This window comes from Clinocottus analis, unplaced genomic scaffold (assembly GCF_023055335.1).
Source record: "Clinocottus analis isolate CAN_PGR_092001 unplaced genomic scaffold, fCliAna1.0.p SCAF_1, whole genome shotgun sequence".
In the NCBI taxonomy this organism is placed as follows: domain Eukaryota; kingdom Metazoa; phylum Chordata; class Actinopteri; order Perciformes; family Cottidae; genus Clinocottus; species Clinocottus analis.
In genome coordinates this window covers 14,239,218-14,383,396 of record NW_027175820.1, presented here as the reverse complement: position 1 = coordinate 14,383,396, position 144,179 = coordinate 14,239,218, and the positions used below count along the sequence as shown (strand labels likewise).

At 39.0% G+C, this 144,179-nt stretch overlaps 3 protein-coding genes across 4 annotated transcripts in view; all 3 read left to right on the top strand.

Annotated features, from left to right (window-relative positions):
* kiaa1549lb (KIAA1549-like b) overlaps positions 1–26,434 on the top strand; it is a 52,935-nt gene extending 26,501 nt beyond the window's left edge. Inside the window, exons 5-22 of the mRNA XM_068583782.1 lie at positions 5,149–5,368; positions 5,691–5,824; positions 6,625–6,793; positions 9,312–9,371; positions 10,387–10,538; positions 11,048–11,219; positions 11,658–11,821; positions 12,613–12,648; positions 14,641–14,831; positions 17,671–17,801; positions 18,797–18,921; positions 19,426–19,655; positions 20,668–20,800; positions 22,679–23,053; positions 23,140–23,234; positions 23,560–23,708; positions 24,268–24,419; positions 25,618–26,434. Coding sequence (XP_068439883.1) covers positions 5,149–5,368; positions 5,691–5,824; positions 6,625–6,793; positions 9,312–9,371; positions 10,387–10,538; positions 11,048–11,219; positions 11,658–11,821; positions 12,613–12,648; positions 14,641–14,831; positions 17,671–17,801; positions 18,797–18,921; positions 19,426–19,655; positions 20,668–20,800; positions 22,679–23,053; positions 23,140–23,234; positions 23,560–23,708; positions 24,268–24,419; positions 25,618–25,881 — 2,952 coding nt within the window. The 3' untranslated portion in view covers positions 25,882–26,434. The remainder of the gene's footprint in view (positions 1–5,148; positions 5,369–5,690; positions 5,825–6,624; positions 6,794–9,311; positions 9,372–10,386; positions 10,539–11,047; positions 11,220–11,657; positions 11,822–12,612; positions 12,649–14,640; positions 14,832–17,670; positions 17,802–18,796; positions 18,922–19,425; positions 19,656–20,667; positions 20,801–22,678; positions 23,054–23,139; positions 23,235–23,559; positions 23,709–24,267; positions 24,420–25,617) is intronic.
* A 32,781-nt stretch (positions 26,435–59,215) lies between these two features.
* On the top strand, positions 59,216–111,156 carry spon1a (spondin 1a). Its single transcript, XM_068583654.1, has 16 exons — positions 59,216–59,566; positions 60,823–60,929; positions 65,927–66,060; positions 71,717–71,790; positions 72,238–72,360; positions 77,058–77,206; positions 97,163–97,227; positions 102,510–102,711; positions 104,651–104,791; positions 106,518–106,593; positions 106,716–106,898; positions 107,741–107,911; positions 108,012–108,179; positions 108,402–108,566; positions 109,864–110,130; positions 110,249–111,156. The coding sequence occupies exons 1-16, from the start codon at positions 59,344–59,346 to the stop codon at positions 110,410–110,412; spliced, it is 2,412 nt and encodes an 803-aa protein (XP_068439755.1). The 5' UTR covers positions 59,216–59,343; the 3' UTR covers positions 110,413–111,156.
* A 21,007-nt stretch (positions 111,157–132,163) lies between these two features.
* Positions 132,164–144,179, top strand: part of syt9a (synaptotagmin IXa) — a 17,908-nt gene continuing 5,892 nt past the window's right edge. Inside the window, exons 1-4 of one of the 2 annotated variants that reach the window (XM_068583530.1) lie at positions 132,164–132,341; positions 132,441–132,752; positions 139,063–139,558; positions 140,005–140,560. In XM_068583530.1, coding sequence (XP_068439631.1) covers positions 132,605–132,752; positions 139,063–139,558; positions 140,005–140,560 — 1,200 coding nt within the window. In that variant the 5' untranslated portion in view covers positions 132,164–132,341; positions 132,441–132,604. Of the gene's footprint in view, positions 132,753–139,062; positions 139,559–140,004; positions 140,561–144,179 lie in introns of both variants that reach the window. The other variant, XM_068583450.1, reaches the window with a different exon arrangement.

The following is a 144,179-nucleotide window of genomic DNA, read 5'->3' as shown; positions in this document are numbered from 1 at the left end:
CCTCCACCAGAAATCTGGTTTATTAGTGTGGAGTGAATTAGACACTTGTAGCAAGGACCCTCATGTAGGCTATGTGAGAAGAGATGAGGACTAATATAGAAATTAGGTTGACTGCTGAATGTGTCCCTGAAGGCAGTGGGTGATGTCACATATTTGAGTATCTGTACCAACCCAAAAACAAGATGTAGATTAGGACTGTAATAATAATAATAACTTCATATATATTTATGACTTTTATATAGCACTTTTCAAAACAGGGTTTAAAGATAAGCAAAGCATGAACACAAACCAAATGGCGGCAAACAAAAAAGACCATACCATAAAAGCTTTGAACACAACCAAACCAAACACACAGCCAAAAAGAACAGTAGAAAACAAACAAATATATAACATATACAAACAAAACCATGGGAACAAAATAACTGAACAATAGATGATAAAAACAAAACATAAAAGGATGACATCACTTAAAAGCAATTCTATACAAATGGGTTTTAAGAAGTGATTTAAAAGAAGTTATTGATTCTGACTGATATTCTCCAGCAGGTCGTTCCAAAGTCGAGGGGCCCTGATGGCAAAAGCACGGTCACCCTTTGATTGAAGCCTTGACTTCGTAACGGCCAGGAGAGCCCCACCGGAGGATCTAAGGCTGCGAGCTGGCTCATATGCTGTTAACATTTCACTAATGTACTCCGGGGCTAGACCCAGACGGGCCTTAAAAGCGATCAATAAAATCTTAAAATTAATTCTAAAACCAACTGGGAGCCAGTGGAGAGAGGCCAGAACTGGGGAAATATGATGTTGTCTGTTAAAATTAGTAAGAAGCCCAGCTGCTGCATTTTAGAGTAGTTGGAGGCGGGAGATAGATTTTTGGGTAATGCCTGAGAGGAGTGAGTAGCAGTCTGGAGAAAATGAGTGCATGAATGACTTTTTCAGATTTTATTAAAGCAGACAGGGGACCCAAGTTCACTCTGAATGAGGCTAGTGTTATTTTTTGGGGAGTTGAATAGTAGGATTTCCCATTTTGAATCATTAAGTTGTAAAAAGTTTTGTGCCATCCAACAGTTGACGTCAGAGAGACAGTCCAAAACAGCAGCTAGGCTCTTTGGGTCACCAGGTCTCAGCGGGAGGTATATCTGTATATCTGTGTGTCGCCTGCATAGCAGAGAAAAGAGACCTTGTGTCGTTGAGGATTTGGCCGAGTGGAAGCATGTATATGGAAAATAAAATCGGACCTAAAATTGAGCCTTGTGGTACACCACAGGTAATATGTGTCGTGGAAGACGAGTGGTTATCTATGGCGATCAAAAATGTTCTGTTTGACAGGTATGAGCAAAACCAGCTGAGTGCAGCATCCTTGATGCCGACCCAGGTTTTAAGGCGATCAATTAAAATGGCGTGATCTACTGTGTCAAAGGTGCACTCAGGTCTAAAAGAATTAAAACTGCACTCTTCCCCCTGTCTGCTGTTAAAAGGAGGTTGTTAGTTATCTTGAGGAGGGCAGTTTCTGTACTGTGTGGTGTTCTAAAACCTGACTAAAAGTTTTCAAATGTGTTGTTATGATTCTACTGGCATGTAAAATGCGAGTTGGGGCACCTTTATCAATAAAATAATTTAGGAACTTCTCACACATCTCTTGTGAGGCCTCAGTGAATTGACAGGATGAGGGGTTTATGACCGAGTCGATGACCTTGAATAAAACTCTGGGGTTCGAGTGATTATCTAAAACTAACTTGAAGAAGAATGAAGCTCTTGCTTCTTTAACTGCCTTTTGATAATTCTTCATTGCAATCAAATCTCAGAAAATATATGTAGGTTAGTTTATTTCTCCATTTTCTTTAATTTCTTACAGTCTCTCTTAAGTTTTTGGGTGGATTCATTTAGCCATGGCTATTGGGTACTATATTTTTTTTTGTTTTACCTTGTAAGGAGCAACAGAGTCCAGGACAGTCTGACAGGTGTGATTAAGTAGAGAACCAGCTCCTCTGTATCAGAATGTAGAATAAAATCAGTTAAAGAAGTAGCAATAAAACACTCTGCTTTGTGATCAGACACAAATATATCCTTAAAGTTTTCAGGGCTGAGACCATTACACAGGACGAGGTCAATGATGTGACCCTTTGAATGTGTAGGTTGTTATATTGCTTGAGTAAAGTGAAAAGATTTCATGAGTATTCATGAAATCTTTGACAAGAGTCTGAGACGGACAGCACACATGTATGTTAAAATCACCTAAAATAAGAATTTTGTCATACTGTGACTTAATAGGCTAAAAGTTCAGCAAACTCATAGAAAAAGATATTGTTTGGCTTTGGCGGCCTGTAGATTATTAAAATGATGACAGGAGCTTTTGAGTTTACAATAAAACCCCGTAGCAGAGCTGGAGATAAAAACTGTTGCGCCAATTTCCTCAATATTTATTTATTTACAACCGGAGTCGTCAGAATCAAGGCACATTTCAGCAAAATCTTACAACAGTGGACATACTGGATTTAGTTTTTCACAAAACCTCAGGAAGAAAGCATTGCCTTCTGAGTGTTGCAATTTTGAGCAACTGTTAAGTACATCTGTGTATGCATGTTTCTGTGTGTGTGTGTGTGTCTGTGTGCGTGTTGTATATCCGCAATCTGGTGAAATGGCTGATATTTCCCAAACTGAAGTATCAAATAAACAAGTGAGGCCTGTGTATTCGTCCTGCCCATCTGAAGGTCAAAGCTCTCATATGCTCTCTCTCTGTCTCTGTCTCTGTCTCTGTCTCTGTCTCTCTGTCTCTGTCTCTGTCTCTGTCTCTGTCTCTCTCTCTCTCTCTCTCTCTCTCTCTCTCTCTCTCTCTCTCTCTCTCTCTCTCTCTCTCTCTCTCTCTCTCTCTCTCTCTCTCTCTCTCTCTCTCTCTCTCTCTCTCTCTCTCTCTCTCTCTCTCTCTCTCTCTCTCTCTCTCTCTCTCTCTCTCTCTCTCTGAAGGTGTCTTGCTTCAGTGCACTCCTGTCACCCAATTCAACATTGCTTGGGTTCCTTTTAGTAGCACTGCTCTCTCATCCAATGGGAAGCAAGTTGTCGGCAAGGGAAATTGCTCCTGTGTTTAATTATAGGTTATAAATGGTTGGGAGGAGAGCGATGTGCTGGGCTGATGCTAAAAAGATGATGAGAAATAGACTAAATGAATTGAACCACAAGGCTAAAACCCTTTTGAACCTTCAATAAATATGTTAAGTATGGTACTATTTTTGTGTCTTCTGTACTTAAGGCTCTCCAGTGACTTAAAACTTTTAGAAAACTGACTAGATCTGTCGGGTTAATCTGCTGGCAGTCTTTCACACTCTTTGAGATAGAGTAAGTGGAAGCGTTACCAATCTCTAGCTTGCTGGAAATGCAATCTCTTAATAACACCTTCACATGGGTGAAGCCTGAGAGGATGAAGTGATAATAAAGAGCTCTTTTCACAGAGCTCTTAACAAGGCTGAATTGTGAGGAGGCCGAGCGGTGACTTTGCAGCTACAGAGAAGATAGGCCCTCAGTGTTTTAGCCAGTGGATCTTCTTGTCAGCGCAGACTTTCAGATGGGTTTAGATAACAGAGCTGAATGGTTTCACCTCACCGACACACACATACACACATCGCTTTGCTTTATCTTTCATCACTTTGTTTCCGGTTGCCAAAAAAAGTCAAACTCTTCCTGACAAACACGTGCATTTGTTTTGCATTACACACAGTTACAAAACACTCACATTTCACCGGTGTTTCGCAGTGATACCTGGCCTCGGTTAGAAGTGAAGGTACATACACTTCTTTGTCCGAAACTCCCATCTCTCCCATGTCTCACTCATCCTTATTCTCCTCTTTCTCTTTCCGCAAAAGTCCTTCAGCTTCTCCTGGTTGTCTCTCCACATTGCTGTATTCCATAATCACTCTCTCCTATTGCTTTCATTAGCAAGTGGTTAGAATACACTTAAAGTGCTCCATCAATCTTACACAGTTCAATATCCTGTCATTCAGCTCATTTTCTAATATGACTGATTGACTCTACTGTCTGATCTTGCCGAAAAGACTTTAACAGGAATATGTTTTTGGCAATTAACTATGAATAGTTTACATCGGCCATTCTTTAAAAGAATGTGTACACTTTTAGATGGATTTTTTCATAAGGTATACTGTTGTCATTGTCACTTTATGAGTGTGAGTGATGTTTGTGCTGTTTTACCTCCCTGCCTGAAGGTGGTGCAATTCACCCTGTTTCTGTCTTTTCACCTTGTTGCATTGTAGGTGATTGGCCTGGAGATTATTAGTGCTTGCTTTAAAATGGGACCTGCCCTGGCTCCCACCCAGTCTGTGCTGCACTGCTAAGTGGGTTGTTGATCCTAGGATGTACTGATCTGGTGTAAAATGTAGTCTAAAAAGCAGCCTTGGTAGTTGTAGGGATGATACACACATTTTTGTTCACATTTCTTTACTCTTTATTAGTTAGGGAGGTAGGTAAGCAAGCTGCCAGTTTCCTCCTTTGTTTTATTTTGGTACGTTTATTGTCTTGGGCCGACTCACCTGTGACACTTGTTCTACCATCATTTGTGAATAAATCAATAGTGTGGACTGGATGGCAGTAGTACAGGTCATTCTTGGGAGTGGGGAAAAGATGGTGCGCTCAGGTTTCCCCTTGGCTGCAGTAATAGGGGCAGTGAAACCGGTGCTGAGTTTCTCTTTAATATTGCCCACTCAGGTATACGCATTGTGCAGTTAACCTTTTGAGCCCTATGCCCCCCAAAACCTGCTGCACCCATGATCAGACAAGGAAATGATAAAAAAAAAAGGTCAAGTGACGTTTCCTACAAGATCTCTGGAACCACAACGTTGATTAGTTTCTCGGATTTCAATAATAAACACATTTATGTTATTCTGCGAGTCTGTATAGTAATGTTTCAAATTTAGTAAAAATCTTTTTTTTTTAAAAATCTTTTCACAAAACAATTCTGAAAAAAATGACATAAAATAACACAAGTATTAAACTCATTTGGGGTTCATATCACTACTTGAACACAGACCTGCTAAATTCTCAAAGCTCATGACCCGTGCGGATCACTTTGGGGCTGAAAAGGCTGCTAACTTCGTACAAACTACCAATATGGTTCTAATTCTCTTCTCTACTTTACCCTCTCAGGTGGAGACAGTATTTGGTTCTCCCAACATGACAGTGGCTTATCACGTGACTGGAGGGGACATGGTTTACCCCCCCTCTGTAGTGCTGCAAGGCTTGGACTCTTATGGCCGTGATAAGCTGATTTCAGACCTGCGACAGTACCTCCCCATGGTAACAGCCCTGCCCCTCCCAGTCGCATTATGGAGGTCTAGCCCAGCCACTGGGTTCCAGCTGAAAACAGGTCAGGATGAAAGAAAAAAAAATAAGTATGAGATCAGCTTGAGACTTGCTGTTATTGGTCCGTGCTGTGTTTGTGCACTGGGACAAGCTCAGTGAAAACTAGGTTTAAGAAGTAATACAATGAAATAAATCTTGTGATACCTCATCAGAGGAGGAAATTACACAGAGAGTGTAAATGAGAACTAAAATAGTGTATCTCATAATCCAAGTTTTCCCAATATATACACTGCCAAAGGCAGCGAAAAACACAATTCTTAAAACATTTAAATTAATAGTTTTGCCAGTGTACAGTTTTATGAGCTCATTTAGTTTTTATGTTCTAGTGCTACAGTTTGTGGGAGCGGGCGATGATCCTCGGTCCTGCCGGTTCTCTCAAATGATGGAACAGAGGCTGGAGAGGGTGTTTTCTGAAGCTCAGGCCAAAGTGCTCAACACCAACAACAGGCTCTCTGTTCAGGTACTGTAGTGTATTAGTCGTGTAGCACTTTATATATGTTTGCTTCCTGTTATAGTGGTAATGCTGTGATTTGTAAGACACTGCTAGTGTTGAAACCTGTGTAGTGTTATGGTGTTCAATTTACCTCAATGGATTAAAACAATCCGAGTCTGACTTTGATAAAGATGTGACCTTTTTCTGGACCACAGCGTGTGTATGTATACAGAACCATCCAGCAACCCAACTAGAAGTTAAGCTAGATGGTGAATACTTGAATTTGCTCAATATTGTTTGGAGCCTATTAAAAAATGCAAGTTCAACAGTTTTCCCCCCGATTACGCATCACTATTATCACGAGGTTTTGGTGATTTGACAGAAACAAACAGATGCAAACTGTATGTATTTTATACAAAATTGGCCACTTCAGGCTTTGCTTCCTAAACAAAAGCAGTTTCTGAAATGCAAATTTCTTATGTTTAAGGAGGCATTGTTTGTATTAATTTAAATGAGCTGCAATATTAAAGTGCACCCTATATTAATGCTAATTTGACGATTATGCATGGTTGAAAAAAATAACACTCCAATATTTTAGCACTCTTTAATGTCTTGCCAATTTTTCAGCCGTTGTGTTTCTTGATGATTTTCCTGTTTGTTGAGCCAAGACAACAACTACTAATTCATTCTGTTGTACAAGATTTGTGCTAATCTTTTATACATATACATTAATGCAATCCCAAGCATTGTATGTGTTCATACTTGTGTATTTCTGTCTTGTTCTCTGACTCTGAGCCTGTACTCTTCCTGTTTTTTACCCCTCCCAGATGCTGAGTGTGTCCCAGGCAGCAGGTTCTCCTGCTGTGTCATTGGTCTACACTGTGAGAAATGGGACTGTCTATCTTAATGGCACCGCTGCCTCAAACCTCCTTGGTCAGCTGTCAGCTGAGCTGGTGGGCTACTTCCTCTTCTATCCACCACTTATGATTGCTGAGCGTAAGTTACAATTTGTACTAAAAAATACATCTGTCAGTCAAGAGTAAGTAACAACCATACAAGAAGAGACACCAGATGTAGTTCTCATGTTCTCTTGGGATTGATTTGTTCTCCAAAAATAAATTAGATTCTACAACAAAAAAACAAGTGCTGTGCTTTTACTTGTTTTTTCTTTCTGTTGAAACCTAGAATAGGTTATATTTAAACTTTTCAGGCTGTGTCTCACAAAGCATGTTGATCTTTTGTTTTAGACCTTTGGGCAAAGGAACTGATACTCTATATTGAGTGACTAGACGAGTAGAAATCAAGACTGAATCCAACCTTAGAAGCGGCAGTTGATTTAATGTAGTGAAAGTAGTTGTTTTCTGATCATTGTTTTGTATTCACATGGACCGGTCTATCTTACAAAGTCTATTAGACAATGTAGAACTCAGGAATTCAATCACTAAGCCTGACTGACATCCAGTTCCTCAGTAATTTGTTGTTTGTGACTGTTCTTCTGCTTTTACGATCACTGTTGTTTTTTAATGATTGAGTCACTTGAAGATCGTTAGATGCAAAGGCACAACTAAGCCTATGGCTTTCATCTTTGCCTTCTTTTGAGGGCATACTCAGCCAAGCGCTCCATCTTTGTGAGTTGTGCTCGGAAAAAAACAAATGAAGAGTGACAGGGAATCAGCGGGAGTCTAAACAGCATCTTAGTAGAGTCCCAATCTGTAGCTTGTTTTGAATGTAAACTGCTCAACAGAGAGATGTAGCAGATGCACTACACTTTATGGAACTTCATTGATCTCTGGAGAAGAGATTCAATGTCTTGTTTGGACTTGTTTCCAGTTAATTAAAAAATATAGGTTCAGCAAAAAAACCAGGCACCGACTGCTGATAAAGGCTTTTAAACTAATCTTATTTCTCCTGTGACCAAAATCAGCCAAAAGTAGACTGAGTTGTAGATAGCCTAAGATTCCAGGGTTAGCTTAGCTCCCATCCTGGGTTACACACTGTTCATTTAAGATGAATAGAATAAATCTGCTAGCGAGCATTAAATTACAACTCCTTGTTTTGTGATTGCATTTAGTTAGAAAGTGAAGTTACCAATGGGCAAGATGATTCAGTTAAGGAACAGAGAAAGTGAGGGAGCCAACTAAACACCAAGAAGGGATTCCAAGAGAGCATAAATTGCCTCAGATAAAAATCCAGGAAGACAGCAGAGTAAAAGAATGAGAGTGTGTGAGAGTCATTTTGCTCTGTTTGTTTAGCGGGCTCGCCATTTGTGGTATTACACTATTCGCAGGAGGTGTGAGCATATGCTGGCAGCGGCTGCCGCCGCACTTCAAAAGCAATTACCGCCGCAAAAAATAATAGAGGGGATTCTCATACCACCTTGGGCTTTTGCGCTGACAGAAAAGGCCGGGGACCTCACATGACTGCGGTGTCTGTTTGCAGCACAGACTGCTGCATTGTTTCTGTAGCGCTTGTGTAGGTTGGACGGCTGCAATCAGCTGTTTTACTCGCCCTCTGCTCTTCAGCAATTTATCTCAGGTGGCATATGAGTGGAGCTGTTTGCAAAATGTTTCTTATTAACCACTGATAATAATAATAGCTTTCTGTCTTGGAATTGTTCCCCTTTTTGGAATGACTTATAAATGCTGGACAAATGTATCTCCTAGGTTGTCATTACACAACAGCACAGGCTCATGTGAAACCTCCTCGCCGACTAATATTCCACTTATGGAGAGACAATGTTGGACTGATGTTGCTGACAGCCCCTGCAGCCCTTTCCATAAGCAATGTTAAAGTCCTTACTGTTCCTTCCACCCTGCTGTCCTGTCATGCCTGAGTGTACATTTCTGTAGTAAGCCTGCTTTCACAGGCCAGTGACGCCGCCTTCCCCCAAACACTGCACCTGCCTCCAGCACAAGAGCTTAATCGAGCAGGAAATAGACGTAAAAAAAACCAGAGACAACCAGAGTTCACACAGCTGAAATCTCTCCTTGCTTTTGTATTTGTCTGACATTTAGTGGTAATGAGGATTTAAATTAAGATTTCAACCACACAAAACTGTTACCCTTCTCCACGAGAAGTTTCAGAAGCTTTTATACGTTTAGCCCAGGTTTATAAGCACGGATTTGTCAAATCACAGACGTGGCATTGACAACAATTGCAGCAGTGGAAATACAGTTATTGTTGCGCTGACTGATGGAAAGGCGACAGCTCTTTGTTGACATGCTTCTTAAAATTGGAACAGACATATGTAAGCAAAACTGAAGTGTGAGAAGAGAATCCTGGATTTGAAATAAACTGTGCTTTTAGTTTGCAGTTTCACTTTATGTCTTTTGTTCAATTTTCAGGATATTCTCTCGTTACAATAAACATGAAACAATTGCATTTACATATCGAATAAAAAAGGCTTCATACAATATACTTCAAGGAAATACAAGTTTTGTGAAGATTGGAAGTCAAGTTTTAAGTCACAGAGATTAATAATCGGCAAAAATGATTATGTTTTATGTCCTCACAGCACTGGAGTATCACAATCTGAACACCTCCATCGCTACGAGAGACTTCTGGGTTATCACAGGTAGGTGAATCACTGTTTGTTTTTTTATTTTACTGCATAATACCCACAACTTCTTTTGGGGGAACTTATGTGTGTTATGCTGTATGATGCACACATTGCAATGCTGATGTGAATTGCTGCTGTGAATTTAATATGAATCTCAAAAGTACATATTATTTTGCTTCTTTCTTTACTACTTCATTGGAACTTAATACTGTATGTAAAGGAAATGCACTTTTACAATTGTTAACTTCATACAGGCCTTATTTATGGAAAGTTAAACACATCCTCTTATGATTATGATCTAAACTGTCTTCTTTCACTGGAGCAATTAGATGCTCCTGACTTATGGATTGTTTATTGTTTAGTATTTCCATATATTTCAACATTAATACATTTCACAGTTTTCAAGGGCGTATGCACTTCTTTACTGTATAATGGAGGGCTTTTCAGCTCAGGCAGTGTGGCTCTTAACCCTGCACTTACTGCCATGAGAGGCCACGTCAGTTTAAGGTCATCCTCTATATAATGGGATTTACTCACACTGAACAAGATGTTCAACCCGGATTATAGCTTTTCAACTGTTGATAGCACCAACCAGATTAAGGGATGTTTGACTAATAGGGAACAGGAAGACTCCAAAACAAGCTTTCAAGAAGCACAGGCCGGATTTTCCGTTTGTTCATCAAGTTGTTCTGGCGTATAACAACTTGCCATCAGACACAGAACAACATGAGCTTCCTATAAGGCTCTGACAGCCGGCTGTAGTGCTACTGCTCAGTAGAATGACATTGTTATTGTCCACAGTAGCTATTCTTTTTACTTTGAATTGGGACATTTACTAGAATATGATAACGGCGGATGCTCATATGTGTTTTCGTCTCACACACACACACACACACACACACGCACAATTCTAATTTTGCCTCTTTTTTGCCAGCTTTTCTTTCATTGTGTGACTCTCTTTCCTCCCCAATGATGTATTTTCTGTTTTGTCAACCATATGGCCATCCTCTTTTTTTATATACATTTGCAGTGATCCAGGATGTGGATAACGCCAGCCTGGAGGGACAGTACCAAAGCTTTGCCAGTCTAATGGAGCAGCGGCTGGCAGAGCTATTTGTGTTGGCAGGTCAGCAGGGCACTCGCTTCAGACGAGCCACGGCTGTAGGCAGTTACACTGTTCAGGTAAGAAACTGGCACGGCAGCCCATGAGGAATGCCAAGTCTAACGTTCTCTGGAAGACCAAATAGTCTGCGATGCTAAAGGTTAATGAGTGAAAACAGTAAATCATTCTTATTCTCATGTTTTGCCCGAGTGCCCTGGCTTGTTCGTCAGAAGTCTAATGAACGCAATAATCCAATAGTTTTGTTGGCTTATGTTTTACAGTATAAATATTTCATGAGATGTACACTTTGATGTGCCCTAATCTGCACACACTTGCATGATTACTTTTGGTCAGCCTTTGTTAATTAGGGAGCTTCTCAGCTCATCATCTGCTAATTGCTCATCAAAACAAGCCAGAGGGTGAATGTTTTACTAAACAAGTACTCTCTTCCGCCCATGTAGCTTTTCCTCTCAAGAGACTCCACTCCTAAATGCATGGTTTTTGCTTTTGTTTTCTGAAATGTAAGTCTCTTCACAACAATGAAACCAGTCATTCAATAACAGCTGATATTTGCTTCTTATCTAATCAGATGGTGAGTATCCGTAAGTTGTCAGTGTTAAAGAATCCAGCCGAGATGACCTACTACGTCCAGCACAATGGCGTTCCTCTATCGGGCGCGTCAGCTGCCAAGGTCCTGAACACAGTGGATTCTCAGACTGTGGCGCTCACCCTTGGCTACTTTGTCCAGCTGCAAGCAGAACGTAAGCACAGAATCTTTCCAGCGTTTGACAAAGAGGCAAATAGACAACAATGACGGACAGACATGCAAACCAAAACACATGACTGGGCTGAGGGGAGAAGAAGAAAAGGTTGAGAAAGCTCTCTGCTCTCTAATCTCTTTGAAATGCTCCAGGCAGGACCGTGTTAGAAAGAAGAGAGAAAGGGGGAAAGGAGCAGAGGGGGAGACGGAGCTGGTCAGAAGAGATTGTTGCCTACAATAGCTGAAGGCCCGCTGTATATCAGGTTGAGCTGGTCGCAGTGTCACTTAGCATGTGTGTGACGGATGTTTCTGCATGTTTGAGCAGGACAGGTGTGCTGTGTATTATACTTCCAAATGGATTAACTGTTATCATGTGGTGTTTAGAGTCCACTGGATATGTAATGAAGCGATGATGGTGATAAAGTATTTCTGTTTTCAGCTGTGGTCAAGAACCCTCCTAATAACCTTTGGATAATCGCTGCAGTGTTGGCCCCCATCGCCGTTGTAACACTCATTATCATCATCATCACAGCTGTGCTGTGCAGGAAGAATAAAAATGACTTTAAAGCTGATGCCATCGGAAACCTAAATCCCAGAGCTAAGGTATCCACCTTTCTTTGTATGTATACTGGGTATGGATACGTCTGTCTGTGTCGAAGTGGGTTGTAGTTGATGATCAAGTCATTGTTTCAATACTTTTTCAAGCTTAATTATTATAGCTTTTCTTGGTTTTAAATCAGTGTCCAAAATTAAAATTGAATATTTTGGGATTTGGATAGTTCACCTGGAGCTCCGGTAAATTATATTTGGCTTATTTCACGAGTTCTTTTATAATTAAAAGGTACTTTAGTCAGGTCCTCATAACAAGTGTTTATTGATCAGTAAGGCCCTCATGAGTCAGTATAAGCCTCTTATTAACATTATTATGTGACAAACACATATACTATACATATTGGCTATGAAGCTGCGACCCCGTTGGCTGTGCTTTTTGGACCTTTACCATCTTGAAAACTCACTAAATGTTGTAAAGGTTGATACGATAATACAAAAACATGTCCTAAACGTCTCTGAACCATTAACACGTATTTATATAGTAAAGTAATAAGTGCTTATAAATCTCTTATAACCCAACAATAAACATGTTTATAAGACTATTATTTAAATGTATATATTACCACATATGTTGTTCATAAGCAGGTCTTATCACCTATAAACTTAAGCTAAATATGTATTGCACAGACCTTACATAAAGGGTGAAGGACAACATAGTGAGCGAGGAAGATCTGCAATGATGAATATGCAAATAACCTTTGTGTACAGATTTTTTGGGTTGTATTGTATTCAGTTTTGTCTGTGAATTCTGAAATGCACACAAACATTTTCTTTGTTTTCAGATGGCATATCGGAGAGATGTGGGCTATTATCACCAGGTATCCCCCTTTCTTTATTTCCTCTCATTACCGCTCTGTGTTTTCATCTTCAGGGCTTAACTGTGCCAACAGTGGGATTTGAACGGGATTCTGGGCAGACATCACCAAGGATACATTTTATTAAATCCTGCTGTGCTGACAAAAACTAAGGAGTAACACACTTTTCAAGCTGAGATTTTCTTAGATGAAGAGCTAGTGTAGCGTCTTCTTCTTCTGATAGTCTTCTCAAGATAGCAGACGACTAAGGTTTACAGAGAATGGTTATATCGGAGCTGGTTTTTAGTGTGTGTATCGCTACTTGTCAGTTATGTGTAGATTGAAGATTAAATACATCAAGGATTTGCGTTAAGGATTTCCGCACAATCAAAGTTCTCTCTACCTTCATGTCTGTTTTTTTCTTTCTTCTACCTATTGTCTGCACTGTTATACATCAATATAGATAAGTGTAGTTTGTGTATTCACGGCATCATTTAACTGCATTTAACTGTACTTGGTTGGGCGGTTCAGCCCTCCCCTCCCTCCTGGTTGAGCCCTCCTGGGTGGAGTGTGCATGTGGAAATGTGTACACGTGGGAGCATGCAGGTATGCAGTGCGGGTGTGTATGTAGATGGTTGTATATGTGTATGGGCATCTGTTAGTGTGGAGGTTCATGGATGTAAGGGTTAGAATTTATACTTACAATTAGACCTACATGCTACACACAATATATATTTATATTGTATATATACAAATAAAGGAAAGTATAACACTCAGCACATCCTTTATTTATGGAATTTAATTTAAGAGAAAGTAATTTAATATTAAGCTGTGTATGGCATTTTGTAATACTTTCTGAGCAGTTATTACTACACAACATCTACAGTTTTAATTTAATTTTAATGCTTGATTTAATCAGATATAAAATATGATTGGGTTGCTTGCTTCTGACAAACCTTCACATTCTATGTGAATATCTACCCAATTCTTTTAATAAGTAATGTAAAAGCGAAGAAAGAATTCTTAAAATGCTCAAAGTGACTAAAAATTCAAACGAGGCTCTTGCATTCCCTGTCTGTAAACCTAACACTTTCATCACACAACCTTGTTAGAGTTTCCACTTTTCAGACCAGCCAGAATAGCACTTTCACTTAGTGAGATTCTGGATTCAAAGAAAATCTTCTCTCTATATGTGTGTGCTATAGGAAGCGAGAGGATGCATGTTCTTCAGTCGGGGGAGTTTAACATATAGAATTTGCGCCATGATGCATGTCTAACAATTCATGAGAGTGGTCTTAAATATGTTATTGTGTCTGTATTTTTTACGACTGTGGCTCAGTGGTGAGCAGGGTTGTCCTTTATTCGTAGGATCAGCGGTTTGATCCCCGGCTCTGTTTGCCCATGTCGATGTGTCCTTGGGCAAGACACTTAACCCCAAATTGATCCTGTAGCTGTTCCTACGGTGTGTGAATGTTAGCTACTCCTGATGGTGGCACTTTAGCCACTGCCATCAGTGTATGAATGGGGTCATGTAGTGTAAAAGTGCTTTGAGTGGTCGGAAGACTAGAAAAGCTTCTTACAAGTACAGAACTGTTTGGGGGGTTTTAACTCTTTTGGCCCTTTCGGTAAACCCCCTATAAAACCTTGTTTGGTAGAACACTATTAATCGTCTTCTATCTTCTTCCTCCTCCCTCTTATCCTCAAATGTTTACCTTCACCACAATGCTTTTGTGACAGTCGGTAGATCTTGTCTTGTCACCGTCCAGTGCGATTAATTTATTTGACAAGAATTTGGATGAAAAACAGCCGCCGTTGAATCTGTGCATATCTATTTAAAGGCACAGTAGAGCAGTAATCTATTTTGAGATGTGTGTCTGTGTGACACTTCTGGTCGGCAAATGTATATGTCTTTGTTTCTCCTCTCAACTTTATTGCACTGCTGGTATGTGAATAGAAACAAATCTTTCATACAACTGTCTCCTTTGTCTTTCTCTATTTTTAACACTTGTTCATCAGCCGGTCCAGGGTTTTGACTATGCCAAGCAGCATTTGGGCCAACAGGGAGGAGATGAGGAGACCCTGCCCGCCAGTCAGGATACCTTAGTAATGTCTCTACAAATTCGGGACACACCACTTTCACTAGAAAAGGCCTTGCAGCAAGATGGAACTGCCAATAAGAAAAGCCTCAACTCTGACAAACACAAGAGGTATCATTGCATTTTCACATACTGACTTTTTCATGTAATGTTGTAATTTGTGTCACCAAAACTTTAAAAAATGTCCTATTTTCAGGTACAACAGATTTAAATGGATATCAAAAATACAATATGGGTATTACAAGTAAACACTTATCTTGACATTATTTCAATGATGTTGGTCTCAGAATGAAGATTAAATATAAGTATCCGGATGTACTATAGGTGAAGCAATAGCATAATACCATTCAGTCAAACAGAGGCTGTGATTCATTTGATTTTGGTGGTAAGATTAAACACTGTTCATGGATACAGTTTAGGTGGTGCACGGTGGTGTGGTGGCTAGCACTGTCGCCTCTCATCAAGAGGGACCTGGGTTCGCTTCCCGGGCTGAATTTTGCATGTTCATCCTGTGTCAGTGAGGATTGTCTTTCCAAAGACAGGTCAATTGGATGCGTGCATGAGCCTCTGTATATCAGCCCCCTGATAGTCGGCGACCTTTACAGGGTGTACCCTGCCTCCGCCCAATGTTAGCCGGGATAGGCTCCAGCCCCCCGCGACCCTAAACAGGATTACGGATAATGCTATCAAGGACACAAAAAACATTAAAACACAAGAAGACAGTTTGAATATGTGTGTGTATATCCATTTTTGTGTAAGAAAAATATGTATGCTATATTATTACCACAGGTATTGTGCATAATTAGGACAAAAAATATTTTTGGACAAATCCAATCCAAAGACAACTATCAGCGTTGCTAATATTCATAATGATAAAGAGCATTAAGTGGCGACATTTGAATATTGTTAATCCCAATATTAATTTTCTAACCTGGCATCATCGTTCCCTTTCTTAACATTATTTTCTGGAATGCTTGAGATTTGAATGCATTCATGAATAAAATATTTTTAAAAAACTTAAATCCTTTAACGTGAGGGTGGCACAGAGGTAAAGCCATGTTTTTCCCAAAATCAAAAGGATTTATCCTCAGCTATTAGAATATCTCAACCTCAGCTTACCAGGCTCATCTAAGATTTCCATGCTCAGTTTTTATTAGTCTGAGCTGTATTTGTCTTAACACCTTAACAAGCTTCTTCAGATCGGCTGAATTATCTCAATTGATTCAAACCTATTTCAAAGTGTATCCTTCGAGCTAAATAGTAGTACATGCTTATAGTATATGTGTGTGTGTGTTATCTCAACAATTGCACCACTGCTCTGTCAGAAAGCTCCTGGGTCGCATAGAGAGAGGCAGGACGATAAAACACAAAGATCCCTCCAGCCCTATTGTTTGTCCTCATTCTACCCTGATGCTGAGTGATAGGCGGTAATTACCAGAATTCTCTGTGTGGGCAGGTGAAACGGACCATTCTCCTTATCTGGCAGTCAGTAGCACTGTTTCAGGAATGAATTGCCATGTTAAATCATGCCAAATGATTTAAACACAAAATGGCGTAATTTTTTTAAGTCATGTTGGATAATGAAATCAAATTAAATGTATGTGACATAAAAGGAAATCCATATACTGGAAGTCCTGCAGTAATGATTTTGCAGAGCCCTGTGGCAGCAAAAGTTTTTAATTTGTTATTCATTAGTCCTAAAGGTTCTCTTCTTGTTATGAGATTGAGTCTCAAGTCATCATTCATTAGTTTCTCCGGTTTTCAACCAGACATGCGTAGTCTCTTTTTCCTGATTTTTCAGAAAGCACACCGATATAGTAACATCATGAATAAAACTAGCTGCACACATGTAGCCTCCATCTCAAAACCTTAGATCTCATTATGAGAGGATGGAATCTGGAACAAATAGCTCGTGGAAAAGCAGATTTCCTGCAAGTGCAACTTCATTTTACTGTAGCCCTCTCCAAGTTCTGAATCTAGGACCATTGACAGACACGTGAATCATTTAATCAAGTGTATGCTCACAGTTCTTGTTGACATTAGAGTAAAGGTGTGACATTATTCACCTGTTGAAATTACATCTGTCCCAAAATGCTTCTTAAGTTGCGGGCTGGAGGCGTGAGGTTACATTTTCATGAGTTAGTTGTATTCGTCTTCAAAAAGATTTAGGTAGGATGATTTATGAATTCAGGGTGAGAATGCTTGTATGCAAGTGGGATGCAAACACATTTAAACACATGCATGCAGATATGCGGTATACAAGCATGTCTAATTTGCTTCTTCCCCCTCGGAAATCCCTTCAGTTCAACACACAGGTAACACATCTGTGAGACTCTGAACTACACTACTGGATCAAACATACAATGCTCTCAAAGAGCCAATGTAAATGTAGCATTCTGTACACCTCAATTCATTATTACACATAACACGTCTTTGACTGGAGCACGCAGCTCGCGCTCTGCAGCGCTGCCTCGCCGAGTGTAGGGAGAGCAGCCGCTGTTCCGCTGTCTCTCTTTGCTGTTATCATTTTTACCAGACAATTAGGGGATAGACCACGCTGCTTTGATGTCACTGTCATCCTCGTGGTCCTCTGAGCTGCTGCTTGATCAGCTCTAATTGCAACTACAGTACAGCTTTTGAAGCTAGTGAAACAAGAATTGGATAAAGCAATTGTTTGTCCAATTAATTCAGGAACTAGTCTTGCTTCACATTAGACATGAACACACACTGGTTTTAAAAACATACCATACATACGTAAGAGTACAGCATGTAGACGTATACACATACAAAATTATGAATGAAAACTTGCAGGCAAATGTACAACATACACACACAAACGGGAGGGAGAGGGGAAAGGTGAGGTTGTTCAAGGGAGGGATGACATAACCTGGCTGGGAGCCCAGCTTCCGGAGAGCTCACCGCCTTTTTCTGTTGCTATGGTTACTTGCAGCAAGTTGCCGAGTGAGGACGGCTCCGTCATCAGCAACGAATCAGAGAAGCTGTATTCCAGCAGGGGCTTGACAGTGCTGAAAGTCACAGCACAGCAGAAACTGACAAAGGAGGAGACGCGCAAGAGGGACGGTGAGAGTCACACACTGATGAAAATACAAATAACGTTTTCTTCAGCTCCTTTGCAGGCGAGGTCGGGTGTTTCATGCCAAAAATAAAATCTTCTCCCATTCTCTTTGTGTGAAGCCTTTTCCCGTCTTTGTTTCTCATGCACACAGGTACCCTAAGAGAAATGCACTGCAGCTATTTTTTTACAGCCAGAAAGGTAGCCACTCAGCAGTAAGCAGAGATGGTACCGATGAATATGCATAAGACAGACACTCTGCTGATACAGTGTGTCAGATTAGTTGATGCTGTGACACTCACTCACACATTCAGTAACGCAAAAAAGCAGAAAGACCATATGAAGTTAAACGTCTTGTGCACTTCTAAGATGCAAAATCAGTTTACGTAAAAGCCTTTCAGATGTTCAACTATTCACTGTTTCATTCTTGTTCACTGTCACTAAATGTTCCACATGTGTTGGGTGTGAGTTTTTAATGTGTTTTTTAATATATATATATATATATATATATATATATATATATATATATATATATATATATATATATATATATATATATATATATATGTACCCTGTTTGTAAATTGGATCGAGCTTACAAGATTAAGATTTTCTTAATGGATGGATTTGAATAATTCATCAACTGAGTTTAGGGGAAACTAGAATTTAATCCAGTTTGTCTGATGTCAGATAAGAAATGGAAGTGCAAAGTCTGTTCCTTTCATCCATCACAGAGATATGTTGCCAAAACCGTTTGAAGCCAACTATCTTTGTGATCTATCTTCTCCGTCCACCACTTAATTTGCTGACACAGATGAAGGATGTTTGACATAACCCCACATTGTCAGCCACAGAGAGACAAGGTGATGAGGGTAGGAGCAGGGTGGGGAGCAGACAGAGAGACAAAGAGGGAGTGTGACAGTCGGTTCACCTTTTGAATGACAGTGCAATGATTAGAGGTATTTGTAGTCTCTTTGTGAGTGAACTCCCTCTTTGTTCTTCAGATCCATATGACACCTCCTCTGGCTCCCTGCAGCTCATCTCCATAAAGCCTGTGGCGGCTCAGCCGCACAACACACACCCTGCATCCTCTGACCGCAGCCAGGACTCAGCCATCGTCAATGGAGAGGTGATGGACATGCACAAATCCATCTCGAGAGTTACACAGACTTCTTGAACATGACATGTCTCGTGGTATTGTATGATTTCATCGGATGAAGCTCTGACCTCTAATGACCACATAAGGATCCAATCAGGTGTTTAAAAAGTATAGTGTTTAAGTCTCAAAATGGGCATTTCCTAGTGGTACTGTAATTATGAGCATACTCCTGCAGCTACCTTATTTTAAAAAAATATTATATTTGGCTCACTTGATCAATGCACAAGTGTAAACAATTGCTTCAATAAACACTAATAAATATGAAAAATAACAATAGTTCTGCCAGTGATACTACTATAGTTCTACTGTGAACAGCTTCATTTCCAGAGCTTTTTTTTTAACGTGAACCCTCTGATCTTGTACATCCTTTTTCAGACAAAGCAGAATAATACCATGCTGCAACCAGAACCATGTGCCTGATAGTGTTCTGATCTCCTCGTGTTTCATTGCATCCTGCACTTTTTCTCTCTGCAGGTGAACTTGGCTCTGACGCAGAAGTCAGACATTGAGCACTACAGAAACAAGCTGAGACTGAAGGCTAAGAGGAAGGGCTATTATGATTTCCCCTCCACAGACGGCAGCAGCAGTGGTCGAGCTGTGGTGCAGAGACAGCGGCACGGCCATGAGAGGGCAGCCGGTGAGCATGGCAGACCACTGGAGCCTGATGATGAGCGAGGTTCCACTTATGTCAAGTCTCACAGGAGGTGAGGGGGAAAAAGCAAGTGGAACCTGGGTTTGGCTGAGGGTAAACACAAGACTGAGGATACAATTTGAGATGCAAGTGACATGACAGTTCATATTGGTGGGTTGGATTTCAAACCATGGCCAGTTATCCATCCATGCTGCCCCCTTGCTGTGCCTAATTCACTTATAGATTATGTAACTCTGTCTGCTCTAATGCTGTCATTATCCTGTCTTAATCGGCAGTGAGCAACCCATCAGGCCTTTCTGATTAATTTCCTCCAAGTTCTGGGCTTCCAAAATGGAGATAAGAGGATTGGCATGGTGTTGGTCCTACATGCTGATTCTGCCCTGCTTCTGCTTCACAGATGCACATACAAATGGAAATAGTCGTTGGTTATTAGTCTCAGATCAACATGTAGCGGCAATAGCTGCCATCAAAACGGAAAGCAAGATTTGAATGTTGGCATATGTTTTGACTCACAGTAGCGAATGGATGAGAGGGTATTTTTTTTATCTCACCATGGTGGGCAGGATGAAGATTTTGCTGTTGAAAATAGTGTATGGCTGATCACTTACACCAACATGCTTTGCCTAACTAATTGATTTGAAAGCAGGTTTTCTGAAATGCTTCTTGTCCTTTGTCATTGTGTGTACATTGTAGTTTTGTTTTACAAGATGCTTAATCAGTATTGAATTTGCTTTGCACACGGAAATCCTTATAGCTGTCATATACCATTATTAATTAAACTGTTGATTCAGCTCTCTTACTTGATGTCTTCATGAGATATCCTAACATATTGTGTGTATTTGGTCTGGACAGCAATTTTATGGACCTTTTTTGGTAACAGAGAATCAGTCAAATACATTCCCCCACTCTGTTCTCCACCCTTTCTCTTCCGCCTTTCCTTCAATGGCCGACACTTTGAAACTATGGCTGAAAAGTAAGAAAGCTGAATTGAAATAATATCAAATTATAATAACTATACCTTAAGTCCGATTTGTATAAAATCCACGCTTAACTCCAATTGACAGGCACTCCCAAGTAGGGCAGCCGGCCTATCGCAGCAGACAGAGTCTGAGCAGTCCCAGTCCGGGAGGAACAGAGATGGACCTGCTTGTTATGAGGGAGAGACCCAGGAGAGGCATCCGCAACAGCGGCTACGATGTGAGTCGCATGTGGTCACCTGACCCTGTCTCCCAACAAGACGCCAAAATAATTAATGTTCAACATTTCAAAAACATGGCACCTACTCGGCGCAAAGTTATTGACAGAGACCACCTTGTTGGTGCTTTTTAAAACATATTAGGTAACATTAGATTGGTTAATAAGTTATTATCCAATATGAATGATGGGCTGGAGATGTAATATTCAAATACAACTAGATTTTTATGTTTGGTACCAAATTCAGATGATAATAAAAAAACAACAACCTAATGCCATGGTTTTAAATCTTGTATGAAGGGATATAAAAATAGAAAAGATCATTATCAGTCAGAGCTTGTCAGTTCTAAATCTGTGCCTTATTGCCCTATTTAAGTCACCGTGTAGACACTGAGCTAGAAATCAGACATATTCTATTCAGGTGTGGTAAAAAGTATGCCACAGCAAGAAGGGAAGTGGTTTATTCATAATTAAGAGATAAGATTTATAAGGTCCTGTCGTTTTGATATGTAATGCGTCTTAGGATGGCTGGTTTATGCCGCCACTCTTTCATTGTTCCATTAGGGCTGTGTGTATGGCTCTTTCTGTCGAGAAGACAGAATACTATTATGTGAGCTCCCGAGAGTAATCAAGCAGACCGCTCTTAAAAAGTGTTTTCATTCTGAGCTGTCCTTTTGTAAAAAATATGAGCAGAGCTAGAAATATTTCATTGAACTGCCACTGACCTGCCAGCCATTTTGACCAGTCACAGCAAAAAAAACAACAACACAGGTCTAACTGACTCTGGTATTGTTGTGCTGGCTCATTGGCATGGCTTACTGGGACACTCAGGTGGTAAATAGATATGTTATTATATGGACCCAAGCTTACACCATTGCAAGTGAAATGTCTGCTTTTGGTACAGATGTGTCAGACTCTTGGGATGATAGGGTGGTGCCATGAGCAAAAAAAGCCACATGTTAAATCATGACAAACTTCCGACTTATATTACAGCAGAGGCTTGACAAGCTCTACAAATTTATAGAATGCAGACAAATAGTTGTTCCTTGATTCGGACCTCCTATTGTCATGAGTCTCCGTTTGTATATACTGTATAACTTTTCAGCTCAGTTTATAATATGGCACGATATCCAGTACAAGCTACAAAGCTCTTGTCCAGAACTCCTGGCCCTGTTGATTACAATGGCACTAGTGTGGCTGCAGGCCCCATCGCTGCAGATGCAAGCCGCTGTCGTTCCGTGTTGCGGGGCGGGCTGATTTATGAGGCGCTCCTGTGGCTACCCTCTATTCAAACAGGAAGTAGGGCAGCTTCAACCTGTATAATTGCATCACTGAATATAAGGACTGAACAGATGGAAAAAGAAGCTGGGAGAAAGAGAAAGAGTCCAGGTTATGGAAAGATAGACAAAAATGTAAGTAGGAGGATAGAAAATAGAGTGAGATAACATGCAAATAATGAGGGAAATGTATACAGTATACATGAAATAAATGCCATTCTGCCTTCCATTTATAAATGTGGGATTCAGAACTACATTCATATCATACTGTAGTGTAGATAATAAAAGAGAGACATAAGGGAATATATATATATATATATATATATATATATATATATATATATATATATATATATATAGATCATTATTAGCACACATATAATAGACCTACAGCAACTGATTAAATATTGTTGAACTGATTATAAGTACAGAAATATGATGTACACACACAAAGCCATCACTATAAAACTGCGATGAAATGTGGGTGCTTTCTTTAACATTTTGTCTACGTTTCATATAATATTTTCTTGTATACTAAAAAATGGCTTATACTGTTTCTATGTATTGTGTGTGTTGAGTCTGAATGTCTTTGTATACGTTTTAGACTGAGCCTGAGTTGATTGAGGAGACGAATGTTGACCGACTAATGGGGCCACGGGGATTTATGTATGGCCAGGGCTTGAAAGGCCACTCGGAGACATCGACTCTGAGCTCACAGCCGTCCATTGATGAAGTGCGACAACAGATGCACCTGCTGCTGGAAGAGGCATTCAGCCTGGCTTCAGGGGGGCAGTCCACATCCGGAAGGCACTCCCATCACCACCACCCACCTCCTGACCACTACAGTCCTGCGCCGCCTCCCCTCCCCTATGCAGACGTGGTGACCAGCGCCCCGGGCACAATGAACTGTGGACGGGGAGGCTTGCAGTGGGTACCATCCTATGGTGCAGAAATGTATCAATGCAGCCTGCCCAAACCGGTAAATGGGATGAGATTATTTCCCCTCTCTTAACAACTGTGTTAGAGTTTTTGTAAGCTTAAATGCCTTTTCGCTATCTGTTTAAGGCCTTTCGCTTCACCCAGCTTCCTGAGATGGTCATGGGCTCTCCTCCCCCTTTACCGCCTCGTAATGGACCCCCTCCTGGGACCTCTTTAAGACGGTAAGTCTGAGTCGATCACACACACACAGATTCAGACAGACACAAGCATGCGCACACTGTCTGTAGCATCTCAAAGCCAATCAAAAAGCCGACATTTTTTCACATTCAAATTCATGTTCAGGGACTATATATTCACTAGGTATTGTGCTGTGGCCAGGGTGATTTAAGGCCTTGTTTAAATTTGAATATTGAACCAGTGCAATGAGATATGGCAAGAATGTTAATAAGGTGCTGACTTTTCCACGTAGAGTGTGTCTGCCATCTAGTGGTAATAACAAAGTATTTTAATAACTCTATGTTTATGTCCGATCTCTGTCCAACTTAGTTCCTCTTCTGACTTGGGGCCTAAGGCAAGGAGATCAATGACATCTGTCACGGAAATGCAGAGTCAACATAACGACAACCCTTATGGGCCGACAACTAGAGCAGCACTTCCATCTATCACTGCAGAGCAGCCTGTGTCCAACTACTCAGGTAAGCATATAAAGAGATAATAATAGTAATTTACTTTATTTGTACAACACCTTTCATACAATAAAAGCAGCACAAAGAGCTTGACAATAAAGTAAATCGACATAGGATGAACATGAAAACAGGGCTAGAATTCCATAATTAATTATATAAAACCAACTTGATTAAATAAGATACAAAATAATATGAAACATAATACATATAATGCTTAATATGGAAAATAAGACCCACTGAATAGTTATAATATTATAAAGACTAGTGCCTATATGTGCAACATTTATAACTGTCCATAAACACTACAGCAGCAGCAAAATGGCTCCATTTTCTTTTGATTTTTCAGTGGTGGTGATTTTATTTTTTAGGGACAAAAACTCACGTTCCCTCCCATTTGGCACCTAGGTCTCTGAGAATGAATGAATAAATACACCAAAAAAACTTTCCCCAACAGACTCACTCAGGGTCTTGACTTTGCATTTTAAAAGAAACACACAATGTGCTTTGCTTCCATGCCAACATACATTTTCAAGAGTAGTAATAAATGCCTTTCTTCTTTTCTCTGTAGGAAACCCAATAACAGCCGTCTATGCCATCCCAGCCACCAGGTCCGGCTACTCAGAATACTTTGTCTCCACACCAGCCACCTCCTACCACAGTCCCTCCTGGATGTCGTATCCACCTGAACCTGAGGATGTGCCGCCACAGTGGGCAGACTCTGTAAGGAAGCCTATTTTGTTGCTTAGGAAGCTGGCGATCCCAATAGAAAAAAAGGGATAAATACCTGAAAGCTAACACGACCATATGTCTTGATTAAACTACAACAGTTCAAGTTTTGAAGCATTTGTCCCTATGGACCAACAACTCTTTGCCCTAATAATCAAACCTTATTAAAAAAAAAACTACTCTAAGTCACTATTATGAAAGGTCTTGTTGAAACAGAAGTAGGAGAGCATGAAAGTGTTGTAAAGAGAAAATACGTTCTTGTTGTGAGAATAGACTCAATCAGTAAGAATTATTATTTTAGACTCTTTGCAGAAAGTCTTGTAGGGTGTTATGGAAATATCAGACCCTTATTTTCTGGTTGTCAGGCTATATTTCTCATAACTTCTGCTCACCCCATGGAGCCAGGACGTGTGCTACATCACTGCAACAGCCAGGGCTAAAAAAATAATAATTACTCTGAAAAATCAGTCGGGAAATATATCTGTCATGCGTAGGTGAGATTGCCTCTCTGTGTCTAAACAATGTCTCTTGCAGACCATCTCACCATATCACTGCCACAAGTATGTTTGTGCTCGTGTTCCTATCTCCCTTCAAACAGGACTGGGCTTCATTAAATAATAACTATCCTACCTCCTCTGTTTTTCATTAAAATAAGACGGGTTCCATTAATCCTGTCAAATTTGTTATAAGTCTCCTTGTTTGGAGAATGTTATCCTTTTTTGTATCCCTGACTGTTTTGCCTGTTTCAACCAGATGCCTTCACACGGTGTCTTTTAGAAACCATTTGCTGATCTAAATTTAATTAACACCTATTTTTATTTGTTTTATTTCTTGTTATTTAAATCTGACAGTTGAGGATTTGGACATTCATAAGTAGTCTTTTTGAACCAAAGGGTGCCTAATGTAAATTCCTATTCGGTGTTTTATTTCAGTATTACACACTCACTCACACAGCAGATCTCCCCGTTCTCATTCATAAGAATCTTTACGAGATACAATTGTGCATATTTTTTTATTCATCACCCATTTAAATCTGTCCAAAATAGTGTTGCAAGAGAACACTTTAGCTCAGCAAAATAAAAATAGATATAGTTGGATATACTGTATCCTTCTAACTAAGTTAACTAAGTTCGTAATTAGTAATGTTATGAAGTTACTTTATTATGGATTTCACGTCTTCCCTGTCTTCCAGGTTCCCCTGCCTGGGTATGTAGAGGCTTTTCCTCATCCTCGCTACCCACAGGGGAGCCCCACCAGGCTGCCCCTGCAGTACAACCAGGCGCTGGAGCAGCCACCCACAGCCTCGAGCCCAGAATCCCAGCAAAGGCTGCCTCAGGTGGTGAAGAACATGGACAGCATGCCCCTGAGCAGCCTCTCCACCTCTGCACTCGTGCAGGCTATCCGGCTAGAGGTGGCCAAGCTGGCAAAGAAGCAGAATGACGTGTTTGAGTTTTAATTCTCCCATCTTGTATGCAGAATAAGGTTAACTGTGCATTGGTCTTCAACAGAGGTACACAAAGACAGTGCTCCTTCAAACAGTTTTTTGATGTTTGTACTGTACAATTACCCACTGACTGATTTGTCTTCACACACCCTTGGTGTATTGCAGCTCCTGAAAAGATTGTCTTACTTTTTTTGAGAAGAAAAATGCCATCCTCTATTGATGATGTCCCAAGTAAATACATGCATTTCTTTTTTGTAGATATGTTAATATGGAGAATATAATTTTTTCCAATAATTCTAATTTCTTTTTTTCTGAATCAGAATCAATTGAGAAGAGGAAAAAAGTAGCATTACTGTCTGTAATGAGAAGACCAAAAACGTCATGTCAGAAGGTAAAAGTATAAACCACAGTGTATATTAGCATGTACAGTATTTGGACATCATCCATCTTTTCTTCTTTTATGGATCGTTAGCTTCAACAGAACGATCTCAAACAATACCACTTCATTCTGGCATCCGTACCACATGAATCTATTACAAATTATTCACTTTATTTTTACACCATAATAGTTAGTTCCTGTTAATTAACAAATGCATTCAATTGAGAATATATGTTTCTGTCTTTTTAGTTGAACACAATTGAACATGAAATCTTAAGTTGCATCTATGATGATGTCACATATAGATGGACATGTTTGCATTTATATATCTGAAAATAAAGGAAAGCATTTATCTCATATATTAATTTGGGTGTGCACAAGGTACATTGACTTGATTGACATTGCGTGAATACTTAACATGAACTTTTAGAAACCCAAATGAAACAGTAAAGTGATTTAATATTTGCAAAGAGTAGTTTTATAAATAGCCAAGGGGCATGAAGATGCACAGATGATTAAATACACATTTAACTCCAAAACCTTTTTCAACAAACAATTTTCTTTGCTCTTGTTAAGTTAAGCTATAAACAAGGTTAGCATGTGTTTGTCTACTGGCCTTAAGACATCTTAATGGTCTCAATGGGTGCATTTCATGAATTAAGACAAAGTTCATGTAAACTACTGACCTAATGAGAGGTCTTACATCAGTACTCCTGTTCTAAGAAGTTTTAAGTGCACAAACCATTGTGTAACATTGTGAATGTCTGCCTTAGTGTCGACTCATATTCAGTGTACAGTGCAGTACTTGTTATTTTCCCAAGAACTTTTTCAGAAGCACTGATGTGTTCAGTGTGAACGCATCAGAGTAGAGCGTCAACGGGCCCTGAAATCATCCAGTTTGTAAGGTGCAAATTTAAAATATGCTGAGATAGACATTTACCTTCAAAAGTTAATTGATTATTGCTTCTTCACATCAATATAAATGATGTTTTAAATCATCTACAAAGGACATGTAAGAAGTGGTCAAATTAGATTAAACAAAAGACTGCAAACTTCAGGTAACTATGTTGAAATTAGGAAAACTCGTGCTTGCTGTATTATTCCAGCAGCAACAACCACGAAGAAGGTCAACTCTTTAATTAGTGGAAGATCGGGACAGTCACGATCCAATTAAGCTTTTTGATGACATGATTCAATTAATATCTCAAAGCTCTACATTTTTTATCTGCATCCCTGAATTGGCAATCTTAATCAGTTTTGTCACCCTATTTTAGTTTGTCTGTTTTTGAAGTCAGACTAACGCCACCATGCCAGAACAGTGCACAAAACAAAACAATAAATTATTCAATGAAACAAAAAGTTGTTAAATCATTGCACACATGAAAGACTTGTATTTCACAACGGCATACATCCCTTCAATTGTTTGAGATGAATTCTTATTGGAGATTTGCTGGCTTAGGAATGGAAAGTTGGACTGATTGCAGATGAGTACCTGTAAGCCTGTAGCATGGTGCTGTCATGTGTTTGCATAAACAATGAGATGCTATAGATACCTACTTTTACTATATTATTGAAAATCACATGGAATGCTTTGCTGATAAGTGAAGTCCATGCTGTCATACAATAGATGACAGTTGTGACATAAGAAAGACAACAATGTGTGAAAATGCCTTTGTATAATTTCCTTTCATGGGACAGTATTGTTATTGCAGCATTCCTGGATGAATTTAGCCTTTTTGCATTATGGTTTTAAACAAACCCTTGTCCTCATCCAACAAATGTTCTTTTTTACTAATGCCTGTTGGTGTCTAAGTAAAAGGAATTATGTCTGATACACAACAAGGACTTTGTTGTTGCTTGTTTTCCCAATATTCCTTTTACCCATTATTCAGAGGAGCACGTAATGTCTTAAAAACTGTACTTAATACAGTGAATCCATTTTTGTGTATACCAGAAGTGAACACCTTTCCACATTCTCATGCTGAATAATTAATATTTGGCGGTATTAATAAAAGGGTTTAATTTAGTTTATTGGTTTTGAAAAATGTATTTATTCTATAAAATGATACATAAAGTGAGCTAAACCTTTCAAATCAAGGTCTTTTTTTGTCTTCCTAACAGGTTTCTCATTTCCTTTTTTCATGTACTTGATCTTCTTATATTTGATGTTCCTCTGAGATTGATTTGAAAGTGAGACAAAATGGAGAATGAAAGAAATATTAGCCTACATGATTGAAATTAAATAAAAGATTTTCTTAAAAGAATCAATCATCAATCTGTGTCTTCAATACCTCTTTTACTTTCTGCATGTCATTTTTCCTGAGGAGCAATATGAAAATAATTGAAACAATTGCTGTACTGATGCTCCCCTTCCATAGTCTACTCTGGTAATCCAGTTTGACACTTTATCATTTTGGACCTAAAGAGGTGATTATTACTACCATCTATTTGTACCACAGAGACTCGTCCCTTGCTCCATGAGGCAGTTTAGTGGTTGAAGCTGAAGGGTTTCAGAGGTTGGTATTTGTGTACCGTTAAATGACCTGCTGTCGGCCATGATGCCGGAGCTTTAATTGAACGCTAGGCCTCTGTCTAGCGCTGACCCAAATGCAGAATGCAGAGACTGAAATACTCAGTCATGGTATTGCAATAGCATAAAGAACGAAAGGGACTGCAGCTATTAGTCACTGACTAACACGGGAAGCAAAAACAGGTGGTTAGGTGAATGCATCACGAGGGAGAGGTGAAACTGGTCAGGGTGGAACAGATAATCAAAAAAGTGCTCAAACAAAAGACAAGAAATTAAACCAAAACACGACCTCTACATGTTCCTATTAAAAGAAACCTGTTACCTATCGGTCTTTGTGGACAGCTCAGGCCTGTACTGAAGGAGAATGTCTTGGAATGAGTGCAGTAACGTTACCCCACTAAATGACAACATAGACCATGTTTTCACAAGGAAGGTAGGGTAGACAGTTCAAGGAAGGAAGTAGGAGTCACTGCAGTTGCTCCATGCCAGGCAAATGAAAAGAGACCACAGGAATCAACTTAAAATGATCCAGGGACATCAGAGTAGCTTTTTGCAGAGTTGACATGCTCTGAAACAGAACTTTTGTTAACAAAACAGCAAAGGGAAGACATAATTTATGGATATGGCTGTATTATTTTTTTTTCTGTTAGTAGCAAAATCACGAGCGCCACATTTGTGAATGCACTATTGGCATGTTTGGTTGTGTGCTCATTTCGTTGCCAGATGTTAGAATTGTGTTTCATTTCGGGACAAATTGTTATGAGTTACTTTCAGTTTTGTGGGTGTGCAGGATGAATATGTTGCTACATGTTTAGCACATCCTTATCTGGTATGGGTGCCATGTGCTCGAATGGGACACAAGGGTTCAAGCTGTCGCTCCTTGATTCTGCACCAAGGCAATGACTATTGAGACGTCTGTTTGGTGCACTGTAATGAATAGAGGGGAAATCATTTAATGGCCAAATTATGTATTCATAATAATCACTTTTTCCTTTGTTCTTGTCTTTTGGTAAAAAAAAAAAAAAAAAACATAATTCATACACATTCACACAAACTGCAGCTTCTATTTTGTAGTCTGGACTGCCAGGACAATGTGGATAACCTGAGCGATTCTGATCCCTCTGGAGTTTTTACTCTCAAGGAACATTGATACGGTCATAGCATATAAGCATGATGTGTTTCCTGTGTAGAGCAACTCAAGCCCCATATAAAACCTCTGACACATATTCAGAAGCTTACATCTAGAATTCATATTGCAAGTTCAATACCCCAAAACGGCTGGACATGTAATGAGTGATGACCCAAGATGTCATCCTGATGACTGGTGACTGACAGCGCAACAGCTGCTGACAAATGTAGCTGGCTGTTCCACATCCTGGGGCCTTGTTCAATTACAGCTGTCTTCATTCACAACAGATGGCCTCACTATTCCTAAGTTCACTTCCTATAAACATTTAGACAACGGTTTGGAAGTGAGGGGAAAAATAGCCATTCATTCATAAGTGATGCTTCTCAAGTTGATTACTATTGTCAACAGTAACCAAGCAAAACAACAATATTAATATCTGGCTTGACATTCCTGCAGTTCTTTGTGGATCTAATCTGTGCATCTTCTCAAATAGGAATACTGATTTTTTTTTTTTTTTAATGGCATATAAACTAAGTTGCTGCTACTGACCCTCAAGGTTGCCGTTGATTTTGCCTTTACGAGGTCCTCCTTTGGACTGTAAGGTTTCAACATGAGAAGATAATTTTACTCCCCTAATTTTAGTTTAATATCAAGGTAAAATCACCTGCAAGCTCAGTGCTACATTGGTAATTTCTGAACTTTTAGTTTTTTCTGCAATTTCACCATTTCTCTAAAGGTCTTGCAGAAAATGAAGTGAAACTAATTTGACATTATTGTATTTGAGAAATATCTATGAATGTCACCTCCACACTTAATATGCTAGTTAATGTTTTTTTTTTTGATGCCCCATATAAAAAATAGGAAAAGATAAAATGACAAGGAAAAATCACTTAAAAGCTTTGTGCAGACAAATTGTTTTAATATTTTTTTAAACTAACCAGACAGCCTGCAGGGGATTTTTATGTATAAATAAATTATTTTACAAGTGACTGACATGTGTTGTCAATACCAGTGCCAGGATCAGATTGTCCCATCTTTGTTTGTCTTTTATCCTCGTCTGTGTACGAATGTTGCAGTAAATTTGTAGTTCAGCCTTTTCCCAGCAGGGCTCAGCCTAAAGCCATGCAAACAGGCCTTGTGAAGGCAATGACACACTACCATCATTATACTGCTTTACACTCCACTTGTGTCGACTCTTTTATCTTTGTGATCCGTCATATCTCCCTGTAAGTCTTCAATTTATTTTTTTTCTGATAATTTTCGCCTAATTTTGCATTTATTAGTTGTGATCTAACTCTTGAGTGTTTGTTATCTCTAGTAGAGGATGATTAAAGGAAGTATAGTACAGTCTTCTCTTGAGCAGCAGAGGGATTAGATAATCATCACAATGGTCAGTGCAAGGACAGGTCAAGAAAACCCACACCAAGCAAATTAATGAACAGAAACTGACACTGGCCGCGTTTCCCAGATTCGTTAAGACGCTCTTAAGCGTTAAGAGCGTCTTAGGAGTGCCCTAAAAGCGTTGTGAAAGAACGACGTGTTTTCCAGAGTCGTTCTTAGCTGAAGACGCTCTTTCACTAAGAAGCAAACGTAAGATCGGTCTGACCCACTCTTAACAGCCTACTTAGCGTCTAAACGCTCACTGCAGCCGCGTCAGGGAAAGTTGTATCTGATATTCAAAGAAATACTAAAACCATGCGTAATGATGAATGTGCGCCCACAGCTGCAGAACACTGACGCAAGAAAAATAATAGCATGAAAAGAAAAATAACAATATAAAAATGAAGAATTTCCCCCGTGTTCCTGAAGCTACATAAATAAAATGAATCAGCATTACTATCACTCATTGCGTTTTCACACACATTCGGCATCTGCATATAAGTTTACGTTAGCTATAAAAACAGTAACAACCCTGTGGTATTTCACAGATATCAGGAAACTGACAGGTGTAACTGAACTCGACTAGAACCTCATCCAAAGAGGCTCCACGTCTAAAGGCGTTGCTGAAGTCCACGTGAGAGACACCATGGCTGCAATACGGCATATTCTCGCTGCTAACCAACAGCGTCGTCGTGCGTGAAGCCAGATAGTTCACATAAATGCATGTGGGCGTCAGCACTTCTCCCCACTTAATGTGCTGTCGGACCGGGCTGTCCAGTCCAAGTACTGGCTTACCCGTGTGGAGATCCAACGCCTCGTCACGCTAGTGTCACCACACATCCAGAGGCCAACCCGCTGCAATGTTGCCCTCAGCCCTTAACCTGGCATCGATTGATTTAGTTTCAGCAACACGGCCGTAGACAGCTCCCATTAAGAGCGTCTTAGGAAGCTTCTTTGGCAAGATCTTAAGAAGGCATTTATCTTAGCGCTCATTCTTTGTGAACCCTTCTTTTGAGCCTTCTTAAGTCCTTAAGAACGATCGAATCTGGGAAACGCAGCCACCATAAGTGATGTTTTCATTCTCTGCTTAGAAGGTCTTGGTGAGACAAATAATAAACTGCTTCACCCTTAAAGGCTCGACTGACAATATGCCAAATGATAACATTTTGCTCTTCTATCCAATATTTTGATATAGATGAAATTGACAGATGGTTTTTCACCGACCGAATCCTTCGCCAGTGGTGCAATTTTAATATGTGAACTCAGTGGGTGGTGGATTGAAAGTCAGACTCCAAACCAGACTGACTGAGCCTCATTAGATGAGGCGCCTCTGAACTGCACATTGGAATAAAACATTAAGATTATCGTATTCCCTGTTGTGTCTCTGCAACAGATGCTTATTTCAAATGAATCATGCGTGTACAATAAATAAAGTGTTGCAAGTATTTCTGTGTCAGAGCAGTTGCGCTTTAAATAGACAAACCTTAAGGGTTTTTACAACAGCAGCTGTGTGGTTCATACTGCTATTTGATGTAATTCTATTGATTATTTCTCTGGCTACTGCAGTTGGTGCATCTCAGCAAATTCCAGTCCGCGTAACTTCGTCCACCTCCTCAAAAATGTATCAGACCACTGCTATGACCTGATTACTGTGAGTGTAAAACTTCCCGTAGATTTTCACTTCTACTGCACAATAGGAAGATAACTGTATGTCCCTCTTGTATGCTGCACCCCCTACTCGCATGTGTTGCACTGGCTGTTTAAAGACACTAGGGGTTGTCCAAGATACATGTTTTTTTTAATCAAATGGACCGGAGATTTTCTGCTTACCAACTTGAGTGATTTTTATTTTGTATTTTTATTGGATCATGAATTTAGCCACAGTAGCTTTTTATCTCCAGTATGAAATCTTATTTAGATGAAGATCAATTTTTACCGATCTGTTTGTTTTTAGTTTTACAGTCTATTAAAAACAAGCTCTGTAGCATAGCATTTAAAGGAATTCAGTAAGAAATTGGTACTCTCTCCCGATGAAGCAATTTACTCACTGGATGTTTGTTGAGATTTAACCTTTTCTCTCAGCAGATCTGCCTTTGAACCCTTTGCGCCGGACAGGGCATTGAACATACAGACTGTCCAGCCTAAATCTGGATGTCTGGTCAGTCCCCTCACCTCAAAATCTATCTCCTCATTAACAGTAGCGTTAGCTATTAACTTTCCAGTGGAGCTTTAGCTAGCTGGCTAACGTCGCGATCTCTCCTGCTGTGTTCAATGACTCAATTCATCAAGCTGTAGCTAACGTTAGCTACGTCTATGTCCACAGAGCTCCTGGGTAAGTTAACTTAGATATATCATAAAATATTATATTACCATGCACTCGCGCTCCCTTCTGGCACGCGCATCTGTTCGCAGTTAACTGAACACTACCCCGGCCCCCAAAAAAAACCTCATTGAATCTACACGATTCACGTAGGTCACCTATTTTGGTTTCAATTCGCCGAAAGGTGAGGGACTTTCATGCCTGTCTAATGGAAGCTCATTCTGCGCGTGCGTTAAAAAAATTAACGCATTAATCCTGTAATTTAATCACAATGCGTTAACGCGTTATTTTTCACAGCTCTAATATAAAGAAATACAATATATATTAAACACAAAAATATGAACACCACACAAGTGTTAAGCTATAAGACGTGACGCTGTATGCCCCCCTGCTTGTGCAGGTGCATGGGGAATATGTTTTGGATTTGTGTTTTTGTACAAACAATTGCCATTTGTATTTCTCTGCCAGTGTGCATCCTCCAGTAAAAGGAATACAGTAAGTCAGTAGTTTGAAAAGGAACGAACACGCCCCAGACTTTTTTTTTGGCGTGAGATATTGGTTGTGTGGCGTGTGAAAACATGAAAAAGCGTGTCACACGGCGAAAGCGTGAGAGTTGGTGGCTCTGCATCATGTATTCACTTTCATGTGTATGGATCATATATTTATATAATGGCAGTTGTACTAGTAAAATAACCTAGTTCCTGTTAATCCACTGAAAAACAAATCTAAATTTAATTTAATTTTGTTGGCAAGTAGTGTGTGACAACCAGGGACTGGGTCAGTCGAAGAAAAATGTCAAATTGTCAGCTCACTGCGACTTAAGCAAACGACTGAGAGGAAGCTGATTAACTGTTCATTAAGCACAGGTGCACGCACGCACGCTCTTGTTATCACTTTACTCAAGAAAATATCAATGAACCAAACCAGTACTGCTTCAGTCTGCCCTTTTTGTTCTTTCAAAGAGGTGATGAGGCAATGTATAATTTTTCCCGAGTTCAAAACTCTATAAAACTAGGAAAGCCCGTTCTCCCAAGCTTCAAGTGTCTGATTTGGCTCAATAGACAGTTAGACAGCTGTGTATGGGCTCGAGAATTAAAAAGCTCCTGATGGTGAAGCTATCATATAAAGACCCTTTAATCCAGATCCTGGTCATTACTCTTCTCCATTTTGCTAACTGTCTTTACGACTTATCCCTGCTCTGGGATTTTAACTTTTTGGCCAAACCGCAAACAGCACAGATCCATAGTTCAATAGATCATATGCCAGTGAGGTTACATTTTGGATTAATTTTAGAACTAGGCTGGAAGCTATTTTGTGGTGTCGTAGGCTCGGTTTCTCCTTTGCAGCCTGGACATTAAATTACAACTCTGCCTCGGTTTTAATTGAAAGCATCTTTGGCTGTGGGATATGCAGAGCTTTGGCTCGAGCAGATACAGAAAAGCTTAGCTCTCTTATTTGAACTAATATCTCCAACACCTGTCTTTGGGGAAATTAATGGGTGTTACTGTAAGCAGCTTTCTTTCTTCCTCATACCTTTTCTGCTGATTTCTTATTTCCTTGACCCCTTCTGCTGGCTCATTTTACCTCCCTCTGTTGTCCCTCCCATACTCGCCCTCTGTAGATAAATTGCTCAGTGATACCGTATGTTAAGGACTGCTGCGAGTTTCCATACCAGCTGTTTGAAAGTGTAGCAGTCAGCTGAATTTGGCTGCTCGGTCCTCACTTGCGACTTCTTATGCACTCCCTTCTCTGTTAAAATGGTCTTTCAAGGCTCCTCCTCTTGTCCTTTACCCCTCTCACTTTCCTGCCTGCTTTCAGTTTAATGTTCCCTGCTAGCACTGTCATGATGCTGGAAAAAAAAGGAATGACTAAAAATGCCCTTCAATTTACCTTTAAAATTGCCACACAGATGTTTCAGGAAAGATGCCCTTCTTCAGCGTGTAGTCTGGCAATTTTATAAACAAGATACACATGTGGGGTTAATTATTGGTGACCACAACAAGTACATCAAAACAAGGTCTTCCCCAACCTCTCGAGGAACAGATACTTATGATGTAGGACACGTCATTCATTCATGAAAATCCCAAGAAAACACCAGAAAGTCACCTAATTTCTCCATGTGTATCAATCATCAATGGATGAGTCTATGTCGGTCCATAGGAATGCATGCTGTATAGCTCTTGTTTGTTTTTAACAAGCCAGCGTCAACACTAACCCCATCAAATATAAAAGGCAATGATGATAATGCTTTTTGTTGGCATTTAGAATCAGTTTAGAACCTTTAACAACACTGCATGAAGCCTAAAGCAATGTGACCTGGTCAATACATTATGCATTATTGAGCTTCCTCTTCCCGATGTTCTGTTTCAATTCAAAATCTGTTACGTTGAGTGCTTGCTGCCTTGCAGCCTTTTTTCTTAACCCACTGTAAAGCTGAACAACTTTGCTGCAGACTTTTCACTGGGCTACAGTGTGTTACAGGTGCACAGCAACCAAAGCAAGCTACCATTAAGTCAGCTTGATGGCGCAGTTGTATTCTCACCTCCACAGGACACTTTGCTTGGCAGATTCCACTTCCCACATTGTGACTTTTGTCACTGCTGCTGTCAAGAATCAGGAAGTGAAATGAGGTGAAGGGGGGAATGAAAGCCAGAGAGGCTTATTGAATACATAAATCACTTCCTGGATAGAGGGTATGTTGTTTCATTGCTAATGGATATCTGCCACTGCTCCATAAATCACACTACACACAGCCAGACATAGTACTAGGAGGCAAGACTCTGATGATAGAAGACATTATTCTGTTGCTTTCTATTTAGTTTTCCTCCTTTCTTCTCATCCTTTTCTTTCAGGGATTTTGAGTGTTCGCAAAACAAGCAGTATTTAGGTAAGTGCTCTGACTCCTGCCTCTTTCTTCTCTCTGGACACAGCTAAGGGCTGCAATAGTCAATGATATAGTATGGAAGCAATTAAGGGTCGTACATATTTTTGATCATGCTGTATATCACATTTTGTTTGCAAATTTAAAATACATGCAACTACTCAACTGATTGTAATAAATGCATCATTTGTTGCTGTATTTGCATTCATGGCATTTATCTTATTTATTTATTTTTTATGTTCTATGGCCCTCACGCAGGGTGGACTGGGAGAGCCGTAAAACGCCCAGGTCTCAACTATGTCGTTTGGGAGAGATTCAAAGCGATGAGCCCCTCCCAATGCAATTAAAAATTTAAAAAAATGCACACAAAAAAAACATGCAGTTAACACATGATCAAGTAGTTAGCGCTGTTAAACGATTGCCAGATTCATTTTGCGTTAACGCATTAATCTGCCGAGCCCTAATTTCAAACGATGTAAACAGAGTAGGTGTGGCACGATACCAAAAATTCAGTAGTTGGTGCCAATACCAGTAAAATAACACGATTCTCAATGCAAATTTCGATACCACAATAAAAATTAAAAAAGAGTCTATGTACTTAAACTTTAATCATAAACTTCTTTATTAAAATATTTGAAAAACACCCGGCACGTTTGCTGCACCAAACTTCACTTAAAGTTTTAGTTTACTTTCCAGATTTAGAATTAGCTAAGGAGTGAGTCCTCTTACCTCATTTCCATCTCTGTTGAGAGTTGTGCATTCCAAGAACTGATGGTGACTGGCTCCGCCCACTTACTGTCAAAAATAAATCTTCCATAGCAATGCGCTGTTCCGCTAGCTTAGTCAGTGCACAAAACAGTCTGCATTTGCTTCAAAACGATCCATTTTCTCTTGAGAATCTAATGTCAACAGTTTCTTTCGGTGCGCACCAACTTTCCGGAGATAGCTGTTGCTCAAGTTCCACTAATGTTCACCACCTCCACTGTGTAAAGGCCACGTCAGGTCGGTAGGCTCTGCGTGCAGTACCCAGCATTTCCGTTAGCGAGGTACTTAAGTAAGCTAGCAAGGGTGCAGTGTAGCTTTCTGTCTGTTGATCTAGTGGCGAAAGACAGAGAGCGCGCGCAGTTTAAAACTTGGAGAGGTACTTACGGTCCCTAAAAAAAAATAGGCATCGTCCATGTTTTGATATTTTAGTAGCAAAAGGTACCGTAAGTATCGGTTCTCATGACATCCCTTCAACAGAGCAATATATTGTTATCCTACCTTCGTGTCCTCCTCCTGTAACCTCCCGTCAGTGTGTGAGTAGCCCACCGATAGAAACTCTAGGCTCATTGAGCAGCGCCCACTACTTCCAAAACTCAACTTGTAACTTTTGGGATTGAGAGCACAGTTTTTTTGAATTGAGAGCAAATATTTGGGATTTGCAGTCAAGATCATTTTTTAATTACAAACAAGAAATTTGCTCGTGTAATGAAGATACAAATCTACCTTCATAGAATTCAGAGTCTCAAATTAACCAGGGCTGCATGTCTTTGGGCTGGGAGGAACCTGGAGAACCCAGAGGGAACCCACACTGCCACAGGGGGAACATGCAAACTACACAGAACTGGCCCCTCTTGCTGTGAGGTGACAGTGCTATCCACTACACCACTGTGCAGCCCCCTGGACACCATTAGTTTAAGACATCATTTAACTTTAGTTTGAATTTCGGACGCTACCCAATTTTGTAAAAATAGGGACAAGTTTAAGATGTAATTGAATTGCATCTCAAGGTATACAGAGACCTACTATTTATATAAAATAAGAATCAATAGTATAAGTCAAATTCAATCGGACGTGCTTAGGTTTTGCTTTTTTAAAGCTTGATGTTGACCCAGTATGTGTTTTTCTGTGAGGAGTGACTTTGGCTTTGTGCTCCTGGGCCCACGACACCTCATGCTTCACTAACCTTACTGCAATGATTGCTAAAATCTCTTGGCTGGAAAAAAAGCTTCATTAGAAAGGGGAGATAGTTAATGAACTCTGATCCAATGCCCACATCCCATGATAACGTACCTTCCCTCCCAGCTTATACCTCTGGATCTCTCTCAGAAAGTAAAAGGAGATGTCTTGGTTTTTGTTTTTTGGCTCCAAGGCACGGGGGCAATAAGGATGTTTGAATGAAGTTACCCCCGCAGCTTTTATAGTGTTTATCTTTCTATAGTGAGTTGTGGCAAGCTGTAGGAGAAATATCAGGCGATTTTTTTTGGTATAGCTATTTTCTAATCAGTTTAGTTGAGTTTGTGCTGTGTCTTCCCCACAGAGCTTGACAGGTGGCAGAGGTAAAATGTCTCATAATCTCATGCCAAATTAGTAAAATTGTGCTCTTGAATGAATTATTTCCTCCCTTAAATTACTGCTTTCTCCCTCACATTAATAATTGTTTTTTTTCAATGATTGTTTTATGCCCCATGTTGCCGACACAGTAGCCTCAAATTATTCCTAGGTTGGTTGTTGTTGACGAATATTTGTGTTATGGTTTGTTGCTAATAAAAAAAATCCCGCAGAAACCACAGATTCATTTCTCTTTGCTGTGGAGTTCAATGTGCATTGAAAACATCATTACTTTAGGCGAGTGGTTATCAAAGTTTTTTTTGTCTCGCCCCACTTTAGAAGAAGAAAAAAGTTCATGCCCCACCAGCCCAAACAAATTGCAACAAAATGGTCCATGGTTAATATTAATTTAAATATTTATGTGACTCCATCTGTGCTTTTTCAAATAATAGAATAAAGAAAATTGCAATCACTTGCTCCATCAGACAAAAAAAAAATATATCCTAGGTTGTGGTAGTAAAACTACCATAGTAACCTACCACCAATAGCTCTTCTGTTAGAAAGGCTATTACAGCATGTTGTTGACTTGGTGGGCTTGATGGAAAAACATGTGCATGGTCCCCGGATGGCCGTGCCCTAATACGATTGCACTCGGCTCACTGCAATATGTATAAATGTGTCTATGTTACCATTTTATTTGTAATGTTAGTTTGCCATGTAAGAAATGGGCTCCAATTTAAGAGGCAATTCTACACATGACTGACTCCCTCTCTTTTTAATACACCCTTTCCGTGTGAAGTGAACTAAAATAGGAGATAGCTTAGATCCCTTATGAACACCTTATCTTCTATTTTCATCATTCACAAACTCATTCATTTCTTTTCCCATTCTTCTGTTTGTGAAAATGCAGGTCTACGGTGTTCCTGTTTGAATAGTTTCATATATCGCCATCCTCTCTCAGTATAATAACATTTCAGCAATTTCAGGTTTGGTAAGGCAATGAATCGTACAATAGGTGGCTTCTTTCCATAAGGAGAGGGATGATTTCTAATGTCAGGAGCGCCTACAGCTTGAAAATTGCACTTCTATCTCACCTCCGCCCTTGCTGGTGAACACTGACAAGCCCATATCTTACACTCAAACAAACTGACATTGTTTAATAGTGTAGAAAGGAAGGCATGTAGATATGTGAGAGATTTGTTGTATAAAAAGAATGTGAGGACACTGCTTTGTCCTTGTGGTGCTCTAAAGCCTGCATATTAAATGTCATTGCCCCTTAATCATCCACTGTATCCTGGTCCTGGCTCTTTATGCGCTGTCACTTTCTATTGAGGAACAATGGACTGGTTTAAAGTCCCCTTCAGCCACTGCGTGAGCATATGGTCCTAAATAGTTAAACATTAGTACTTAAAGTTGAGACCATGACACATTACTATTGATTACACACACACACACTCTCTCTCTCTCTCTCTCTCTCTCTCTCTCTCTCTCTCTCTCTCTCTCTCTCTCTCTCTCTCTCTCATATGACTTAGTCATAAAAGTGTGTTTATACTTTATGTATACGATCTGGAAGTTGTACGTTGATCTGTTGCGATTATCACATAATCACTTTGTGTTTCCCTGTTGCATATTCACTTTTAAAATCAAGCCTCCCTCTACATTAGGGAAACACATTTTTGTTATACTAGGTCAGCCTACACAACAGTTTTAGCTATTTAAAATTGTCTGTGTGCATTAAGGCGAGAGGTGAAGCATTGTTTCAGCAAAGAATTGATCAAATTGCATCATATTGATAAGTAGCCATTGACATTAAAAACAGGTATTGGGTCTAGTTGTAAAAACATATCCAACAGCACCTCTGTTTCCCATAAACTTTACAGAAAAAGACAATTAATCGCTCTACAATCTGTTGTATTGAATAACTGTCTTGGTACCACGGAGAAAACCTTAAAGTTAACGTTCACTCTTGACTGTCGTCAAGGTCATTGTGCTGTGATCCACTTATTTACCTGAGACATACACTACATAGATCCCCTGGTTAGTATGGAACAGCTGGAGTCTTTGATTGCTTTGTCCTCTGTGCTCATTTTCTCATGAATCTAATTTAAGATCTCAGTGGTGAGGAGGAAGGAGGTCGTAGATGACAGTGCACCGTTATAGCTCCTTTGAGCTGGAAATGCTTTTTATGAGCTTTGCAATGGTACATGGAAAGAGGTGAAGTATACAATTGGTGTCTGCGTTTAAAATCCTTTATACGTACATACCAACAAATAACAGCTCAAAGTTATTTATGGGATACTCTTCAAAGTCCTGAAAGAAAATACTTTTATTCTGGACAACACTGTACTTGACTTCCGTCTAGTGCATTACTGATTTCATATACATTTGATTCATTTTAGAGATATATCAAAATGTTTATTTTAATGCTTAGCTAAGAATCTTTATGTATTTTAAAAACTGAAATACTGTCTATGTCAATATGTTTGTTCTACGTTACAGCAATTTCAACATCTCAAAGCTGATTTGTCACACACACACACAAACACACCCACACAAACACACCCACACACACACACACACACCCACACACACACACACACACACACACACACACACACACACACACAGTCTGCTTCGGGTCTGCCTATCAGCGTTAATAGTAGGGAGTTAAGATGTTCAAAATGCTGTAATTTATGCTTGCAGGCATATGTGAAACATTATTTGAGTTGGAAAAGTTTAAAATTATAGTAAATTAGTCACTAAATTACCAGTGTACTGGAGCCCAGAACTGAAGTTATTGTATGTTTTAGATGATGCTGTAAAACTATATGGAGGAAAACATTTAAAGATACAAATGAAGCAAACACAAACATTTCCTGTCAAGACTCCAAACAGGCTATTAAATTTCACCCCCTCCAGCTGCAGCTCTCCTGATGTTTGAAAGAGCTTTGCCAACTGCAAACCCAGCAGGAGCACGAATGCTTGCATCAAAATGAGGCTCTGTAATGACCACTTAGTACTCAAAAGAAAGTCAAAGCGACTCTGCTGCTGGTACTGCAGGCACCAAATGCATCCACAACTAATTTGATATGAACTTTGTCAATACAATAAAATTAAAATATGGATGTCCTGTTTTGTTTAATGACTGGTGTTTTAATGATGTTCTTTACTTTGGATTTTCTGTGACAGTTTTTTAAGCAGAGTGATTGAGTTATCCAAACTCCATCTTGCACAGCTGCAGATATAATCTTTCAGCAGGCCCATCTGTCAGCAGACTGCCGTCATGTTGGTAACAATGTTTTTCACTCAAGTTTCAGTCTCTCTCTCACACGCACACTTGCTTCATTGTATTCAGAAGTCTTAAATTTTTTTATCTTTGCCTTTGCAATCAAAGTCACAGGTGTATAGTATGTTGTGTTGGAAGTCATCATCTTCTATGATTTGTTTGTGCTATTTCATATTCAGCCGGAGCGTGTCGTATCAGCACCTGAAGCAGAAGTCAGAGATTGTTTGGCACTTAGTCAAGTTAGAAGGAATATTTGACAGCAGTGTTAACACTGAGCACATCATTCTTCCCTTCACTGAAATAATACATCTATTAATATCACTTAATATAATATATAATATTGTTTAGGTGCAGTTGGCAGCTTTCAGTAAAAGTTTTTACTCCTCAAAATTAAGATATATTTTTGTCTGTAGTTCCTATATCAACACCTTTTTGGCTCTGCAAGGAAAACACTTACTTTGTGAGCTCTGCTTTGTTTAGTTATTATTGTGCCCTTTAGCTATTAGCCTTATCTGTTGAAAAATAGAATATGCTGGCATTAATACATTTATATTAATATTTTTTATGAGATGAAAGCATGAATAGTCATTGATAAATGGAACATGTATAGATTGAAGGTAAAAGGGGCATTTTTACCAGTCTACAACACGAGAGGATCTATGAAGTAATATTTTGAGAAAAGGCAAAAACTTCACCGCAATAATTGGCTTGGATTTAATAAGAACAGAAGGTGGACAATTGATAAAACTCCATGAAGCAGTCTGGTAGCTCAAGGAGAGCACTGATGTCAAGCAAGGTTTCTTGGTCTTGATGAATGTCTTTGTAATGCATGCTTTGAACATCATTAGTCCTCTCAAATGAGTTGCATGGTAACCCTGCTGAATTGGTTTAAAGTAATTAGTTTGACCTTATTCACCAGAACCCATCAGAAGTGAGAGAGGAGAGGGAGACACATTGAAAATCCACACAACCTTTGTATCTTTATGATCTTGGGGCTTTGGAAAGCCACACAAGTGTTGTAAGAACAGAAGTGTGACAAGGTTATTCGCTATTGTTTGCTAATGCTGAAATTATATTCTTTGCTAGTGCTGGTATGCTACTGCCTGCTTTTAGTTTTATTCAAAGATAATGCAAAAGCAATTAGTTAGCAAGAAAGGTTTTATTATAATAGGTATAATATTATAGGTTAAATTATATCATAATGATAGCAACCAAAACTATGAAAACAAGATCCAGGTTGGTTCGCTTCCGTTTTTTGGACCACACTCATCTTGGAATCTTCAGCCTGATTTCAAGGATATTTTGTCATTGTACAGGGTTGCACAACAAAATACAGTTATAGTGCATTTGCTACACAAAAAAAGCAGCAAGATTTCATAGGGCAACAACCTAACAACATTCTTTGACTCTGTTTGATGTACATCATTGACGTGAACAGAGTCTATCTCTTCCTGTCACACTGGAGTCCTACACTCTATCCTGTGATCTGATCTGCCCGTCAGATTGAGGTTGATTTAGGACATCATGATGGAAACAATTATCTGTCAATATGTGGGCACAACATTCACAGACATTGCTGGTTTTGGTAGAATTGATCTACAAACAGACATTAGCCAGGAGCAGATTGGGTGGTAGAATAGCTTTGGGTCCTAGATGGGTTAGCTCCTTTTTAATATTGGCTCTCCACCCTCTAGACTCCACCTTCAGTGGCGTTTGCCCCAGCAGGGTAGTCAGACATGGGCGTTGATCATACCAAAATCCGCTCTGCTGAAATGAATCCTATCCTCACAATTTCTTCTCCCATTTTGATGAGTTCAAAGTCCTTCATTAAAACGTAACACGTCTCTGAAAACCATTTTAACAAAATGTACTTCACAAACTACAAACTGACACACACATACAATGGATAACATTAAATGTAGTGGATCAGGTTTAGTACTGTATTACTTTAATGACACTGGTATAATCACCAATTAATTCACCATTCACATGTGTAATCCTTTTCCACATGTATTAAGGGCAGACTCATGCTTTTCTTTTACGTATCTGCAGTGGTGATGTCCTTTTTTCTGTGTGTGCGCAAACTCGTTTGTCTCATATGTCTGTCTGAGTCTGAGTCTACGGCATCAGTTGTGTCCTGCCACAAAAAAAGGGTGTTCACACCAAACGCAGCATGACTAATCGAGCCGCCACAAAGGGGGCGTGGCTTATCTCCGTAGCTTTTCCCTGGGAAAATAACGATTTTTATGCTATAAACTATGGAAAAAATAACCACTAATTCTGCTTTATACTTGTTGTGGAAGTCACAAAAACATGGGAATATCAAACGCCCCCCTCTTTGGGTTCATAACAGCATCTGTACAGTCGCTCACAGCTTGGTGAATTTCACCGACTCCAGGAAGTGCCGCTAGCTTACTACAACGGTAACTAGCTGTCATCCACCATGGAAATAACCACTAGTTCTGCTTTATACTTGTTGTGGAAGTCACAAAAACATAGGAATATCAAACGCCCCCGTTTGGGTTCATGAATGCCATCTGCTGAACACAGCTCGGTGAATTTCACCGACTCCAGGAAGTGCTGCTAGCTTACTACAACGGTAACTAGCCGTCATGCACCATGGAAATAACCACTAGTTCTGCTTTATACTTGTTGTGTAAATTCCACATACGTCATAACATCAAACTCCATCGTGTCCGGGTTCATAATATCATCCGTAGTCCAACAGCGTCTGAATGACAGCCGCTATCATCGCTATCACCGGCAGAAGTTTGATTCAACAACAAGACGATCAAATTTTGTCGCATTCGGTGTGAACACAGCATTAGTCTCCTTCTTTGCAAAAAATAAAGGCCTGATTAATGACTTTACAACCGGTGTTGAGTAACAATTTTTCGATCAATCTGACTGGCTTCTTGTCTCGTTGTGCACTCATGAAGTGACCAGACTGAGAGTTAATATATAGAGCAGGTTCAGGACAAGTTCAGAGACCTCCGGCAATGACTGTCTTTTATTTATTTTTTCATGTTCAAGGACGAGAGCTGCATACAAACTAGAGGTAGGAATAGTATATCATAGATCGCCTGAGTTTGTTAATATACAAATTGGTTGAATTTGGTTGTCTAATAATTCTAGTAAACTGAGTCAGAGCAGCGGGAGTTTTATAAAACACATAGTGGTCGTTCAAGTTGTATTCACTGTCAAGAGGCCAGCTCTTTGATTCTCCGGATATTTTTTTTTTAATTACTGATTATAAAATGATACATCAAAGAGTGTAAACAAATGACTGCCTCGAGTCATTTGTGTTTCTAAGGCTTTACTTGAAAACTGTAAGCGTGCATCAAAACTCTGCATGACCTCAAAAGCTTTTGTGTTCAAATGTTCAAATGGGACCTTTGCTTGATGGTCATTTCAAATGTTATAGCCAGTCAGACTTTACTTGTTTTTTTCTTTGATGACTAAACTGTCTCAGGTGATAAAACTGTATCACATGTGAAAAGAGAGCTCCATTTTGACGAATGAAATGATGTTGAATCTGCATTCCAACAAATTATCAATAATTGTCTTACTATGTATGTTTCAGTGCTACGGGTGACCATATTTAATATTCTGATTGTCATATAGTTGGTTAGTAAATCCTCCCCATAAATTGAGAAGAAAACATTAGGGATGAGCATGTAATTACCAAGGTCAACAATATCCAGTCCTGCCTCATTAACAAAGGTTATTATAGTAGTTTTAAACATGTTGATTATTTGTTGTGTTTACTGGGAAAGGCACACACTGAGTTATTACAAGTAATGTATTATTACTTCATTAAAAAACCATAGGTTACAATTTATGTTTCCCCTTATGTAAATTATCCCACCATCCAACCCAACTGCCTATTGAGCTTTAAGAGGGTGTGTATTAGTTCATGAATAGCACACATTGAATCCCCATTGATTTTCTGCTTTTTGCAGACCCATTTACTGTAAGACTTTGAATTAACACAATAACTCATGTAGCTAGCAGTGACATTGCACTGTATGTGAGAGCTGTAGCAGAACAGCTGGAATAGCATTAGTGTTGTCTGACACAGCCCACAAATATTTTTTGTGTTTAACTAACCTTAATCTTCTTACATTTATAGCAGTGGGCAAACCTTCTTAGAAATGTAACAAGCAGTGGACTTCTTCTACAATATTCAACTATAGTTGCTGAGACAAGTAATGTAATTGTCTAATGTTGATGTTTGTGGTTATTTTTTGTATTATTTGCCGTTACCTTTTAATATTTAACGTTGAGGAACAGTTGCCTGATGCTCTCCATATTACTGCAGTACGACCAAATCCTACATAAGATACCAAGGGCACAATGCAGTTATGTGCAGCATATATGGCTGAACAATTATTGATTTGGGAATTGTGTATGGCTATACTAAATTCAGTAAATAAATAAATACTTGTTTTTATTTCTAACTGAAAATAGGTCCTTGTCTCTATTACTGAGCCACGATAGTAAGACTGGGCTGTAACCTTTAAAATAAAAGAAGAAATAAGCACAAATCTCATTTTGCATTAATTCAGCTCAGTTTGGTTAGTTTTGTGAACTTTGACCACTCAACATGCACCTTTGTGTAGCTAATGTGTTTACGCCTACTCACTAAAAAAAAAGTGAGTGGTTTCCCAAAAAGAAAAAAAGCTTCTCTTGGTCTTTTGGTCACAGGAAATTTACTACAATTTCATTGAGATTTAAAATGTATTTATTTGTTATTTGGCTGTATTTTAAATAGAGATGAATAACGCATTGGTTCTTAAACAGTGAACATTATGGAATGAAAAGCAGACTAAATCATAGTGTGTCTCTCTGCAGAGTACCAGGACTAGTATTTAATGGAGATTTGATCTGCTCAATCACATCCCGAGAAAAAGTATACTCTCGAGTGCAGTGAGAGTGTGTGGGAGTCAATGTGGCCAACAATCGACATCCACGTCAAAAGAGCATGCTAAAGGAGACGCTGGCATGTTTCTAAGCAACACACAAAATGCACAAACCCAGGGCTAGTATACACTTACAGTATAATGAATACAGATGTGACCAACAGCAGGAAATGTTTGTCTCAAAGTGTACTGCAGCTACCCCTAATCCCTGATAGTCCTCCTTTTTTCTGTTTCCAACTACAAAACCTCTCTACTGCTCCCAACAGAGCCCTACGCCTCCAGTCTCAGGGGGATCAGTCAACCCTTCACACTTTAACTTCAAACTCCCCTCTCTCCCACTTACTTTTATTGCTATTGAAGCAGAAACTAAGTTGAATTAACATGAAGTTTAATTGCTGTTCAGAGTATATGGAAGGTAAAGTTCTTGTTCACTGGAGGGCACATAAGGGTCAAGATAATTAAATTGAACAGTGGAAAAAGGGACAATCCAGAAAAAGACTGCCTGATAAATAAACTGATCATAGAACAGATCTAACAGAAGTAGCATCACATCCCCTTTTCCACTTGCCCACCTAACCTTACCTCACCAGAGCTATTTCTCCTGTTGATCTTTCAGCCCACTCAGACACCCCTCTGCATGTCTCTATCTCAGAACCAGCAGCCTGCTTGACACTCAGTGTGTTTACATGATGGTATCAATTTGAATTTTGATTTAGTCAGACCATGCTATCTTTCGGGGCAACTGCTATTATACTAATATACGTGGCAGTAAATAAATCGAATCATTGGCTGAAAGCATGTCATATCCGATACGATAGGTGACACTGTTTTCATTACACCTAGTGGTGATACAGCCATCTGTGCTTGACCTCTTCACTCTTCATAATGGAGAAAACCCCGCTACCTTCGGTGGTTGTCGGGGAGCCAGCGGAGAGCAAACAGGGAACTAGCAGCAGCGCTAGCTGGCTACAGCAGGGAGCTAGCGAGAACACCCACCGAAGGTAGTATCGGCTCGTAACCCGACTTTTACGTTTGTTTGTTTCTGCCGGCCCCGGCAGTGACAACTCTTTCGACTTGCGGGTCACGACCTGGGAGGGAGGGACGCATAGTCGAGCATGCACAAAGACGCATAGTCCAGTTCTTGATCCGATTTACTGTTTACATGCTGCGATGTCCGAATTAAGTAAGGTATGATTAGTTTGTTAAAAAAAAAAAAGTCTCTATTTAGACTCTTTTGTTTGATGGAGCCTTTTTTTTGTTTCGTCTCCATAGCCTATTATCTATCTATATTATCTATGTACTGTATGTGATGCTGATAAATGGTCTGATTATAAATAATAATTAACACATGCAGACAGTATATTGTAAAAGGTTCAGCATGTGGCTGTAATCCATTCATTTGTATTGCAGTTGATATAGAAACCATGACAGCTCCTTACTTCGAAGTGTGTGTCAAAGCAGAGAGAGGCAGAATAGCTGCTGTTTGCACAAATAGATGGTGGAGAAGATTTTCCTCTAATAGTAGCCACATTTCTTCCTCTCAAAGACAAATATATTTTTGTTGGCAATTTGTGGCTAAGAGGCCAAAATCAAATCTGGTAGCTCTGCAAAGGAAAAAAAAAAATCTTATTATGTCAGGATCAGTTCATATCTCTCTTGACAAATTCATTGTTGCAGTGCTTTCCTTTCATTCTGCTTTCCTTTCATCCTGATCTTTACCACATATGAGGTTTTTAGGTATGTCAGCCCTCCACCACTTCGGTGTTGCAGTCAAGAGCTGAGAAAGTCAGTAGACCTGTACTGTGTTAACACATACTGTGAATATTTAGTGAAGCGACTCTAACATCTGCTGCCATTTTAGTTTTTTCGTGACTACTTTCCTTTTATTCTCTGCATCCCACACACTGTCAGTCACACTAGCTCTACAGTCTGAACCATATCTGTACCCAGGATATTCATTTCAAACTAATGATGCCAATTAATGTAATCCTAATTCTGTTTTAGTTTTCCATATCCTTCCTACTTTCTTTTTCGCTCTCTTAATACTATATAACTTATAGAAAGAACATATGGAAGATGTGACCTTATAATATCCATATGACTCTCTTGAGTCTGACTCACATCCGGCTGTCAAAATATAGTTGACTAATAGATCGAGATATGGAATTTATTTTCCTGCTTCCTGGTCTATTCCTCCTTTCACAAATTGCAGCTATTGAAGGCTGTTAACGCGATGAAACTTTATCTCTTAATGCCTCATTTTACGATAAACATAATAAGTACAGGTGAAGTGAAAAGCTACAAGGCTGTCAGAAAACTGCATTGAGCATCTAACCACTCTCTGGCTGCATTTCAGTTTCAGACATGCACAGCATGTGCTTCTTTTGTCCACCGACTATTGTAACACACCTCCCAACATGCCGGGCAGAAATGAGGAATGCCCCAAGCAAAGATTATATTGGGTAAGAAGACACCCGAAGAATGGTTTCATAAGAAGGTGTTGGGATTTGACGGATAGTGTGATGGAGAGACAGAGAGAACTAATGGTGCACAATTGTGATGATCTCTGAGACCATGAGCCATCCTAACTTACATGTTCAAGAGAAATGCATTTTTTTATTGCCTGCAGGTTGGTGTGAGTCTGTTTGTATTGTGTGGGTAGGGGAGGTGGATGGATGAGAGTATATTCATCTCAGAGCCGAAAGCGCTTATAGCCATTTGCTTTTATGTCTATGACAATGTATATTGGAAAATGACTAGTGTGGGTGGTCTATGAAATGAGAATTGCTTTCTTGAAGTTTATGTATAGAGGTGAAAGGGGAAGGAAGGAAGTAAGTAAGGAAGGAGAAATACAGTAGAGGAAACTAGTTGCCCACACACAATAATTTCATTTTCATTAAGTCTGGCCACAATAATATATATATATATATATATATATATATATATATATATATATATATATATATATATATATATATATATATATATATATATATATATATATATATATGTATGTATATATATATATATGTCATATAGAAATACTTGGTTTTATTTAATTTCTGCCTTTAAAAACTTTAGTTTCCAATATGGAAGCAAGAAAAATTATTTGAAGCAGATTCCTTCAGTGGTTAATGCTGACGACAAGATCAAGATCGTAGTGTGTGGAAGCTAGATGTTTAAATAAGCAACAGAAGCAGCAGACGACAACTCATTGAGTCTATAACAAGCATGCTGATTAGGGATTGGCCCTAGTGTGAGTCAAAGTTATAATGGTAGTTTTAGGCTAATTGATCAATGGAGTGAATCAGGCAAAAACCTTTTAAATTGTACAAACAAAGAAGCAGAAAAATACATAATGGTCAGGAGCAAAAAAGTGGGGTGGATACATTTATGGAAATTAAGTATTCTTCCTGATTGACATTTTATTGAACTCCATTTTCAAATTTATGATGTACAGCACTCTCTGTAAATCTTTGTGTTTTTGTGTACTGGCGCAAAACGTTTTAAATAAGACAATACATAAATTAACACAATACAGCTGCCTCTTTCTTTTGTCTACAGCTGATCTTTGAGAGAACTGTGAGGCCTATTGGTTGGAGGGTGTTTGCTGGAGATGGGTGTGTTCAAACAAAAATCCTGGCTGACCATTGCCATGACTCTTTTTCAGGCTTTTTGATTTTGATAAAACATCAAGAAAAGAACACTTGTGCGTCATTCGTATCCATGAATGACGCATGATAGATGAAGTTGTCTCAGAAGCATTGAAGGTAAGACTGAAATATATCCTTCGCTCAACAACAGCTGCCCAAGATAAGCTTCAACTAATGTTCAACAAGGTCCAGTTTGAGAAAATGTCCTCATGCAAAGGTCTGAAACGTTACAATAATGTCTAACTTGCGCCATGAACATCTGTATGAAGTCAAATCAAATAAAGAAAAAGAGAAATAATATATCAACAATATTTATTATCAGTTTTAAAATTTAACTGGATGAATTATAAATACTCTAATAAAAATAAATATAATTCTCTCTTCAATTAAAACAAAGGCTGGTTTTAACAAAGGAAAAATACTGGAAAAAAAATCATAAAATGAAGTACTAATTTTATAAAAAATAAATGTAACTTAAGTGTCTTTGCCTTGTAGCTTTAAATTCAGTTAATTCAGATGTATAGTGATGCCAACCAAAAAACCCAGCATTGAGCTTTGAATAATTGTCTGGACACATGCAAGTTTTTAACTGCCTTTAAGAATATTGAACATAGAAGACTCTGGTTAAAGACTCTGGCTAAAAACTGGTTAAAGACTCTGGTTAAAGACTCTGGTTAAAGACTCTGGTTAAAGACTCTGGCTAAAGACTCTGGTTAAAGACTCTGGCTAAAGACTCTGGCTAAAGACTTTGGTTAAAGACTCTGGCTAAAGACTCTGGCTAAAGACTCTGGTTAAAGACTCTGGCTAAAGACTCTGGCTAAAGACTCTGGTTAAAGACTCTGGTTAAAGACTTTGGCTAAAGACTCTGGTTAAAGACTCTGGTTAAAGACTTTGGCTAAAGACTCTGGTTAAAGACTCTGGTTAAAGACTCTGGTCCGGCTGTTCACGTTTCTCTTTTTGGAGAGCGCAATGTGAAGTAACGTCTCTGACTCGTGGAATTTATCGACTCTTCTGCCTCTCGTCCCATCTCTCACTCAAGCCACGACGCTGACTTGAATATGCATAGTTGATTGGCCGAGTAGCATCACGTGACGTGATTTACATGCATGTGATTGGTCAGTGTGTTTCCTGGTCAGCTGAACGAGTGCCGTAATGGCACCCAGTCCACTGCAAGATTATTTGTATCTAACCTACTTCTTGCTGCCCCAGGATTTCTGCTTGCTTGCTGCTTTGCAACACACTCATTCTGCCATCTCCCTTTGCTCTGCCTTGTTACACCATCAGCTCCTCTCTGACCTCTACCAGCCTGATTCTGACCCCAGAACAGCCATCTTCATACTCTGTTGATACACTTGGCTTCATCATTCCACATTTCGAGTATTATTCCTGTACTTGGGTTGGTACTGTGGATGGTTCATCACAGCAAACCCAAGACTATTCACTAGTTAAATATCTCCTGTCTTCTGACTGGATGTGACGCAGACTACTGACTAAGAATCTCACAGCTCCTGCTCATTTTATCTCCAAAATTCTCAACTTTTTAGGATAATTTTGTCTTTCATTTTATTTTGCATTTTTCCTGCAAACAGGAAAACCGTTTGAAAACACCATGACAGTTATCATCATAAAAGGTCAAATATTACATCTTTTAGAATTAGGAGCTGCACCTTCAGTCATTTAGACTGGCAGAAACCCCAACAAAACATCCTGGTGAGCCTGTAGATTGATGTTGTAACGTGCATTCCCAACATCTTTCAGTACAGGTATCCATATATTTTTTATGCACATGTTTCTTTAATGTAAAAGTCTATAAAATATTCATCAGGAGTACTACATTGTCGGCTGACACCACTGTTCTAGTGTAACAGTATTTTATAGGGCCATTCCAATAGCCACGTATTAAATGCTGTTAAATGAGTATAGATATTGCACAGAGTAATTTTTGAGCCCAGTCAAGATTTGTTGTTGCTCTGGATAAAATGATAAGGATAGATGTTACTGTTATTTTATCCACTCAGTCACCACCAATAAATAAAGCCCTAAGAATTTGAATCACCTCTTTGACACATCTCATTATAAGCTTCACCCCATCCGCCGTCTCATTAGGAGCATGCCACAACATTGTCAAGCATGCATACAAGCATGTGGGGGCCACACAAGATATTAAGAAGCATTTTGAGGTGCAGAAATTGAATTTTGGGAAAATGGACGAGCCGGCCACATCATTTTTTCACTTAGATTTTCGGGGTGTCTGTGAAATCAAGCCCTCTGTAGGGTGAAACTTGTATTTCCATCGAAAGATGTGGCATCCTTTCGTTCCCAATACATTAAACTGTCCATATCAGTATAGATATCCAACATAATTTTTTTTCACATTGAGATTCGATGCGTTTTCAACGTGTTCCTTTAATTTTTTGGAGCAGTGTAGTTTCATTATATCAATGTTGTGTTTGGATTTCAGTCAGTGAATTGACCCCTTCTCTATTGAAGTGCAGCGATGGCTTATAATAGTGATTAATTCACCTCAGCGCCTTAACTGGTTTCTCTAATGTACCTTTGTTCATGTTGCAAGTATTTCTTTGCTTTACTTTAAAGAAAGATATAGTTGAAGCACTTGACACACTAATTATTGATACCCATTCATAATGGTTTAGGGATTAAAATACTTTCTTATAGAATAATTTTTTATTTGACTGCATTATTTGTTGTAATGTCTAGGTTTTTACATATCATTGTCCAAACTCATTCAAGACAGCCAGTCACCAGCAGTATAACTCTGTATTGTATTATAATAGACTAGTGGCAAACTTTGGCTGAGACAGCTGGTTTCTGAGACAGATCCATAATAGTTCCTGACAGGGTGTGTGATTTCCTCAAAGCCATTTAGATATGGCCCAGGTCTCCTAAGAGCTAAAGACAAGATTCAATAAGTAATGCCTCAGCAGGCCCCAGAATCTGGCGATCCCGTCACCCTCTGGCTGACTGTAATCATTTGTGATAGCCCCCGTACGCTTGCTGGCCTCCCAACAGCACATGTTTCACTCAGGCTTTTAGATGGCCATCAAAATGCATTACCTCTAAAGCAGTAAATGGGGGCCCGTATGAGTGAAGCTAGGATGGAAATAAAGACATTACCTCTGTCTGCAGACCAAGATTGCTGAACTGTGCTGAGTGACATCAGAGCCTGTTATATTAATGCATTTAAGTTCAGGATGTGTCTGCCATTGTAATAAATACATTTAAGCCTGTATGTGAAATATGTCTGAAAACTATACATTAATGCAATACAGTTAAAGCGCCTGTCCAGTTCATCTAACTGATTCTCTTTCTCCCTCAAATTAAGTGAAAACTACAAGGCAGATCTTCTCAGGTTCTCTGTTTATAGTACTTTCGCACGGTAAATATGGTCTTAATGACTCGGCAGCGGGAGCCTCGGCTGTTTAATGAGCAGGCTCTCCTGCTCCACCACATCAAATAGGAGCCTAATTTGATTTTCCCTCTTGACCTCTATTCCTCGCAGAAAACAACAAAGCACAAGGGCTTGTGCAGAAGTAGAGAAATTAGGAGGCGTGTAGAGAAAGAGTTAATAAAGGTTTTGAAGATTTTGCTTTCGTCCAACACACACATTCAGCATATAATGCACACATTCATAATAATAATTATAATAGTTTCAACTTTTCATAGTACACAAAGACGCTTTACACAATAGACAATAACAGACGGAACAGAACACAAGCGGGAAGACAAGAGCAAACAAAACAAACAGAATATTTAAGGTAATAAAGAAATAATGAGAAGTAAACAGAAGAGGCTGTGTGGGGCAGAGCGAAGAGCAGGTGCAGAGGTTTATCAGGTGAATGCGAGTTGGAAGAGGTGTGTTTTGAGGGCTTGCTTGAATGACGGTAGGGTGGGAGCCTTCCGGATGTGGATGGGGAAGTTGATCCAGAGGGGTGTAGCTGAGAAGGCCCTGTCGCCCCAGGTCCGGCACTTGGTCCTGATGATCTTTAAAGTGGTTGTGCCGGCGGACCTGAGGCAACGGGTTGGGGCGTGGGGGGAGAGGGGGGGGGGTCAGCAAGGTAGGGAGGGGACAGGTTGTTTAGGGCTTTGTAGGTGATGAGTAGCAGTTTGTCTATCCTGTACTTAACGGGGAGCCAGTGGAGCTTGTGAAGGACCGGTGTGATGTGATCATAGCGTCGAGTGGAGGTGAGCAGTCGGACGGCAGACTTTTGGACATATTGAAGTTTATTAAGGAGTTTGGTGGGTGAGCCGTAGAGGATGCTGTTGCATGTTGCAGTAGTCGAGTCTGGATGTTATGAGGGCGTGGATAAGTATTTCGGTTGTGGCAGAGGATAGGGAGGGTCAGAGGCGTGCAATGTTCCTGAGATGAAAGAAGGCAGTTTTAGTGATGTGGTTGGCGTGGGGGAGGAAAGAGGCTGGGGTCAAGGATGATGCCGAGGTTGCGGACCTAGGTGGAGGGGGTGACAATGGAGCCGTCAATGTTCAGAGCGAAGGTCTGGGCGGAGCGGGTGAGGGTGTTAGGTACGATGATGAGTATTTCAGATTTGTTGGCATTAAGTTTGAGAAAGTTTTGTTGCATCCATAATTTTATTTCATTGAGACAAGTGGTGCGAGTGGAGTGGGTGGCAGAGGTGATGGTCTTGGATGATAGGTAGAGTTGGGTGTCGTCGGCGTGTAGTGGAAATTGTAGTGGATGATTTGTCCAAGGGGAAGGATGTAGATGATGAAGAGAAGGGGACCAAGGACGGAACCTTGGGGGACACCATGGGAGACTGGGGAGTTGGAGGATTTACAGTTGTTTATGGCAATGAATTGATGTCGGTCTGAGAGATAGGAGGTGAACCAGGAGAGGGCAGTGCCAGTTATGCAAAGGGAGTGCTGAAGACAGGAGAGGAGGATGGAGTGGTTGATGGTGTCAAAGGCGGTGCTGAGGTCAAGGAGGATGAGGATGGTGAGGAAGCCAGAGTCAGCAGAGAGAAGTATGACATTGGTGATTTTCAGTAGGGCGGATTCAGTGCTGTGTTTTGAACGTAAGCCGGATTGCAAGGGTCCACAAAGATTATGGAGATTGAGGTGGGATTTGAGTTGAGATGCAACAGATCTTTCAAGGATTTTGGACAGGTAGGGGAGATTGTATATGCGTACACAGGTTTTAATGATAAAATGTATTCATTAAAAAAATGCTAAAAGGAAGAGTTTGACATTTTGTGAAATCCACTTAATTTCTTTGGCGGCGAATTAGATGAGAATTGATATCGCTGATGTGTGTCGGTTGAATATTAAGCTACCACCAGCAGGCAGTTAGTTTACCTTAGTTTAGTACTACGATATGAAACATTTGTCTTGACCAAAATTATACTGCAAATTATAAATGTTACACCAAGATTTTTGTACGTATTGTAAAAATGAGATATAATAGTTGCCTGAAGGTGAACGTTCCTCATGGCTAGTGTTTGTGCTAAACCAAACAAACAACCTTCAGAGTTGTATCAGGCTTATCAGCAACAAAGTAAATTCAGCATATTTACCAAAATGTTCAAATTTAGCTTTCAAGCATAGCCTGTTATATATTGTGCTGAGTAGTAAAATCAAATTAAACACGCCAAACATTTTGTTTTAAATGATAGCCGTTTTTAAGGATGTTGTGGGCAGTGATACACGTCTAAGTTTGCGTCTGATTTTGCAAAACTCCTGTTGAAAACCTATTATAGGATTTGATTCTTAGATGTAACAGTTCAGGAGACCACTTCAGAAGAAACCAGTAGACCATGGGGGGACAACACACAGTGGGTGTCTCGACCAACTGTCACAACCTCATGTGCTGACGACCACATCCACAGACCACATGTGCTCTGTCAAACTGATGTCAGAGGTGAGAAAGATCTCCATTTTCTAACACGAGACATGAATCTCTAAGCGTCAAGCTACACCAACTTTTCAGCTGCATTAGGTTCATATTGCTTCCTGTTGTTGCGTATTTTAATCCATCATTTCATTCTACATGATTTTATTGATGAACAACTGAACTGTCACTCTTTTTCAATCTTTGCCAATATATAACACTGTGTGATTTAAGCTTGCATGTTGTTAGATTATCTGTCACTGCTGCTTTTTTCTATTTGGCCGGAGTAAATTAAATGCTGATTTTATGGGGGAAATCAAGTAAGTAAGTCTTTTTTTTTCTTCCTCTTTTTAGAATCCTCTATTATCTGTCAAACAGCCCCAAACTGTATATACATTGTACTTTTGTGTCACCTGTTGGATTGAATCAGTTTTAGTAGAATAATCTTTAAGTAACATTTATTTGTCCAGAAAAGGTCAGCTAAAAGTCAAAGCTATTTCCAGCATTTATTTTTTCCAGCACACACACCGGGCAGCGACACAACATTCACAGACTCCTACTATTGCCTCTGAGTGGCTTCCCTGGAGCTGTTGGGGGCTAAGTGTCCCACTCAAGGGCAACTCAAGAATAGTTGTTCAGGGAATGACAGCTCATAACTCATTTAACTTCCCCACTAAGATTTCATTGACTTGTTTGGCAGTTCAAAACAGATTCACCTGGCCACAAACTACTTCCCTAACATGATTGGGCCATCATCATCAACATGGAGATATTGTCATCTCTGCAGAGGGTATAAAAAACATACTGTAATACATCATAATAATAAAAGTAGTAATAATATAGAATTCATATTCATGGGTTATTATATTCACATTCATTATATTATGCTCTGTGTAATAATTACATCTTTTTTGCTCAGCTATTTTCCCTGCAATTGGCAAAAGGCAGATATTATTCTGCTACGCAGTCTATTTTGTAAAAAGGCAGGGAACCAGAGAACTAAAGGTGAAGAGATACAGCTCAGCAGGGCTGCAAGACAAAATGCTTTTATGACACCTGCTGGTGTATCGTTCTGCTACCCAGACTCTGTTCCTCTCCTCCCCCATCATCCGTCAACCCAGCGGTAGATGCATAGAGCTTGCCACTCTCAGTTTTTCAATGCTCATCAGTGGTTACATTCTCATTACATGCCTGCTGACCCTTTTGAAGGCTGAAATAAACTCTGGGGGTGTTCCAAGAACATGTCACAAAGGATAACATGTATCCGATGTGATGTCATAAGAGGAATGGTCAGGCAGGTACATTCACTCCCAGTGGTTGCAGCCGGGACTACAACCAGCATAACATCAATGGTATAAAACTACAATTCCCACTTAGCCATGCAGGCAGACCAAGGCTGCTGCACAGCTGAAAGGGATGAGGCTGATGACCCTGCAGGGTGCTGGTGTGAAACAGAATCAAGGACAGGAGAAGCAGAGTTGGAGATTACCAAACTGGAATATTTATGTTTTGTTTTTTGCAACGAGCTTTTGGTTGTGTTGTCGTTCATGTTGTGTAACTGTGCTGTGTCATGTCTTCAGAGACTGGTTAACTGTGGTGAACAGACAACTATCAAGACAGAAGTAAACATGAGTGAAAAGGTGAGGAAGATAACAGGAGAGAGGCAGTGAGCAATTGGGAGACAATAATTTAATGCTTGTTAATGAGACACTGACAGTCAAAAAAACAAACACATGATAGATTATAAAGTGATTAGTCTCCTGTAAGGTAGTTTTGTGACTAGTTAAGTCCAAACACCCACTATATTTTCCAGACTCGTGCTTACCTCAATACATAAGGCTTTAAATGGGCAGCAAGTGGAGGTTGGGTCAAGTCCAGCTCTCGGGACCACAATTAAATCACTATACTTTTGTTACTCAGCTAAACAACTACAGTTGATTTTATGAATAAATGAATGTTGTATAATAAGTTATATAAAATAATAATCCAAATGTCAGTCAAAACACTCCCGCACATAATTTATTAAAGGACACAAAGGACCTAGTGGAGAGCACTCGGTCGTGATCATTGACATTCTGATTACTGCTTCTGATTTTTAAAAGGTCTGAGGGGGAAGTGCCAAATAAGACAGCTCGTGCTGCCTTCTAGGAGCTTGTGAATAACAATAATTAAAATAGAAATGTTTGAATAGGTTTGAGTTTTTTTTTAAATTTTTTTATTGGCTTTGCAAACTGATTATTTTCTGAAACTTGCTTTTTCCCAAAAATCTCAAGCATGATTAATTGATTCAGGACTGAGGGATTTAATAAAGGCTATGAGTTTCAATTATGGTGTTTGAATCATCATGCAGCTGAGAGCCTCCACCAGAAAGTATAAGTAAAATATATTTTAGCTGATTTGGAAACCATTTATAATTAAAAAAAAAAAAAAAGACCATTGTGATTTAAAATATGAATGTGGCATTATTCTCTAATTAAACTTAAATAAAACAAATTAAGTGTTGCATGAGAAAAAAAAAAGAAAAGACTAGTGTAAAAGGTCATGTACTATAAGTATATGCACAGTTCAACCAGCAGCACACACTGTGCAGTGCTGGTAGAGAGCCAGAGTGCAAAACGCATCCCAGTCAGTCCTCCTCCCCCCTCCTCCTCCTCCTCATCGCTGTCTACTCACACACCGAGATGGATCGACCCTCCTAACAGAGCAGAAGTCTACTTCACCAAGTTGAGTTCTGATCTTGAAGCGAAGCGGGAGCGGAAACAAACGTCTTCTCCCGCTGACTATTTTCTTGGCGCATCAACTTGGCTGTCGGAAAAACTCCATGATGACAGCAGGCGGGCTTCACTCGCGCCTGGTGCTCCTGCTCTGCTTCCTCTCCACCGCAGCGTGCACCACCGAGGAGCCCTCTGAGAGAGCCGAGAGAGGAGACGGGTATTGTAGTCGGATATTACGGGCTCAGAGCAGTCGCAAGGAGGGCAACAGTGAGTTTCGCCTCCGCGTTGAGGGAGACCCGGAGAGCTACCACCCAGGGAGCACATACAGAGGTTGGTGTTTATCCGCGAGACACTGCGCTGGATGCCACTATCTGCCTATTGTGAAATAATCCGGAATCCGCCGTCAGGCTATGCAAACTTAAATGATGCGACACAAGTGTATATTCGCTCTGAACGCAGCATAAGTAGGAGAAAATACCCCACGTTTAACAAAAAGTAAAGAAACGACTCAGGAAATTTGAACTTTTAAATGCAAAGGTGATACCAATTTAATTTCCTTGTATTTATTATATTGTTTTATATTATCGTTTTAACTTGTGTAAAGTGTCTTGCGCTTCATGAATGAAATCCATGAATAAATACATTAAAATCTCATTAAAATCATTCATCATCAAACATTAAAAAGGTTTAAATAAAGCAAAATCCCTCTGCCAACACTTCATTTTCATATGATCTTTTTAACTATTTTTAACTCTTTATGAAGCCAGCAGTCCTTTATTTTTATAGCTTTTTTTCTGGGAGTTATTGGGAGCTGTTAATGAGGATGTGCCATCTGTTCTGTGAATCTCTAAGGCACATGCTGTTTTGGACTCATATGTTGCATTTGTTTAAGATCTAATCATAACTAGTTTTATAGCCTATCTTTATCTAAGCAAGCCCTGAAAACCCACCTCTTCACACTCACCTTTACCTGCTAAACCCCTGCACCATATCTTCCAGTACATGACTCTTTCACACAGCTTCTCCAGTTTTCGTTTTGTGACCAAAAATGTTCGGTTTGTTTTGTTTGCTTTGTCTTTCCATTCTTTTGTTTTGTTCTGTTTGTCTCTGTCTCTTGTCCCCAATGCAAAACGACTTTAAGTATATTCAAAAGCACAATATAAATTTGAATTATAATCATAATAATTATTCATCATTTTAGTTTGTAAGTTAGTACTTAGTAATTTCATTTTTTTGCACTCACCAATAGTATTAATTCATTATTTTTTTTAAGTGTCAAGGGGATACATTACATCATTCAGGCACGTTGTTCTTTTATTATGTTCCGCTGGATTGGCAAAATGTATAAAAACTTCTTAAATCTTAAACATCTTTTGGAAATAATGCTGAGATTGAGGCTGAGATTGAACCATTATATTGACCGATAGCCAAGCTACATCCCCAAAAACAGGTAAAACACTTGATTGTCCACACATTCAGGGAGGAAGTTATTAAGCCCCCTTTTGGTCTTGTTTTTTGCATCAAGGATTTAAGCTGCTTTTTCTGTCAAGTGATGCTTGTTGTCTCTCTTGTTTGATGTCATCCAGTGACTGTGATTGCGTCCAGCCCCTCCTACTTCAGAGGGTTCACCCTTATTGCCCTGAAGGAGGGAGCAGAAGGAGACAAGGACGAGGACTACGCTGGAAATTTCCAGGTAAGGTTGCAGCTAAAGATATGACTGCTCGTGCAATTGGAAAAAAAAACAAACAGATATGTTTTATCTATTATCACAGTACAGTTACACACCTGTAACCCTGGTGCTTAATGTCCATACTTCCTCTGGACTCCAGCACAAGCACCGTGCATAAACCGTGTGAAGAAAGAAAAGAAAAAAAGACAGATCTTGCTATAGATTGGGGGATGAGGGTCTTGACAGATTTTTTTCACACAGCTTTCCTGTATTCACATATGAAGGTGTGAGTATTCTCACGTCACCTCCTCTAATGGGCTTGATATAGCAAATGAAAACGGCATTTCTCAGCTCAGCTTTCCAGGCTGTGGCTGTGACAGTACTGTGCATGTGTAGAATTTAGGCATACAGTCCATGAAGAAAGTGTACAATTGGTGCAGTTGAAAGGCTAATATGTGTTTTACACAGGCAGACCAAGCTGGAGTACTGTAAAATGCAAGAGAGAATGGAGCCAATAATGCTGAAAGAAGGCAACGAAACAGGTGGTGTTACACGCATGTGTAAATGCCCAAATATGTGAGGCCTTTTGTAAATTGTAATTATAATACAGTGTGAGGAGTGGAGTGGGAAAGAGAAGCAGAGTAGTGTTTGATAGTGTATGTGTATGTGAGTGAATTTGAATAAGGGAGGATAATAATCGCGTAAAATTAATTTATTGAATGCTATGAAGCAGTATGCAGTGCTACACATAGAGCACCATGTAATATCTGCATAGATGCTATTACAGCACATTAACATGTACAACTACATGGTACATTGAAAAAAGTACATTCATTCCACTTCATTGATTCTTGTTGTTTAGCTTACAAGTTTAGGCTGCAGTTTCAAGAAATTAATAGAGCTTACAGTACACAGGATGCCATCATTTTTTAAAGGTAAAAAACAACTGAGCAACCGAGGGATTTGTTTTCTATATTACGTACCCACAATGTTTGAGAAATACTTGAGTGTAGTTTAGAACGGTAAAACCAGTATACCATCATGCAGTGTATTTTTTCATCAGAAAATGCAAGGCATACATAAAGTACATGAAGCGAAGTACCCAGTTCTGCTGATAACTTCAAATTTAGGGCAGACCTCGTAAAGAAGCCGTCTTTTAATGAGTTTAACAGCATGTGTGAAGTTCTCTTTTTTAGACTTTGTGATCCTGTCAGCTTTAGTCACTTCCTACATAAAACCCTATTTTTTTTATTGAACGTGTAGTAGAGTAAGTGGGGAGATGTGCAGAGCAGCCCTCAGGCTGCTCAGATTACAGCTTCTGCCATGCTGTGGCACTCTCTGTGACCTGAACCTTGAATATGGGAGAACAGGAACATTGTATTTTTGTTGTCATAACCCACTTGAAAGATATATATATATATATATATATATATATATATATATATATATATATATATATATATATATATATATATATATATATCTTATCCTTGCATTGCAACTGATTTCATGCTGTTTAGTGCCAACCTTGAGTGTGGTCTTCGGAAGTATGGCACTGTGTGGTGTGGTGTGACAAGGAGGTAAATGTCAGGAGTAGAGGGGGACCAATACATCATTTAGCCATGTACAGTCACTTTGCTCTCCACACATGGATGAGACGGAGTGGGGATTGCACAGCAAATGATAGATGCCTTTGTGACGATAGATGTTGGTATCTAAAGTAAAAAGAATGCATATGTCTGCTAAGTTTTAAGAAGTTGAAGGTCTCTTCACGGCTGCAGATGATAACCTGTTTTGTTACAAGCACCATGTGACATCACAGTAAAGATAAACGTCCGTCCAAAGAGATACTCTTCTTGCTCAGTTAGTCCATGTCAAAAAAGACACACACACACACACACACACACACACACACACACACACACATCTAGAAGCACACACACTATTCCTCCATTCTGAAAGAGCCCTGGGTGGGCCGGCCCTCCAGGCATTGAGAGACGAGAAAAAAAGACGTCAGGCTTTATTTAACATACAGCTCATTTGAAATCTGTTGGTGTGCCCCATCTCAGCCGTCTCAGGACAGCTCCCGACTTGATGAAAAGCACTTTTATTGAGCTCTCTGGGAAGGTCAGATGCCACTGTGTGTATGTGTGTTTGTTGGCAAGAGCGTAAACCAGCGGGCTATGCTGGCGATGTCTGATGAAACATTACTTCTCAGCAGGGTGAGATGATAGAACAAGAAAAGGCAAACGTGGCTCTGCAAAGGGTGAAATCATTGCCACTTTGATGAGCACATAACAGAGATTGTGGATGCATTGTCTTCACTTCACATTTCTACAAAGATGATCAGATAAAAGGACAACAAAGATGTTTGACACGTAACCCTTAAGAACATTGTTCCATTTGCATTTACTTTTTCAGTCCAGTCTCCATGTTGTTTTAGATCAACGTTATTGTTATGTTCTGACCAGCTGCTAGACCTAATCACTCGTTTACTTTGATACACAAATTGCTGCATAAACCATGAAATACAATTCTTTGTTTTTCAATTATGTCTGACATCTTCTCTTTTCGCAACCCTCAAAGTCTGTCTTTTTTTTGTTACAATTATGCACAAGAAGAAACATGTCATAGGTTATTTAGCAGACAATTGGTTACTTCTGTTTGCAGATGGTGTTTAATGCATTTCCTAGGACTTCACTGGTTTTATAATGTGTTGTAGTCCAGTCAGGCCACCCCAGGATGCCTGTTAGAAACCATGGGAACATTGAGGGGGAGCTGCTTAATCCGTCAGACTGCATACACATGCACCGCACGTGTAACACACACACACACACACACACACACACACACACACACACACACACACACACACACACACACACACACACACACATCACCAACAATCCACTTTAAGAGAGAACACATTGATAACATGGCATGACAAAGGAAATTCTCAACTGACAGCTTTATGGAGTGAGAACGTTATCCTTCTTTACTGCTCTGATGTCACTTCCTATCACACAGATCCTTAGTCTTTGGGCAGTGAATATTAGCTCACTGGCTGAGCTCTGCAAAACCCTCTACTAATTTCCTGACCAGTTAAAATCAATGAGAGGTTCAGTGTCTCAGTTGTGCACCTGAGTAGATGGCAGCATGCATTTGAACCATTCAGTTTGACCCAAAATGTCTCAGAGCTTTTTTTCATTCCTATAGTGGTAGAGTCATGATTAGGCGTTTGGGTGTGAACTCTCTTTATTGATCGAGCACAGACGACTTAAATTCAATTTACTATATATCACCAGTATAATTTACTTTGTATTAGTACTAATTACTAATGAATACTTATTCATAGGTATCACCCATTCACTAAACTGGATTGATTGCTTTGCAGTTTGGTGTCAAATGCCTGAACCACCTTTTTTTTTCAATTTTACTGTGGAGGAAGGCCTGAAGAAGTTTGTTTCCCTGTCTGTCTTCTCTCCTCTCTTGTTAATGATATCTCATATTCAGTGGCGGGCCTTGGAAATGGTCACTACGGAAGCTGTTTAGTTTAACAGCTGATCGCGGCACACCCGAGACATACAGAGAGGCAGAGGTGAGATGTGATTGGATGAAGAGCGTTAAAACAGCGTTCTACGGCAGAGAAACTGTTTAAAGTAAACAAGGCAGAGGAACGAAACAGGAATCAAAAACTGGAATCTGACAAGACAAATACATGGTCTACACACTTAACATGCGGTACAATCTGACATTGGGTCAATGATTGGACACAGTAGGAAACAATCGGGGACAGAGCAGACAATCCCAGGAACAGGGAGTGCAGGGACACAAAAGACACACAAGACAGGGCAAAATAAAACAGGAAACAAGAAAAAACAACATGACAGGATGCTTTAACACATACAGTTTGCACTGGTGTTTGCAGTTCGCATGTGACACGATTCTGTTCATCTCAGCGTATTACTGCTAAAGTCAAATGTGTTTCTTGTACTAACAGCTGATGTTGTATGTTTAGGATTTGCTGTGGGTTAAAGTAGTACAAATATGAAATAAATGTTAGTTAGAGCTTAATATCTTTATAAGCACTTTAACTCACAGTAGAAGAGGACAGTCCAATGGGTTTTTGTCGGGGTGCTGCAGGAGTATGGGGTGCCGAACCTGTTGACACGGGCCATCCAGTCTCTGTACGCCTGTAGTAGGAGCTGTGTTCGTATCCTCGGTAATAAGTCAGAAACGTTCCCGGTGGGTGTTTGTCTCCTGTTCGTGACTTTCAGGGACAGGATATCTAGGTGGGAATCTGGTTCGGAGGCCTCAAGATCGCCTCTCTGCTATTTGCGGATGATGTGGTCCTGTTTGCCCCCTCGGACCGTGACCTCCAGCATTCACTGGGGCGTTTTGCAGCCGAGTGTGAAGTGGCAGGGATAAGAGTTAGTAGCTCCAAATCTGAAGCCATGGTGCTCTGCCGGAAATTGGTGGATTGCTTCCTCCAGGTGGGGACACAATGCCTACCCCAAGCGAAGGAGTTCAAGTATCTCGGGGTCTTGTTCACGAGTGAGGGTAAGGTGGAGCGGGAGATGAACAGGCGGATCGCTGCGGCTAACAGGCGGCACCGGTCCGTCTTGGTGAAGAGGGAGCTAAGCCGGAAGCCACTACTCCTTTGTGTCAAAAGGAGTCAGCTGAGGTGGTTCAAGCATCTAATTGGGATGCTGCCAACTGGTAGGAGGCCCCCCAGGGAAGACCCAGGACACGCTGGAGGGATTATATCTCCCAGCTGGCCTGGGAACGCCTCTGGGTCCCCCAGAATGAGCTGGAAAATGTTGCTAGTGAGAGGGGACCCTGGGTCGGCCTATTGCCACCGCGACCTGATCCCGGATGAGCGGATGAAAATGAAGAGATGGTCCAACGTATAATGTATAAAATCACATGCAGGTGTTTCACGTGCTTTTGAGGTAAAACTTGTCAGAGGACATTTTTATTCATCACTAATCTCCCTGTATGTGTATGTGCTTCCTTTACAGATAATTGATGAGGAGGAAACACAGTTTATGACCAACTGCCCCCCTGCAGTAACAGAGAGCACTCCTCGCAGACGCACCAGCATTCAGGTGTTTTGGACTGCGCCCCCTAGTGGCTCCGGCTGTGTCGCCATTAAGTATGTATACTGCAACTGATGCTGAGCCTGATGAGGAGAGGCGAGTCCTCAGCTCAAATGCTTAGAAAAATGCTACACACTAATGACAGAGGATTTACTTGCAGCTAAACAGGTCTTTGTACTTGATGAACGGTAATTAATTATGTTCTATGAGGTCTGGTAGTGTGGTGAATAAGGATGCCCCTTTCTATCAAAATTGTAAATGCTTTTCTCCCTGCATCAATGCGCACGGATGACTGGAGAATATAAGATGCAAGCTTAGCCTACAGCTCTCAAGAATAGATTTGATTCGTGATTATCTCCTGCTGATCATTTTCAAAGCATACTAAAAGCTTTTAGATGATGTATTTTGGAAGTTAGTTGTTTTACACCTTCCAGGCAGCCTTGTTTTTGTATGTTTTGCAATAGAAATATATCAATGCAAATTGATAGCATTAATATCAACAAGGACTAAATAATAAACAAAATTCTTTGTGTAATGAAATAGTTTGACACTCAAAAATTATCATAAAGATTTATTACTTACTTTTTTTTGTTAGACTGCATTTTTTCGAGTAAGTAAACTGACAAAGCGTATATTTCTAGCAATATCAGTTGGTTTTGTCATGAAAGAGGTTGACATACCGTAAAAAGAATGGTTTTAAGTGCTTGCTTTTCAACCTTTTTTACTAAACATTTCCAAGATTGGTATATAGTAGGTTCATATATTGCAGCTTTTGGGGATTGCTCGCTGTGCCTCTAGCAAATATAAAGTCCACATGTACAGTACATCTCATTACACATTTCATGACATGCCTTCCCTCAAGCTAAGCACAGGTAAATACAGAACATCTTGTGGAATTTCCATGACTCGAGCCTTTATGAACTATTTATTTCCTTAATAATCATATGGCTGATTGACACCAAACAAATCTGCGTTTGTGTGTCCATTGGGCTTGCTTGGGTACATAAGGGTAGTCCTTTTCAGCTGAACCAAGCTAGATCATGTCCTCAATCCAATTATTGTTCCTGTGGGGAAATAATGTAAGTAAATTCTATGCTGGCTGGGTTACGTCTCTGCTGTTCCTTTATACCAAGGAATAATACAAATGTTCACTTTTTTTAGTAATGCATGTGTCTGATACAGAATGTGATGAGCTTTCCTTTTCTATATAAATGGTCTGTACTTCTCTCGGGCTATTCTAGTCTTCCGACTACACAAAGCACAGTAACACTATATATCCCCATTCACAGGTTTGGAGTGGATATTATCCACTAACTGGCATTCATAAAGATGACAAGGATGGTGTACGCCTTTGTGTTGCAACAAAACAAAAAGTAAAATCTAGTCTTATTGATTGAGGAAGTTTAACTCTTGTAACTAACCGATGGGGCTTTTTATATGTCAGCTGTTTAGCGGGAGAGACATTCTTGTCCATTACGGCGTTGTATCGTACACCGATTAACGGCAAAGAACCATGGGAATATAAACAAGAACATTCTGTGTTCTCAACAAATATGCATAGGAAGAAACACAATAATGTTACATGATTGCTAATTTCATAGATAAGCTTAGAGGGGACATTTTCCCCGGATAGGGCAAATGTTTTTTTTTTTTCAATTTATGTCCCAAGAGAGCACGGTCGGCCTGTCATGGTCAGCCTGTAAAATACAATAATTAAAAAAAACATCTGGCCATGAAATAAGAAGTGTGTGTGGCATGTATGATTCTGTTGTAAAGCGCCTTTGACTCAAATGTTGTTCCAGTACTGTTTCTCCTTTCGAGTGGTTTGTTGCAGAATAATTGACAGGCAGCTGATGTCTTTTAGATGGAAAGACTGAGGTTGGTGGTTTGGTTTTGTCTGTGATGATAGAGTCAGGCAAGGATGCTCATTCAAACTCCTGAACACAGAACACATACTTTCAATTCAGTCTTCTATTCAAGAATCACATCAGCCCAAGGTTTTCCATCACTGCAACTTAGTTGCTGGTATCCCACTCCTGTTTTATTGGGCTGTTCACTAACATCTGCACTAGCAGATTTGTATAAAACTACACCAAAAAAAGAGAAATGGTCCACTGCAGCAGTGTCACAGAGTGATGTCTTTCCACTTAGATAGTATCTTTGATCAGTAAAGGCACTGGCGTGCAGAGAACACTGACAACAGGCTTTTTGTTAACTACAACAACGTTTTTCCATTATCAAAAGATAAACATTTGATAAGGGATTTATTAGCTTCTCAGCTTACCAAATCATAGCATTCGTCTGACTAGAAACTGGATCTGGATCTTCTGAAATTGAACTGTCTATCAGAACCCAACTCTCAACTCTACTCTAGTAACTCTATTGGCACAATACACTTAAATGATTACTACCTAAAGAAACCTGATAAGGGTTGTTTAGAAGATGGTTGTTCTTAATCATTACCACTGCCCAGCAGACTTTCTTCAAATCAAATGTTTAGCTTAATGTCTAATTGCATTAGCAATAATTGGCTTCAATTTTGCTCATTAGGGGACACTTAATGATAAAAATCTAACATGACCTGTGGTGAACCGATCAGGGCCTATTGCAACAGGTGAGTCCATGTGGTTGAAGCCAGAGTAAGTCACATCAAAATGTAGTCCATGTATTGCAAATGTCATTGAACTTACCACGATCTTTTATCTTCCAATATTTATGTAAGCAATATATTTGACATCCCTCTCTGGCACTCAGACATGAAAATCCCTCACCTTTTGGCGAAATTCTCACCTTTTTCACCCCTGACCTGTTTTCATGCCTGACTGTGCCATATGGGGGAGTGCGATCTGTTCTGATGGGCTGTCTGACTAAGGAAGTGTGTCAGTGATCAGATAGATGTCACAACCAGTTGTCACAGTCTGTTAATCTCCGTCAGCCCAATGATAAGGACAGATCAAGGAAGACTTTAAAGGCCACTATAGTCAAGCAGACCCATGAAAATTGTATGAAAATAGTTGCTTTATGCAGTGGACTTGTGTAGTGTCTCTTAGTAGTAATAATTAATTTAGGTTATTTTACAGATCTAATGGAAATGCAAATTTAAAAGTTGTATCTTACTCTTTTCTTTTTTCTTACACTCTTTTTAAAATACTTAATATTTTTTTATGTTTTCTCTTATTAAACTCTTAAACTTGCACATAGGCCTACTCGATCCCCCCACACACATTTAAATCAGCGTACGTTTGGGGTGATTAGAATCGGTGGTGGCGTGGATACGGCAAAGTGAGATAGAATTTAAATTGGATGTTAAATAAGCATTACTCCGCTTGATTGTCTGGCCAGCCCGGGAGAGTGAGCATGCAGTGAGGCAGAGTGTACTCCTCTCTCTCAGGGAGATATGCGAAATTGGGGTGAGATTGAATTAAAGCGTGAACAATTAGAGATATGCTGGTGGTCGCACTTACCTTGAATCATTTCATCTGTTATTTCTTGAGGCAATTTTGGCCATATATCATACTTCCTTTTGGACACCTCATAATCTCACATGGACATACATATACCCTCTAAGTAAACATCATATTTTATGAGTGAATCATGATGTGTTTCATTGAAATAAAAAATGCAAAGAGAAATGACAGTGTAAGAGAGAATAGTAGTGCGGGTAAATTTGTATTTGTTTGTTAGAGTGAGTGTACTGACAGTTTACTGTAGTTAGTATAATTATGTCGATCTTTTGTGATTATTTTTTTTGTGAGAACAAATGGCAATGCATGTAGATGGACTATAAACAATGCACTGTTTATAGTCCATCTACAATGTAATTTTACCAGGGCAGCCCCGTAACTTCTGTAGTCACATCATATTTACATAACATGAGTGAGTGGAGCTGAGCAGCGTCGTTGTCTTTTCCTAGATCCTTAAGAATTCTCCTTCACACCAAAAAAAGTCTCTCTAAACCAAAAAATGGTTTGGAGAGACTTTTTTTTTTTTACATACCTTTTTATATAACTTTTTTCGACAACATGTTATACTTTTGACTTATTTGTGACTTATTTGTGACTTTTTGTGTGTTTTTTTTTCAACATACTGTACTATGACTTTCTAACATAATTTACTAATATTGTTTTGACATACTATATTATGATTTGCTATACTTTTTTTATTACTTTTTTGTATGCATTTTTGTATGTTTTTTTAATTTTTTTTTTTTACAATATGACTATTTGACACACTTTTATTCAACAATCCAGTAATTGATATGGCATTATGACATTCACATTAAGAAGATACAGCATAACTTGTTGATAAGGTTATCATGAACATACAAGCTCCCAATCTCCCTCTTCCTAAAGCAAGCTTCTCGACTGGTAAGTTAACTTGCTAAACACTGGCTATATTGGCTCCATTTTTCGTGGAGAAAGTATTTTGAATATTTTAAATACAAAATTACTCTAAAGTATTTTGTTACAAATTACATTTGCTTTTTTATCGGCCCTATCAAATACAAAATACTCAGTCACTGAAATACGTATTTCAAATATAAGTAACAGAAATACTGCCCGCCTGTGAGTATGCTATATATAAATTATAGTATAGTATGTACATTTTTTAAATTCAAAATAACGACTAAAAGCATTACTGGACACATTTATGTCCAAGATGTTATACCATTTGTATATATAACCTTAACCATGTGGACTACAAATGTAATAGTAGTGTAATTGTAATGTCTAATATAGTATGCAAATTAAATGTGTCAATAGGGAATTAGATTAAGTGAAGTGCAAAGCATTTTTGGGTCAATAAATATCTAATTTCCTCCCAGTCACTGTTTTTCTCACTGTCTGGGATAAGCTCAGCTCGATAGAGCACACCACAGCTCAGCTTAGTGTGATACTAAATGATATCCTAACAGTCCAGCTGGACTCGGCCCACCTGGACCACATCCATTTTGCACATCGTTGTTGGGTTTTATCCCCATGGAAACCTTCCTGCAGCCATGGCTGGTGTTTGTGAGGAAGTTAGGTGCCTGGAGGCTTGTTTTCTGTTAAAGTCTTTTGGACTGCTGAATAGGTTTATCTGTGGCTGATTTACATGTCAAGGCCCCCTCAGACCTGTGTTCCCCACCACCCGGTGCAACAAGCCCCTCAAGACGGCTCAATCTAGAGAAGCTCCCCTCTGCCAGGCCTCTAATTTTGGGGCGCATTACTGTTAGCCTGTCAATCAGTTCTTGTCGACAAATTGCATAGCTTTATATATACTATGTTTTTTTCTTTCTGGGGATTTTATTTACAAGGTAACTTTGGGACTTTTGAAATGTTGGAATTACTTTATTAGTTGTCGTCTTTCTTTTTCAATTTTCTTCTTCAGCCTTTTCAATTTCTTAATGCTGATGCATGCCTTTGTGGTCTTTGTATAAGACATTGAATGCCTCCATCTGAAAGCCTGACTTTGCAATTATCCTGTGGGCTCTGCTACCTGCTTTTAGAAGTCTGCTGAAAAAACAGGAGATGATTATGAAGAACGTTGCACCTGTTCCATCTGAGACAATTCTCCGTTCAGATTTTATTACATCTTGAAAGCCAAAATATTCCACTTTGTTTTTGCTTTACCCATGTAGTTTTGCGCCTTCGGCTTACATTTGCACTTGGTGCTGGTCTTAATAAAGTTGATTCCTCACTGCCTCGATTTATTTTTTTTCTCTTTGTGCAGGGCAAGTATTGTGCAAAAGAGGATAATCTATTTCCAAGATGAAGGCTCACTCACCAAGCAAATGTGTGAGAAAGGTAGGCTTCTTTTATTGACATTGAATAAATAGTTGACCATGCATGTCTATGCCTTCAATCCCCCTGCCATTACTCTGTTTCCAACTCACTCATTGTCTCTTTTTTACTCTAGTTTCTTGTTTTCTTGATTTTGATGCAGGGGCAGTCCTCTCTGCCGTTATGCTCTGGCATGTGAATGATTATAAATGAGTGTGACCCCCTGACTGTGCATAACATTGGATGTCACATTGTGAAACAGATCAAAAGACCCATGCTATATCCTCCCTTTTATCATGCCCTCTTTCTTTTCCTCCCTTCTGCTCCCCATTTTCGTAAAGCACCCAGCCCCTGTAATGATGAGCACCACTCTCATCTGCTCCTTATACTAACGAGCAATCTCTCCACGATCTCATGGTCCTATTTATTTCTCTCTCTGGATCTTTTACTTCCCCCCTCATTACTGCACAGAATCCCTATATGGAGACATTACCGATAAACCTCTGCTTGACTGCTGTGCCTGTGGAACAGCAAAGTACAGAGTCACCTTCTATGGGAACTGGTCAGAGAAGATTCATCCCAAAGACTATCCACGTAAGCACAAACTCATCTGCACTTTGTCATGTGAACTCAGCTCTATTACACATTTTAAGTGTGATAATATTGCATTAATAATACTGCTTGTAAGAATTCCCAATGCAGCCAAAGACTATTATAGTTTCTTCTATAAAATACCACACCATAGTCCTTTATTGCTTTCCAGTTAGCATTACGATGGACATGAGTTTTGCAGTTTATTTTCAACTGATTCCACTGACAGCATCTGTCTGCTGTTATTACTCAAGAGTTCACCACACCTGCAGCTAAAATAAGTCACCAACAAATTCTCTATTTGTTCCTGTATGGGTAACCTTTGCTTAAAAGAGCAGTTACAACTTTTAGAAAAATAGTTAACCTTTCTGAAAGGTAAAGTACACACTCATCAATATTTAAGTCTTAAATATGAATGATTGGGTTTAGGGCGATTGCCACAGACCGGAAAGGCACTTCAGAATATAATTAACAAATTGATCATTTTTGGTCTTTTAATTTAATTTGTTGACAATAACATAAACTAAATGTCTTTTGTTTCACCGTACCCCAAATACTAAATATGTTACTGACATATGGGGGATTTAGCCCCAGCATCGGGACCTCAATAGCAACGTGTGGCGTTAACTGTCTGTATGGTACTATAATTTGGTGTGATGTGTGTATAACCTTGAGCCACACTATCAGGATGTGAATGGATTTAAGGATTACACTGGTTTTCTTGCCTAAATCAGGCTCTCGCCAGCCAGATCAATATACTGATTAGAGTGGGATAAGATAAACCCTGAAACCCAAAGGAGCCATAATTTACTGTCTTATGGAGGGAGTAGTTGGTGTGTGGCTCACTCTCACATACTGATTCGTAAACATACCTTGAAGATAGATAAACTTAAGAGGATCGGGCAAGTAGCCTCTGTTTCATCCTGATTCATAAAGTGTTACAGTTGGATTTCTCCTTGTACATAACCTCAGTAACCAGTTAGTATGACCAGTTAGTTAGTATGACACAATGTTGTGATGGACAATATTATTTACTGACTACATTACTATAATCGCATTATGATCTTTCCTCATTTTAGTTTTGATGATACTTTCAATTGAAGAAAAATAGCTAGACGTAAACTTGATCTCCCTATTTCTTTTGTGGTTCATGTAGTACTCATGCTTTTGGTACCTGAGATATACTACAAATTAGACATGTCGTCCTTCTATTTTTAACACGACCTTCAAGTCTAGAAGCCCTCGACCATTATGGTGACACACATTCCAGACCAAAAATGTGCAGTAAAACAGGGCAACAGGACTGTTTTTATTTTTACTACTGGCACGATAACCTTGACATCTTTCTCCCTTTTGTCCCCATTGTAAGTCATGCAGAAATGCATGGCTATTCAACCCACGCACCAGCAGCTCGGACACATAGAGTATATCGAGATGGAAAATGGCCTCGTTGTCAACAAAGATTTTTCATGGGAGATAGAGAGGAGAGAAACAAAAGTGGTGAAGAGAGGAGTTTAACTTTCAGTTATTGACGAAATAAAGTACCCCATTATAGTAAATTTCCTCTGACACAAGGGACGCAATATCTTGAAATTCAGCCTGAAATATTATACACCAAAAACACAGCTGCAATCTATCTCCTGTATATTTAGGCTAGCCAACACTTTCTCCCCCTTGACAGAATATAAAGTGGTTTCATATGATCGCATATGAGGCTTATGATGCATTCACAAACACAAGGAGAAAGATCTTCAATCACTGTTAAATTCCTTTTTACATCAAAACATCCACATTGCCGTCTAATTAATCTAATTCATGTTCATGGTCACCTTTACATACACAATATATACCAATACAATAAACAGCTACGTATTTTCTAGCATTACTACAACTTTGCATCATCTGTAAAGAATATCATGCCAAAAGTCTGTTAATTTACAGACATCTGTCAATGCACAGAACGCTAGTTTGTTACTTACTTCATTAGTTTGTTAGGGGCGGCTGTAGCTCAGGGGGATGAGAGGTCGTCCTGTTACCACAGGGTAGCCGGTCCCCACTCCCCCCCCATCCTCTTATAGTTCACACGTCAAGTGTACCTGAGCAAGACAATTGCTCCCCTAGCTGGGCCTACGATGTGTGAATGTTGTATGAATGTTAATTCCTCCTGATGGGCAGGTGTCACCTTGCATGGTAACTCACGCCATCAGTGTGTGCATGGATGAATGACATATAGTGTTAAAGCACTTTGAGTGGTCGGAAGACTTGAAAAGCACGATACAAGTACAGTCAATTTACCATTTATTTTTCTCAGATCCAGCAATGAACCATGTATCAGACAGTCCTATTAACATAGAGAGGTCAAACGGTTCAGATATAGTCTCATGAGGCTCATATTTTTAACACAGTATGTCAAATTGTGGCAGGTTATTGAAAGACACTTTGCAGCTCAGCACATAGCAAATGCTCTATTTTTCTGCCTTGATTCTTAAAAAACACATTTCCACAAACTGAAGATGTTCAACAGCTTCAACACTGGCACTAATGTCTACTAAAACTATTAAAAAGGATAAATTACACCCATCTTTGAAGTAAACTAATTCTGCGTCAACCTAAGGCAAAACAACTTGTTGAGAGATAAACTATGAATCAAAGCCATAATGTTAAAGCTATTTGGTTACGGGCAATGACTGCCTACTTGCCAGGGTCAGACATTTATGAAAGCTTGGGAACAAATGGCCTTAAAATCTCATAAAGGGACATCACATTTATATTAAACAAATAATACATTTGAAATCATATTTACAGTCATGACAAATATGGATGATTGAAAAAGGCATCCTCTGCTTTGGTAATCCACCCTTTCACAACATTGACTTCATACTTACAAAGACCGAGAGGCCTTTAAAGATCAAATGAAGGACAACAAAATGCCCTAAAATATTTTATTTATTATCTTGTAGCAACATGCAAGGCAGCAACCATTTCCACTTTTTCATGCTGGAACAGAGCAGAAACAGCCACCACTAATCTCCCTTCAGCTGACCACTTTTCAGGTTGCAGCTCTCAAGGTGCTTCCCATAAACTGAAAGGTAGATAAATGTAATGCACCTGAAGCACAAAAGCATTCATGAAAAAAACAAACATTGGCAGCAATAAGTAAAGGGCACCTTTCCCTGTTAAAAACCCACCCAGGCTCTACGAGATGATATTGACATTGCTACTCCCAGTTCCTCAGGCAGGTTGTTTTAAATCATGATCATCATTAATCCTTCACCGGGACTTTAAAGAGTTTGAAGGCTTTCTTTTTTAGAATTAGACAAATTGTTACATATGTTTTATTTGTAGTTAATATAGGTTAAAGTTGTGTGAAGTCCAGTTAAATCAACCAAGTCAGCATTCAAAGTTCACTCGGTACTGGTCAACACTGCACCAGTTATCAAGTAACACTTGGTGTTGGTTATTTTCTCTTAACACTGGACACCAAAGTAGTGTTGAGTGTATTGCTGATGGCACATGTTTTTTTGGAATTAACACCAGACTGTTAGTTTTAAAATGTACAATGTTAGTGTAAGCATCTCACCACCCATGTGCAATAATCATTTCAAAAACACCTTAAACAAAATAGCCCACCGCGTTGTATTTACTCTCTTGAGAACTTTTAAATGTGTTGGTCAGGGTCTAAATCTTCTGACATTAAACAGCAGCTGTAAAAATGTCAAAAGTCATAAAAAGTAAATGTCTTATTTGGAATGTCCTAAAATGACATTAGCAATCCCTGCAATGTCCTATAAAAACTCTTGAGTTTTTTTTTTGAAATAATTTGCCATTACACGGATACTGCAAACACAAAGATTAGATTATCATAGTGATTAATCTTGTTTAGATTTAGACTGGGAACAAGCAGAAGGTAGAAAGGGTGACTTAGAGAACAGCAGAGTAAGGGCTGCATTTAGTGCACAGAGATGAGAGGCAGACCTAACACCTATCTGAACCTCACCTTGACTAAATAAGTAAAGATAAAAGTTTTCATAGAATGGCAATGTAAAGAAAACAACAATAATTGTTCAGTTTGATGATTATCTGTCAAAAGCAACTGTTAAAAATTTTGATTTCTTCAAAACTTGGTTCCCACCAGTACAAAAATAACATTGATGTTGATCAGGGCTTTAAAATCAAAAGCTCCTTTAAGGGTGATGTAGCTGGATGCCATTTCAGTCTTTGTATATAATAACATAAACGGCAGGGGGACTATATAGCAGTAAAGGGGTAATGTTGGAATATGTGACATTTCAGACCACGAATGTGCCCACAGTGAGATAGTAAGGATACTTTAAAATGACCTGTAAACATCAATACTACATAAAAAGATGTAGTTCATGCCTTAAAATGCCTTATAGAACAATAGTGGAGGTTACAACAGGGCTTTAGCTTCCACCTTATGTAATTGTATATGGCTCAAGTGGCTTTAGCCTGTGTTGTCCTTTCTGATGGATCATAATACATACTTTGGCAAACAAGGAGTTTGATCTGTCAATCAACAGATTAATGTAGCAATCAACTGATGGATCATAATTGACATTTATAGAGTTGTGCCTCTACAAGTGGCAAAAAGTATCATCGAATTGATTGATTAAGATACTACTTTTGGAAACAGACAGGGATGCCCAACTGATGAGATGCTTTTTTGTATTATTCCGCAGGTCGTGCCAATCACTGGTCAGCCATTATTGGTGCCTCCCACTCTAAGAGCTATGTACTGTGGGAATATGGTAGCGTGTCTAGCGACGGAGTTAAACAGGTGGCTGAGCTGGGTTCCCCTGTCAAAATGGAGGAGGAGATCAGACAGAAGGTAAGATTCTCTGATGATGAATGGTGTGATGTAGATGTTGTTTGTGAGTACAATGGAAACAGACCCACAAAAAAGCATTGATGCACACTATACATTTTTGCAAGATATAATTTCAAGGTATTTAACGAAAGAAAAAGCTTATTCTTTGTTCTTTCTAGGAATATTTAGCTTTGTTCAAAACTAGTAAGAGGTCAGTTTCACAACAGTGCAGGGCCCTAAGAGAATGTTCTCGGTGTGCACACCTGAGTTCAACATGGAAGGAATTGCTTTGACGTTGTTGTCCAGATTGATTAGTGCTTTCAAGCATCCACACAATTCTTAGCCTGACTCTACATCTACTGTCTACTGTGTATGCACCCAATACACAAGATCTAAGATCTAGAGGGGGGTGTAGTCCGCGGTCCGCCCTAGTTTGGATGTTGATAGAAAAGGTTAGAAAGAAATATCACTTCCTGGTGTGTCATGAAATGAGACCAATAATACATCCCTTCAAAAGGCTCAGCATTCAATTCTTTATAATCAGTTCATCTTTGATCAGACTTTGGTGCTTGATCCTCATAATACTCTGCTGCCTAGGAGTTAGCATCCACAGGAAGTAGCTGATATTCTATCATTAACTCAGTGTTATTTAGTAATCCATTTCAACATCTCCCTTATTGTGTGTGTCCAAGGGACATTTTCTCTACTTTCACTTTTGAACTGCCATTCACCCCTTCACGTTCCTTTTTAGCTAATACCTTGTAATTACTATGTATTCCTTGGGCTCCACTTCTATGTTGTTACTCCCTCTGTAGCATATCTTCAAGCTATTATTTCAACAAACAACATGGAATGTCTTTATTCTTTTCTTCATCTCCATGGCATCCTTTCTCACTTTTGGAATAACCGTGTTGGCAGAGCAGATGGTCCTGCACAGTGCTTATTGCTGATATCGAAGACCTGGAGTCACAGCAGATAATGAGTGCACAGTGTGAGCAATGGTGTCTCTATATCATAGCTGCTTTCCCACGGCTAATACAGCATATGTTTTTGTATTATTCTCATCTCTCAGCCTGGATCGTTAGAAGTGTTGTTGGGCTTGCTTGAGCATTTCTGGAGCACATGAAGAATAAGAATGTATCCACAAAATCAATCATGCATCACAGTGATCTATGACATAAACTAAGAGGGGCAACCTTCTGCTTTCTATAGGTGCGTCAAAGGTTATGAACAGGACATACAGCAGTTTGATTGTACAGTATCAGCAGATATAGTGGAATGATTGAAGAGGACAGAGTGAGGCCTTTTCCTTGACTAGTAATGTTACTCCAGGTGTTGCATGGCTCAGGCTGTGGTTGTCCAAAATAATTGCTCAAAATTGAAGTGGGACTGGCCGACATGAATGGAGGGAGATGAATGCATTGGCGTTACTGTGTACATGGCTCAAATAGTGTCATGTATATGTGTTTTTAGTGGACAAACAATATGATCTTACTGTGAATAGGTGATTGCACTGAGCTTTGGTCATGTGTTTTTGTTTCATATGACATTTGGGTTCTTGTGATTGATGTTCACAGCTGCTTTGATACTAAAAAATCTTTTGTTGCTCTGAACAATCACTGCACATGTTCATTGCATTCATCTTTATACAACTTACACATAGTCTGGCATTTCCCTTGAGGTAAGTATGCTGGGTAAAGGAGGCTCCCTCATTTGTGGCGTGCAGTACATACGCTGACACAAACAAAAAGCTGATTCTTTTCATGTCAGGTGGGGCGTCAGGGGGAACATCTAGCTCTGAATGCAAAATTGATATTCAAAGCAAGGCTCCACTCCAGCAAAGGGGGGCACTGATCAGAGTGTTAATATAAAGTTTCATTTGCAGAGCCAATCAGGCATGCAGACCATGCAAACATGTGTACACTACACACACAAAGACTGTTTGTTTTTTTATCACGCTCATGTCAATTCAGTGAGATGGCTTTATTTTATTTGACTACTTTTAGAGTTTGGACAAGAGTGTGCTACACCATCTGTTTTGCTGTTACCGCTTATCAGATGTGCCGTGCCTCTTCTTGTCCTCTGGGAATAGATGCTTCTTTGAAATTAGAGCTTTATTAAACTGCATAATTGTAGTATATGTTCCAAGTTTGCACATTTAATTGAATTTGTCCACCCCATACAAGCATGCTGCTTGGCCTCGTCATCTCAGTCCTTACTATGTGAATATTGCATGTCAGAGCCTCCTCAAAAACAGCCTACACCCACACAGTCTCAGACCTTCTGCACTGCAAATTTGATTTATGATAACTTTACACCAGAGATGCAGATCAAATTTGTATTAGTTGAGTACTTCCATGTTAATAAGTGTATATTAATAAATAGGGGATATGTCATGATGTTTAGGGCATGGTAGTTCTAGTTGGTAAGTCAGAGTGTAATGGGGGATGGTGAATGGTATACAGACTTGCATTTACATAGCTTCTTTCTACTTTTCTGACCACATAAAGCACTCGACACTACAGTTTGACGTTCACACACACATTCATACACCGATGCACGGTTCATACAGTATTCAGATAAGATAAGATAAGATAGATAAGATAATCCTTAATTAGTCCCTCAGTGCGGAAATTACAGGATTACAGCAGCACTGCTCACGGTAATAAGATAAAAAATAATCAACTAATATAAATAAACAGTAGAACGGTAATAAAACAGATTAAAAATTGAAAAAATAGCAGTAAAAAATAATTATAAATTTACAGAGATGAATTAAAACATACAGATGGAATAAAACAATTGTATAAAAAGTACTTAAATATACTTAAAGTGAATATTGTACCAAGACATGAATTAAAGTTTAATTCATGTCTTGCCAAGGAACACTTTAACGTGCAAACGGAAGAAGCTGGTGATCGAACCGCAGATCCACCGATTAGTGAATGACCCGCTCCAAACCCTGAGCCTCAATAACTCCCTGATCCATACAAACAGATGTGCAGTGCTGTTACATTTGCCAAGTACAAATGCTCTTATCAGAGCACTTGGCAGCACATGGCTGCAGTTTGGGTCCGTTGTTGTTGTCCCTCCTTTCATGTCTGAGGTGATTTGTATAGGCATTCAGTCATTACAGAAGCTCAGTGTGTCACTAATGAGAAGTTTAATGAGACTCTCTCCATGGACTAGCGACCAGGGCAGAGGCCTCAGACGGATTATGAAATCCCCTATTTTCTCTCGCAGCAGGGGGTGTTTTTCATTATTGCACAGTACGGACGCTAACGGAATCCTCTATTATCCTGAGCTCCACAGCTGCGCCACAGAGCAGCGACAACGCAACTCAGGCAAAAAGAGACATTACAACTTAATGACAGGAAATGACAGCTGTATCAAGTGACAGATCTGTGTCACTTGATACAGCTGTGGTTCTTTTTATATTATTATTTCTATATTTTTATAGGGAGATGATACTTGTATATCATCAAAGTGACTCCTGGCTTGCCCCTTGTTTCTTTTTTTAATCTAAGAAGTCAATAAAGTCAATTATTTCTGCACAGAATTCATATAAGTTTTTTTTATAAAGGTAATGCCATTTGCTACATATTTTCCACAGTCAAATTTCAGTCTGCAATGAGCTTAATGCCTGACTTGCGCATTTAGTTTGCATGATTATCAAAATAAAAAACAATATTTTGCAAGAAAATATAAGCTACTTGTTCATCTTTGTCCCTCTGCGCCTCTTTCTGTGCCCTTTACAAGGATTTAGCAGTTCAGTTGTGCTGAGAACAGTAAGGTCTACCATCTGTAAAGGGAAGGCCTGCATTCGGGTGTGTGGGTAGAGAATAATAGATATGCAGGTTCTTTTGGGTCCATGACTCACTGAATAAGCATGTGTGTTTCTCTTTGTGCACGGATAATTACTTCACAACCATGTTTCAAAGCATACAAATCTACATTCCCCATGTGTCTTTTAGCACACATTTCAATGACCTTTTGTATTAACGTTCACCAGTCATACATCAGTTTGTGATGTCGGAAGAAATTATGTAACTATTTAGTAGATGCTCTGAGAGAAGAGCTGTACTGTCTACTCTATTTATCTTTATTTACTGTTACTGTTTGCTGCCAAATGAAACATAAGACTTGACATTTTGATAATAAGCCACTGAGGATTCTTTCTTCTTCCTGCATATGGCTCCTATGGTACTAAGACCTGCATAAGGCAAACAGATCTGAGAAGCCTAGATGACTTAGGTTCAGTTATTTCTTTTGCATCATTAAGTTTTGCAATGTCTTTTTGAGATCCAAGCTCTCATCAAACAAAAGGAGATGAAACGACTCTTCACCTTGATGTCATTCAGAAGGTCTTTCAACCTCCGAATTTCATTCATTTCTTGTCCAACTAATTTTCTTGTGCCTGGGTTTACTGTAAAAGAGAATATGTGGTGGTCCATGCAGCACGCACACATGTATGATACAATCAATGGCATTTTCTTTTATATTTTCTTTTCTTTCATCTTCCATGAAATGGCCTAGTTCATGATTATCCATCCAGAAAGTAATTATATGACATTTGTATTTGAGAATATGATGATAGAAATATTTTTGTTTGCCAATTGACTCACAGTACGCCCCTGAATTGAAGTGTGCTTAATACAAGTTGTTTGTTGAAAGGGGTCACGCTGTATAGGGGCTGGAAGTTTAAATGCTTTATGAATTCACAGTGGTTCAGATTTGTCCCTCTCTAGTGCCTCTGCACTAAATCCTCTCTCAGCCATGTTATAATATAATTAAGCATGTAAAAGGGAAACCTGTGTACTTAATCTTTGCCAGAAGTGTAATTATCGTTCAATTACAATGTGGATTAAGAGACATAAAACATGCACAATTGCAAACATATATTAGATACTTAGATACTGACATAAGTGCAAAACACGGTTTGTTGACTTGTTTTGAAGTGTTTTTGCTGAGTTGTATTTCTGCATTCCTGAGAATATTTGTCTTTAAATATTCAGATGATTGTGTAAAATGGATTCAAAATGCTACTTCAGCTTTCTGAACACAGCAGAGAGGCAGACGATTGTAACATCATAAGTAACATTAGCTACAGGCTCTTTTTCTATCCGTCTTTGTTGCTGTTATTGACATATTCTTGTATTCTTTTATCCTTCTATTGCAGCACAAGGTCAGGTTTGCCACAGTTTGATACCAATTAGTTATAAAGTGGCCTCCCAGAGGGTGAAGTCTTGACCCCATCTCTGTAGCCAACCTTGCCAAACCACAGTGGGTGTAGGAGCATGCGGAAAATCCCGAGCAATCAAACCCCCCTCTGGGTGTCCTCTTGGAGGTATAAAGAATCACTTACTCATGTTCAGTAGAGAGTTATTTTTGTATTTCAACTGATATTTTCCCCGTGGTCGGTCAAGTCGGCTTCATGAACCAGGTAAAGAAATACCTGTTTGGGACAACAAAGCTTTCAAAAGCCCTCATAACTTCCTTGGTTCCCAGGACTGTTTTTATGATGGCCAAAGTCAAGCAGTACAGTAGGAGGCATGCATGGGTTATTTAGTTTTGCTATAATGAAGAAGTCAGAGTAACGTGTTCATTAAAAGTTTGTATTAGTTTTCCTCTGCAGGTATTTCATGTAAATGGTATACGTTTGAGGTGTGGGTGTGGCCCTAAATGTTGATTTAACTGGTCCTCAGTGCAGCTGGGCTACATACACAGTCACAGGGATGAGAAGTAGATTATTCTGGGATGTCAGACATCTTGGCCGGAGGCCGCTTTGATAAAGCTCTCCTTGTGTCCAGAGAACCAAGAGGATTAGAGAGTAGTAACAGGCAAAGGAGCTTGGACAGGGCATTCCTCCAGACACTCCTTAGTGCATCATCATTCAAGGATTAGGCATTTGCCTTGTTTATCTTATTTGGCTGTTCCAGGAGTTTATCTGAATATTTGTCTGTTAAATGGGAGAGGGAGATGACACAGTTAGAGGAAATTCAAATTATATTTTGAATTAGAGATATAAATTCATCTTTTATCAGTCATTAATTATGTCTATTAAGATATTCCTTCATTCAATTCAATTCATTTCATTTTGTATAGCCCAGGGGTCGGCAACCCAAAATGTTGAAAGAGCCATATTGGACCAAAAAAACAAATCTGTCTGGAGCTGCAAAAAATTAAAAGCCTTATGTAAGTCTTATAAGGAAGGCAACACATGCTGTAAGTGTCTATATTAGCCTACTATTAAAATGACTAAGTAGGCTACAAATACATAATGAGCATTCATGATTAAATGTTCATTTTCCCTGGAGCAACTCTGTCTCCTACAAATTACGTTCCCCCAGAATACACATCTTCAATTACTTTGACTAGAAACGTATTTTCTTCCTGATTACATCTGTCTTTGAGTATTACAAATACCTTGCTTATACATGTATTTTAGTTTCATTGTTTATTACAACTACGTTTATGATCGTGTGCTTGTGTTATTGTTGCTTTCCTGCTGAATTTTAGCATATTTGAATTTCTAAACTCTGCGGAGGAAAAGAAAAGGAGCGGTGCGAAGCCGGTAACGGGGCCGGTCTGAAGACCACTTGGCCGCCGATGTGAGGCCGATTACGGTGCCGAAGGCGCCGGTGATGGCCCGCTCCGTGCCGGGGTTCGGGCCGGTAACGGCCCGCGTCACACTGGGTCCGGTCTTCTCTAAGTCGGGTTGTTTGTGAATGCAGCCCAAAGGGGGTGATGAACTCCATTTAGTGCAGTGAACCACTGCAGTGAACTCAACAGACACTCAAATCATCGTCTCATTACAAAGCTAACATGCAGGCAATCCTTCCACATTGGCAATGAAAGCAAATGATTTAGTCCAAGAACTGTTGAATCCTCTGTTCTCCTCAGCTAACTTTCTCTTTTTCCCTCTGGGATCCATGGCCCATCACACATCCGCAGGTTTGTTTCCAACAGCCTGGCACCGTGCCAAGCCGAAAGAAACGTGTTACAGGCTATGACGCAAATCTTCGTTGACAGAAGTGTTGAAATTTTATATTTTTCTCCACACTTTCACAGCATTGGAAAACATTAAGAATGTTTGTCCTTCTCCAGAAACCATAGTAAAACAAAACATACATTTTCCCCCCCATCTTTTTCCATTTTCATAAATTTTTGAAAAAGCTCCAAGGAGCCACTAGGGCGGCGCTAAAGAGCCGCAAGCGGCTCTAGAGCCGCAGGTTGCCAACCCCCGGTATAGCCCAAAATCACAAATCATTTTTTTTCTTCTAGGGGCTTTACAATCTGTACGACATCCCTGTCCAAAGACCTCACATCGGATCAGGAAAAACTCTCCAAAAAACAGTAGGAAACCTTTGTGAGAGCGACAAAGGAAGATCCCTCTCCCCGGATGGACAGAAGCAATAGATGTCATGTGTACAGATTGGACAAATTATTCATATAATGAGTAGTTGGCATGGAACCTGATCTATGTCAGCAGAAGGAGGTAGAGAGACAGGGCATCAGCAGGGCCACCATGGCAGGAGGCAAGACCAGCTCGAGACAGCCACAATCCATGGAAACTTGAGGCGTGAAAGGACAGAGGCTCCCGGGAAGAAGTAGAGTTAGTAATGTGCATTGGAGAGACATTAATTCATTCAGAAGGAGAAGGAGAAGAGGAGAGAGGAGCATCCTAAGACGCCCCTTAGCGGTCTAGGCCGAAAGCAGCATAACTCGGAGCTGGACCAGGGCAAACCTGAGTCAGCCTTAACTATAAACCTGAGTCAGCCCTAACTATGAACGCTATAAAAGAGGAAAGTCTTTCGTCTACTCTTAAATGAGGTGACCGTGTCTGCCCCCCGGACTGAAAGTGGAAACTGGTTCCACATAAGAGGAGTTTGATAACTGAAGGATCTGGCCCCCATCCTCCCTTTTTGAAAACCACAATTAGCCCTACATTCAGTGAGCGCAGCTCTCTCGTAGGGTCATATAAGCTCCTTAAGATATAATGGTGCTCCACCAATTAATTATTATTAATTAATTTAATAAATTATTAATGCACCTCTTGCGCTGTTTCATGTGTTTTTCTTTATTTATTTGTAAATTTAACTGCTAAAGTCATACTCAATGTGGGACAGCCTGTTTGTGTGTATGTGTTCCATCCATCCATTTTTAGCCGCTTATCTGGGGTCGGGTCACGGTGGCAGCAGGCCACTTCAGGCTTTCCTCTCACCCGCACCATTTTCCAGCTCATCCTGGGGGACCCTGAAGTGTTTCCAGGCCAGCCGGGAGATGTAATCCCTCTGGCGTGTTCTGGGTCTTCCCCGGGGCCTCCTACCAGTTAGACGTGCCTAGAAAACCTCTAATGAGAGGCGTCCAGGAGGCATCTGAATTAGATACCCGAACCACCTCAGCTGACTTCTTTCTATATGAAGAAGTAGCGGCTCGACTCCAAGCTCCGTCCTGATGTCTGAGCTCCTTACCCTATCTGAGTCCGGTCACCCTACAGAGGAAACTAATTTCAGGCGTTTGTATCTACGACCCAGTCGGTCGTGACCATAGGTAAGCGTTAGAACGTAGACCCACCACCAGTAAATGGTGGTGATGGCTGTTGATCTCCCGCTCCACCTTACCCTTACTCGTGAACAAGACACCCAGATACTTGACCAGACGCTTGCTGACGAGCTTGCCTCCTGGGCCTGGCTCTGGGAGGGTGCCCCAGTTTCCCTTGTCCGGATGAGGTGGCTTTGGTCCTTGTGTTGCTGTTCATCAGGGTTTCTTTGAACCGCTCTTAGTCTCGCCCGAGACCTGTTTGCCTTGGGCGACCCTCCCAGCCGTCTGAGTGGCTCGTGATTTTGGGAGCTATGTTGTCCAGGGTGTCAGCCGAGCCACTCAAACTCCTCCACCACGTTAAGGTGGCAATTCGAAGAGGAGTGTTGTATGTGTTGTTGGTGCCCAAACTGTTACAGTTTGTAAACGCACAGAAGTGAACAAGTTGTAGACAGGGGTTTGAAAACCATGTCAGAGAACGGATTTTACCGGAGCAGATATGAAAACACATGATGCATGACAATGCTGTATGACATATGTATGGCTCTAATATATACAGGTTGTGTGAGATGAAAGAAAGTTTAAATAATTTAATTTCCATCCCATCTGTGGAAAACTGCAGCCACCGTGATTTACTCCACATTAACGTTGATTGTCATTTGGTGTGTCTATCATACAGTATTACACAAATAGTCCCCCATTAAGGTTTTTGCTGTGTCAACTCAAGGTGACATATTTAGAGAACAGAACCTGTAAAAAGCTGAAGTACTGATACTCTTGAATGAGGTTTTTGGCTCAAGAATAGAGACTTCCTCTATCTTTTAAAGATCAAGGCCAGCTAAATACAATAAACTCTCTATGAATCTTTTTGATCTTTTATTCATGAAGTGGCATGACAACCCTGCTTCCAGTAATGGCTCTAGCTGTTATGTCGTCCCTATGTAAATGGGCCTATGGCTCTGAGCCCCCAATACATTGCAATCTCCACATCAGTTGGAAGGTTGGGGACCTGGAGTCTGTCTCCCTTGGCGTGGGTCAAACAGATGAAGGAAACAGAATGGGATTGACAGTAAAGGACATAATAGACATGTCTACTATAAGCATACTTCTGACACACAATATGAAACAAAATGTAGTTTCATTCGATTTACCACAGCAACAACTTTTCTTAATTTCAAGGTATTGCTTATTCCATTACTTTAAGTGTGGCATCTTTCGTTCCTAATGTTGCATTAATTTGCCTCAAATGCATTAAAAAGCTAATCTCTCTCTCTCTCTCTCTCTCTCTCTCTCTCTCTCTCTCTCTCTCTCTCTCTCTCTCTCTCTCTCTCTCTCTCTCTCTCTCTCTCTCTCTCTCTCTCTCTCTCTCTCTCTCTCTGTCTTCATATTGGATGATGGACTTTAGGGGCAGTGAAGCTGCCTAGTCGTCAGTCATAAATACTTCGTTGTGGTTTCCATTTGATTTATTTATATATTAGGGCTAACTAGCTTAAATTGGGAAAACGTACACAAACATTATATATTCAGTAAATAGATTTATTTCTGACAAACTTGCTTGTATCAATGTGAAGTAACATTTTCTCTTTAATATTTGTTTTGGACGGAGCTGTTTGTAAAATAGTGCTTCAGTGAGGATATGAAAGACATCTCTGATGTTGCATATGGCTTTAATCTGAAACATCAGGTTTCAGCAAGCTGATAGAGCGGCGGGCAGCTTCAGGATAGTTATACATTCTGCAGTGCAGTACATCTAGTGTCAATGGCCACTGAACTCATTGCAGAGCAAGGTTTCTGGAAGTAAGAATGAAAGTTAGTAAAACGGAAGAAAAGCTTATAGAGCGACAGACAGGCTGAACTGGGTCATCAAAGGCAGTTACCTCGATTCATCTCTAATAATATCCCTCAGCCCTGGGCCCAGGTCTGCTGGAGTTGCTTGTATAATGGCTCAGGCTGCTTGACGAATGAGTGGGCCAGGCAGCACTATAGGTTTCCAGACTACACTGCAAGGCTCACAGATTGCCACCGAGGACAACCACGGTCAGCAAATCAATTCACAGCTCTCCAGAGAAGTAGTCAGTGCTTACAAACTCATCGGCCTTAAGCACGGACAGTTCTCTTGTTGCCACGTTTCTTCATGACCCTGAGGAACGTTCTCCTGTTCTGTTTTGAGCAAGATCGGTGTGACTGAAGTAAATTCACCGATGCAGTATCAGATCTGCTGCTTATTCTGCAGGATATGGGTATGTCAGGGGAGATTTAATTAACACCTGAAGGCTGTGTAAGCCTTTACACTGTGTGCTGATAACAGCCAGCCTGCATCCCATTGGAATTTCTAAGCATTTTTTTTAATGTCTATTAATAGTTTGGAGTATGTGCTGGGACAGACAGATCAGATATTCCTGGGTAGAACTTTAATAACAACATCAGAGGAACTTTTCTCTCACCCGGGGATAATGCTCCTTTAGACCAAGTGGTGCTTTGGCTCACAACTCATAATTTCACATAATTGTGGTCTTCCAGGAATACTTGGACCAGTTTGAATGCCGAATGAAGTATTCTACCATCTTTAGTGTAAGCAGAATCTTACTGACACACTACTACAGCAAATACTTCAAAGTTAGGCAAATAAAAGTGTATTTAAGTTGCTTATTATTTGTCTTCAGAAAATATTTATAATGTAGAAAACATGCAGTGGTCATTCTCCAACTACTTTTGATTGGATTCTCTATGCCACAATTGTCAAGTTACTTTGATATATTGTAGGGATGACAATGCATATGAATGGGTTATTAGCATGGTTCTGCACTCAGGGGAAATTAACATTTCCAGTAATATTAATTAGGTGGAAAAATAATAAGAGGTATTTGCATGGTAATTAGCATTAATTATCTTTTTAGCATGGTGATTATACAAGTGCTGCTGATATTCCAATGGGATATGAAAAAAGCAGAAACTCCAGCTGTTACTGCTTCATGTGGATGTCTTCCTGCTATTGCAGAGAGTAAAGGGATGCTACCTCCCTCATTTTGTTTACATAGCCACTAGAAGATGGGAATAGCCAGTATCATTTTTTTTCTCCAAAAGGTTTTACATATTATAGGCAACTAGGTGGTCTTCTCTCTTTTGTTTCATTGTCAGAATGGCTTTTTTGGCATTGGGAAAATGGGTCATCTGCGCTTCCTCGTCCGTTTTCTAGATCAAGACTCTGGGAAATCATGAATACTGTTAAGTGGAAGGTCAAACATGAAGAATGTTTTATTTTATGAAAAGTGGTTGCATTCCAGATACCTTGTTATGTTGATTAATTCAAAAGTTGAAAAAACCAATTTCCACCCATACACATTCACATTAGGGCTGCATAATATCCTATTATCTTTAAACGCTTATCCTATTTTGGGTTGCGGTTGGTTGGAGTCGATCCTAGCCCGTCTAGCTCAGAAATCGAACCCTGAGCCCGTCTTGCTGTGAAGCGACAATGCCTGCTGAATAAACAGAGATTTAAAGGTTTTCAGTTTTGCTTATATTTGTACATTGTATAAATATGTATGTGGTTTGTATGTGTGCCAATCACATGGCCGCGAGTCAGTGCATGCATGGACGTAGATATGGTCAAGCTAATCTGCTTGTTCAAACCAAGCATCAGAATGGTGAAGAAAGATTATTTACTGTAAGTGACTTTGAACGTGGCGTGGTTGTTAATGCCTCACCGACAGACTGGTAGGAGTATTTCATAAACTGCTAATGTACTGGGATGTTCATGCGCAACCATCTCTAGAGGATACGCTACAGAGAATGGTTTAAAAATAGGCTGTCCTTAATAGATCGTTTCAGATTTTCTTAATTTTCCGTTTTCTGGATTTCAAGCTAGTGATGGTTAGACTTTATGTATTAAGCAGGACGAATTTAGCTCAACCACTGTTGTAACCGTAGAGACCTTATGAATCCACTGGTACCAGTGGGATCACGCTGATATATATATTGGAGTCTCAAGCTGCAAAGTTCTAACGGTTGTTTTGAAACGATCGTTTCTTATCTGCGTTTGGAGGTCCTGCGATCTCATTGGCCCTCATTTTTTTGATCAGACTCTTAACTTTTGATTGATCAAATTTATGCAGAAATTAAAATATTATTATTATTTTTATTTTTTTAATGGCAAGAAGATGCACATTCTTTAGAGACCAAGGACAATATGGTCTGGTATTCACATCAAGGTCATATGAGCTGTAGAACACCAATGGGTGAACGAGGTTATGGTAGTTTATTAAGTGTAGCAGATTGTGATCGTTTATTCTGCGATGCGAAAGCACAAACTGCTGTATCTCTGCCTTTCCTGCCCATATTTATATGAAACCGTTTCCAATGTCAGTGGAGCAAGCAGGCAATATTAAACCATATTAACACTGTCTGATTAACCATTTCCCTTTTTGCAATGATGCCAGTTTAAATGCCATTTCTTGCCTAACAGGGAATTACAAATGCTAAATCAAGCATTGCAAATGAAAGTTCACTGCGTTTGTCTGGATTAGATCGAAATTATTCATGCAATCTGAATCTTTTCCAGTAAAGATAAGAGAGTATGTCATCTGTACTGCATGATGTGTCTTTTCTAATGGATACAAGCAGTTTTCTTACTCCACTGAGCTTTTTACAATAATCTTTTTTTCCACACATAAGCTGGTCTGTTTGAGTAAGCAAACATATTAAAAAAAGAACAATATTCGATCTAGTATCCAGAGAAGCTAACAGAAGTAACCTGAACTCACTGCTTCCAGGACTCACAGGCAGGGAAAAGACTGACCACACCTTCCAACATGTTAACAATCCTATCTTGATTTTGAAGCGTGGGGTGTTGGCGAAATTTCACAATTCAGGTTTGTAAAATGACGTTGTTAAAACTTAAACTTATTCATGTGATGCTCATTGTGTCAGAAATAAGTAATCTATCTGAGAATTTGCTTTTGTTTTTATATTTTAGGGTTCATGTGCCGTCAAATCAGGGCTTTTTACATTTTTTATTTTCTATTTTCCTGTCTTTGTAGTTCGATTTTTTTGTTTCGTAAACTATTGACACTTTTGGTGCAGTGGATCATAAAACTCACGGTTTGTATTATAACACTGATTGGAGTCACGTATTGGATCAAAATGGATCGGTACAAAAGAAAAAAAAGGATCAAATATAACTTTTAGAGATCCCTCATTACATGTTTTTGCTGCTGTTATTAATTGCAGATCATTGATGATCCATATTAGCAAATACAGATCCCTTTGTTGTTGGATTATAGCGAATGGTCTACAAGGCTCCAGACTCTTTTTGCCAAGGACCCAATATTTATTTTCACCGAACGCCTCAATGCATCATATTGTAACTGAACAGATCTTTGATTTGTTGTCCATTATCCAGTATCAGTGAACAGAAAGCATGAATGCCTATGTCTTGATTGCATATTTCACTGAACAATGCCGGATAATGATGTCAGTAAAGCTTTATTTCACACTGTGATGGTTAAGTAACAACTGTGTAATTAACTTGAGGAACTGCCGAACAACAATCTGTTATACCACTAATTAGCCCTACAATTAGGGACCTCGAGATTAACCGATTTTGCCATTTAAGAGTCTAGGAAAAGTTGTATTGGAAAGTAAATTATAATGTTATCATAAATTGTAATCTTGTCATTTTGTTTTTGGTGATACATGTTTCATAGCTGTGTGTGTGTGTGTGTGTGTGTGTGTGTGTGTGTGTGTGTGTGTGTGTGTGTGTGTGTATATATGTATGTATATATATATGTGTATATGTGTATATATGTATGTATATGTATATATATATACACATATATATATATATATATATTTATATATATATGTGTATATATATATGTATATATGTTACATGATTAAAATGACTATATTTTAATAAATAAGACAATTAATAACAACTATTTTAAATTGTGTGTTTTTATACAAAACACCACTATACATGACTTAAACAAAGTAAAAGTATATTAGTTAATTAAGTTATTTGGCTATAGGCCGATTAGAAATGGACTGAAGTGAGATGAACCAAGTACAAACCCTATCTTATTAGATAAAACAGATGTTGACAAACTGCATGATCTGCAAATGAAAATATGTAATACATTGCAATATATTGCAATGTTTGATAACACAATACTCAGCATATGACAACAATATCTTATTGTGACTTAGGTATAGTGATAATATCATATTGTAGGGCCACAAGGAAACGGGGCACAGCCAGGAATGCTGGGAATGAATATCAAACTAGGGACAAATTTAAATATACTAAAAGGAATAAATAGTTACATTTAGTTTTGTGAGGTCCTCTTTGTTCATCCTTGGACCAAAATGATTTTGCTTAACAAAGGCCAACACATAAATATTAATATAGAGGGATCTCCACAATGAGATAATTGAGCTCCTCATAACATAGCTGTGAGATGATGATAGAGTGTACTCTTTCATCATCATGTTCTCCTCTGTCACCAGTCCATAAAATTTTACACATAATGGTGTCAGTACTGGTCACACAAATATAAATGTGTACTGATCTTCACAGCACAGATAAACAAGCACACATCAATCCCACATCAGGAAATGCAGACACACATTGTGAACCGGGGGTTATATTCTGGTCTGTTTCCATGTAAATATGTTTTACACAATCAGTGTGACTTTCTGTTGTTGTTATTTTGTTGTGTTTAACATATCCTGGATAATTGTCTCTCAGTCTATAATAACATGGTTTAAATCCCTGGAAACAATATATTCCAAGCTGAAGATGCAGTTCTTGAGCCCATTCTAAGCTACCATCCTGCAGGATGTAACTGACATATTTGCTTTTGCTTAGTATTAAATAAGTTGAAGGACATGACAAGAAACAAGCAAAGGCAACACCATTTGAGCAGCAGACGATCTAACACAAAGCCTAATCCTTAACATTATATTCCTCTCTGCCTGTCTTTGACATAAAGCAGTGAGTGGATTTCAAAATAATACCGCCAGGTGGAAGACTTTAATTAGTAGTGTAAAATATCTGATTAACTATTTACTGTTCTGAAAACAGAACTGTATGCTATGTGCAAAACAATGTTGGAAAACAAACCATGCATACCATGAATACATTTTTTTTTAACAAAACAAGAATAATGGTATAAACAAACTTCTATTGAATACATGTTCAAATCTTGAGATAAGTGAATATTGACCTTTACAGTAAAAAAATAAATTATAGAAAATATAAATAATAATAAAAAACTGCTGCCTGGTAATTAATCCATTCCTGACAGTATTGTACATGTAAGTAAAACATATGTGCATGCAAATTGCCCAGTATGCCTACCTAATTAACATTTTAAATTACATATTTGATCAATAGTCAGTATCAATCCATTGCTTTATATCTTTCTAATCAAACCTTGACTGAGAGACGAGATAATCATTGGCTTGTTTATGGTATATACTATAATATGCACCTATGAGAAGTGCCATCACAAAACATTATATTGTTTATGTTGTACAGAAATGCAAAAATGCATCTAGATGAATTGTCTCCATTCTATTCTGTTTTATGTCAATGAGAAAAGTGTACTATAAATATGTTCAAATGAAGGAAACACAACAAACATCATAGATGTTTTCTGCTGGAACAATGCCAAGAAAGATACAGGAATGTCTGAAGATTTGAGCAATTCATATCACTGTCAAAAGCAGTTCATTAGGGTGTAAGGGTCCCGGACTTGGTAGATTAATATTGCAAGTTGTACATCTGTTGATTAAGGAAGCTTTTTGCATTTGTCTTTCTAACTGTGAGACTGTGCCATGTAATGTAAAGATTAAGAAAACAGACAAGGGCAATAGAGCATCAAATACTGTATTAATATAATACAATTTTATGCTGCAAATACATCTTCACTAAAATAGAAGATCACTGATGATTCAATTATAAGGAAATACCACATTTATAGTAATGCTTAGGGGTCAGATGGGCCTCTGCCTGCAGCATAGCTTGCGGACAAGTCTGCAATTAATTGTGAAAGGTATCCGTGTCTCGGGAATTACTAAGTGATGGGTCTCTGGTAATTTGTAAGTAATGATAGGAAGTATTGGATTACATCTTCTATATTGATCCGACAGAGGCTTTGTACATTTGACTGGAGATTCAATTAGGGATGAAGAGAATGAGAGCCAACAATGAGATTCTATGTACTTCGTTTTAAACACATGTTGGGGAAAGTTTAGCTCAATCATTTGATGGGGAGAATTAATATTATGAGACAGTTTCAATATGTTTTAAGTTTTTAAAAGTCATGGATTTGTGTGTGTGTGTGTGTGTGTGTGTGTGTGTGTGTGTGTGTGTGTGTGTGTGTGTGTGTGTGTGTGTGTTAACATTTAAATAACTTTAAAATAAAAGCGTGCAATACACTTGTTTTGACTTGATTATTGAATTTGGGGCATAAAGTGATTAATCGCGAATCACAGATTAATCATACAATTAATCAGTTAAATTTTTTAAACTTTGCCCAGCCTATATATATATATATATATATATATATATATATATATATATATATATATATATATATATATATATAGAGGGAGAGGTCTATATATATATATATATATATATATATATATATATATAGAGGGAGAGGTCTATATATATATATATATGTGTGTGTGTGTGTGTGTGTGTATATATGTGTGTGTGTGTGTGTATATAAGTGTACGTGTATTTCCTCAGAAGAGACAAATTATTATCACAGTCCCTTTCATATCCACACACTAGTCTCCACTTTCATATTTTCTTATCACTTAATGGTAGAGAAAAGCATTTTCCAACCCTTACCCACCTTCAAAGCAGAATCATGCACATTTTTTCACAAATTCTAGGAGGATAAGCTGATTTGAAATCCCATTGTATGGCCTTTCAAGTATAGTTATTGTGGAATGTTTTATACCAAGGTGGAGAGAGAAGGAAAGAGGACAAAAACTGATGCTGTTTCTGGGGTTGGAGGTGCAAAACATGAAATCTGTTCTTTTAAGAAGTGAGTTGCATCTTGACAGTTTAATTTGTTCTGCAAATGGCTGCTTAAAGATTAAATGTAAGCTTCCTCACTGTCCTTGTCTTTAATGCTGCCTGTTGTGAGGTATCTGTTTCTCGAAGGATCTCACAGCAATATTTCCTAGTTCTATTCCTCAAAAGACCGGTATTTCCAATCTCCTTTCTTATCAACTTCAGCCAGAGACTTTAGATGATGAATACCTCTTTTCTACATCACATTTAACAGAGTGATAGTCTAATAAAACTAAAATCTTCTCCTTCTGTATTTTTACATGCAGTAACTTAAGAAGTCGCACCGGCACAGCTCTAGTGTATCTTTAAAAAAGATAAACATGCTGCCTTAGGTTGAAGAACAAACCAAAACATACACCTTGCACATTGACATGTTGCACTGTTGCTATTAAACAATGCAGGCCGTGAGGTGAACCCCGTTATCGTTTCATCCCGCTCCACAGTCGTACATCTACACAATCTTTAGCTCATAAAAAAAGAACGAGTCGTGCTAAACTACCCAAAAAAAGTTTGTCGCTGAAATTCCAGTTGATTATTGATGCGGCGTTGTTTTATGCAGAACTAGTTTCTTCAGAGCGTAACAGGATATTCGTCGCGAGTGGAGGTGACGAGGTGCTCAGTGTTGCCAGATTGGTGATGGAGAAGTATCGTACCAAAGGCTCAAAATTGTTGTATTTGGAGGATAATTATCGTGCATCTGGCAACCCCGAGATCAGTCGACCAATGACAGTTCTCTCTACAGTCAGAGCTCGCGCAAGAAGATGAACGTAAGATACCGTTTCCACAACTTGTAAGGGCGTAATAACTAGCTTGTGAAAGAATCAGAGAAACACAAATATCCAACGAGGCAAAGTCCCGGACGTTTTTGGAATCCCTGCCGGACGCATTATTTAGGTCTCGAAAAGAGGACATGTCCGGGAAAAAGAGGACGTCTGGTCACCAGGTAATTCTCATTACTCATAGAAGTCCAGTGATCCCCTGTCAGCGCCACATGATCCATAGCAGCCAAGTCATTTTACGTTTTGTTCTTTCCAGCTTTGTACAGCGCGTGGATTGTGTGTCTTTTTGGTGCTTTGATGCTCGGGTCTCCCGTTAACACTCGCAACACTTTGGTGAACCCATCATCCTCAACAATATTAATTCAACTGTGCTACTCAGCTTGTCACAGGCAGACTTAGTGAGGGGTCTTTGTTGTTCAGTGAGGCTGGTTTGACGCATTCCACTTGAACGCCCCTCGCTGACCAACATGCTGCGCGTTGAGATGTTACTTTGGCTGGTTGTGCTGGTGAAACGACAACGTCTTCCCGAGTGAACATCTGACATCTAAGTCTAGCTGCAGTAGAGCGGAAATAGTTCAATAGGTATATTAGAAGCTCATTCTGCTCATGCGTTAAATGCGTTAAAAAAATTAACGCATTAATCCTGTAATTTAATCATAGCGAGTTAAAGCGTTATTTTTCACAGCTCTACTATTAACACAAACCTAGCTCAAAAGAGTGTTTTTAGATTTCCTACAATGATAAAACATTGAATTCATCCAACAAGGGTTAGACACAATAACACAAACACGTATCAAAACAATTTGGTCCAGTGGAAAAAGTGAACTGCAGTCAATGAGACACAGCCTGCCTTAAAGGCCTGTTGGAGATAACGCGCTCAAAACAGTCTGCAAAGGCCTGAATCCCCGCCCCCGCTGCTTCACATAGTGTTGTTTGCTTGTTTATATTCAAAGTTTATTATTATAAAAAATACCTTGCTTTTGCTATTTTCAGGTCAATCCAGTTTCTTTTGTATAGCCCAAAATCACAAATTACAAATCAGCCTCGGAGGTTTTTATGTACACATTCGATATCCCTGTCTCAGGACCTCACATCGGATCAGAAAAAAATCCCCCCCCCAAAATAGAAAAACCCCTTTCACGGGGAAAAAAAGGAAGAAACCTTCGGGAAAGCAACAGAGGAGGATCCCTCTCCCCGGACGGACAGAAGCGATCGACGTCATGTGTACAGAATGAACAACGTAACAGAGTTACAGCACATTCAATAAATATGACAGAAATTATTCATATAATGAGTCCACGATCCAGATAACCACAGGCGATCTCTGATGAAATCACAGGGTGAGTTGCCCTCGTGAACACAGATCACTTTTGAAAACACAGACTACATATAACCACAAACTATAATGGCTTTCTAGGTTAAAGTGTGGAAATTACACACACAAAACAATCCATTCATTATTCTTATTAACCCTTTAAGCGGCTTGCTCAATAGTGAATCGCTATCTATTCCAATGGACTGAGATTTAACTTTTCTTTCTTTTTGTTTGTCCCTCCTCATTAGGGTGATGACGTCCTGACAGTCATCAAAATGAAAGCACAGTGGCCAGCCTGGCAACCACCGAATGTGTAAGTAATTTATCCTGATCATCAAATTATCAACACACATCTGCTTCTGATTGTGCTGCTGATTCTGCAGGTTTAATCAAACATTTTATGCAAATTGAAATTCCTGTACTTTTTACAATGCTGCAATGTTTCCACACACCCAATAGTTTTCAATATATTTTATTTTAATTACAGTATCAATTAGTCTTCCTCTGTTCTTGGTTTTATTAAAGCGTTCATAGGCGTCTTCTGTGTATCAATGTGTTGTCCATGATATTAAAGACCATAGAGAACTGAAGACCCACTATATCCTACTTCAGATAATTAAACATCTGGTGTTGTTTTTTTACAGACAGTGAGTTCCGATGGGAGATTACTTATATAAATATATTATTAGTAAATATCATGATTAAATGCATTAATTAATCATGTTTTTTACTGTTGTGAAATGCATCTATTTTCAAACTGTAGGGGCTTACAGTACAAGATGCAACAAATGAATATAAGCCAGTGCTCCATATACATTTTCCAAACAATATTTTTTGCACAAAAATATAGAGAACCAACTCAAACATATTTCCCAATCACAACTGATCTTCACGTCTACAACCATTTTCTTAAATTGCAAAATCATTCACTGTTAATCAAATGATTCATGTTGCTATCTTTTCCGGGCTTTGAGACAAAGCAAGCAAACTTAAACACATCAAATCACGCATAACTTTTTAATAAATACAGATTGGACAGGACAAAATCAAAGGGAATTCACTTTCTGTTAATAAATTATTGCCCAACTTTCACTTATACTCTTTAGCAAAGTGGATGTGAGAGGGTTAAATGAAAAAAAAGATTACATTGGACACGAGGGTATTTATATCAGGAGTGATTGGGGTATAGAACTGAGCAGGCAAGTCATAATTCATGCTTTTATTTGGTTCTGTCTTTTAAGTCAGGAGTGTTATGTTTCTCTTTCATCGCATTTCTGAAGTAGAAACAGGATTACCTTTAAGTAGTTTAACAGAAGTTGTTGATAAACAGTTGACCTTCAACAAACAGCGTTACTAGTTTCAATGTTCCTCAAGTTAGTACTTGTCTCACCCCAGCTGTGAATTTGTAATATACTGCACTTTAATCACTCTTGAGCAACTCCGTAGCGTCTGGGTTGTGGCGGTTCTTTTATCTAAAAGTAACAATATTGTTAACGTGTTTTGAATTTGAGTGTTGTAGCAAATCAGTCACTTATCTGGAGCCGGATGCACTCATTAAAATGTAGGGCGCAGAACATGTTCAGCATGCTTCTTGGTAGATATGTCCACTGTGATGGATTGTCCATAGCAGTTTTCAAGTCATACGCCAAGCATCGGGCGTGAGGGGACAGGTCCTTTCTTCACTGCCCCTCAGTCTAGAACTCTCACGCCCAATCCCTCAGACCCTCCATCACACAACTTTCAAAACTGCACTTAAAACTCATCTATTTAAATTTGCATTTAAACTGTGATGCTAGTTATATATGTTTTTATGATCAAGCTGCCTTGTTTAGAATTTAATTTTGTTTATTTCTTCTGGTTTTACCATGTACCATGTGCCTTTGAGTATATTTACCTATCCAAACCAAACCACATTATCAAAATTAATCAATTTATATGATAATGTAGGCCCCAGGTTAGGTGGAACACATATTATGGTAAGTTGGTATCCAAAGTTGGACCCACAGCTTGCTGATCAGTAAAAAGTTCAAAGATGCCCTAAAACCGCCAGCCACAACATGCTTACAGTGTGCATTTACTCCTAACTTTATCAGATTTATGTGGAGATTATTTAATCTCTTATTCATGAGAAAAACAAGAAGTGTGCTGGCTCAAAAGAACTTCAGTGGCAAAGGCCTACGCAGTGTTGTCTCCTCAACCACAGAGCCTCAGTGAGGGCCTTGGGTTTAGTCTCCAAAATAAAGACCACAGTAATAGAAGCAATGATATCCACTAATTAGCTTTCTCTATGCTGTACAGGTAACCAATTCATTGCTTCACACAGTGATTATGTACAGCAGATACATTATTATTATTGTGTGTATTATTATTGTTGTTATTATTGTGGACATATATTATTATTATTGTGTACATCAGATCCATTATGTTGGTTTGGAGCAAGAAAAAGGAAGAATGTTTTGCATCGATAACTACGTGAAAGGGTCCCACGATAGAAGTAGGCGAAAGAAAGTCTTCGATTTACTCAGCCAACTGAAAAAAGCATACCATGTTAAGTCTCAAGAGTCCGCAGCGAGTTCATTAGCTTTTTGTATAATGTGCTGCAGAGTTGTGTGTGTGTGTGTTTCAGTTACAGTTATTCAATTAAGTAAATATACACGTCTGTATGTTATTATTACATAATATATCATTATGTTAATAATCATCAATTCAAACGTTCAACAGTCCTTGCTTTGACAAGAGAGACAGGAAGAGAAAGACACAGTGAGAGAAAGGAAAACCACACAGAATAAGGAAGTGGTTAAATAATGCTTTGTTTAAGACTGGGGTTTAATTACATTACTTTAGATTAGTTCAGTGCCTCTTCTTAAACCAAGCTCTCAATTTCATTTGGTTATAAGGAGCAAAATGATTGCCGGAACAAAGAGCATAGCAGCAAAGATGTAGAAGGAGACTAGAGGTAGGGTGACGAGAAAGGAATAGAGCCGAAGTGAGAGCCAATATCACACTGCAGTGGCTCTCCTGAGACTCAATACATATTAAAAAAAGTTGTGAACGGTCAAAACAATATTTCCCACAAAATAAGGTGTACTAGAAAGATTATTGTAACAAAAAGGAGATGACATAATGGCTTGGCCATACATTCCAGGGTTAGAAAATACATTAAGCCCAATAGAATTGACAGACACATTAATATAGGTCAGTCAACCCATGCAAATGACTCAGTCGGTAGTGTTTGTACTCTGTGATTATAAAATAGGTCAGGCAACCATTAAATGTCACAATCATCATCACATACTCCTTAACACATAGGGGCCTGAGTCAGTTGTTTGTGTTGCCTATCCTCAAACAAACTCATCATAGCACTGTTGACTGGTAGGCTTATTATTCTCCTTCAAAGATACACATTAACATCCACATGGACCAACAAAGAGAAGTAGATCGCAAAGGAGCCATAGTGCTCTTCCACAAACCTCAAGTGGAACAATAATTGTCCTGTAAAATCCAATATAGCTGAGATGCAAGTTACATAATAATGATACTAATGTTTTTCAGAATAGAAAGTGGCCGTGTAGCACAATAGTAAAAGATTCTATACACCAAATCTGAAAATTGTATTATATATCACAAATTACTGTACAAATAATTTTCACAAGTTTGTTGGCCAATTGGAGCATCCCTATAAGTCAGGGCAGTGTGGTTGCACTGCCTGTGCTCGTGTCACGCTGTGCTCATTTGGACAGATAGCATGGTATGTTCTGATGGCCGTCTCAAGTGTTCTGTACTAGTACATGTCTTTTAAGTGCCACTTCTTTTTTTAAAGTCACGCTTACTTAAGCCACCAATTTGAGTTTACCAAACTAGTGTTTTCAACATTCTCTAGTAATCTTACATTGAAATAGACATCTTACATTGAAATAGACATCTTACATTGAAATAGTAGGCTACAAGGGAAAACAAGATTCTACATAACTGAAAGACTTCCTCAGGACAGTTTATTAGGTTAATATTTGTAGAAACCCAGAATTTAAACACAAGATTCGAGATGTTTTTACTGTTATATGCACAGATAACAGACAGTTATTCTCTACAATGAAAAGCTTATTTTGCTCGGTCCTCCTAACACAGAATTACAATAAACTTAAGGTAAAAAAAATTATAATAAGGCACAAAATATAAAAGATATAACAGTACAGTATTCCACAAACATATGATAATAGTATTGTTATGATGAATATGATAGAAATAATAATAATAATAATACACAGTATTGCTCATTGTATCTTTATCCACTATAGATTGCTACAATGTCCAAATATGGTCATGACATAAAGTCACAGCAGCTGTTCACAGTTCTGTGTGTGTGTGTGTGTGTGTGTGTGTGTGTGTGTGTGTGTGTGTGTGTGTGTGTGTGTGTGTGTGTGTGTGTGTGTGTGTGTGTGTGTGTGTGCGTGCATGTTTTGGGGATTGAGAGAGGGGGGGGTTATCAGCTGTCAATCATTGGTCAAGACCAATGGTCAGAGATGTGTCTTCTTTCCTGTCAGAGAGCATGTGTGGAATGGAGATATATGTGCTCTTGCAATGTGAGTCTTGAATATGTGAACTAGATTCAATATGTATCAGTCACTCTTTGTAGGCAGTGTAAGTATCTTTCTGTCTTCTCTCTCGCTCTAAAGGAGAGTCAAAGTCTCACACTGCTATGTGAGCTTGCAACGGTGCGAGTGACTGAGTTTTAACACCTTGAAATACATGGATTACGTCTGGCGCAAACAAATCTGTTTCAGGAATAACAAGAGTCGCATACTACCAGTATCATATAAAAAATTATGAACTTTTAGTATATTATATATGTAATAGTTTTGAAACAGGACCTCCGGTATTTGGACCAAGTTGCTAATGAAAAACGAGGTGTGCCAAACACTGTATAGACTACACTTGTGATTGGATGCAAGTACATATTCGGTCCACATTTAGTATCTTTTGCTGCTAAGTATATATTTATTTGATCTAGATATGTACGCATCTTTGATGTCATCTTCTTTCGAAAAAAGGTTCTACCGTCTCATTTTCAGGTTTTAGCCGATTGGTATAGATGTCAGCACATACCCAATCATAATGGACTCAAGGCCAAAAACCTTGTGCATACCAGACTGTTTATATTAAATAAATCTTTCCACTCGCTGAATATTACATTCAATTCTTTACAACCTCCTTCAGAGTCTGATTTTGAATTGTTAATATACTGGTTTTGTTGTTATTTACTGTTAACTTGATACACAGGCAGTAGATGTCATAACTTGGATCAGAAACTTTTCCTCCTACACTTTATTGGCCATTTGAGGTTAACCTGCTGGTGAATTAATTGGAAATGTCTGACTTTACAAGTTCACAACAGGCAACCAAATGGCTCATTATGCTTGCTTTCCTTCAGACTGGACATCTCATTTAAGGTGGAACAGCTGCAGTCTAGCCGCAGGTCTTTTGAAGGACACACCTTTGTGGACCAGTTAGGATACAGCTAACACAACTCTCTGTCCCTTTCTCATGCTTACGTACTGCTTTGAACCACACAGACCTCATGCTCAATCTCTTCCTCAGACGGGCCGCTCCCTCAGCTGAATTCTCAGTGGACCGGACTCGTCACCTCATGTCCTTCCTGACCATGTTGGGGCCCAGTCCAGACTGGAACGTGGGTATGTCGGCTGAGGACTTGTGTACTAAGGAGTGTGGTTGGGTACAGAAGGTCGTCCAGGACCTGATCCCCTGGGATGCGGGCACTGACAGTGGGGTGACGTATGAGGTCAGTGAGAACATTGAAACATTTTGATATTAATTAGAAATACCTTTTGTTTATTTCACCTCAGTAATGTTCTCCTAAATCCATATGTTCTCGTAAAAGACTGTTTCCTCTTTGTGTTATGAGTGCTTCTGTTATACACTGACTGATTCTATCTTTTATATTTCACATATTTTGTGAAATAGCCTTTTCAAATGTATTACATTTAAAATGTTCCAAGTGATAATTATTTTAGGTTAAAAATTAGGGTGAAAAGAAACTCTCAATCATTACTATCGTCATTATCATCTAACGCAAATATAATTCTTAACTCAGGTTACAATTCCACAGCAAAGTGCTATTCTTTTCACCTTTTAGCACCTGGGTCACCTTCCTCCTCACCAGCTGAGTCTTCCCTTCACACTTACGTTTTGACCTTGTCTTTATGCCAACCTTTTCCTCCTCAACTGCTCACATTCACAATCACTCCCTCTCTCGCCTCCTCACATACTGCCACTTTGCAATAATTCAAGTGTCATCACCCATTCAATTCTCCTTGAGCAGCCTTTAACTCCTTCCCCTCACACCCTCCCCTGATATACTGCATGCTCCAGTCAGCACTAACTTCTTAGGCTGTGCGAGTTTGACCGAACTCTATGACGACACATGCGAAACCTTTGGTGTGAAGTTCACCAATGAACCTACTGAATTGCATTCTCTTTTTTGTTTTGGTGGACCCAATTAATAATTTTGCACACACACACACACACGATCAAAAGCATAGTTAACAATGTACTGTAAGGGCAAGTCAAGCATATTCTTTGTAACTCTGACTACAATGACGAGCTTGACTTTGACCACTGTTATGAGACAGAAATGAAGTCAAAAGGTCTGTTCACACTGGTATTTCATTTTTACAGCAAACACTGGTTCAGCCTGCCATCTACCGTCTGATGCATACACTTTTGGACAACTCTATAATCCTTATGAACAGCAAAAAACATGTCACAGGAAATCACCTGTAAAACCTTTTGTAAACTGTAGAATTTGAATTGTATACAGCTGGGGTTTTCAAACAGTGATGTGTGTCTCCCACGCGAGGAAGAGATGTATCCATAAATCCACAAAAAGATTCATCAGGCTTTTAAGTTTTCTTCAGGATCAAAGTAATCCAGTTATGTAACACATGGAATAGAATATTCTGAATCTCAGGTATCCACTCTAATACTCTTTTTTTTTTCCAAATACACAATTTTCTTTGGAACACAAAGAGACTCAAATATTTAGACATTACGTGCAAATTAAACAAATATTACCATAGCTTTGGTCAAATGATAATGTATCTGATAATAACTGAACAAACAAATATCATGTTCATATTTTTTTCAAATATGAATGTAGAAAACCCTCTTTCCAAACAGTTTGCAGCAGAGGATAGTGGAACAAAGGCTATTCTTGTAGTGAGATGGGATTTTGGCTCGCTGTGACAACATTTTTAAAGGCACAGGCCTACAGCAGAGTAATGAGATCCATTATCTGTGCCATTACTTTTACTGTATCTTTTAATTAGTGACCTCTCATTACCCTTACCCCTATCTAGCTCTCTCCCACAAACATAAACAGAACTGCTGTTTTTTTTTCTTTCTGTTTGGTCTCAGTGGGAGTTGAAGGATGAGTTGGTCTTCTGTCACCAGACTGCCTCTGGCGGTAGTATTTTCTATCAACCCCATGCTAGCAGACCTTTGCTGTTGAGTCATTTAATAAGAGCATCTCCTGTATATGCGCTCCTCAACAGCTGCTTTCCAATGTGTCCTTTGTATGACTTGTGCTTTGTGTAACTTTTAGTGACTCTCACTGTAATGAATTAAAAAAAAAATCCTGACAGTGGGTTATTTTTTAAATCCCAAAGAGCCGTAGCTTTATATTTTTTCTCTTTTTCTGTTTTTGTGTGTGCTTGTTTTAGTCTCCCAACAAGCCCATTGTGCCCCAGGAAAAGATCCGTCCTCTGACCAGTCTGGATCATCCACAAAGCCCTTTCTATGACCCTGAAGGGGGCGCCATTATTCCAGTGGCGAGGGTGATGGTGGAACGCATTGCCAGAAAGGTTGGTCTAATGGTTCTCAAATGGCGGTACGTGAGATTTAAAAAAAAAAGATCTATTCAAAATGAGCATCGATTAAAAAAAAATCTTTTAAAATAGCTATTTAATAAATGAATAAATAAGTGTACGTTCATAAACTGAATTTTATGTATTCTATAGTAAATCAGACACTGATGGCACAGCGCTGTACATTACACATTTTTTACATATTTTTTTTCAAACAAAAATGCATTGCACTTGTCAGGGGGTATGTAATAGTGCTTAGAGGGGTACATCACTGAAAGAAGAACCACTAGTTTACCAGCCAGCAATCATAATACGATCATAATGCAAGCAATTGCATCATTGAAGCACACAGGTACAAATTTAGACCGTCATTCGGTGTTGCGACTGGTAACAATAATGAAATACTAACAAGACTTAAACACTGTTCAATATACATAGCTGCAGAGAGCAGTATAGCGACCCAGTCATTTGCCCTTTACCCCTTTTGTCTCACAGCAAGTAAAGAAAAAATTGCCCGTAGGTGTGAGTTTGACGTGAATGGTTGTCTGTCTCTATGTCTGCCCTGCGATGGACTGGCGACTTGTCCAGGGTGAACCCTGCCTTTGCCCCATGACAGGTGGGATCGACTGCAGCGCCTCGCGACCGTAAACAGGAGAAGCGGTTCGGATAATGAAATGTATTGGAGTGATGCTGCTTTATTTCTTCATTGTGAAGGGATCCTCCAGTACTCAGCTCTGCGCCTCCTCTTCACATATATTGCCTGCTTAGTTAACTTTTCACACTTTTGATTTTATGCTACACTGATAAATCAACCAAAAGAATATAACAGTAATAGAACTGGCATCTTTCATGATGTGTTCTGAAGTATAGATGTAAATTATTTAAAGCAGCAACATCAGACAGACAGGAGGAAAGAGACACTCTTCCATTGTCTATCTATATCACTGCTCAGCAGGTGTTCAGTGATGTCCATCAATACAGTAATTGATCAATGCTGGATGTATTTGTGGTGTGTAGGATGGGATTAGTGTTTCACAAGGTGAAAAGAAATCATTGGGACACCGGTCCACACGTTTGTCCAGTCTACATGTTTGTTTGCTTCTTTCCCAATTGACCAAAAATGAGATATGTATAAACACACAGAAATGTAGTTGTAGACAGTAGTAGGTACGGTGCAGGTGAGATTTCAAATGTTTTTTACAAATTACTAACTGAGTATTTTATGATAGTTGAGAGAGATATGAAATGGACAAGAAAACTGCCACCCTGATTGACCAGAGCAATGTCACTTATTCTTGAGCCAATAAAAATGACACCGAGCATTAAAGAAATATAGATAATTAAAACATATATGACTGGTTGTACAATTGATCGCTATGAGATATAGACTTTTTAAATTATAATGTGATGACTGAAACATTCCCTTGGTACTCTGGCTTCAAACCAGAGAGGGATAAACGGTTAGCAGTCCTTCAGTGGCATCTAGAGGCAGCTGTGGGGAGTTAATTCCATGATCCCAGTTGTCATCATTTACTTGCACACATAATACTTTGCCTGTGTGTGTGTGATACCATAATTAAAATAATTTCTAAACGTAAGCTAACCATCTCATCTACCAGCTGTGAATCTTTCTTATAGCTATTAGACAGAAAACCAGAACAGCAGAGGACCTACAGAGCGCTGGTGTCTGTCCCAACATCACTGTGTTTCTGTGTGTCCTAAGGGCGAACAGTGCAACATTGTGCCAGACAATGTGGATGACATTGTAGCAGATATTGCCCAGGAGGAGAAAGAGGAAGGTCTGGATCCTGCTCCCATTTTCTCTGCCTCTCACACACAAACGCTCACGCACACTCACACACGCATGATCAAAAGCTTACTGAACAATGTAAAAACTTGTATTCCCTTTGCCGTCTTACAGATGATACCCCTGAGACTTGTATTTACTCCAACTGGTCTCCGTGGTCTGCCTGCAGTTCGGCCACTTGTGAAAAGGGCAAGCGGATGAGACAGAGGATGCTTAAGGCCCAGTTGGACCTCAGTGTGCCCTGCCCCCACACCCAGGATTTTGAGCCTTGCATGGGGCCTGGATGCAGTGACGAGGGTGAGTATTTATCTCAAGAATGAGAATAACTGTGTTTATGGGATTAGCTGATGGGATTTATGGGGTTAACTTTTCTAACATTTCTAATCTTGATTTTTCCTAATTTTGATCTTTGACATTTTTATTGAAAAGTTATGACTGTTACTTCTGTTTATGTTGCTGAGACAATTTCAAAAATGCTATTGTAATAGACCTTCGATAATGCCCGAGATACCATTATGCTGCAGCAATGAAGTGAGAGCAAAAGGAGAGGCAAGGAGAGCACTTTTATATACCAGGCTTTTACATTTTATAACAAGTCATGTTAAATTGCATGAAAGCATTTAATATAGTTTGTAAAATATTGAAACACAAATAAATTGTCTGCTTTTTCATTTTCTCTCCCTACACTATTTTTTGCCGGAGTTGGGTGTTCATGTAGATCAGTCCATCTTCATCATAAATTGTTGAGATGTGAGTGCTGTAATGAGTCATTAGATTTGACAAAGGGTTGTCATCATTATGACAACACTTTGTGATGTTCATTTGTGAAGATTATCTCGCGGATCAAATCTTGCAAATATCATAAACTGGTGTTTACCAAAGAACCTATTTTCTGCCATAAGCGAATGGAAAAATAGGACTGGCTTTTTGTTGAGGGAACCAGAGTGATGCTTACCCACAATCTACAGGTGACATTTACAAGCGCTAATGGCAAGACAAGAGACATAATTAACACATATTAAACTACAAGTTCACTATATTGAGTTTCCTGTGCCTTGAAATAATTTTGTCATTTACCAAAATCCCAAAACCTCTGGTAAAGCTCATTGAGATCTTCCTCTTTGTCGTTTGACTCTTAGACGCTTCAACCTGCATGTTGTCTGAGTGGATCACCTGGTCTCCCTGTAGTTTGTCCTGTGGGATGGGCACACGTTCCCGGGAGCGTTATGTGAAGCAGTTCCCTGATGATGGCTCAGTCTGCAGCCAGCCCACAGAGGAGACAGACAGCTGTGTGGTCAACGAGGAGTGCTGTGAGTTTTTCCTTTTCCCCACCGAGTGGTTCAGTTCATACTATAGATCTAATGGAGCATTGTAGGTTTACTGTCCCTTGTCTTTCCCTATTGGCCTCAGCTCCCAGCAGTTGTCTGGTTACAGAGTGGGGTGAATGGGATGTCTGCAGTGCCACTTGTGGTTTGGGCATGAGGAGGAGAGAGCGCATGGTGAAGATGCCTCCTGCTGACGGCTCCATTTGTGGGGCAGAGGTGTTAGAAGTGGAAAAGTGCATGATGCCAGAATGTCGTGAGTATCAGCATATTAAGGACCACAACGTTTCTGACACTTTCTACACTTTTGCCTCTTTAAGCAACAAGGCACAAAGGGCAAGTAGCTGTATATTCATGTAAGGAGCACTGATGATATGGTCTTACATTTAGTATTCCTGTTGCACCTCTCTGAACTTGAATCATTCACGGCTTCACACATGTATGCGTTTGATGTTACTGTGACTCCTGTTGTGTACAGACACAATCCCCTGCATGTTGACTCCATGGTCTGACTGGAGCGACTGCAGTGTGACTTGTGGAAAGGGTGCAAGGACACGACAGCGCACGCTTAAGTCCCCCGTGGAGCTGGGAGAGTGCACAGAAGATTTAGAACAGGTGGAGAAGTGCATGCTACCAGAGTGTCGTAAGTATTTTTTATCGACACACTCACATACTCTACATGTAAAATTCATGATAATTTATGATAATTTAATCTTTGATATGCAACCTGGTTTCTTGATGTGGCTTCAGTCACTGCTGATATAGGTTACTTCACAGCACACAGTGCAGAGAAAGAAAGACAACTACCTCTTTACTGTGTTCCTATTCTATTTGTGGTATATATATATGTGTGTGTATATATAGATATATGTATATATATATATATACACACACTATATATATATATACACACTATATATATATATATATATATTAGAGCTGTGAAAAAATAACGTGTTATGATTCAATTACAGGATTAATTAGTTAATTTTTCTAACACATTGAACGCGTGCGCAGAATGAGCTTCCCATATAACTATTCAACTATTTCCACTCTAATGCAGCTAGACGTAGATGTCAGATGTACACTCTGCGGTAAGACGTTGACGTTTCACCAGCACAACCAGCCTTAACATCTCAAAGCTCAGCATGTTGGTCGGCGAGGGGCGTTCAAGTGGAATGCGTCAAACCAGCCTCACTGAACAACAAAGACCCCTCACTAAGTCTGCCTGTGACAAGCTGAGTAGCACAGTTGCAGAATGTATTGCAAAAAGCTGTCAACCAATTCATATTGTTGAGGATGAGGGTTTCACCAAAGTTTTGCGAGTGTCAACGGGGAACCTGAGCATCAAAGCACTGCAAAGACGCACAATCATGACAAAAATCCACGCGCTGTATAAAGCTGGAAAGAACAAAACGGAAAATGACTTGTCTGCTACGGATCATGTGGCGCTGTCAGGGGATCACTGGACTTTTGTGAGTAATGAGAATTACCTGGTGACCAGACGTCCTCTTTTTCCTGGACATGTCCTCTTTTTGAGACCTAAATATAAGATAACGAGGTTCACCTTACGGCCTACAGCTGCATTGTTTACAACAGCACCCCAGTATATAAATGACAATGTATATATCCGTCTTTTATCATAAATCTTGTTTTCACTAAAAAATTACCGAGAATATCGGTGGTTAATCATGATTAATCCACAGAAACCTGTGATTAATCTGATTCAACATTTTAATCATTTCACAGCCCTAATGCATACACAAAGTAACAGTTGAAATAAATGTGGATGTATTTATAATCCATAACAGTACAGTACACCAAACAATAAATCAAACCCTATCAATTAATCTTCTCATAAGTTACTCTACCACTCTCATCTCTGTTTTCACATCTTACTCAAAAAAACACATTGTTTTTGTTCAATTCTGTCTCCTCAGCCATCGACTGTGCCATGTCAGAGTGGACTGAGTGGTCCGAGTGCAATACGTCCTGTGGGAAGGGTCATACAATCCGTACACGCATAGTAAAGCTTGAGTCACAGTTTGGAGGAGACACCTGTCCTGAAACCATCCAGAGGAAGAAGTGTAAGATCAGGAAGTGTAACCGAGGACAAGCCAACGGTGACGAAAAGAAACGACGCAAGGAACAGCGTGAAAAGAGGAGGAGCAAACAGGGCAGAGCTGAAGTCGCCTCAGAGCATCCGGGTTGGTATTCCCCCTTACATTAACAACGACAATGTCACACAGATAATTAAAAATATGTTCAGAGAAGCAGTATTGGGATGACCACTCTATTTTCCTTTTCCATGCTTTCAATCTTCAGGGTGTAAAATGAGGCCATGGTCGAGTTGGACAGACTGTACCAAGCTGTGTGGTGGAGGTATTCAAGAACGACTCATGACAGTTAAGCAGAGGTTTAAGTCTGCCCAGCTATCCAGCTGTAAGGACAGGAAGGAGATCAGGGCTTGTAATGTGCAACCCTGCTAGGAAGGAGTAGGGCAACATGGGAGACGTCGAAAGGAGGCAGGAATGACTATAGGGCTGGGAACAGGACAGGGCATAGCACGCTGTCACACAATGATCCAATGCACTCTGTTCAGGGCTGAAACATCACATGCTTGAAGCTGTCTTACTTAAATCCAGAGCTCAGGTCGATTGTCACCAAGAGAAGATGAAATTAAAACTGGAAACTCAGTGGAAAACTCTGGATTTACACTCGGCTGATTGTTCTGTGCTTTTAAATTAGCTCTTTTGAAAGATTACTGTAAACTTGTTGTGGTATACTATATCTTGAAAAATATGATTATGAAATATAAATAGATTTAATAATAAGATAAAGAACTGTTATATTGAACTGTTATATTGTGGTTTCTTTAAGTAGTACAGTATATTCCAGACTTTAAAGCACAGGTGCCCAGCCATTCCAGTGTTTTATACGCTTTCAAATGTTCAGTGGTTTTTAGGACACAAATTTCCAGTTGGCTTTTTACCCAGCTATGTTGTTGTACATGTAGACACACCACAATTGAGAGCTATATGATTTTGAGCATTGTTAGAACATTTTGTCATTTGTTGCAGTGGAATTTTTTGATAAGAATGTGTCCCAAGATTCTTACCAAAGTCTTGTGTAGATGTTTTCTATATGTCTTATCCTCCTTGTCTTTATCTCTGTTCCTCTAACATATTAATATTTTGGAATAATATCACCTTTACAATAAAAGTAATTGTGCCAACTCGTCACCTGGATCTGATTTTTTTATTTAGGAGGAAGAAGGTGCAAGTATAGGCAGTCGAGGGTTTACACTTCTGCTGCCACTAGATGGCAATACCGAGCTTGAAGGCTTAGCTGTTGGTTAGGAAACTGTTCGTTCCTGAGTCTGCATGTTCTTCATGTCATGCTGCACCAACTGACTTATACCTTAACCCCCCTCCCCAATGCAGAAGTATTGCATCCAAGTATACAACATTAAAAGTAAAGTTGGTCTGCTTATAATGCAGATCATTCATAATAATACAAATCTATAATTTCAAAGCCAAAGAAACAAGAACATTATTTTATGGTAATGAGCTTCTTGGCCTAAATTGAGCGGCATCCAACGATCGGTTGTCACTTTACAGAGAGGACATCTTTCTTTGAAGGAAAAGTGAATTGGAGTGCACTGAATTGCATGTGCTGGCTGAGATCTTGAAATAATCTAACCCCCTGCACTCTGGTGTGAGGGAGCGGAGGGTGTCAGACTTCCCTCACTGTGGCGACACGGGTAAAAAAATGAAATAGACACATCACAATGATATTCCTGTTTCTACTTCACACGCTTTGGATACATAGAAGAGGAATTGTTATGGTCGTAATTGATCTGTTAAAACATACATTGTTGCAGAGACTGTGAAAAGAGGTGCAGGGGTTTCGATTTTTTTTTTTTTTAATGGCCGAAGGATGTGTGTTTGTTTATCTTTGTCTGCGATCTGCTTGGAAAACTCATATAGTTTTGGTAATGCAAGGCAGACTGGTTGTTATGTAGCCATTCTGAGCTCAGACTCGCACTGGAAACTCAAGTCAAAGATGCAGTTTTGCCAGTACACCTTCCATGTTTCTGAGATAATGAGTTTCTGTGGACACATTCATGAATAGTGATATCCTAGGGGAAGGCCACACTGCTGTCGTAACAAACTGAACTCTCAAACCTCTCCCTCACTTCGCCTGTTTCTTGCTGAACTTCAAAGGTTTCAATAACTGTGAGAAGAAATCCGGCCTATGATGCGATGATAGAGAGACTCCCTCATGAGTTGCAGCATCTTTTAGCGTCACTCACCCGACACGTTTTGATAGACTGCTTTTATTTTATGTTTGAAATCTTTGTGAGGAAAGATTCATGTACTCAAAAATGCCTCTGGCTCAACACAGCGTGGTAAAGCGGAGCGCAGCGGGTATATGCATAAAAGGTTTTTCGATATCTATAAAATGAATTCAGCATGGATCACAAAGTCTTTAATATATATGTATAATGTAATGTTCTCCATCTTGATCAAACCTTTACCTTTTAGTCACAAACACTGATCTGTTCATTGACAGACTTTTTTTTAACATGACAATGTTCTTATAGAGGCACAGTTCTTTGAGCTGAATATTAACATTAGTATTCTAAAATCATGACAATAGTAAAAGGCTGATATTTAGCAGGTGTAATGTTTACCATGGTTCTATCTATAGTGTGTAAAAAATTATAATTCCTGGCACAGATAAAAGGTCTTTTATCAAACTTATAGCACTTCAAGAAAGAAATGTGCGCCAGTTTACTCTGTTTGAAAATACATTTGTTACTGATAAACCTCTGTAGCCATTTTACTTTTTTGCAATATAATATGCAAAACGGTTTTCATTAATGTTTAATGTCCTGGAACTAAGAATTGTTATTGTGAACACAGGCCGAGCACCGGGCCCTGGTCGCTTCCAATTAGGTCTCCAGCTGCACTTACATCAAGACTAAAAAACCTGCAGTAAAGAAAAGATCCAAGTGGCAGTGGGTGGCTTAAAGAGGCAAAAGGATCACCTCAAAGAATGTGACATTAGCAACACTTAAAACAAATCATAAATACACAGGACATCCCAACACATCTAAAGAGGTTAAAACAACCAAAGGTATATACCTTAATATCCTCGCATGCAGCTTGACAACTAAGAACTAAATTAACAAACCGTGCAAAACAAAACCAAGCAGCAGAAAACAATGCAAAACCATAGCAAATAAAACAAAACCATGAATACAAGTAAATTAAATAACTCAAATTAAACAGCAGCGGCAGTGAGTGTCAACAGCCGTGCACCACGCTCTGCGAGGAAGCAGGAATCCTGCAGTTGGACCTACAATTAGAACACAACAAGGTGAACACTACAGCAAATATGCCTCAATTTAGGGATATTAAGTCCACACCTTACCAAAGCCTGGGAGTCAAAGAGAGAGAAGAAGGCACCTCATGGTGTGGCTCATGTACAGGCCCAGACTAATTGGAAACCAGGAAGTAGGAGGGGCTAAGGCTTACTCAGCCTGACAGTGGCTCAGGAGGGACATTTCGTGAGCCTGCTACATTCTGTTTTATTTAGCTTGGAAAAAGGTCATTAATATTTACATAGGGAAGCCATCTTTCATCAGGTTTCTGCAGCAGCCCAGAACGAACACTGGCCCTTTGAGTTTTTGCATTGCCTAAAGATGTGGATGGCTATATAGGGGCTAAATTACTAGATTAGATTAGATTATTATATTTTAAGGAGTTTATAGTGCTATACTACCCCACTAGAGAGTTGTGTTCATTGAATGGAGTGTTACTTTTGGTTCCTAGAGTTTTAAAAAATAGATTGGGGGCTAAAGCCTTCAGTTATCAAGCTCCTCTTCTGTGGAATAAGCTTCCACTTTCAGTCTGGGGGGCAGTGAGTGATACTATCTGATCTCTGTTTTGTTCATTATTTATTGTTATTAATAAGAAACTTAATTTAAGAATGTTATTTCACATTTTATATTTATTTCCAGTAAAATATGAAAGACTTAATTAGGGACTTAATTAGGGACGCATGATAACGCAACTGTTATGTTATCATAAATTTAGGAATGTATTTAAAAATGTAGGTTCCTAACAATAAAACTTAACTGCCCCCTTCCCCTTTAGTAATATATATATATATATATATATATATATATATATATATATATATATATATATATATATATATATATATATATAAACAATTATATATATATATATAAACAATTATATATATATATATATATATATATATATATATATATATATATATATATATATATATATAAACAATTCTATCATTATACAATAATACAATAATACACATGTTAATCAAGCTTAATTTACCAGCAATATTTTTGTATTAATTATTTTACATATAGGAACAAAGTCTAGTCTTTAAATTGTTGCATGACACATTGCAGTCATGCTTCATACTGGTATGCCAGCTGCCTCATGATGGGACAAGCTTTTTGATTAGTTGAAACAATCATTTGTTTCCCCTAAATTATTCTGAATCTCAGGGGTGAACAGCAATTGAATGAGTTTGGTAATATAATGTGGATTATTATTGTTTTCTTTCATTTTGACAGCAAACATTTGGTTTAGCTTTGTCAAAGGCAGTGAGGCGTGCATGGTGAAACACTCTATGGGACGAGGTCGGTGTGTGATTGAGTTGCTAAATTCTGCGCTCGATTTGCCTCTTTGAATGTGAATAGGTTAATTGATTCATTGACAAAACATACAATGGGAAGGAATAGATAAATAAAACTGCCCTTCAATTTTGCAAACAAGGAGGGAAATGCAGTGACAGTAAAGCTCTCACTTTTATTGGCACTGGAGGCAGTTCTTCAGACTGGACAGAGAAACAGAGGAAATATAGGATTTTATAAAGTAATACACCACGGAGGGAAAATCAATATGGTTGTTAGCTCGACACAGTGTCTTTTAGACAAATGTATAGACCATAGCAGGAATCAATTTCCTACATTTTCAACTTAACAGATTCTGTGAGATGTCAGTTATCTTTAGCACATTTAATTAAATAAACAATTAAAATCTGTAAGGCAGAGCCGATGGGAAGTTTGCAGCCCTGGGCGGGGCTGCAGACTGCCTCCCGGAGGGAAGAGCTCATTATCTGGCTCCAGTGTTATGCATGTTTAATTTCAAAACTGAAAATGGTTATTCTGCTCATTGTCCTGCTCCTTCTCTCTCTTTCATTTATTGTCACCCTGTTCTAGTGCTGGCAAAGACAAGGAAAACCCTTTTACAGCGATAGCACGGGATAATTTTCCTGTCATGTTATCGCCCTGTTGCTGGGGAAACACATTTGCAGGGATTCACAGAGCACTAATCTGAAATTGACTGTCATTCCACAGCAAGTCTACAGAGACTGACGAGGACGCTTCTGTCTGAGTTTCATTGTAAATTAAAACTTCAGTGGGTGACAACACAAATGAAAACATAATAATAATGTACGATCATGTCAGACATGCTAGTTTAGCACCTCATTGCCACTCTAAAATGTGTATGTATGTAACTGTATCTATTGTTTTATTCTATTTTAATTGTATCTGACAATGTGTCCCTGTATGTCTGTGTGTGGACATGTCCTTTGCTTATCTTGCCAATCATTCATCTGATCTACTTCACACTTGGTGGGTGTTTTGCTAGGGACCCAAGTGAGTACTGTGACCAATCTGGTGCAATTTGGATACACGACACAAGGCAGGGATTAGGGTTCTGCCGACTGAGTCCAGCATATTGTCCAAAGTAAGCCTCACTAACATTTACTGCACTTCCTTTTGCTGGATTTGGTTGTTGGACAAAACGTTACAACTTTGTGTGTGTGTGTGTATATATATATCTATAGATATCTATATATATATCTATATATATATCTATATATATATATATATATATATATATATATATATATATATATATGTAGATCTATCTATATATATATGTAGATCTATCTATCTATATCTATATATATATATATATATCTATATATATCTATATCTATATATATCTATATCTATATATAGATATATAAGAATTTCTCTGTGAAAAAAAAAAGTATAACATGTTTTCATCATAACTATGAACATGCAGCATGATATGAGCAAGATTTCCCAAAAATGCCTTTTCGAGCAGCAACGGAGATTTCTCCAACTCCATGGTTCAAGGCCTAAACAACAACCTGCAGAGTTGTAAGACCCCTGTGTGTAAAGATAATGACCGGTGAGAGATGAGAAAAATCACAATAAAACAATACCTTGGCCAGTTACCAAGGAGTTTCAGTCAAAAATGTTCAAAAATGTAAGTTATAAGCTTTATGATTAAATCTTCTCAATTGGGGCATGCTCGGTAATATTATTTGCATAAAGTTCTGCTTAAGACGTGTGATGCGTTCTTTGAAACGTCTACCGATCACGGAAGACTGCAGAGTCAAAAAAGTCGAAGCAGAGTAGGGCGTAAAAAACTGTCTGGCCGCATTTGGACTTTTCAGGTACTAATATACAAGGATCGTCATAGTTTTTTATTGAAATCTGATTTTGTAAAGTGTATTTATTCACAATCTATTGAAATGTTACAGCTATGTGCAAAAGTGACGGTAAGGTTACGGGGTTTATGTAATTACATAATCTTAACTGTAAATTAATTTTTTTTGTTCAGAAAGAACTCTTCCCACGAGGCATTACTGTATGTCAGCAATTTAAATGAAGTTAATCAACGTTGTGGTTCCGTAGATACTTTAGGAAACGTGACCTGACTTGTTTTTTTATTTCTTTGTCCGATAATGTGCGCCGCGGGGCTAAAAACGTTGTTTTACCTCATTAAGTAATTCTGCAGAACATGGGCTGAGATAAGATATAATATCACTATTCTCTTCACGTCTCTCTTTACCTCCTGAATCTCAGCTAATCCTGTCAAATCCTTAATACACAACCAAGCTATGAGTAATAGCACTTTGAATTGGCAACCACTTATTGTGAAGTGAATGTGATGAAGTAGGTGAGGGAGAGGGTGACACCGAGAATCATCAAACGTTATCAACAGCACATTAAACATTCAAATATTATAGAACAATTGACGTCAAACTACAGTTTCAACAAAATATTCAAATTAACTTCCAATAATTTGAACGTTGATTTAAACCTAATTAAAACAAATCTAAGTCTTGTGTTTGTCAACTCTAACAGATACCATAATATAAACTATGGTAATTCAAAATGGCAATTTCATTTATAATGCCCGACCGTGTTACACCAGTAATTAGATCTTTTACTTTAGAGCCCGCTTTATAATCCATTATAATGTCCAATCAAACAAACTTCATTTCAAATTGAAATTATGCAGATGTTGGTGGGTTGTTGGAGTGTCCAGATGTGTGTGGGTATACTGTATGTTTCTGTGTAAGAGAGACCATCCCGCCCCTCTCGCATTGGCTCCATTGGTTCATTTGCTACATCCAGATAGGTCTGGGTCACAATAAATCAGGGAAATTAAAACAGCATCAGACATCCATCTGTTTTCAGGTGTTTCCTTATTGTTGTCACTCAATGTATCCGAACATACAATCAAGTAATTAGACGACACAACAGTACAAAGCTCACGACTGTTGGGCAATTTTCTAAAATGAAGTTTCCACATGGTTTTTAATTTTAAGAGAAATATAAGGTTGAGTAGTTCTCTCACTGAAAACAAACCTTTAGGATTTAGATTCATGTCTATATCTCTGCTAGTTTAATGAAAACAACCACTGTGATAGTCATGTCTAAATTTGGGTAATTGTTTCAAGATAAAAATTACTTAGTTTGCCACCAAGACAGAATATATTATTCCATGGCCTGAGGACTATGTGTCTCCTGAATTTCACAGATTTCTGTACACAAGTTTTTAAGATATGCTGCAGATTATCAGACACAAAACATGACCTCGTCAGCAGAATGCACTTTCCATAGGGGCTTGTGTGACGAATAGAAAAGAGGACATACAGTTTGATAAATGAAAGTGTTGTTTTGCTCTGTTGAAACTTTTGCCCTACTACCACATCCCAATTTGTGTTTTTTGAAATACTTTTATTCCTCTGTTAAGTTTATGTTTCGTAACCTTTTCACCTCTAAAAATATGGTTCTTAAACAAAGTGTGAACACAAGCTGAAGACTTGGCCAGCTCCTTGTGAGATGGCTTCATCCTGTTTGTTTGTGACATTCTGCCACATGTTGTTTTAACAAATACAAAAATGTATTTCTGTTTGGTTTCTGTCTCACTAATTCACTTGTTCTCTCTTTTGGGCTCCTTGCATTTTCTACTTTTTAAAAACTAAATCTCATTCACGCAATAAATGTGAAAAGAACCGCATTTAGGTTTTGAGAGGGAGATCAGAACTAAATCAGAACATACATGTTGACTTTAGAGGTAGCACATTCCCTCCCTGGAGGTAGACTATATTCAGGACATGGAGTCAAGATGAAGCCCCCAACCAGCCTGTATTAACTGTTCTTTTGGCCTGGTCTCACTTTTGTGACAGAGAGGGGTAAAACCATGGCTTCTGGCAAATTATATCACTGTTAATGTGTTGGGTAGGTAAAAGGCATCACACACCTGGAAGGTATGCTAACCGATATCGTAACAGACAGGACATCGGAGGTGTGATGGCATGACGATTGCAACAGCAAGGGAAACTTTCTACCCAGACTGATTCTCGGTGATGGAAATAATTTGCATTAATGTAACACACACACTCTTTCCCTGCAGCCATCAGAGTTCAATTGAAAGTGTGCAATAGTGTGGCAGACCGGCACCATTTTTGCCAGCACTGATATGTACCAATGGCGACCAGACACTGTGTTACTGTGATCAGGAGAAGCAAAGACAGATCATCTGAGAATCAATGAGTAGAACCCATTTGAGAAATTATCTGTTTTTAGGGCTCCCAAACAGGAGAATATATGGTTCCTGTTCTCTCACATTGTTCAAACTCTTTGCTGCACTTTGCTCTCTCTCTCTCTCTCTCTCTCTCTCTCTCTCTCTCTCTCTCTCTCTCTCTCTCTCTCTCTCTCTCTCTCTAAGGAATTATTTATCAAAGGAAACATAACTCATATCCTGTTGATTTCTTCTGAGTTGCCCTCATGTTATTCCCTTTAACCAAAAGGCATTGCTCTTGTATTTGATTTGCTTGGTTTTTACTTGACATTGTCGGCTTGCACGAGATGTGAAGCGCCTATGGGTTTGGTTATGTCATACGCAGAATAAAACAACTCAAAAAAAGGAACTGGGCAGTATAAATTATAAAGCTATAATATGCACTTTTAACTAAAAAAGTTTGTTCAATATTATGATTCAGCTTCGGTTGCTCCTGTAAAGATGCCTTTCCAGGTGTGAACAACACAATCAGCAAGAATAGCATCGCTGCAATATGAATACTTTTATAAAATGCATGAAGTATCCTTCTTCCCGAGTTTACAGTGAAATATTTATTAAATAGAATTGAAAATAGGATTTAACTAATATTAGATTATAAGAGAATGATATTAGCATGGGTTATTACTGCTCGTATGATGTGAAAATGATGTGTTATCACAGCTTTTCTTTTCCTGTGAAGAGACACAGTTGTGCCTTTTGTCATGGCTATTTGCATATTAACAGGTTCAACCATCTGTGTGACTAACACTGTTATCTTATGAGTACATTGTGCTTCACAGCCATACCCCAAACACAGTCGTCTAATTAGCTTACTTCTGTGTTGCTAAGCAATCTCAACTGCGCCAGCAGATACAAAAGCCAGAAAATGATCATTCCTAATTGATGAATCCACCACAGTCACTGAAGTGTCGGCCACCGAACATCAGCTTCTCCACAAGATTACCTGCGCGAAACATGAAGATCAAGTGTTCACTTCTTGGAAATGTCAATCTAAAAATGCATTGCAACATTCAGGCTAAAACAGAGGAGGGGGGGGGGGGGGTCATACATGTTTAGTGAGGACACACATTTCCATGTAGATGGAACAGATTTCTCCCTGAAGAAATCAGTGTTTTCATCAGGTTTTCAGCCATAACCAGGAACATGAGAGCTACAGAGGTACTTGCCGCACTGTTACCAAGGCAACAGGCCGTGTGTGTGGAGGGGGGGGGGGGGAGGGGGGGGGGGGGCATCATCATCGCCTCTGAGATTGGCTGCTGGTGGTTTGATGCAATGGTTAAGCTTAGTTGGTTGTTCTCCCCTCCAGGAGACACAGAAAGTGGTACACTGGTTTCCAATCTACATTTAACTGGTGGACTCAGATTTAGAGTGAAAAAAGATGGGAAGGATCGTAGCTCTGAGATAGTTTCATGCAAAAGTAACACGCATGATTCAGATACATAAAAATCATACCAGAATTTATCATTTAAGAAGCAAACAATTCATTTTGTGTTCCACAAATCTCTTAGTGGAAAGTAAGGGTAAAAAACTGTTTGGCTTTTTACTTTCACAAATCAAAGTATAAAGACGAACAAATTAGTTTGATGGTTGTTATATTTATTTCCAGTTTCCAGTTTTATGTCCCCCAATGTCATCTCCATGTCTAAAGCATGTAGTTGTGTATCCCTCTTCACACTGAAACTATGGGACACATGTGCAATACACACAACTAGCCTCACGGATTCTATTCGTTAAATTATTACTGACACGATAACGTAGTGAACATGAGATAGCTTACTGTCCCTAGGTGCATACTGTATGTTCAATATAACATGAGCATCGCTATGGTGATTTGTGAAAGTGCACATTGCCACAGCCTTTTCCACACATTTATTATTCAGTACATGTAAGTACACACATTAAAACATGAATCCTTGCACACACACACACACACACACACACACACACACACACACACACACACACACACACACACACACACACACACACACACACACACACACACACACACACACACACACACACACACACACACAACTAGGACCCTGCCCTGCTCCCCTGAGTCTATTTTAAGAGCTTTCTCACAAAGATGCCATGAGCCTGCTGCTGCTCTAGGAATGTGTAACATTGACTGAAAGGATAGTCACTCTACTGGTCACAGTGGTTACCACCCCCAGGACATGGATATCACGATAATCAATCAAAGGATATTACACACAAACCATTTCAACATCATTTTTTGTTCGCAACTGTCCATGCACACCAGCATCGAGGCGCAACCATCCTACTACGGAATGTAACACCTCCATTTGCTGATATTTCGTATTTAGTCATTTAATTATTTTTTGCAGAAAAAATGACATTTTATTATGTGTTTTATTAGATATTGCCAAGACTAGTGCAATGCCAACTTTGATTGGATTGGCTGTTAAGAGCACATGCCCGTCCAGAACGGCCCAATGTATTGGATCCTGGCTTTGCTGTTTGTAGTGTTGTCTGGGTGTGTGCCCTTTTGTAGTGTGTGGTCTTTTGGACCCGTTAATGTGCCTGTTTAGAGCAGGCTGTTGCTGGACCACCGGAAGTGCTTCTTGCAGCGTTGTTGAGAACCAATCATCGTTAGTTGACTCCAGGGAAGTGAGAAAGAGCTTGGTTGTAACATTAGTATATCCAACATTGATATATCCAACATCCACACACAAAAGCAAGCTTAGATTAATAAATTAAATACATCATCTGGTAGTAACTGCCCATGTACAGTCTCGTCAACATTGACTGTCATGTTTATATTTTGCTGACTTTGCAAATGTGCCTATGAATGAGGGTTGAATGCTCTCAGTGGGGGAGGAGTTTTGGTCCAGTTGCTATTAGTAAACGTAGCGGATGACAGATGTATTCTGTTGGAGGGTGAGCTTGAAGATGGGAGTGGAAATTTGTGGTGTTTCCATTTTAGTACTACCTTTTTTTTTTTGCATAGCTTACTGCAAAGCGGTGAAGCAAAAGGAAAAAGAGAAGGCAACTGAATACAGCGCAAAATTTATAACAGGCTATCATAATTGAATATCGTTCTGTTATCGTGAACATGTGAGGAACATTATCGTGGATGAGCAATATTGTGTTGAACGATAATCTCGACATATTGCCCAAGCCTAGTCTAATGTGTACCAGCAACGACACTGCATGTACTTAGGTTCCCAGGATTACACCTACAAACACACAGACAGAGATCCCTTTGTCCACAGTTGCATCAAATGTCAACTGTTGACATTAAATATATTTTTTTCTCCAAGAAGGAAATCACTTTAAGGGAGCTTTTAATCGATCCTTGATTATTTCATCAAACTGTAACACATTTAATCTAGTATCTATGTCAGCTCATTTCCTAATCTTTAGGCAAATCATTTTCCTTATAATTGCAATGACCAAATATGGAACATCTGGGAGTGTGCTGCAGACTATGCGACTACTCGCAATTCAAATTGCAATAATATTAGCAAAGCAAAAACTTTCCCCAGTGCCTCTTGCCCGAATGAAACAGAGAACAACTATAAGCACTGCAAAATGGTCCCATCCTTTAAAAGGTAAATCTAATTTATTGTCTATAAATAAAATATTTGTATTTCACAGCTTTGGGCTGTGTAGAGGCAGTACAGCAATATAAAATACAGTGTTAATAGGAGAGGAACAATAATTTGCACTTTTAATGAAGATATGCTATTTATATTGTACAATCAACAGGTGTTGTATTTACATTTGAGGTTAAGCATTTACTTTTGGTATGGTGCTAATAATTACTGAGATATTGTAGAATTGGCCCCAGAGATTTATTTAAAGCCTGGCATCAATTATAGGCTTATTCATCCAGTCTAAGGCTCACACTTTGAACCTGTGCTTGAGGTGGAAGTCAAATACCCTGTAAAACATAGACATCTGGCAGTAAAAGATAGACACACTGACATGTCAACAATTATTTAGACTATCTTGATTTCATACGAATGCCAATTTAATTTATTTTTGCCCTGTGCAGCAAACGTGTCATTTGGAGCTGAAAGCGCCGTGTATCATGTGTATCTTCCTCCGTCTTACTAAATCCTTTTTATAGGAGTGTCTTCCCACGAGCCTCAGCAGGTTTAACAGGTGTTAACCTTTTCTCTGGGTGGCTCCCTTCTGAGGCAACACAGAGTCTAGCAGAGCAACACTTCTCATTCCCTAAGCAGCTTGCAATCTGCCAATCAAACAGGTGGAGATGATGGAAAGGGAGGTGAGTCTCCCTTGGCCCTTAAGTCATATTTTCTATTATAAAACCCACACAGCCTTTCTAGCAAATTCTTGGAGCAGCTCAACAACAATGTGTTCAATAGATCACTTTTTTTTATCTTTCTTGTGTAGTCATCCATCTTCATTGAATAGCTTTGCACACCCTTCAGTAAAATATTTGCTTTTCTTACTGCCACTAGATGGAAGGAGTTCAGCTGCAGATGCACTGGGCTTTCAGACAGGGTGTGTACTGTGCATTCACATGCTTTGCTCTTTAGCACTAACCAGTGAGCACATATTACCACAGCTTTACTCTATAGATGGGCCTCCATGTGATCATTGAAAGGGCCTTTTACTTGGCACCCTCTTGTTACATTAGCTGTAAAGCTGCAGATACTATTTATTTTATTTGCCCAACAGAGGGCTAGATTTAATTCCATTGTCATTTTTGAGACAATGGTTTGTGCCGCTGTTGGGAGATTATTTTTTAGGACTCCCGGGATATAACACATATACAAGGGCTGTTGTGTTCTGAACACTATATTGTAAATCCTGGCTGAGACTATGATTCAGCATAACTATTTCTCGGATGTTTGCTCATTGATAGCTTAATTACGTGAAAAAAAATCTGACACCAAAAGCATATTTCTTTTCCTACTAAAACTTACCAACATTTTGGCTTTGGCTGTGACTGTGTCAGCTCTCTGTCTTGTTATTGTCTGACAACTGCAGTAATGATGTTTAATCATTGTGGGAGGACATTCTTACTAACTACTGTCTTGGGAGTTTGGAAAGTGTGTCCTATTTTTCAGAAAGTGCCAGACAAATCAGAGCAGTGCTCATAGTTAAAGATGCTTGATGTTATGTCATATAATACAGGGACATGCAAAAAAACTAGCACCACAAAGCAGCTGTCGAGATTCTGTAAGATCTGTAATCATGGTCATATTGGATGAGAATTATTGCAATTGTTTCCTTTTCTTTACTTTCTTTATGTCCTTCCTGGTAGCCAATCTGACCTGGACCAGCTCCGGCTTAAACTCAGCATGCCAGAAGAAACATGTCGGGCTGAGTCCAGTTGCCGACTCGACTGGCGACTCGGGATGATTGACACCCGAGAATCGGGCCGAAAACAACAGTCTGATTCTGGTGACTGACATGAATCATTCGTCCATAATAAAAACAGAAAGGGGCTCAGCATCGACCCGAACCCGGAATGCCAATCGGATTGAATATACCGGCACAATTCCGGCTGCAGATTCTGCCATCATTGGGTTACAAACGCACCTCAACAATGTTGAAACTGGCCCAACCGGGCAGCTCGATTTAATCTGGAGACTCTAAACTGGCAATGCCCTGATTCCATCACAAGCACACAGACAATAGGCCATGACTGCTGTCATGCATATAATCAGGCACACTTTTGCAAGTGGGTATAAAGCCCAGTGTTCCTGACCTCTGTAGGTCCTTACTAAATAACTAAACATACTAAATAACAAAATTAGTATGGTCCTACAATATTGACCCATGACTGTACAGTTATAGTTATGCAAAATAATTGCACATAGTTAAAGCGGCAGTAACAAACCAAGAGTTATATAATATAAAATATAAAACACATTTTTACAGCCAGGTTAGAAGAAAATATGTTTATGATATTAATAAAGAATACACATCTGGGAATATGTATTGACTACTGAACAAATTCTGAGAACCAGTTTCTTTATATCAAATAGAAAAATGATGACGTTAAATCATTACAATATAACAATATTGTCCCCAAGTGGATCTTTGCTGTAGAAAACATTTATCTTTTGCTCCTTCTGGTCCTTCCACTAACCGACCGTCTGACATTGTGGAGCTATTCCTTATTAAAGCTTCAAGATCCAGCATCTGTGTAAAATAAATCAAAAATAGAAATTAGATTTGTTATGTGGGAAGTCCAGGGGGAATCCTCTGTCAAACCTGTCTGATAACAAGGTCTTTTTTATGCTTTTTAATGCAAACATGCATCACAAAAACTGTTTACTTTCATGATTTTTTTAGTTGCGATGTTAAAAATATTGGCCGTAGCAGTACTTTGTATTAGTATTTAATAAAAACAGAACAATTAACTGTAATAATTATAATTGAAAAGTTAAGTACAGTATTTGACTTTCTCTTGTGTTAGCTTTCTCTTACCATCTCTTGTGTTAACGGGTCATTATTTATTATTACAAAGGGGGTATTAGAACACATCTCTTACATACATTTGTTTTATTTATTTTTTCATTTTAATATTATTAACTGTAGTAAAATCTTTGCTGTTACGGGTCAAGTTTGACACAAAATGACATGAAAAGCAGAACAACTCAGAACACACCATATGGATTTGCAAGGTCAAACAAACAACAACCAATCAAGCAAATCTTATTTTTATAACTGGGTCGGAACCGACCCTAACAACACAAAGGTCATAATTTCAACCAGAGCATTTAATATAAATTAATGGAAAAAAGTTTTTATTTTGTTGAAATAGAGGTTTCGGACAAAGTCAAAAAGCCTTGATTCAATGAACTAATTTGATGTGGTTCTTTATTGCATTTAGGCTCCAGTCGGCTAAAATCTTTCAGTACTTTACTTGAGTAATTTGATTGTATGGCTGTAAGACTTTCTACTTCTACTCCACGACATCTCAAAGGGAAATATTTTTGCACTTTTGCTCCTAGTTATTACTCATTTCATGAATGTAATTACTTTGCAGATTCAATTATTATTACAACATATAATCAACTAATACATTGAAGTATTACTATGAATAAATCTACCCGGCAGGAAATTGAGTCATTCAAATGAGCTCCACTTCTACCATCTGTAACATGCAAGTGATGACCACAATCATGTACCAATAATTATAATCCAATAATATTCTGAAATCGGTCATTCAGTCATTGACAGGTCTATGTATTTGAATTGTGCTTTTATATATTTCATTCTATGTTATGTCTTTTGTAATATCTGGACCTTAAGTCTGTAATAAAAGTTTAATTTGATAAACTAAATGCACTCCACATGGACGACAGGAACATAGACCGAAGCCTTTACTTCGGGCTATTGGCCGACAACTATTTTTCACCGTCTTATTGAATTGAAGTACAGGAACTTGTTGTTGAGTTATCACAGCAGACCTGATTATGATGAAACTCCATGAAAACAATCTAAGAGAGTATAGATTCGGTGCATCACGAGTAATTAATGGAATTCAAACAGCGAGCTGGAGAGAGAGTAATATGTTATCGAATACAATTCTCTCGGGTTACATAGACTAGCAAGTGCCTGTGGTTATTTGTAGCATCTTGTTATGCAAATGCTTCAGAGGGTTTGGATCATTCTGCATGACATCCATTCACTGAAGCCATTAATGCTACAACATGGGTCAAAGTCTTTCTAAATGCAAAATACTATTCATCTTATTTATTTCTCTCTTTTTTATTTTTCATTAGAAGTAAAAGGATGACCAACACAAAATACTGAACGACACTTTATAACCCAGCTCACTACTGCAAAATGTCTATTGGCACAGTGGTAAAGTATTAATGTTGTAAAATGGCTTTTTAGTGTTTTGCTCCTGTAATTATTGAGTCAATTCTTTTTGACAATAACCAATGACATCATGTGCTAACTTCTGATGTTCACACTGTCATAATGTGGCACAGCACAGTATGCTATGCTATGCTACGCTTGTAGCAGCCCTAATTCTCAGAGAGATATGTCTTTGTGTTATGGACTGTAAGTAAATTGGATAATTAGCAACAAAAAGGTGAGCTAGGCTCATATTCCTCTCTCTCTCTCTCTCTCTCTCTCTCTCTCTCTCTCTCTCTCTCTCTCTCTCTCTCTCTCTCTCTCTCTCTCTCTCTCTCTCTCTCTAGTATAAGTTGATAGTTGATACCTGGGGAGCACATATCACATATCAGATAATAGTGATTGACTCTTCTGATAAGGATAGACTTATCCTCTTTGGGATCTCAGCGGAATAAAGCCTTGCCAAGTTTGTTGTACACTGGGTAAAACGCAATTTAACAACTCAGCCATGTTCCTCGTGGTGCACACCATTGTTCACATGGACAAATGACTGTTTATATCCCTTATATATTGGAATTTTCTTTAGAATTAAAAACAACTATGAAACAAGCAATGTTTTGTCATTATCACTGTCACAACACACGGGGGTTGCTGATAAAGTCTTTCCGTATAATTTAAGTTGTTTAACATTACTGTACGCTGACGTTCCATTTAAATACTGTCCTCTGTCCCCATCACAGTGATATGAACACTTTGAAGCATGCTCTAAGTATGATGGTGATGAAGATGATATGCAGTGGGTCTTATGTTGGGCATTAAATAAGGATTAAACAGATTTAGTCAGACTTAATGTGTATGAATAGGTACTGTACATTTAGTGAGTGAGTGGGTGTCAAATAGAACTGTATTTCACGAAGTGTGATAGTAGCCAATCTGTTGAGGTTATAAATATTAACCGGTCATAATGCATGCAAACTCTCCATTTGCCTAAGTCTGAGTCTTGTGTTATTATGCGACACACAACACAACATAGTGTTGTTTTTACATTTAAATGAACTAGCATGAACATTTAAGGGCTGTACATCAAATTATGAACACATTTTTAATGTCATATATTTCTGTCATATTTATATGTAAGTAAAACATTTTGTCATTCAATGTTTTCTGTCAGATTTTTAGCTGTAAATTTACCAAAAATATCTATAATCTCCTGAGTGTATCCAAATGTAACATCTTAATTCAGTTTTAATTTCAAGTTATTAAAGCATTGCTCTAATGATATGTGGGTTGAAACCATATTGGCTTCATGGTGAATATGTCTGAGTATTGCCTGAGTGTATATTTCTTCCTCCTATCCCCTCTCCCCACACACTAACACCCTACATTATTCTGTTCTTCACATACACAGCACAATCTCTCACTCTCTCTCTCTCACACACTGTCTCCCACAGACAAACAAAAATATCTTGAATTGGATCTACCTTTGTGCTTTTTGTTTTTTGAGACCTGTTGCTCAAACCCTCAAGGCCTCTCTTGTAGCCAAAGAGAAAGATAGAGGCACAGAAAGAGCAATTGAGATGAGAAAAAATTCAATCCCATCCTCCTCCTCTCTTCGAACCACATGTTGTATGATTCAAAGACTGCTGAGAGGCTTGGGCAGCAGATGTGAGATTTCGGGGAAAATAACGAGTAATGAATCCATTCAACACTCATAGTCACATATATGCTGTTCTCGCTGTGGCTGATGGACCCATTTGTCAAAAGAGGTGCTTCCTATTCTCCCTCTCATGTCCCCACATTAAACAAACATTCAGGAAATGCCATCTATGCCGTTTACTGTTGTGAGTCAGTATTCTTCACATTAAAAGGTCTTTGTAACCAACAATTGATTATATTCCTACGTCATCTGATAATCTAGATGCAATGGAACAAGGAGTTTATTTTAAACCAAAGGAAACATTTTTGATATCTTCATTCATTCAATGTGAAGGGGATAATTACCATTAGAGCCCTGCAACAACTACATTGAATTATACCACCAGCAGCAGCAGCAGCAGCAGCAGCAGCAGCAGCAGCAGCAGCAGCAGCAGCAGCAGCAGCAGCAGCAGCAGCAGCAGCAGCAGCAGCAGCAAGGGAAAGCCACAGTTTAATTGAGATTATCTTAGCAATATCAGCAGCAGCAGCAGCAGCAGCAGCAGCAAGGGAAAGCCACAGTTCAATTGAGATTATCTTCTCAGGATTGCAAAACCAGAGGCAGAAACTCCCAAAAGGGAACATAAGAGCAAAGAGAGATAACACAATAAAAATACATTTCACTCAAGGTCCTCATTCCCCAAAATCCTAATATATGTCGGACAAACCAAGGGAACTGGGTCATTTACATTTTAACAAACGCCGCTACAAAATGGAAATGAGGCCATTCAAACTCTACTTAAGCAAACCATCATGTCAGATGAAACCCTAAGTATAATATTATATAGCATTATATATATATCTATATCTATATATATATATATCTATATATATATATATCTATCTATATCTATATCTATATATATATATATATATATATATATATATATATATATATATATATATATATATATATATATAAAAATGCATGATATATGTTTATAATATATAAACTTACCTTCCCTGTTCACATGCTATTTATGACACATGTTTCAATGTATATGTAGATGGCGGTCTATTCTTCTCCCTCTTCCCTCTGAAAGGTAGAATTGCAAGTGTCTGCATTGGAGATGTTGATTATTGAAGCCATAACAGTTGCTTCTTATAAAAGAAATGGCTGTTCTTCTTTTAATCTTTTTATTTCTGAGGAGTTTGTCATGGCTACCCAAATGTAACAATGGATTAATAGAATAACTGATTGATTGGCTGATTCAAATTGGGCATGCGTTATAATATGAATAATCTCGTTTAATCCTAGTTTTCAGATTTTCTTGGATCACTATCCTCATCCCACTTACGGACAAGAGGCAGTCCACTCTGAGCTGGGGCGTCTTTGCAGTACATGCAGTGTCTGTAAGCATTCTTCATTTTGGCCTTTTTTCACTGCTTCATTGATGTTGATCTATTGAGCAACCCTGGTAAACCAAAAACACATTGATCTAAAAGCAAAAGCAAAGCAGTTAGAGATACATGGAGAGAAGCGTGGAGAGAGGGAGTGAGAGTTATTTAATATAGGTTGAATTATGATGTAGTTTACAATGAAAGAAGACCGCCAGGAGATAAGAGGAAAATGATTATAGAATAAAAATGATGGTGTGGAGGAGGCTGGCAGAACGGAGTTGAAGAGAAGAAATGGGCTTAGAAGAGTGCCTTCTGTCTTTTACAGTTACCATGGACACCAAGAAAGCTGACTTACTGCTGTGTGGAGATTTTTTTATGGAAAAAAGACACACACACACACACACACACACACACACACACACACACACACACACACACACTCATTGACATGCTTACCACATATTTTTTTTACTGTCATCATTACCACCATCAGCTCTCTCCACTACAGAAAAACTACCACCTCTTTAACTCTTCAAAGACAACCAAAGTACATGTATTGTATAGCAGGCACACCCCAATACAATGTTTTCTTTGGAAAAGTAGTCTGGTGTGATCAGAGAAACATTTGGATTGTTGGAACGTTCTGCTTTCCCAAGACTCCATCGTGCTGTTGGCCCTTTTGGTTTACCCCGAGAGTTACGTTGGTTCCCAATCACCGCCGTTTTCCTTAAGTCAAGGCGACGAGGACAGAGCGCTCAGAGAATGCAATAGGGAACTTTATCCAGTCCAATCTCAGTAAAGTATTGCCCAAACTGCACTGACACATTTAGTTTAATAAACTTGTGGTGAAAACACAAACTGGAAGACTGCTGCATCCCCTTCCCCTGCATCTCCCCTGCATCCAGATATAACCTGAGCTGCCTCACTACCCTCTTCCGCCACCGCTGCAGACCAGCTCTTCATCACCGAGGCTGTTGTTTTCCATTCATTCATGTGGATCAACTCATGTGGTCATCCACACCTCGTCACCGCTGACCTTCAGCACAGGAATGCCACGGGGCTGAGTCCCCAACCCCTTTGTGTATTCTGTCTACACCCACAACTGCCTGGCGACAAAGGCAAGAACCATTGTTACACTTGTGGATGACACAGCAGTAATGAGGCTGATCTACAGTAAGACGGCCTTCAGGTAGAAGGGGACCACCCTGGGATTGTGGCACAACCGCCTCACCCTGAATATCACTAAAACCGGAGAGTTGATGGTGGATTACAGGAAATATGAGCCATATTTGATGTCTTTTTATGTACATTTATTTTTTCTTGAGAGATGCCTCCCAGCAAAGGTGTTTAACACAATGGTACTTATATGACAATGAACATATTACATCAGAAAAGAGTATTTTTGGATGCATGTTAGGCTGTCATTATTACAACGTACGAGAGCACAATACGCCATTTGTGAGACAGCGGAGCAAAGAGATGAATGCACAAAGACGCAGCTCATTAGAAGATATGTACATCCTTGATGGGAGATGACTGCAGGGCATTTTGTTGGCGGAAAAGCATTAAAATCACCAGCACCGATTTCCTATTTATCTGTAATTTGTTGTCGTCCCATCAGTGATCTCTTTCTCCCTTTTGAACTTATCCCTTTATTAAATGTGGGACATCATGAGGCTTATGAATAAAAAGTATTTGCATTAGAATATGATCTTTGTTATTTGTATCCTCTTTGAACTCTCTTTCTTCCAGGAACCTCATTTATGATTTACATACTTCTTAATTACATCAAAGTATACTTTTACTGTAAAGAGCCAACAGCATACATCTTTGTATGGTACATGTCTCAGACTGCTTGGTTTCACTTATGGTATGGTGGTGCGAAATCACATAGAGCCCATGGCGTAATTACTGGGCTTGTCAAGCACGATCGTCGAGTAAATTCATAACAGGAATGACAGCACAACAACGAGTCTTTGAAATATGTACATTGATTCCCCAAAGAGAAATATATAAAGATGTTGATTATAATCATGCCCTGAGCAATCCAGAAACGATACTCTCTCTCTCTCTCTCTCTCTCTCTCTCTCTCTCTCTCTCTCTCTCTCTGCATATGTGTCTATTTGTAATTAGGTCCAGGATATGGTACGACCAATCATGAATGGCACTACAGATGACGGTGCAGTTCTTATAAATTAATTAACAAAAAACTCAAATGCAACATTGGATGTCTGGCTTCTGAGTGATGGCTCGCTTTATGCTTGATAAAAAAAACAGATATTTCACAAAAGGAAAACAATAATTCATGTCATCCTCTGATTGGTCACGTGCACAAAACCACACCAGGCTCATCTTAGCTTTTGCTACAGGTTGTAGCGCTCAAATCCAGCTATCCCTCCTGATAGTAAAACGCTGCTCAACTTTACCTGAGCATGTTAGCGCCTGAAGGCAACGTGACAAGCCGCCTGGTGGAAAGATTCACTGAAGCGAGAGTCCGGCTCTGAAGCGCGCGCACATCTCAGCACCCTGGACAGCGCACGACGCCGCAGTGGCGATATGCGTGTATTCAACCGGTGGCTTCCAACCAGACCAGCAGTGTGAGGGGATCAATACATAAACTCGTTGTGTTCCACATCTGGAAAACGCTGTTTGCACTCTGGATCACTTGGATTTGTGTTTTTTTGTTTCTAATACAGAGCGTCTCCGTCGACTCCATCGTGTGGGTAGGCGTGCCGCTGCCGGATGCGGGCTTGGCTCCAGAAGCCGTGCTGAGTAGCGTGGAATAGTCACTGACAGGCGGGCGGAGTGCTGTGGTGGTGGTGCCGAAGAGACCCTTCATTTATAAGGATGCTGGTGGGAAATGCCTGGAGACAAAGATGACGAGATTTGTCAAAAGGCACTTGAACTCCTGTCAGATCTTTGCTCGAAGGGGGAAGTGCAGAACGAACACTGCCTGGATTTTATCTACTATTTCCGAGACCTTGCCAGGCCACGCTATACGGATTCAGGTGAGGCATCATTTGCACCCTTGATTGATCAGCAATTGCATGTAATTGACCTGAAGTGAACGTGCCTTACTAAAGTGTCTTATTTCATTGGACCTTCTGCACCTAAGACTGAATGGATGTTGAAGCTATCGGTTCCAGTGCTTTCACAACCGATTGGGAAATTCGATCTTCATAATTTCACCCACACATTACTAATGATCGTATTCAATTATTATTGTTTCCGCGCAATAAAACACACCTCCACGGCGACAGACTCTCCTTTTTTTTTTACTGAGAAATACATTTGAGGTCTAGAATTTGTGTTATTTCCAATGTACAATCTGCATTGAAGTGAGAGTCATTTTACAATATTCCAAATGCATATTACTCCAAGTCATTCTTGACACGAATCTGCACGAACCCCAGCAGTGGTATCGTGTAGTGGCAGAATTACACATCTTACAGGCGACGACTGCACAACGGCTTTGCTCCGCCCCCTGCGCTCGCCGGTCGTGGCACACCAACTACATTCTACTTCTTTAAAAGTTTACGACAGATTTAATTCTTCGTTTTATCGTTTTGTAAAACCAGAGTCACGTTTCATCATGACCAACATCCACGCTGCCCATACATCAGAATGGCATGATGTGTGTGAGCATATATGTAAGTGTGTGCGTGCGTGTGTTTGTGCGTCTGTGCAGAAGACGAGGGAGGGGACGTGAAGGAGCGCGAAAGCACAGTTACAGCAATCCTCTTTATACCTTCTCCATTAATTCTGCTTCCATTCATTTGGATTGTCATAATCATTCCTCGCCTCACGAGGCCAGGGAATTCCCACTCCTTCCTTGTTACTGTCCCTCTCTGCACCCATTACCTTCAACCTTTCAATCTCACCGATTTCCTGTATAACTTCATCTCCCAACTACATATATATATATATATATATATATATATATATATATATATATATATATATATATATATATATATATATATATATATATATGTATATATATATACACATACAGATAGAAAGATGGATAGATAGATAGATACTTCAAATTCAGGAAATTTATATATATATATATATATATATATATATATATATATATATATATATATATATATATATATATCAGTCACTACACACTCTATTAAAAAGGATTGCGTTGTGGAGAGGGCTAACATAGCCAGTAGTAGACAGTGAACATTGTGTAAACGGTGAGTGAGTTGGGGCTGTACATAAGGGCTAACATAGCCAGTAAACATTGTTCCTATAGTGAGGTGAAACAGAGTGGTAAGAGCATAATTTGAGACGGTGGAGACTATGCAGAGAAGTATATCACAGTACCTTTGATTGACTGATTGTATAGTTGTATGGCTCTAGGGATGAATGAATTACAGTCTATCTCACTCCCTCATCCATCACAAAGGCCCTATATCTTTCTTGTCTTTTCGAGTTTTAGTAGCGGATTTGCTGTAGTAGAGTTAGCTATCAGGATGGCTTTCCTCTAAGGTGCAATTTAAGTTACGGTTGACTTGTGTTACCCTTCCAAAAGGCCAAATGTAGTAGATCACAGTAGACAAAATCCTCAAAATACATTTCAACCAGAGTGGTTGGGCTGGATGGGATTCAGTCCGTTAAGGACATACTGTTTTTGCTTACGTTTTTCACAAACATTCTGGATATTTAACATAAACATGACTTGGCAACTTCAGGAATCTATACTCTTGTTATGCATCCAGTGAACGAGAGTGACTATATTTGGCAGGAGGGATGTAGTGAGTCTATGGGTCTGGTATCAGTAGTGGCTGGTCAATCAAAAAGCAGCAACGCCCTGAAGCATATCCTACAAATTTACAAAATGAACATTATGCTGTCTAGACCCTAAACTCATATTCACAATGTTTACTGAGGAAATAAATAAAGTACAAAGTAGGGATATTTTCTCCTACTTGCATAAAGTCTGATCTCTTATGGCAAACACAGGAGTCACCGCCTGATGGCCAGAAGAGAGAATACATGTTTATGGAACTTTTACATTGTCTTCACTTTTCAGAACCTGAGGTTTCCGTCTGTTTCCTGGCCAAAATTTTAGGCTTGGTTTATGTCATTTCAGATTTACTGCGATTACCAGTTTCTGAATTATAGAACAGCGGCCATGGCTAAATTTGTCTTTTTCAACTCTCCAATATTCGAAACATAACAAACATGAATGCCTCTGGTCGTTCAAGGTAATTTAACCCACATTTAATGAATATTTTATAATATCAGTCACTGTGCAAGTTTTTTTACCCTCACAAATATGCAACTATACAACCATCTTGAGTTTTTGGGTGACATAAATGCTGAAGTCGACTACTCAAAATCAAGGGGGAAATCAAGCAATGTAAATACAGTTCTTACTCACAGTTTATGTTTAAAGCAAATAACAACTTGTCAGGAGGTGGAAGCGTATATATTGCTTTTTCAGCATTTGTTTGCCACCTACACTATTGCACCTTCGAAGGTCCTGCTCTAAAATTGCTCCACCCTCTTTGTGGTGCAGTCCTGAGTCCTTCCAAATGTCTGTAGGTTTCTTAGCAGCCCTCTACAGGAGCCCTGCCAAGCTGGCCGTGGCCTCCTCAGATTGCAAGTGCCTCAATTCCTCCACATTATTCTCCCAAATCACACATACTCTGGTATTGACAGGATCTCGAAGCGCAGAAAGGACAGTTTGTCTGAGTTCCTGTTCGAGGTCTAATGACAGCGCCCACACACAATCAGTCCTCTGCAATGCTGTTGAATTTGAAGGATAAGTTAGACAAAACTATTATCGTCAAAGTCTTTTGAATATTGTTGTGGTTGAAACGATAGTCTTTAAATGTGATGTGACACATCTAATTTATTTTTAAACTAATATGCATGTTAATGACCTAACTAAATATAAAAGCTAAGTAACAACGTGTGACGACATTCCTTTGAAAAGGTTTCAGTGTTAGCTCTCGGTGTATAATAAGCTTACCAGGCGTAATTCAGTTCAAGCTTCCTGGTTGCAAAATGTTGTGATGAAGTTACTCTTAAAAACAGATGTTTTTCTCTTGGTGAAAAATCTTTTCTCTGTCATAAATCAAATGAAGTATCATAAAACTAAAACGCAAAACATCACTGAAATTACATACAGCTTTGTAAGTGAAAAGATACGGGATTGTTTGTGTGAATACTAAACTAACCAGAATAAATTAAATCAACAGAGTCTTTCAGTTAAAACTTTATTTTCATATTTTGATATCAAGATATATATATATATATATATATATATATATATATATATATATATATATATATATATATATATATATATATTAGAAAAGGAGCATAGACGAGAGAACTAAATGTAATAAATGTAAATGGCCTGCATTCAAATAGTTCATTTCTATGATACCAGACAAAGAGCTTCAGAATTTGCCTCTCATTCACACATATTCACATACCGATAATATCCATCCACACTTTATTCATAAAGTCAGCGAGATGTCACAGACTAATCAACTCAAAACACATCGTTTTACCTTCTCTCATCTGATAATCATGAAAGTGGCATCTACTTGATATGATAGTCATTATATTTATTATGTTTCTTAAACCATATCAGCATGCAATTTTGTTTGAATCCTTAATATTCTTTGCCAATTAAAGAGACACGCTGTGCTAAACAATGAGGGGGTAGTTACTCAGGTTAGCGATCACTGGTGTCACTAAATTTAAATGGGATCATTCAACTCATTACTATCACTTAAGTAAATACACATACAGTATTTTACAGTCATTACTTTTCTTTTTAATCTTTTTACTTTATCAACAAAATGAACAAAATCACTTTGCCATAGACAATTAATAGCTCATTGCAGTCAGCACATAACCTGGTCACAAGCCTGTATAACTGGCCTCACACACAACACGGTTCATAACAATAATAGGCATACGATGATACAGCAGATGCCATTAAATACAAACTGTGCAGGAGGACAACAATGAATTAAAGAAAACATGAGTTCATCAGTGCACTGTTAAGCAGATAATTTAGTGCACAAAACAAAGTTTCTTAAATACTCAATCAATAACTAACGTGCACCATGACAAAAAGAGGTTGTCCAGTAGATGCACATTGCATAAACCAAAACTTGATGTGGTTTTCTACTAATTCATAATACTAGCCTCATATCAGCAACATATTTCATAATACTAAAAGCTTTACAGATTGTGAAAGATGTTCACTAGTTAAAATGTTCACATGATCATCTATGTCCAATGTTAGGGGTGTACCTTGCATTTCTCTATGATGCTAACTATGATGCTAAATAATGCTAACAAGTCTGAATCTAAGTTAGCCTATTAAATAGTTAACCGAAATTAAATATTGAACTATTGTTTGACTTTAACGTTAATATTACATGAAAATTGGTTCTCAGTTGATTTTACCTGGTTAAAGAAAGAGAAACATAAAAAATGAAAAATAAATGTCCAGGAGTAAATGGTTTTCCAGAAACAACTACTATGGGAGAAGATAGTTTGAAGGTATTATTTATTTAGGTACATATTGTTTACAAATACTCATAGAGCTTTAAAAACTGTTTGGTCCTTTTAGCCATCAAGAGCAAATTATTAACAACAATTTCAGTGCATTGCTTGTATTTCACCTGGTTTTTCCCTTGTCTTGATTTATTGGGTCAGATTTCGGTTCAAGTCTGCCCTCACCCGATGCTCAGTAGCTTGATTGTGTCCATCTCACTCTTGTCTAATGGCTGTGGCCCGGTTTGTGACTAGCTTGTGTCCCTACAGATTTCAAAGTCATCATTAGGCATTCATAACAATATTTGTAGTACTAGTTATTATTTCACTACACTTTTAGTTGCTTATTGCAAAACAACTGTATGTTGTATTTTTCCTTGGATGTATATAAAAAGTACTGCGTAAAATAAGATTAGAATAAGATGCAGCCTAAAACAGTTTATCACACTTTGAAGACTTTGTGTAGACAAATATAACACTCATGTTGGGAACTACATTCAGTTATGCTGTTATCTTATTCTTCAATAATTACTAATCAGCATTTAACACCATCACTTTATCTCACAAAAACTAAAGCATGCAAAGACGAACAGAGCGTGAGGGGCACAGCATATAAAATGTGTATGCAACTGATACTTAATGAGGTACAGTAATCTTGGAAAGAACTGATGAAACGCTTTGCATCCCTATTCAATGTGACCTACGTGCAGATCTAAACTCTACTGATGAGGCATATTAGCTGATATGAGTAGTTCATAAAAAGACTATTGTGGACTGCTTCCAAAAATGTACCTTCAGATAAAACCACAAGATAACAAACATTTCCTGCATTTACCTCCATCTTAACATTGTTATGCAATAGTTCACACTGCACATGGCTTGGCATTATTTGGCAATAAAAAGAAAGCCATTTCTATAAATTTCAAATCCTGTTTAGGTTCTGTTTCTTTCTATTTTTACTGTTTAAATGATGCATCTTTAAAAGAAAGAGATTTTTATTTTGGGAAAAGTCCCACGTTTTGAGAACAGAGATGATTAAAAAAAAAAAAACAATGACTCTGATGGTTTCCTTTTTCATGGTGACTCGCTGGTGTAAACAAATGCACTGCAGGAATATTAATTATATACTTTGAAAAGATCAAAACAACTTTTACTTGACAGACTATAAACTGGTGTTATACTTCTGAAAAGTGTATATATTCACACAAGTTCATTGACCTCCATTTATGTTGTGCATGGTACCTTCACATTGTTGCTGGAACGTCTGATGCTACTACTGCAGACGACTTGGTGGGTCTGGTTGGGTTTAATAAAATGGCTAAATAACCACCATTTTAACCCTTTTCTTTTCCCCCCCAAAATGTTATCTTTCTCTTTGTTTTTCAAGCATATGATTCGACTGTTTTACCAAAATAGATAAAGACAGTCAGTATAGCTAAAATCAACTCTTACGAGATTGAAAAGTAAGTAGGAATGTGTTTGACACAATCTACGTTTCTCCACTAAATCTGTCCTCTTTAAAGTTAATTTTAACATCAATTTATTTTTTCAATTTCCTAATTTTGTGTCAATTGTGTGCCAATAACTGTAATTCTCCTTGCCAAGCTGACCACTTTTCATTCAGTGTTCATTTATTTCCACAATAATATATCATTGTAACCATCAAGCAGTTGTAAACTCAAGACTCCCAATCCATTTGGAAGCAGATATGAGGCTCCTGAGGATAATTCAATAAATGTTGTTCATCCTTTCTTCCTGTCTCTCGTGTCACCTTTTCAGATATATCAGTGAGTCTGTTGTCACTGGTAGTGACTGCCTGTGGCTTGGCCCTGTTTGGGGTCTCCCTGTTTGTTTCCTGGAAGCTCTGCTGGATACCATGGAGGGAGCGTGTGCTCTCCCCCACCACCAAGGAAGCCCATGGGCACCTCAACCCTATGATGAGCCCTCTGCCATCGCAGCTCGCACCCAGACAGCCAGTTTACACAGCCGTGGACCCTCCGGCGCACAACCGCCGTGAGTCATCACAATGCTCCATCGCCAGAGAGCCCACTCCTGTGGCGTCTGTGGTGTCAGTCGAGGCTCCAGTAACTCCGGTATCACCACCACCTGTGGTCATTGCCACACCAGAGGCAGCTATGAAGATCAGTCACACATCTCCAGACATCCCTCTGGATGCCCAGACAAAAAGCCGGGAAAATGGAGTTCACACCAACCCTCGTATGCAGAGACAGACCACTGAACCCCCACCATCTGGTTACTTGATATCTGAAATTGGGTCAGTATAAGATTTTTGATTATGTTTCTTTGTTTTAACCAAAACAACCAACATGTGCGCTCCAATCCATCTCTTATACTGATTGGTATTTGAGCTAATCATTGCTCAATGCTCATGGCTTTCAACACCATTGTCAGACAATTACATCAATATATTGAGCAAAAAGTTGTTTAAAGCCAACATGTTTCCTGCCGAATGTATTTTTTACAATATCTTTAGAAAAAAAACAAGCAATTGCAGGCCTGTTATAGTACATGCACTTTGTCCTCATGCATGAAAGAATGATCACACTTCACACAGCTTTCTGCCTTGTTACATACTGTATAGAGCAAACTACTTCCTGCATTGGCATTGGGTGTAAATTGTGAGGTGCAGAACAGTTAATCATGGACGTGGACCTTTTCTGATTCAATTCGTTGATGTTTGTTGTTTCCCTGTGCCAACAGACAAGGGTCCATTCGCAGGCATATGAACCTGTCTAACCCAGACTTCAACATGGCCCAGTTCCAAAGACAGGATTCTCTCACTGGAATGGGGCTGGGCCTTGGTCGCCTCAAACCAGAACTCTACAAACAGCGCTCCCTTGAGGGAGAGGAAGGCAGTCGCAGAGGTGGGGGTTGTGGGCGCCTCCACTTCATCCTCAAATTTGACTGCGACCTGGAACAATTAATAGTTAAGATCCACAAAGCAGAGCAACTCCCAGCCAAGGACTTTTCTGGCACCTCTGACCCTTATGTTAAGATCTACCTGCTCCCTGATCGTCAGACCAAGCACCAGACCAAGGTGCACCGCAAGACGTTGAATCCTGTGTTTGATGAGGTCTTCCTGTTTCCCGTGGCATACTCTGAGCTTCCCACACGTAAGCTGCACTTCAGTGTCTATGACTTTGATCGGTTTTCACGCCATGATATTATTGGCCAAGTGGTTGTGGACAACTTCCTGGATCTGGCAGATTTCCCCAGAGAGACAAAACTCTGCAGAGACATCCAGTATGTCTCCTCGGTAAGTAAGCTCTTATATTCAATATGATGTCATGCTCACTTAGATATGCTATGTCATATTTAACTTGTGAACAATATCACAAAAGTCAACTTCACACAATGAAATACAAATAAATAAAATACAAAATATCTGTATACAAGAGAATAGACAGCAAACATCAAACTAAATGTATACTTACATTAACCTGTGTTTACATAATTTTACTGTGACACTAATACCATGTTTCTGTCACTGTCCACATACTGTAACTCAGCGCTCAAAGTTTTTGATTGTTTCCTGTTACGACACTTTGTAGGCCTACAGCTGAAATATATACATACATATATATATATATATATATATATATATATATATATATATATATATATATATATATACATATATATATATATATATATATATATATATATATATATACATATATATATATATACATATATATATATATATATACATATATATATATACATATATATATACATATATATATATATACATATATATATACATATATATATACATATATATATACATATATATATATATATATATATATATACATATATATATACATATATATATATATACATATATATATACATATATATATACATATATATATACATATATATATACATATATATATATATATATATATATATATATATATATATATATATATATATACATATATATATACATATATATATATATATATATATATATATATATATATATATATATATATATAAGAAATCTATTGAGGAGTGGACAATATTGATCAATATGTTGAGGTTTATGCTTTCAGTGATTGCTTCATTGACAGGCATCTCAGTGTGTGAGATTACCCAGCTGTAATGTAGCATTGATCCCTTTCTTAATAGCGCGCTTAAGTGGCATTAATAGGACTCCTTGCCATTGATTGCTGCAGACAATTAATTACATCCGAGGGAGGTCAGTAAAGCAAGATCAATGAGGAGCAGGTGTCGTGGTGGGTTGAATTGTCAAAGCTTCTGCTCTCGGTTATATTTGTAACGATAACACTTTATTTGAATGAAATCTTGGTTGAAACATGGCAACACTGCTAAAAACTGGTCCAGCAAGGCAACAAACACATTCAGTCAGTATAAAGCACAATGGATGTCAACAGTTTGAGTCCTAGTTCATCGTAGATTTTTTTTCAAATATGTCTGACTAATGTGGGATTTGTTTACAACTCGTCTGACTGAAATAGTTTATTGTACTGTTGGATATATTTTTTAGCAGTGTTGAAGCATTCAGAAACACGTGCAATATAATGTTAATTACCTACCATAGTCAATTTTATAATATAGAAAGCTGCATGACTGAGCAGCTGTGTGTGTCAGTCTCTTGTGTATCTAATAAGCAAAGTACCCTTTACTTTTGCTAGCGTCAAGTTCTGTCTCCCACTACCTGTCCCTCACTATACGCAAATGAATGATCTGAACTGCAGCCATTTCAGTCTCATAAGATGTGTATAGGTAACCTGAATGTATCTGCCTGACTAATCCAACTGTCAATCCAAGCTAAATATAAACACGTTACCATAATGTGATATAACTGGGTAAAGAAACCATGTGTTTTTTTGCTGTGGTTGGTCACATCATCTACTTTTCATACTCAATTTCATTCAGAAGAACGGCTCTTGTATATCTTTTTTGTTTACAATTCTTTATGCCTGATGGTAGTTTTGCTTTACAAGAGCAGAAACATCTTAAAGGCATCTGTTGAATGCATTTTGATTGTGTTGTACAACCATCTACTGTATATGTGCCTATCTGAGCATATCTTAAGCCCATATATCTTATTTATAATCAAAGTAAACGAAAAACTATGACATGCTGAAAAGCTTTTCACCAAAAATAAAATTAGACCAGGAATTAAACCAGGAATGTGGCAAATAATGATATTCAGACACCTACCTGCCCGTAGTAGAGGGAGGAGATAAACACGTAGGCCCCGTGGGATACATCTAATCACATAATACCGTTCGCTCATTCTGATGGTAAGAATCCTTCTGCTTCTCTGTCTCTTATCTTTATCTCTCTCACACTCACACACACACACACACACACACACACACACACACACACTCACACACTTATGCAACCAGTAAATGCTGGAAACAAAGGCAGGTTACATGGATCAATCCAACAGTCTTTGCTTGACCACACTTCCTGCGTTGTAATGTAAATGTCGTGAGGCCATGTTGCTACAGTACAAGCCAGACGGTCATCATAACCACACATGGCGCATCCACAAAATTAACAGCTGTGTCCCACTTTGATGATGTGTACAAAGTCTAACTGGCTTTTGAGTTCTTGCTGGAAAAAATATAAATGCATTTATTTGAAGAGGAGGTAATCCACCAGAAAAACTTAAGAGACAGCTGTATGAAAATCCTCTAAGCAAATATTTGGAAAGGGTTCAGGATGAGTGGGGGAAAAACTAGGTGGGGTGAAGGTAAAGAGTGTATTTAACTGATGAGATGGTAGGGAAGAGTGCAGGAGACAGGAGGACACTGGTTTGAGTAGGGAGTCCTGGAAGGTTGGGTGCACCTTGAATGCGACTGATCTAGATAGATACTTTATTGATAAGTAATTATCTATCTAGATTATTCGCATTCAAATTGAGTCCCACAAACTTCTTTATCTTATCCACCTTATAGGGTCCAATAAAGCGGGGTCCCAGTTTGCAGGACTCAATTTAAAGGGGTAAGTCTTGTGAAGAGAGCCACACTTTTGGCCCAGGGAGATAGGTGGGTGCAGGGATTCGGCGCCGGAGAGAGACTAGCCGTAGTACCTAGGACTTGACAAGGCTTTTCAGACCTAAGAAGAAAACTGAGGTCCTTGATCCGACACAATGTCCTGGGGGATGTCGTGGAGTTGGAAGGACCAGGAGGTTACCAGTTTGTGGCTGACGGCAACTTGGGGAGGGGAATGAAGTGGACAGCCTTGGAAAAACGGTCCACGACCGTTAGTATGGTAGTGTTTCCTTCCAAAAAGGGGGGCAGGCCAGTTACGAAGTCCACTGCTATGTGGGCCTCTGTGTGAATTAACACCGGGGCAGAAGTGAACAGTCTTTTCAGGGTGGCAAAAGAGAAAGAAAATGAGGCAGCAGTGGACGTGAGGGGAACCGCTACTTTGCTGTAGTCTTGGATATAACTTCTGTAGAAATTAGCGAACCCAAGGAACCGCTGTAGCTGTTTGCGATAGTTGGGCGTGGGCCACTCCACCAGGTCCAGTGTGGAGAACACAGTGGCCTTGAGGAGGGGCTCAAAGACAGGGTCAATGAGAGGAAGAGTATATTTGTTTTTAACGGTGATCTCATTAAGACCGTGGTAATCTATGCAGGGGCATAGTGTGTGGTCCTTCTTGCCTACAAAGAACAACCCAGCACCAACAGAGGAGGAGGAGGGTCGGATGAATCAGTTTGCTAGGGAGTCGTGGATGTAGCTCTCCACAGCCTCTCTTTACCGGCGAAAAAGGTTAAAGAGACGGCTAGAAGGGGGCGTAGGTTTATGGCGCAGACCTACGGTCTATGTGGGGGCCGTGTTTGGTCACGCAGCTTACTGAACACCTCCCTGAGTTCATGACAA

Coding starts and splice junctions, on each gene's coding strand:
- spon1a (XM_068583654.1), top strand. CDS start 59,344: ATGATGACAGCAGGCGGGCTTCACTCGCGCCTGGTGCTCCTGCTCTGC. Junction 60,930..65,926: donor ACTACGCTGGAAATTTCCAG/GTAAGGTTGCAG, acceptor CTTCCTTTACAG/ATAATTGATGAGGAGGAAAC. Junction 97,228..102,509: donor GCCTGGCAACCACCGAATGT/GTAAGTAATTTA, acceptor TCTCTTCCTCAG/ACGGGCCGCTCCCTCAGCTG.